Genomic DNA, 141,592 nt, shown 5'->3' on the forward strand with positions numbered 1-141,592 from the left:
GCCCATGCTACGTCTTTAAGAACGGAGGAAATGTAACATGTTGTCTTTTGTTTAAAACGATCGGTTAAATTTATCCATTTGAATATCTAAAATAATATTTGCAATAATTCATATTTTAATTTTTAAATTTCATTGTGTCAAATAGGCTACACAGCGCAGAAAAAAACTCAGCCCCCACATAAATGTGCATTCAATTTAATGTAGAATTTGCGTGGATTTTAAATGTCTATATCCTATGAAAATACACTATTCTACCGTACTAGCTGCTTATAAACGACCAACTTATAATGAAATACTTTTTTTAAATATTTCAAAGAATCCTGTTTTTTTTAAAAAAAATTTTAAAAATGTGACAGTTTCATTACCTCACACAGATATTTCGTTAATTTCTGTTCATAGTTTATAAATAAAACCAGAGTAAATATAGCTGAAAAGTTCATGCCAAACCGCCTAATTGTTACGGAGTGATCCTGCTCCCCGAGAGACGGCGTGGCTCATGCGGATTTTATATAAAGCGCATCCTTCCCCCGCCCCCAAACTTCTTAGAATGTTCTTGAATAAGAGGATTTTAGTGTCCCTGCTCCTGTTGTATTTTCCCGAATTTATGAAGGCGGTACATGGGCCCGCTCGTAAATTCCAACTGTTACCAGTAGGCTATCAGTAGCCCAGGCCTACACGTTAAAAGTCTTTATCTGCTGCGGCTCGGTACACTTTTTTTTGCAGAGACACGAGCCTGGGATCACCCACGTTGTTGTTAGACTGAGGTATCAACTCAGTCTAACGAGAAAGCGATGGTAAAAAATAAATAAATAAAAAAAATCCTTTGATGCGCATCCGCTTTACGATGCATTCCTGTTTCAGATACTGTATATATGGGGATACATAGCACTAATAAAATAACCTAATCAGATGAAAATAAACGAACCGCGTTTCAAAATAATAATAAAAGATTAATAGGCTAAACACAGACCTATCCTAGCTATTGTTAATTAGGTTGGCGTAATTTCCTAAGACTTTGCATTAATATTACATTTTTCTCTATTGAAATAACAGCTTAGAACATACATAATTATAAGATAAGCAGATAACTACTTAAGATCAAAATGAACAATGTTTCCTTTTAACGATTGCAATGCTGAAAGTGTTAGAAAGGCCGTAAAGTTTTAAGCCGGAGGCTTATGTGTTATTCGACACAACTTCGGGCAAAAAATATACCTTAATTTTATTTGGATAAAATACGAAATAAAATAATTTCCTTGGAGAGAATGAGCCCGCTAAATAACACTGAAAGCTTCCCACGGGCTGAGGGTGCAGTTTACTGCTGTATTGAAAGAAACTGTTGTACCAAATGGCCAGTGTATTTCGCCATAAACACTGAACATGGAGCTTGGGCGGAGCTGCACCCGTTCCTGGAGATTTTTTTTAAAAGTATTTTTATTTTCTTATTTATTTATTTATTTAGTTAGTTAGTTAGTCTTTGTTTTAATCTATATTTGACAGCAACATGGAAACACACAAACGAACGAATTCCATGGACTGAAGTTCCCATCCTGAACGAAGGGATATGCTCAAAGGACCGAAAGGAGGAAATGGGATGAGAAAGACCGCATTATTCATTTTAACCAGAGCCCAGGGTTGTTTGTGTTAAGTGATGGAGCTCTTCGTTGGGGATTCCCACATTTCCTGCCTATAATCGCGTCGATACCCCAAGGCAGGGCGGACGGCAGGGGTGGTGTGGGTGGGCTGCGGCACAGGCAACGCCGCAGATGATTTCCCATGTGTATCACGCACGTCCTCTGAATGAAAACAGCCCCACCGGGCGAGAAAATAGAGAAGTTGCATGGTTTCAATATCAAAATGGACAATACTGGAATTCAATTCAATGAGATTGTCCGGCGTGCTGCTGGCGAGGAATTCCTGTTGTTTTGTTTTTCGTTGTAATAAAAGACAGCAGTATTTCTTTTAATATATTAATATTTTTGCATGTATTATTATTTCTTGTTTTCGTTCCCAAGAGTTCATTAGCAACAACAGAGCAACCAACATAAAGGAAGCATCTCCTGAGAATGGATAAATGCTAAAGAAATACTCATCTAGAAAGGATGACTAATATTATAAATAATTGCTATTTTTTTATTTAAATTTCTCAGCAGAAATATTAATAGAACATTTTTTTAGTTTTAACAAACTATAAATAATGTTGCTATCGAACAAAAAAGATTTTATAGGCAATATTACTGGGTGAAACAAAAGGATATATCACGAGGAGGAAACTTCGCCACTGTGTGGCTGAAACATGTATTACAGACAAATATCAGTTCTTCAACAATGGCATTGCATATTGTTGTAGGGAAGTTGCACAGACCAGAAGCGCCAGACGTGCAAATTGAATTCAAATAGGTCTCACAGGGACACAGGTATGCATCCCAACACCCCCCCCCCCCCCCCGTGAGAAATCTGTATTTATGTTAGATTTCAGTTGTTGGATTGAGTAAGCATGCCTTAAATAAGATTTTCAAGGTTGAATTTAATTCAGACCAGAACAGCAGAACTCTGGGTACAGCAGTCAGCAAAAAACAAAAAAACAAAGACATACAAATGAAAACAATAAAGGCAAAGAACAAATAGTGCAGCAGTTAATCCCTTGTGTTTGTCTCCAAGCACAAAGAAAAAAGAACCACAATAACAAACTACATAAGAAATAACATCTAAACACACATCTTTCTTAACAAATTAATATCAATATAGGATATACATAGGCGGCCTGAGGCCTAGCATTAGAAGCTCAAAACAACTCACCACGCATATGGAAAATGCGTACATGGAAAACAGTATCTGAGCATAATAACCAACTGGACAAATATTGTTTAGACTGCCCCATCGCACAAGTCCTTTCTTTTTTTTTAAAGTGCAACTCCTGCGGTAGTCAACGGAACACGCAAGCCGACCAGCACTTGCAATGCTGAAGGTCACTCGCCAGAACAAGAAACTGAAATAATAAAGGTGAAGATCACACCGGCGCAGAGCTGGCCTGGTCCTTTTCACCAGCCAGTGAGCTTGCGCTGAGAAGTCACCAGCCTCAGCGCGTCCCCACACCGGAAGCACTTTGAGTCTGTGTTCCCCTCCTTCCTGGGGATGTGCCAACACTGGAAACACCTGACCCGGTACTTCTTATACCTGTGAACGTGCGAAAAGAGAGCAGGGTGGCAGGTCATGACCATGCCACAAAGACACCAGCCAGCATTAATCATTAATCAATCAGTCTCATTAGAAACATTACTGCACAGCCTGACCAAGGTCTTTTTTAAACATTTAAAAAATATATATTAACAGGATATATGTAATTCAGACCAATATGAGGAAAATAAGCCTGTTTAGTGCATCATAATTTACACAGGGTAACACACCCTAGGACATAACATCTTATTTTCTAGAAACATGGTTAAGGTCCATAATCAGGAGCCTCCAATGCATGTCTGTTGCCAGTGAATGCATGTCATACAAATAAAGCTGCCCAGGCAGGCTGAATATGTGAATATTCAGACTGTGAATATGTGGAGAGCAAATCACTTTAAAGTGCATCACAACCTTAAAAATGCACAACCATATTCATTTCATAAAGAGTCAGACACACTTAGATGACCTCTCTCCAGAGCTGATGCGATTGCAATATAACTTGCCTAAATAATACACATTAATAGTTAAATACCTAAATGTGTTACTTGCATACAAGAACAAAGTGCATCACAGCACATTAAATCTACTTTCCATTACCTAGAAATATTAATCAAGAAAGTACATATTTACAATCTTAATAAAAGCCATGAAATCTGACAGGACACATCAGCATTCGGAAGCGCAGAGGTGGGCCATACAAATCTGCGGAGCATTTCTGATCGATCAAACATTTGACAATTATCACATTGAACTCCAGGTTATGAATTTAATCCAGATTATTAATTTTTTCACAATCACTCACCTAATTCCACAGGCATTACACAGCGGAGTCCCGTCCTCCGCATCTCTCCACAGAGGAGTCTTCCTCGTATCGCAGGAGGCGCACTTCTTATTCTCTGAAAGAGGCAGAAGTGCTGAAAGAAACACTGGCCCACACAAGGAGTTAGAAATGTGGAGACAGGGCACATTCGCTTGCTCTACCACCTCAGCTCAGCTACTACCTCGTATTTTACACCCTATTTTCAAGCACGGAAAAATACCACAACTGCAAAAGTTTGCAGTTCATACGGTACCTTCAGGGTCCTAAAACTAAGGACTGGAATTACACGGTTAAGATTACACCCTATTAGCCTGTGCGTTTACATGTCCTTTCTGACTTTTTATTTTCTCTAGAAATTCCTGAAGTGCGTGGCCATCTGACACAGCTTATACATCAACAGTATCGAGAGTGTAATCCTTTCGAGTGCTGCTGATGCAGCATTTTTTTTTACAATGATCTGTGTTCTCAATGCTGAGCCCAGCTGAGAAACTGTCCGAATCTCCTCTCTGCTCCTCAAGCTATCCGGGGTCACCCCGGTACCCCCGGAGTCCCACTTCACTGGCAGACCCGCCTGTGCCGAAGGTGAGCGGTACTCACTGGGGAGGCTGGAGGAGTCGCTGTCTTCCTCCGAGCTGCTCGTCTTCAGGGAGCTCGCGAGGGACCGTGACCTGCCACCCCTCACCCTCCTGATGCTCTTCAGCAGCTCGGCACTGTGGGTACATGGGCAAAAACGCTGTGAATCACTCAATGGCACATCATCATACTGCATATATTATGATTAATATGAAATGCTGGGACTCCATTTCGCAGAACAGCACTTTTTCAGCACAATTGAATTAGCTCATGGCATATCCTCATCTTAATAATGAGAGCACCGAACATGGAATTTTATTTTAATGTGTGCAGCCGAAAGTAGCCGTGCCTTCTTTGGTTCCTAGATGTAGCGGAAGGTTATTTCATCTCTTCAAACCAACTGACACCCGCTTGGTCCTTTGAACGAAGCCTTACTCAGATTTACCTTTGTCTGTACGGACAATTACAGAAAAACTCCATTCAAACAGTTTGAAATAATTACTTTGCGGATAAGAAAAGTTCATAAAGAAATGTCATATGCATCTTTATGGCAATATAAAAAAAATATGTATTATAAAGGTTATTTCCATCAGAGACAGTAGAACCAGAGCTAATCCCTCAGTTCTTTCAAAAAGTAGATTGTGAATTTGCCAAAAAAAAAAGTTCTTGCATATACAGGTATAGACTCTCAGGTGACACTCAACTATCAAATTATCCTGATGTCCAAGCACACAGGGGGCCATTCTTCCATCCGTCACTTAACATAACGATTCACCTGTGTCTCTAGACCTCTGCCAATCAGAGGTCATTATTGTGGTGCCTAACGGGTTCAGGTGGGAGATCCTATGACAGTAGTAGAAAAGTATAAATATTCTGCTCAAGTGTTGTGCATCAGTATTACTTAGTCAGCCTGTAGGTTCTGGAGTTACCTGTAGTTTGAGGTTATGAGCAGACGGCACTGGTCTCTGTTGTCACTGAGCTCCGTGCGCATGCGGAAGGTCACGCCCTTGAAGGTGGGGTCACAGAGGTCAGCGCTTCGAGTCGGGTGGCTCTGTTTCCTGGGCTTCCTGGCTTGCCATCGCGCGTCAGAGGTGGGACGATTGGCCTTGAGCTTCAGTTGCTCTTCATCCACATTTTCCACACAGCTTTCATGAAGCTCAGACCGACGGGCTACTAACCTCTCCTGGGGCTCTGGGTGCTGTGCCGCAGGTTGACAGTTTGAATTGTTTGACACGGATCGGGGACCACTCTGAGGTTGGACATCTTGAGGAGGGTCAACAAAGGGAATCGCGTTTGAGTTGCTGTCCGCATTCACACCTCGGTCTGAAACTCGGCTGGCTCGATGAGTAGGGGTGCAAAAGGCACTGGGTGAACGTACCAATGCATCAGCATTAGCCGAGAAATTGGACTCAGGCTGTTGACTTTCCTGATGGACGACGGATCCAAGTAAGTTCAGGCCTGGTTCCAGCTGAGGTGCACAATGAGTGCCACATAAACCTTGTCCTTTTCCATCCGGGTTTGACAACATTGGTATTTCCCTTCTTCCATGTAGATGCCAATCCTCATTTCCTTTGCTTACAGAAGGACTTCTGAAACAGTGTGTGCCACCTGACTCTGTGCCTGCAATTTGAAATGAACCACTAGCCAGGTCACCTCGACCATGTGCATGTATAGCACTGTCACATCTATCTGTAATTGAAGTGAGCTGTGCCTGAACAAGAATATCTTCTGCTTTATTTTCTCTGGAAGAGGAGCCCAAAGCTTCAGCAAACCTCCCTGCGCGATTATCCGGTGGGACAGCAGGGCTGGGGTCACCCTCCTTAAAACATGACGCCCCCCTGCCGTTTCTGGATTTTGACTCCCCCGTGGCAGACGGCGTGCCCTCATAAACCTCGTCTTCCTCCCCGTCCTCCGGATGAAGAAGCCTCTCACACTGCAGGTTGATCAGACTCATGACCTCCCACGGGCTGCTGCCTGGCGAAGTTGGCAGGAGGGAGAAGGAGCCTTTGAAGCTGCGCCGGGGATCTGTGTAATTATCGCCGCGGTGACCGAAGTGACTGGCCGAGGCAGAGCCTGATGGAGAAGGGCATAGCTTGTGCTGTTCACTCCCTTCCCCAGACCAAATCCCATCCATAACCATGGAATTGGGGCTGTCCAGTCTGGCTTCAGGCAATGCAAGCTTGGTGGCTTCCTGGAGGAGGTATAAAATGGCGGACTGGGGCACCGGAGGGTCCTTGACATAAAGCTCCTCTCTGTTCCCCTGGGTGAGGGCCACTGGGATTCCTGAGCCTACGCTCATTTTTTTCCACACCTGTTCAATTGCAATGGAAATAAAATTAACTTGGGTTCCCTTCTTATTCATCAGGTGCTCCTGGCATCCCACAGTAACTTATTCTAAGTAAGTTATACAAGTATAGGACACGATTATATAAAATAAAAGTACAACAAAATTATGGAACTTTCTGATGTATAGGTACACTATTTCGTATATTTAAATCTCTGGTAGGGTAACTACGGTAGTGTCGGACGAAACAAACGACAATCCCAAATATTTACCATATATGAAGACCTAGCCTGTATGTGAAATACGAGGGATAGTGTAGGCTACTTCGGTCGGCTAAACTACTTTTATTTTTATTTGTCTGAGCGTAAGGAAAACCATCATATCTCTGACAACTACAAATACATAGTTACATGTGTAACTCAGACATTTATGGTTACAAAGTATAAATGATATGTAAGATATAACTAGTCAATGACACACAGTTGAAAACAAGATACAAACCCGCTTCGTTGTATCGAATATCTCCGAAAAAAATGTAACAATTCCTTTCCACGGCGGAATGTGTCACTGTGATCACCAACAAATCTCGAGCTCCGCCACAGACAGAGAGCGCGTGGACGTGTATGTCTCGAGGCGTTAACCTGCCAGCGGATCTCAACATCCAACTACACATGATGCAGGGAAGTCTTACAGCTTCATGGTCAAATTTTGGAACGTTATTTTTAACACACTTAATGCGAGTCCGATACTTTAATAACATAATTACAATAGGCCAGGAGAATATAGTTTTTTTTCTTATGCTGAAATTCATATTTACCCTCCCCATTATGTCATAATCCATCCTCGGTATTTTAAGGTGTAGCCTCTGAGTGTCCTGGCCGTATGCTACCTCTAGTCAGCAAACGGACAGCCAGCCAATGACAAATGGTATTAGCCACGTGGCTAGCGAGTTACAGAACACAGCTGTCTAACACCTAGTTATAGGCCTAATCCTAGCAGATTTAAGATAACGTTGCTAGCCAATTTTCGTACAGGTGCTCCCTGGGTCTGATCACAAAATAGCGTCCCCCACCTTTCACTTGACTAATGCGCAACCAAAAAGCGCGCAACTTGAAATCAGCTTGTTAACATCGCTGCTGTTGTTTTGGGTGGATAGAGATAACAAAGCCTGTCGGTTGTATTTTGTCATTTTTTACATGGATGTCCGTATTTCTAGGAAATGGCAACCTAATGTAATCATTTCCCAGTTAATCGGAGTGATCACTTCCACGCTGTCCCAGCTAGAGTAACTGGTGAGTACAGATTCTGTGGTTAACATTATGCTTGTGCAAAGTTAATATATTATTAAACTGTCGAATAACAGAAAATGTGTTTCTGATTTGCAACAATCGCGTATCACGTTGATTATGCGATTTATTGAATTCGTGAAAAATAAGACGAAAAATATCTAGGCTAGATTATCTGGGTTATTTCAAACGTTATTTTTGCTGGTGATTTTATTATTGGGCAACCAGGCTATTTAGATCACAAAAGGTAACATTCAATGAAGGCAGTGTAGTCTACTTACCACCAGATCGTAGTTGGCCACTTTTCAACGAGGGTGATCAACTAAAGTTTGTGATGCAAGTGTACAAAAAGCAAATGTACAGGTAAGTGTTACAACATTAAGCGGAATTGGCAAATTCAACGGTCAACAGGTGTCCCAAATTGTAGTTAATAATCCGTGTGTGACGTAGGGGAAACGCGCGGAAATGCACAACATAAAACTTTCAATCGAAGTCGTTCCCAAACTTTTTGCAATAGCAGTCGTCTTAATCGGTTGCTGGAGTCCTCACTAAAATGAAACTTCTAGGTTTCTAAAGATGCACCATGCCGATTAATTGTATGCTACTGATGATTCGCTGTTCATAATGCAGCCTTGCATTTCCGTTTAAATCGGTTTTATTGACTTCGTTTAGCACTGATGCTAAAGAAGGTTCAAGGACTTTGCAAATAGCCAGGTTAGTCTGCAAAAGTTCCCTCCACTTTTTTTTTTCCTTCATGTTATAGGCCTACTATAGGTAATTACACTTACATCGAATTAAAGCTTTTGTGAACTAGACTGAGTTTTGTATGCATTTAGCTTTTCGTGGAGAAAATCAACCCACTATTTCGGGAATAACGAGATTCCAACCAGTCACAAAAGGTCTCATTAGTTTTCCGTGAAAAAAGGGCAACCACTTGTCGACCGGGTTTTCCTTACTCGCGAAAACAAGTTGCAAGTTATGGGTGTCTTTAGCCTAAGCCTATTCCTTTCATTATCAAACTTGTGAGCATTTACTGTAGCACTGTCGTGACCACCTCATGGATACAACTTTGATTAAAGAAGTCGTTTAAGATTTACAACAATTTTATTTCTTAAATGCACCAAGGTGTGAATATGGCATTTGCGTACATAATGCATTGACATTTGTGCATTATGGTTGATACAGTACATTAAGTGAAGCCTGTGTATAGGCAAATCAGTTCGGCATCAATCCAGGTAACCGTGTATAACCATTCTCAACCAACGCAATTTAAAAAGCTATGGACATTCCTTTCGAAGGAAAAAGTAATACAAATGCAATCCAAAGGTGGATTCACTTGAAATTCCTTGACGTACTAATACTGGATCACAGTCTCTTTGAAGCTGTGCATGCTGGGGTGATTAGTTACAGCCAGTAGAGGAGTTGGATATCCAAGAGTGGGAAAGATGGTCCCAAGTTTGAAGTTGCTTGACTATGCGCCTCTTTAACCTTTGGGGGTAGCAGCATCCAGTCCAGCCCCCACTGCATTCAATGGCTTTCTGAAGTCCAGCTCGTAATAAAATTGAATTCCAATTTTACAAAAGAAGTAATGCCCTTTGCAGGTCACCTGTGAGCTGTGATATTAGTGCCATAGGACAGTGGTTCCCAACCTCAGTCCTGGAGTACCCCTGTGTATGCTGGTTTTCGTTCCAACCACAATTGCAATGCCAGAATTTGAACAAGTTAATTTTTCTTAATTAGGTGCTTTTCATGTTTAGAGGGATCATTAACCCACTTAAGCCACATCATGTCAGAAATAGCCATGAACAATAAAGTTCCCATGTTCATGTTGTGCTTTGTTGCAACCAATTACATAGAAGAGGTAACACACTTTTTGGACCAATTGAAAGACTGAGATTAATCAATAGACCCCTGAACATATAGCGAAACGCATTTAATTTCCTGAAATTTATTGATACAAGGCAGGTTTGGCTCGTTATCATTTGCTTTGTCTTTTAATTCTTCATCTTCCAGATGGCTAGTTTTAGTGGCCAGGTGTCCACACTTTGCCCAATTAGAAGTCTATTGACTCACCTCAGTCTTTAATTTGATCCGTTAAAAATAATTTACCTTTTAATGTAATTGTTTGCAATGTAGCACAATAAGCACAGTATGGACATGGGAATTTTATTCTTCATGGAATGCTCAGCTATTTATGACACAATGTGGTAGAAGAGGGTAAAAAATCCCTCTAAACACGAAGAGCACATAATTAAGAAAAATTAACAACTTGTTATAATTCTGGAATTGCATTTGTGCTTGGAACCCAAACCAGCATACACAGGGGTACTCCAGGACCGAGGTTGGGATCCACTGCCATAGGACACATAAGGCCTCCCCTTTCCACATCATAACCAGTCAGAGATTTGACCGTGTTTAGGCTAACAACCTTAAAGGCTTCCCTTCTGCCCTCACGACATTGTAAAAGTAATAATGGCAAAGATTTACTCCTGTCTTGAAGATGAGCTCTGCAGCTTCTCTACTATGTGTAGGAGGGCTGCAGCACCTAGAACTAGACTAAATAAAAATAAAAACTGACAATCCTCAGATCTAGTGTTTGAAAGCAGCAGGAAATGTCAAGTTGATATGTTGCTGAGGCTGCAATTAAGACAGGAGCTCAGTTCATACACTAAGACACAGTATTGCAATGTGACCATGTTTGCATGCAGGAGATATTCTAAAATTCAGCTGCACTTTGAAAATAAATTCAATTTATATTCCCAATTCGCCGTTTAATGCCAGCATACTTCATAACTGCTATTTACTGGACTATTTTGGAATTAATGGCAATGTAAAAATGTTTCTCTGGTATGGGGAGCAGTTACAGAAATGCATTGAATTTAAAATTTCAGTCTTGTACAAAATCTGCCCATCTCTTCAAAGAGCTTGAAATCTATCACTAGCATTGCATGCATCACAAAACATTATCTGTGATGGACATGCATACTAATCTCTATATGCCAAGAATCCCAAATTTTTAAATAAACAGCATCTTATGAAATAAGTATTCCTATATTTAGACATATCATGATTAGAAATCTGCTTTATTTTATCCCCAATATAACCTTAAATCTTTGGAAATTCAAGTAGAACAATGTATCTGGAATATTATAAATATGTAAACATGGTCAGTGTTCATTTTGTGCGTATGGTGCTTGGCTGTAACATGGAATGTTCCATTTAAGGAAACTAGATTGCTCACTGAAAAATGTATCCAAGGCAGTGGATATGGTTGGACGTACCAAGTATTTATGAGTCTCGGAGCAAAGTGCAAAGATTTTACTTGGTATGTCTGAGCTTCATTACTTCAGTTTAGTTGGGTTTAATTTTGAAATGCCGTTTGCCAGATAACTTCACTCCAATTTAGGTTGCAAAAATATATTTTCTTTGCCGATTTCCCTTTTTAATTTTTCACGTTCCACCTATTTAAAGAGTTAAATGTTTATCTCCGTAATTCAGATTCAAGCACATGATAGCAGCGCTACACTTCAGAACCAAGCCTTGCCAGCAGTCCAGCTCCTTAATTCCAGACTTCTGTATGGCAACGGGTACATTTTTCAGCAAGCAACCATTAACGACCTTTAATGATCACCTCTTCAAAACAGGAACTATGTAGCGTTGCCCTGCCTCAGACATGAAAAACAGATGTATACCCAAGGTAAACTTCAGGAATGTATAACCCAAGTTTTCCCCTTGTCGGCTCTACAGCAGCAGCCAGTGAGGGTCTGTGTCCCCCCTGGAAGATGCAGGACCTTCGTGCTCCAGAACACCGTACTCCACATCTTCCGCACCCAAATTTCAGACGCCGCCGCCGCCGCTCCCTTTCGGCATCCCCTCCTCAGTGCGGCGCGGGCACGTGGCCGTCCACGTAGAAATTTCGGGTGATCTTGGGAAGAGTCACCTCAAGGCCGTCCATCTCGCGGGTCAGAATGATCTGACAGCCCAGCCGAGAGTTCTCCTGCAGCATGGGGGCCATGTCCAGCATGTCGTCCTCCCTGTGAATCCGGTCATTTTTCAGAAGCATTACGGCAACAGTGAACAGCAAGCAGTGGATGGCGTCCTGTCATGCATTAGCAGAACCTTTCATGGTGCTCTTTAATTGCTATAGTAGTTTTCCTACAATTGTGTATGTACAAAGTCAGCGTAACTGTCACACCGTTCAAATATAAATTGAGACTGGCAGGGGACAAAGGTGTGGCAGAAAAAAAAACCAAGTTGAAGTAGCTAAGGGTCACTTCTTTAACCATGCAATACTATACGAATGACCACACGCCCATTACCTTTCCAGCGGTTCAGGCAGCTTATCAAGGTAATCTTGATGCACATATACGTGGCACGTAGAGCAGGCTAGTGAGGCTTCACAGGCTCCTGAGCAGGGAGAGAAATTTTACACACGTAAAATTGTTTTTGTAAAATTCTTCATCTTTAGCACAAACAAGACCTCTCCGCAGACTGCAGGACCTGTTTTGTCCCGACTCTTAAAAACCAGTGTAATGGAAAACGTGGACATACTTGTGTAAAATCTATACAATGAGCTGTCAGAATTGAGCGATGGTAAAACTGCAGTGATTCAAAGGGTAGCGGTGTTTTCCCCCGTAAGACGGTCAGTTCTCACCTTCTAACTCAATTCCATGCTTGTGAGCCAAGTACAGTATGTTGTCTCCGACTCTGGCCTTAACTGGGATTCGCTTTCCCGATCGGTCTGTATACACCACGTTCACCCTAGAAGCGTGCCAGACAAAATACACTATAAATCCCTGGGAAACGTCTCATATTACGCAATTACAGTAATGAATAAGTAACTCACACATCTGCTTCGTCCTCTTCATCTATGCTCTCGCTTTTGCTGTGATACAAACCTAGAGACAGTTGGCGAAAAACACTTGAAAACCCAACTAACAAGTCGGCAATCCCCTTTCTTCACTAATACGTAACCGCAGTTTCTCATCGGATTCATTTTGTCGCGAGCGCTGTCTTTTCCCATAAGACTGCATCTTACACAACCAGCTACGTATGTTTTATAACGACCTTACACAACACTGAAATTTCACACTGCTATAAAATGATTTTCATTTAAATTCACTGGTAGGAGGTACTTAGCATTCGGTCATTGTATCAGAGCTGCATTGCAGAATATGACAAGTGATATTTTCCATCTTTTTTGCGTATTTAGTAACTGCTACAGTTTCTTTCGCAATTGCTAAGTATCGTATGCTTTAAAACACTCACCGTTGGACGTATGAATGCTCCTGCTCATTGTCCAAGAACGGATATTTGTACGCATCTTTAGTGACTCCGTGAGACCGTACCTACATCTTGTTAAAATTTGGATTTTGCAAAGAATACACCTTGGGTTAACTCGACAAAGCGACAAAGTCAGTCCCATGCTTGCCCTCAGTACAGCGGAGGCCGCCATGACAGTGTTTTGATCACGTGGTGGCGAAAAAAATAGCAAAAACCCAATCAGAGACACTGTAGTTACCTCATCAAGTACGGTGTTATCAAATAGTAGGCAGATACTCCGTTTTTGGTTTATCCAACCTCGACTACCCTGTTTGGACATGCAGAGGCTAATGTGCTGCATACTATCTTGTGTCTTCTCGAACTTTACCAATGATATTCGGAAGATATTCGGGAAGAGACCATGGAAAGCTGCGGTAATTTGTTGAGAAAAATAAAACGCATTTCTGGATACGCCGACAGGTGCATTTATTAAATAGTGCAGGACAAGCAGATGCCAATACAGTAGGTCGTCGGCACCGTTCCACGTTCCGAATACAGACAGAAATATTTGAAAATTTATTGGGTGACCGATGCAGATAAGTAGTAGTCTCTGCGCACAACTGTAGTGTTCTCGTGTCCAATCTGCGTTAGGCGTCATAATAAAATGTATATTCTTGGTTTTGATGTTTTCAGGCCGACACAGCCTGAATGACCGCTTTACGTGTACTGTCAGGCAACGTAAAATGGTATTCACCTTTGTGCCAGCAGATGGAGCCATTGAAGTAGAAATGTTTGATTTTAATGAAATGCGCGATTGATCGGTATGTCAAAAGTTGGTCGGGACAAAAACCGCCATGCAGACCATCACTGGAGAGGTCAGCACCCCTGCTTTAGTGTCTTCTCAAAACGTCTGCTGCAGGTGTACAGGTAGCTGGCTAAAGAAGACGTGCACGGGTCTCTGGATCAGCCAAAGCAGCAGTGGAAGGACTTACAGGTTGCACATCTGCAAATATGTATTTTTTTGAATGTAGGTTTTGGGTGTGTGCTGTGCCTCTTGATCAACTCTCTCCTCGGCTTGGAATAGGCTGAGAAGTCCCTCTGATAAGTGTCGATTTCTTAGGGGAGGGAATGAGACTGTCTGAAGGTACGGAGTACACCTGTTCAATGAATCACTCACCATTACCATTAACAACCTGTCTAACATCCATCCCACCTGGAAAACCTCTGCAGTCTCACCATGTCTTTACCCCTCATCCCCCGCTCTCCCTTTCTCACTTTCAGTTATGGCAACGACAAAGGTTCTCATTTTACATTTGGTTGAGCAGTCACAGTGGTAGAGACTGCAGTGTTGGGTGGAACTGATTGAGCAGTCACAGTGGTAGAGACTGAGTTGGGTGGAATCTGATTAGCATCACAGTGGTAGAGACTGATTATAGTAATACTTATAATAATAATAATAATAATAATCAGAACAATAATAATTTTATTTGTATAACCTGTCTTCATACAAGGATTATAACCCAAAGTGGTTCACATAAATTATACATATGTATGTTCTTTCTAAGAGAGACATAGAAAGACATAATAGAGATGAGGTAAAATAAAATCTAAATAAAATCATGATAAAATAAGGAGTAATAATAAAAGACCAGGAATGTAAAAACAGGCTTAAAAATGTTAAAGTTGTACTAAAACAGGAAAAACAGTTTTGGGTGGGTCTGGTTAAGCACTCAGTGGTAGACTACAGAAGTGGCAGTATTGTAATGTTTTACATCCTAGTGGTAGGTGCAGCAATTACTGTACATATCAGTGATCTGTCAGTTATAATCCCCAAAAGTAGTTGTTTGCTCTTGGCTTTTGATTTCTCAGTCTTGGGGGTAATAATAATCCAATTATCCTTTTTATTTTCCTGACTACTTAAATTCCCCCAAATCCCTGGTTGTAGACCGTGTCTTTAGAAGCCTATTTAACAATAAAAAGCTGTCAGATTGTTTTTGTAGCCTGAAAGTTTCCTCATTTTGAACCCTATACAACAGGTATAGGGTTCTGTGTTATTCTTAGTCAAACTGTGAACTTGCATCACCTAGTTTTAGGCTAGTTCAAGTTGTCCAACCTATGTCATCAGTGCAATTTACCCAATGTCTTTTAGATGTGTTTTATTGACAGTTACATTTAACATTTTCCGTCACTTCCATTGAACTCAAATATGTGTAGCATCCTCCTGTAATATAAGCACTGTACAGCTGAATTAATATTTGGTGGATGTCAGTGCAGCACTCTGAAGCTAAACTGATAAATTCAGTTTAAATCCCTCAGCCAGAAATCGCAAAGCTGTTTCAGTTGTAATTTGAAACCCGCGTTCATAGTTTTCTCACGGGGAACTGGGCCTGACCACAGGATTTCAGAAGAGCATGGCCGGGATCCCAGCCCATTACACATAGGAGGGCGGCACGCTCAGTCTGAATGCATTGGCACTCTATGGGGGCACTGTACCTGACAGAGCCTCTCATTACATTACATTTATTTGGCAGACGCTTTTAGCCAAAGCGACGTAAGATAAGTGCATACCGAAGGTCATTGGAGCAACTACAAAACACAGGTCCGACAAGGCGCAATACTCATTTTGTACCGTTATTCGTTCCCATGAACACATTAAGACCAGTTCACACGGTAAACTTTACTCTGACCTAACCTATGCTAAGACGAACTAGGAGGCACGACAAGCTAGAAACACAAAGATAACGATGCAAGGTACAATAAGTGCTGGGCGGAGGTACATGTAACATGAAAGTGGCAGAGGAGGTACATGTGTAACATGAAAGAGGGGAGTTTACAGTAACTGATAGAAATGATCCCAGATTGGGCGTGGCCCTGCAGAGTGGTGACCGTTAGTTAGTCCAGGTACAGTCTGAAGAGATGAGTCTCTCGTGGAGCAGGGGAACACGGGACCGACCTGTCTGTCTGGAACTGAGCTCACTCAAGCATTGAGGTGTTATGACTGGTCTACTTGAGCCTCTTCTCTGCAGCCTGGAAAAAAGCCCAAAACAGCCTGTGGCTCAGTGCTGACAAGCAGTTCCTGGAAGGAGAGATCACCTGGGGCGGGGTGGGGGGGGGGGTTTGGGAGATAGCAATGGAGATGCGTCTTCCTGAATGGCTCCGTCCAGATTCTCGTGATCTGGATTTGCCTTCTCTTGTGAAAATCGTTTATTCTTGGCCAAGTCTGGACTCGCCCCGGGGGTATCAAAAGAGATTATATGTTAAGAATGTGATAAGAGTGCCTACACTGAAAAGGCTTCGGGTGAGGCCCCAGCAGTACTAATCCTCACAGAAATGGCAGGAATTGATACCTCTACTCATATCCGTAGTGTGCGGGGCACTTACCGTACATTCCCTGGTTCCCTTACGAAAAACCCACCAGCGCTCTTTCAGAGCGGCTTCCCTGTACATTCCCCTCCGTTATGTTTGGATTTAATGAGCCAGTACGCTGAATGAAGAATTCCTCTCGGTCTTAGTTTTCCCCTGAAACTGTATGGAGGCCAGGGCCAGCACATGACCTTCTGCACTGAGGCTGTTGTGAGAGCCAGCAAGTTAATTTAATAGGTATTACTTCATTACCTAATACGTCCTTATTAGGTAATATTGGGGGTGGGGGCTGGTGGAGAGCAGCAAATGTCGTTCCCCCAGAGTGTTGGGTCACAACCTCGGAGGAGTGCTCTTTCAGAGAGGTCAACCCACACGTTAAGCCTGCTGGCTGTCTCTTAACCTTACCCCCCGTTGCCTCAGCAACTGAGTGGCACCCCCCCCCCCCCGGCTGTGATTGCAGCACGTTCCCCGGGCGATAACGAGTGGCCGGGCGCCCAAAGGTCCTCACTGCCAATCACTCCAGCGAGGGGCGTTCCCTTCACCCTCGTGTGTCTGGACGAGCCGGTACTAAGCAGTCATGTGACATGTGACATGTGACTGGCACGGACCAGGAGAACGATCACTCCAGTTGCACTGGACTGCACAGGAGGCAGAACTACTGGTCTTATAAAGAGACTGAAATCAAATTCATTCAGCTACTGTGCTGTGACAAATCCACCAAAATCTAACGGCACAGACTGTGAATGGAACTTTAAGAGTACTTAAGCTTGTTCCGTACCTGTAACATTATTTATTCTATCTGGGGTCTTATCTGGGGTAATTAACGTAACTCAAATACTGTATTTACCTGTGATTTGTTTCTGGAATTTTTACTTTAGTTATTTAAATGGAGGGCTTTTCAACATGAGTAATATCATAACATCGCCATCTTCTGTTCACTTAATCAAAGAAAATGAGTAAATATTTCAGTAAAACATGTACAAGGGCTTCAGATATGTACCTATGATTAAATTGCTGTTGAATTTAAAAAAATGTATTAACCAGTACTGGTGGCCAAATACTGTCAATCTCAATTTGATATGACACCCAAGTGGCGACATAGCTCAGGAGGTAAGAGCAGTTGGAGGGTTGCTGGTTCGAACCCTGCCCTGGGTGTGTCGAAGCGTCCCTGAGCAAGACACCTAATCCCTAACTGCTCTGGTGAATGAGAGACATCAATTGTAAAGCGCTTTGGATAAAAGCGCTATATAAATGCGGTCCATTTACCAAGTAAATACAATATTACTGTAACGATAGTGGTGCCCTGAAGTATTAGATTTATAAAAAAAACAACAACATCAAAAAAAAAAGTCTACAGGTAAATACATAGAAACCGTTATTAACATATCTGTATGAAATAATATTTAAAATCAGAAATTTTTGTTTTGAACCACTGATATTAGCACTACAAGAACCAAGGCAAACCAAGGTGATAGATAATCCCTCCGATTCTTACTTGCACAATACTGCTATTGACCTCTCCTCTCGACACGAGTCGCTGAAAAATATAAGTTTTGTTTTATTACCGTTTCCCGTGCAACTCTGGAGGGAGCTTTTGAGAGACGGGGTTCCGTCCTATCGAATTACAGGTCACATAAAGCACCTCAGTAGTGTCAATGTTATTGCCCCAGGAGCCCCAATCTGCCTGTTAAAATCATTAGCACTGCAGCCCCAGACCAGGCCCGGCACACTCCGTCCTCCGCAGGGGACCTACAGTAGGAAGGAAAAAAGCTGTGGGCAATTTCACCTCCTGTTTACGCTCTCACCTTCCTGACCTCAGAACTGCACGTCTGAGGATTGAAAGGCCCGCATAAGGCCAGAGTTACCCTCTGCGGGGGGGACTTGCCGTGTTTTTCGAGCGACGCAAAAAAAAAAAGAAGACTTCCTTTGTCTCTGAGCTCGCGGGGCATGCTGTCAGGCGGGTCACTTTATTGCGCTGGATGCCCAGGAGGGTTGCGTGTGGTTTTATGAAATGTTTTTTGTTTTCACACTTTACCCAGATCGGTGCCCTCTAACCCCGGTCACGGAGAGCCACAGGATGTGCTGTTTTTGGCTGATACTCACCACTTGATCACACAACCTGGTCAAGTATGCTGTTATCTCACTTCAGCGTGTTCCTTTGGTCTGTGGTTCAAAAGCAAAAATTATAGACCAGTAGGCCTGGTAGCTGTCCAGGGTCAGAGTTGCAGAGTGCTGATCTAAGCTGTTATTTTCATTAGGAAAGAAAAAAAAAAAACATACATAGTTATGATAATGCGTGGGTGTATATTTGTTCACACGTGTGCATATACGGTATGAGTCTTGTGCGTGGATTTGTGTGCACAGTGTACTGTATCTGTGCGTACCTGTGTGTTTGTATGTTTGTGTGTGTGTGTGTGTGTTTATGTGAGTGTGTATGCAGCATGCACATTTGTGTATGTGCAAATATGTGTGTGCTTGTGTTCTCTGTGTGTCCATCTGTGTGTGTGCATGTGTTCGTGTTCATACTGTATGTTTATTTGTATTTGCCATTTAACTGAGATTTCCTTCTCTTTTCTTTGTGTGTCCTCAAATGAGAAAGCCAGGCCTGCAGTCCCCCCCCCCCCAACACCTCACACACACACACACACACACAACCCAAAACCTCAGCACACTTGTGGGACAGATTCCTCCCTCCTGCCGCCTCAGAGTTTCCCCTCACTGCACAGCATAGACACAAAGCTGTTGAGAAAACAGTCACGCTCCATTTGGCCACCCTCAAGTTCATCCCATCAACATGATCTGTCTTTTCCCCGAACTTCAATCAGGAACAACATCTGGACAAAACGTGCAAGATTGCACCATCCAATTTGGGGGTCCCGGGGGGGGGGGGGCTTCTTCAAATGAAAATGATAGAATCATAAAAAAATTACATTATTAATAGCAAAATGAAAGTGATTAAACACAAACTCTAGGTTAGTACATGGCTAAATAATGTTGGCTAAAGGCATTGTACCAGAAAGCTGTTCACCCACTGTGGAGTGGTCGGGGAGGTCATCCTCTTCAGGAAGTACACAGTAAATCTATCATGAACTATTATTTTAGGCAGAATCTTCAAAGTCAAGATGTTCTGTTGACAGAAAATGTAACCATAGAAACTATTTATTGTTAGGTCTCTTGAAAGATCACCTTTTGTGGACTATGTAGTTTCCTAATCCTCTGAAGTAATTTTATTATATGATTTCCATATGGCTAATTACCATGCCTTTTGACATTGTATTACTGTTGTAGCTATACTGTAGCTGCTCAGCTATCTAATGCCATAACTTATTACAGCAATGTAGTGTGATACATGCACAGAAAATGTGCTCATTAATTTGTAGTTTCTACAATAGTAAGTCCACCTGTTTTTATTATTGCTTACAAGACTGAGGTTCCACTGGCTGTTAATTGTTTGGAACAACTGATTTCTAAAGCTGGCTGTCCAGTCAGTTGGCCTGATGTAAATTTTTCTACCTTATCCTTTTTCTGCTCAATGTATATTTGGAAGTTTCTCATAATTGCTTTGATTAAATTTAATACACTCACCTTGCCAATACTTTATACACTTCAGCAATTTCCCAGAAGTCAGTTGATTAGCTAGTCTTAGCTAGTCATGACTTATCACCTAACAGCTTGTGTTTATCTAGTGCCCCACTAACTTGGTAAAGCTTAATAATGTACTGCTGCTTTATTCTATCACAAAGGGATTACTATTCTCTCTCAGAAACCTTTTTGTGTCCAAATAGCATGTAGGATTCACTTTCATTTGTTATTTTCAAAGCTATTCAGTACCACATAAATTTATCAAACTGTTTGTATGAAGTGTTCTTCATACCATTAGTCAGCAATGCTGCAGATATTAATTGCACACCACCTTTGTAAGGATATAAACATCTTTGAACAACCCCTTCCTGCAGGGAGTTCCCCACATACCACAGGTGCCAATTTATTACACACATTTTCACATCTGAAGTGAAGCAATAATTAAAACCTACTTCAGTCTCTTAAATGAATGCTTGACATTTTCTTTATTTGCAAGAAAATTATGAAAATTAGCAAGATATACACTCTCCTGTACTTAAAGCTATTGTGCACGTTGCGAGCTATTCTATGCCTGCTTTTGTTTTCTGCCTTCATAATGCATGGCTTAAAGTGATGCCACTTGCAAAAGTGAATCGACTTTACGTGCTTGCATCACGCTTTCTTCAAAAGGTTTTTGGTTGCGTCTTCAAAAAGAAGGTAGCAACAAGCAGGAACAGGCCGTGGCTTCTTTTTTTTTACCCTTTTTTTTTGTCTGCGCAGTTGTGCAAGAGCTCTGCGGTTTTTCAAGACACAACATGGCAGCAGCAAGAGGAGGTCCGCCTCCCTGCCGCTCTCCACGCAGCGCGGTTAAAAACAGGTTTAAATGTGCCCTCATCTCTCCCCGTTTGGCATTTTCCGTGTGGGAAAATCTCTCGGATGCAAATGAGCAGAGGCTTGTCCATTCTGCTGGGTGACTTTCTTCTTTCATTTCGCCCGAGGCTCGAATTGTGCCTGAGCTCACTGTGTCTGGTTGCCTCTGCCTATTTATGAAATAAGAAGTGTTATTAAAGGCAGCTCTTATCGAGTTATTTCATGTTACTAAAACCATTATCGGATTGGAACATTCTAAAAAGTTTTTAAAACGTTTGCGTGTAAAGGAAAAATGTACAGGATGCCAGCTGGTTTCTCCACAAAGTAGTCATATGTGCAAGGGTGTATGGACAGTGACCTATAACTTAGACAGAAAATCCACCCTGCCTTCAGTTAATCAATATATTTACTTTATTTAATTTACTTCTCAGGGAGTTGTTTTTAAATTGAGTCAAAAAACTGTAATTATTTTTTGTGCTTATTTTCAGCTTTATCATAATCTTTTTTCTGATTGTGATCTCTGGTCTCAGTGAATTTAGTGTACTCTTCCATTATTGGTTTGTTTTCCTGCTATTTAAATGTTTTAGTAATTGTTTTAGTATTTTGTAATACTCTCACGTGATGTAAATTAAATATAACTTAACTGAAGGAAGAAGCACTGGCGCAAATAATCACTGTGCCCCGGAGTGCATCTACTTGTCCATTCATTATGTTTTCAGAAAAAAGGAAACACTGTTGTTTAGCACTTATGCCGATACCATTGGGTAGGCGCATAGTATTGGCACACTCAGCAAGGCAACAGAAAGGGTAACTGTGATCGTTAGGTCCCATGGAAGATCACCTTTTGAGGACTATGTAGTTTCCTTATCCTCTGAAGGAGTTTTACTATATGATTTTCATGGGGCCAATTACCATGCTTTTTTGACATTGCATTACTACTGTAGCTATAACGCGGCTATACCGTTGGTGATGTTGGTCATGTGTGAGACTGCTGGTGCACAGTAGGAGGTGCTGTTGCAGTCTGTGGCTCTTTGTGTCTCTGGTGATGGCTCACAGGGAAGGATCAGAGAGGGCCGGCTTCCGTCTCCAGGATGCTCGGCCAGCCCATAAGATTTACAGGCGCTGGGGGAGTTGGCCACTTTGAACGTCTTCATTGTGCCTGAAGGGCCCCTGTTGACAAACAGTGTGCCATGGGGATATCATCTGAGCACATCTGGACCCGACAGACTGAGCCAGACCCATCTGCAAACATCCAAGACTAGGGGGGGTGAAAACCCCAGAGAGCTTTGGAAACGCAAAATTCCTCCAGGAGGGTCATCAGATGAGTCATCAAAGAAAGACCCCGTGTTCCCACTCATAAAAAAAAAACATTGAGTATTATTTCATATTTTGATATGTAAAATTTTGAGTTAATTTAACGGGTACACAGAATGCTTGCTCTGTACATTCTTGGCAGATCCTGCAGTCCTGGCCGCTCAGACAAACTGTTTTGATTAGATTCCACCTCATGTTTCCAAGAGACCTGCAGCGACTTGTGCTTGTTTTCATTTCAAACCCAGGTAGTTGTACCGGAAATTCAGTAGTCATACATTTGTAGAATCTTTGTAATACTTAACGTTTACTGTTGATTGGTAGATTGCAGTCTCTAGAACACCATGTAGCACACTCTGCATTGTGTACAGATTCACATTCAACCACGTGGTGCTTATTTTACCAACACAGTGTCACAGAAACACCTCTTACATTGTTTTCTGAAAGTAGATGTTTCTTTTTTTTTTTGCTTGTATTTGTTGCGTTATCTCAATTATTCTGGTATAATTGTGGCTTCTGAAGTGTCAGAGCCATTCGAATCAAAGATTTGCAGATCTCCACATAGTTAAAAATGAATTCTCTCTTGTTTCGATTTAAATTTGACCATATATTTGTCGTGTCTTGCAGTTGTTTTCATGACTGTATTTATGTGGATGGGCAGCTTTCAGAAAGGACCATAACTATGAAACCAAACCATGGAAGTCTATTTTACTATGTTTATTTCTGAAATACATACGTCACAAGGTTGAAGTAATGCTTTAGGTTTGTCTCTGTGTTTATGAAACTGTATACCTAGCTTACTTCCTTTTTAATTTTTCTTTCTCTTAGGTGCTTTAACAGGGTTTCAGCGCTCTTCAGTCTAGTCAGATCTGACCAAGCCTTTGAATATATGCATAAATACATTACTGTCTATATGGAATGAACAATTTGCCTTTTCTCATTCTTGTAATAAGAAAGCTGTGGAGGATTTTTCACCAAAAGACGGTGATAGGCAAATGTGTTTCTGTTTCCGGCAGAAATTCAAGAAAATGTAACTGTTTTAGCAGTAAGGAATAATGTGTTTTAGGAATATCAAAGTGTGATTTTGGAGGGGTTTCCCAACTGTGTTTACAGGAAGATCGGGTGGAAACGAATGGATGTGCTTCTGGTTTTGGATTGAGCTGAATACGTAACTGTCTGGATCTTGAGGAACAGATTGACAAAACAACGGAGATCACTCAGACTGCAGTGAAATCATTTTAACAGATCCGCATGCGGCCATCTTTTCCTTCTCCTTCTTGTTCTGACTTTCAGCTGAAGGCCTGTTTTACGATGGAGCAGAGCCTTATGTCCTCCAAACCGCAAATACATTCCACCCACATGAAAGGGTAACCCGGCAAAATAACAGAGAGTACATATGGATTAAACACAGCAGTCAAAATGAAATTAAACTGACATGGTTGTCACTATTATGATAAAGAGCATGTGCTGTCCTTCATCTTGATTTATGCCATATTTATTTATTATTCCGTTATGATATAATACTCTATATATCACTTATAGTAAAGTGCGGTGGAAGATGAAAAGTCATTTCTTTTTACGGGGGTACATCCCTGCCTCAAATGTCCGTTCACTCTGGTCTCCGGTCTGGTGTTTAATAGCCGTGAGGGGAGGGAATCCCATCCACCATGACTGCAAATTCTCAATGAGTGTGTGTGTGTGTGTGTGTGTGTGTGCGTGGTGTTTGAGTGTGTGTGCGTGCGTGTAGGTGTGTGTGTGAGTGTTTGTGCGTGCGTGTGTGTGTGAGTGTTTGTGAGTGCGTGTAGGTGTGTGTGTGTGTATGCATGCGTGTAGATGTGTGTGTTTGTGTGTGCGTGTAGGTGTGTGTGCGTGCGTGTAGATGTGTGTGTGTGTTTGTGTGTGCGTGTAGGTGTGTGTGTGTTTGAGTGTGTGTGCGTGCGTGTAGATGTGTGTGTGCGTGCGTGTAGGTGTGTGTGTGGCGTGTTTGCTGTCTGGCTCAGCGCGGAGGTGAATGAGGGAGGAAGCCAGCTCTTTCTCCTGGAAGTGTGTGGCGGTGATGCACTCAGACTGCGGTGCGTCTGGTGCGTCTGGTGCGTGTGCCACTGAGTGCAGCAGTGGGCCTGTGGACAGGCGGGGTGATTAATGTTCTCCTGCGCTGAACGCCACAGGCAGTTGGCCCCGCCGGTGTCCCGCCAGGGCACGACTCTCCGGAGGGGGTCCGGCGAATGTCCAAACCTCCCTTCAGAACACCCCCCCCCCACCCCCACCCTTCCCTTCCCCAGAGTTCAAAGGCCCTGAGGATTGGAAAGGAGCTATTTCCCAACTGTCCTGCAGTCTCAGGATGGGAGCGCTTGGAGATCAAGAGAAATGAACAGAGGTGGTTGAGCTCATTTCTTTTTACGGAGGTCGGTTGGCTTCACTTGGTCATTAGACTTTTGTTTCACTCTAGCCAAGCAGGAATCATTTTTTTAAAATTCTGCATTGAATCCCTGAAACCGACCCCGTTGTTGACCAAGGCCACATATGGCTGCATTTCTTGCACGCTTTTTTTGGCAAACACTTCTCCCTCCCTCCCTCCGCCCTGTTGCCCTCCCTCAGTCTTGCTTTCCCTCTCCACTCCACAGCCAGCAAAATTGGCTCCGCATCAGATTGGACCAGAGCAGATTTTCCCTTTTGCCAACATTTCTCGAAGGAGGACACGAACGTTGGAACTTTGCTTTTGCGGAACCGCAAGGAAGCATCAGGGGAGACTGAGCGCTTGGGTTTTCTTCTTCAGGGGAAAATGCGGCTTGAGGTGAGGAGAGACAGAGCGGCGTTGGCAGATAATCGCGGCCAGATAAGCCCGCCTGCAGCCCGCCATCGGAGGCCTCGGTGGACTACGTGCCGCGCGCGTCTGGTCCGCCTTCCCCGAGGACCTGAAGACAGTTATTGTTCGCCGCTCCCATGTTTTTGCGATGGAGAGAAAGGAAGATAAGGGCACGTTCACGCCAAAACACACCGTGCTGTGTCTGAGCCCGGACCTCAAGACTCCAGATGCCTGCATCAGATATATGGCCACTTCAGGAGGCAGACGGGAGTGTGGCAGGCAGCAGGACTAATCTCTTTGGGATGAGGGTTACACGGCACTAGCCTTTTTTGGAAGAGGCTGCACCACCGTTGCGTTCCGCTAGCTCAGTCTTCACCTCTGCAGCTGGATTTCCCCACAATGACATACTGTAGCGAAGATTTAAGCTGTCAGAATGTACTAATTGCATAATTAACTCCACTGATGTCATGAATTATTACTCCCCGGATCCATGAATATGTTCATTGTGATGCATCGGTGGAAGAAGGCTTGTGTTTTCATTTGTTAAATGTTGTGTATTTTTTAATGTACTGAAAATTTGTTACATCTGAGAAAATGTACATGCATGGATGTACATGCTCATGGACACACACACACACAAATACACACATACGCACATGTGCACACACATCTTCACACATGCACACACACACACGCACCCTCACTTGCACACATACACACATCCTCGCACATGTACACATACACATGCACACTGATGCATACACACACACACACACATCAGGGCTTCAGACACTCCAGCTGAGATCTGTGAGGGCCCTGGGGGTATTTTCTCTAGGCATGATTTTATCTTCCGATTTGACACAGCATCTTTAGAGGGTTTCTGTTTCCCCTTAAACCTTTAAAACGCACCACTGGGGCCAGTTTATTATTAGTAATACAGAAAATGGCTAAGCCGGTACATGTGATTCAAGAATCAGCTCTGTAACTAAAACAATGTCCTGAGTTTGCAGCCAAATGTTTTTTTTTTTTTTTTTTTTTTTTTCTCCTTAGATATTTTACCTCCCAGAGGGTTTGGAACAGCCAGTGAGAGATTAAACAGTGTGATTTATGGGGCAAACATGTGGTCTGCAGGGCCCGGTACTGAAGGAACCCAACGCCCTGGAAGGGGCCCGGTGCGACTCGGATCCACTTCGACAGCGCAGGGCCTGACCCGGCCTGCTGCCCAATGTGTGGGCTTCGACATTACGGGCCTGAACAAAGGGTTCTGACGAGATTTTAATGCCTTCATTTTTATATCCCCTCGAGAGAGAGAAGAAAAAAAAAACCCCTTGTTGGTTACGAGGAGCCATAAAACATGCTGTTACTGAATCATAGCCCTGCAAAAAAGAACGGAGGAATTTAATATGGATTTGATTAATGTTGTTTATCGGTGCTTCGAGATATTGTCGAATAATACAACCGCATAAATTCACATGAGTGGAAGGCTGTACAGTGAGAAGCAGGGAAACTGTTGCCACATTTCTTTAATATACAAATCCAGGGGGAGTCAACAGAAGCGTCTCTCCCATGATGACGCTGAGGCTGGTTCTGCCTCAGGGCCTGAGCAACAGCTGGCATGTCTGGAAAAAAAGGGGAAGATGTCAGAATTATGACAGAATAGACAAGATACAACTGCTCATCGATGAAGTAACCGTACCATTTAGGAATACCATCATCTCCGTTTATGGCTTGTTTTTATCATTTTATTTCAAATTTCCTTCATTGCTGGAATTGGATTGCCAAATGTTATTTTTAGGCCAATCCCTGCAGTATCCTGCCGATTTGAAGGTTAAACACCATCACCCAGGATGCCCTCTGGCATACATCCAGCCTGCTACTGCCCCCTTTCTCTTCAGAATCCACCAGCTGACTTTTCACACCTAGAGCAGGCAGTCTGTCGGTGACTGACGGTGGAGTCGCGATCGCTGGAGAATACCCTGCCAACAGAAATCCTCCCTCCCTTGGATAGACTGTGGCTAATTATGTGTAGCCCTGTACTCCTGGCCACAGTTAGCATTGGCACAGACAGGGTTCTGGGCACATCACTGTGCTGAGGACAAGCTCTTTCTCTGGATGCACCCCCTGAGAGACAGCATATCCTGTTCTACATAACGTGCGCATCATATATTGATTGGTTTTCCTGGATCAGATGGACCCAGGAAGCTGAGAAACGAGAGGTTACGGGCCAATGATAGTCCATCATCTGTAAGCCAGCTGAGAGACTTTCGAGACACGACCAAACGAGATTTGAAACGAGCGCCGGGCTCCGGAGTGCCGGCCATTTTCCCATTTCCGTCTGGCGCACAGCCGTCTGCCAGGCTGGGACCGCCAGGCTGGGAAGGGAGCGCCAGAATTGTTCTTTTTGTAAGCGGAACTTTCTGTGCTGATTTTTATCCAGGCTTGACATACAGCACTGTGCGGTTACTTCCTTCGCTTGGCCGATGTCGTGATGTATCTGCAACGTCTTTGTATGGCCGTCTGTTAGTGCCGAGTTTCTGGATGGTTATCATTGCAACAGTAATCTTCTGTTTCCTAGGCTTCCATACGGGATAATAAGTCTATCATGTTGTTATGGGTTGTCATGATATGTGATCAATTCATTATACTGATGCCACAAACATTTAAACTATGATCCATACGCTTTACTGTCTGAAGAAATACATACCTAAATAGGGTGATATTAACGGAAAATAACAGCGCTTTTACAAATATCACTCTCTTAATACCTAAATCAAATTTATGTCACTTGTGAGTATGAAGGTCAGTGATATTTTATGAGTGACCAATTGATAAAACTGTTTCCAAATATCAATCAATAATCTATATGCTTTATTGCCAAAACCAAACATAAATAATGATCGTAATGAGGATGCTATTAATACATCATTTTGAATTGCACAGGAAGTTAGCTACCTTGCAAAGCCAGACCCAATACTTCTTCTGTAATGTAAGACTACCTAGCAGAGAGCACACTGCAACATTATGGTGCCAGGAAAGTTCTGTTTCTAGGGTACATTAAATTATCATGCATGACAAAAACCTCAAGCAGCAACTAAATAAACTGTTACATTTTAAACCTTGCCCTTTCCTGAATCCCACTCTTGTGTGAAACCCACATGCTCTGTTTTACTGTCTTTTCCCTTAGTGATCTCTTATAATGTTGCGAAAGTGAAAACTGTTAGATTTAGTGCAGCGATGTAACAGCCCAAAGTCATAAGTTTTTATCATGAAAAAATCTAAGTAATTTGGTTTGTTGTTTTACAGTATCACACAATGCTCATTTGTCAGTTTGTTTGCCAGAAATAATAGTAGTGAATTAGGTTTTAGTTCAAACTCTCATCCTCCCCCACCCACTACCCTAAACCCCCCTGCCCCCACCACCATCATAACCCCCCCCCCCCCCCTTCCCTTTGCAATACTACAAAACACATCACCTCTGTGTCTCTCTAGACACAGGCATACGGTCCCACAGGTTTCTGCAAAAGTGGGATGTGTGAGTAGAAGCCAGTCAAGAACCCCTGCAGTGTCGCATTCCGTAGACATTGCTGGTTCAGGCAACTCTTCCCAGCCATTTGAAGTCTGAGCCTCTGCAGCAAGTCAGTCAATCACCAATCTTCACCAAGGCAAAACCGCGCCAGTTCCTCGCGCTATCCCTTTTGTTTTTCTGCGAGAGAACTCATGGAGCCCACTGGAAAACAATCCCGCCCCCCCGGCCCCCCAACCTTCCCCCGCCCTTCCCCCCTGACCCTTTCAGCAACAGCGGTCCCCACATCTCTGACCCGTTAGAGAGCTGCCCGTCAGCAGGCCCAAATTGTTTGCACTGACTTGCCAAGAACAATGATGTAATGCCTTTACAAATTTCAAAAATAGCCATCCCTTTAAATGGACAGGGGGACATTACGCAGGCCGTTCGATGGCTTGATAAGATAACTGTCCGCAGGCAGGACTGTTTTTATTTTTGACCTCCCCCCCTCCCTTCCTCCTTCCCATTCCCTCACAATGTTCCTTTCGCATGCAGCTCAGAGGGAAAGAGTTTACACCCTTCATTTGGAGCAGTTAAAGAAGGAGTCTCTGTTGTCTTCTAAATTAAATTATATTCTTTAAATTATTTTTGTAAAGTGTCCAATTAGAGGGTATTTTAAGCATGCACAGTTGTCCTTTAATAGGGTAGTTTAAGCATGTACAGCTCATGGAGGAGTTATTCATTAATAATGTTAACCTAACTCCTAACTCAGTTATTTGACGGTGAGAATGGGCCTGTAGACTCAATGCGCACGTGAAGGTGAAGTGATTCATTTTGGTCACTTCAGAGACTGGCTCCACTTCGATCCCTCTCACATCCAATACTGCCCGTGCCTCCATAGTGTACTCTAAAATGACAACATCCAAAAAAAAAAAAAAAAAAACCACATCCTTAAGAGTTTTCATTTTTAACACAAACTCGCCCCCATTACGATCCAGCGCGTAACCGGGGTTGTGCAATGCGATCGGGCGGTTGACGGCCCGCAGCCGCGGCTGTATCTGGGCCGCTCAGCTCCGGACGGAAGGCAGGCCCGACACCAGGCGACCTCCCCTATCTGCAGCTGCACCGCGAAACCCTCGCGGGGAAGCAGGAAGCCGATAAGAGCCGGCCGCGAGGCGGTTAAACAGTCCGGCTGCACTTTTCCTCTCTCTCTCTCTCTCTCTCTCTCTCTCTCTCTCTGTCTCTCCTCTCTCTCTCTCTCTCTCTCTCTCTCTCTCTCTCTCTCTCTCTCTCTCTCTCTCTCTCTCTCTCTCTCTCTCATTTCTCCAGCTGTATTACTACATCTTCCTGCTGCTTGCTCTCCCCAGCCCAGTGTGTATGCTGTCGAGCAGAGCAGAGCAGAGCTGCCCAACCCTGTTCCTGGAGATCTACCGTCCTGCAGGTTTTCACTGCAACCCTGATTCGGCACACCTGATTCAAATTTCAAATTCAAATTCAAATGCTTTATTGGCATGACATATTTAAAAATACATATTGCCAAAGCGTAGTGATAACAGTAATCAACCACAGTAAGAATATATAATTAAAAAGAAAAATAAAACAAGCAGCAACAGCAATAACAGCATAAATGACAGGAACGTAATACTTATCTATTAAGTTAACTGAATTAAATTAATTGAAAAAAACATTATTTTCTCAATCAGAGTATTGTATATATAGTCATACATATGCATACACATAGATGTATGATTCTGTATGTTATGTATACACTGATTCTCTGGCTGCTGAATACGGTGTGCTTTGTTAGGGATGGAGTGAAAACCTACTGGGCGATAGATTTCCAGGAACAGGATTGTGCAGCCCTGCTCTAAAGTGTCTAGTGCAGGGAATTTTGCTCTAAACCGACAGTAATTCACCCGATTCAACTGATCGGCTATTCATGCCTGGCTAGGACAAGAGTCTAAGTTTGCCTCACCTTTCTAAATGAATGCAAACATGTTCAAGAGTGCTAGCCTGACTTACCTGTCTGCCACACTCATGACATCATCAAACCTTCCATCTCACAAGCTTTTACTTGCTGAAATACAGTTTATATCAAAACACAGATGGTCATTATCCAGTATTATCTGCCTTATTTTCTATGTCTATACTTATAAAAAAAAAAAAAAAGTGGGCTCTAGTACATGTACTAGAGTTCATGTTCAATGGTGTCATTTTTTCAGAGTCCACTTCCCCCTTCACTTTGAATCTCTGTCCCAAAATAATTCTATTCTATGCTTTTTATAAGCTAGACTACATAAAACATGTTGTCTCCCTTGTGTCTCATAAAACCATAGGTGAACAGAGACAAACACAATGACAGCTGTATAAGTCAGCAGGTGTGCGTAAGATAAGTTAATAGTAATGACAGTGACCGTACTGTATACTGGAAACTGTACGTAAGGAGGAGTTACTCAGCCTGGCACACGTACACACATGCACCAGAGTTAAGCCTCCTTCTGTGGGGCCTGGGACTTGGAAATCTCTTTAATTTGGTGAGGTAAGGCACACTTATCTCACCCAACAACCCCCGTCTACAGCCCGGTGCCTGCGGGCAGACAAAGTGACACACGCCGTGAGTAATCAGACCTATTGAAAGAAACTGTGTAGTGTAGTGTAGTGACAGTGTAAGTCAGTAAGTGAAAACATTGCAGAAGACTAACCACAAAGCAATAAAAACCTCAAAATGTGAAGTTAGGTTCCTTGTTGGGTGAAGCACTGAACTCCATTTCAGTGTGAAACGTACTCAAAGGAAACTTTCCATTTGAGTCATGCTACCCAGCTTGGTCATTCACAGGCAAATCATATATACTACACTATCCAGCTTGGTCATTCACAGGTAACACTTCCATACTGTGCTACCCAGCATGGTCATTCACAGGCAATGCTTCCATACTGTGCTACCCAGCATAGTTATTCGTAGGTAACGCTTCCATACTGTGCTACCCAGCCTGATCATTCACAGGTAACGCTTCCATACTGTGCTACCCAGCATGGTCATTCACAGGTAGCGCTTCCATACTGTGCTAGCCAGCCTGGTCATTCACAGGTAATGCTTCCATACTGTGCTACCCAGCCTGGTTATTCACAGGTAACTCTTCCATACTGTGCTACCCAGCCTGGTCATTCACAGGTAACGCTTCCATACTGTGCTACCCAGCATGTTCATTCACAGGTAGCGCTTCCATACTGTGCTAGCCAGCCTGGTCATTCACAGGTAATGCTTCCATACTGTGCTACGCAGCCTGGGTATTCACAGGTAACGCTTCCATACTGTGCTACCCTGCATGGTCCTTCACAGGTAACTCGTATGCACTGCACTGCCCAGCTTGATCATTTGCAGTTCACAAACTGGATTGAGCCTTTTTTGTCTGGCCTTGAACCTTTGGCCTTTTGTATGGCCAGTTTGGGTCACCACATGAAACTGTATAACTCCCCAGTAGTACTACCTGGCTCTGATATTACAACCACAGTAATGTTACGCTTGCTTTCTTAGCAGTCATAGTGCACAAATGTAGGTTACAGATATATAAAAAAATTTAAGATTGAATAATGACCTCCAGGGTTGAGGTAGATGATGTTAAAATTTTGTCTGCGAATTGTGGGTTTCGGTGTACGGTTCAAGTACATCTGTATATCATTTTGGACTTTACTTTCTACCTAAAGTTCTGTGCCCGATTACTCACTTCCCCTTTTGTGCTATAGGGGAAGAGCAAGATTTGATTAATATTCGCTGTACCCCTGTGGTTTCAGTGCCCTTTCAGTACAATGTGAGGATACGAGTGTTTGACAGAAAAGCGACGATAAGGTCCCGAATGGGTGGGTTACTCCTGGGGAGTGGGCGGGGAGGGCAGCCGGTTTAAGGCAACATGGCGAGTTTACTTTTTCAGCTCATTCTTCACCAGACCCAAGCGGTTGCCTAAGTCTGAGCTCTTGACTGCGACGAGGGGCTCAGGTGGGATATTATATCAGCTTAACACAGACTGAAGGCACCAATGGGCAGACGCGTCTCTGTGAGCGTGTGAGGGACTGGAAGGATGAGGTAAGATCAAAATCCAATCACGAGAAGCCATTACGCCAGTTGTATACGTATAAATACCCCTCCTTAAAACAGGGTTGTCCACTGATTGGCAACATTTAATATTTAAAAGCCAAATGCAACTGTATACAACATGTTTACCAAACTTTGGAAGATCTGTTGTTCATTAAAAGGCACAATCATTACAGCCACACAAGCCACCAATCTGACAAATCAGAGCCTCCACCCAACATTCTACCCTCAGCTCCCAAACATCCTCCTATAGAGAGTCATTACTGGATCTGTGAGGCCAGATCAAGGCCCCCATCTGTCCTGCAAACTGGCCTGATGTGTTGTCTAGGTTACTGTTGCTGTGTGCTTACTGGAGTTGGAGGGTACAGCTGTAACAGAGAGAGAGAGAGTGTGAGAGAGAAAGGGGGGGTGGGGGGGGAAGGGAGAGAGAGAAAACCTACAGCTCTGGAATTCTGGCAGGCACCAGAGTGGAGAGAGAAAGTTGGGTTCTGCGTGAGTCAAAGCGGTTGCACATTCTGGGGGCTAGTTAGCCCCGTGGTTGGAGAACACCCCATTTAACTACACTCTTCACCATTCACCACGTCGTTGTGCTATTGTTGTTTTGTATGTTTTTTTCTTGTGAAGTGAAAGTGCTCCGGACTGAGTACAGTTCAACTTCCTGTGCAAAAAGACTGGCTGAATTCATATTTCACATCGCTGACTCTTGACAACAGGCCCCTCACAAAAAACACACAAATGTGAAAGCCCCAATTTCCCTCTACCACAGAAATGCAGAAGGGGCCGGTTTGTTAGCTAGCTTCATTTCCAATAACAATTTCAATCGTTGTTCCCAAACCCGCAAAAAAAATGAAAGTGGAGAATAAAAGAGCCTGGGTGAAGGGGGATTTATGAAATGTAAGGGCTATGAAAACAGCTCTGGATGAAGTCAATACTTAAGCTTGGGAGCTCAGTTTATGTGGTTGGTGGTAATGACTCTGGTTGTCATGAGATCTAGCAGGACGTTTTGTTTACCCCAGGCTTTGATTTACATATGACTGGGCGCTTGGTTACAAGCACTGAACTCTGGTGGTCGATGATGTTATGATTTTTTCCACTGCTCTTCTATCTCCAATGTCCAGCACAGAGATAGAAGCCAAAATTTCTCTCTGAGCAAAATTTGTGTTCCAACTGTCGAAAAAATAAAGATTTTAAGAACACTTTCCCCGAGATACATTCGACATCTCAGACAAAAGGAGATTAGATTTGATGATTTGTTTCGGATTTGACACAAAGGGCACACCAATGCTGACTGCATCCTGTCTGATGCAAAGAACCCATTAGCACGATATTAGCTTGAGAATAACAAAGCACAAATATCCTGGAGGCATAAAGTGAGCATTGCACTTCAGTCGTGAGATAAAAGGCAGTGAGTGGCTCGGAGAGGTGAGAAGGCCTCCTGAGGGCTAACTCTGAGAGGCTAATGCTCCAAACTGTCAGTGCTCCACTGGCATATCTCATTTAATATATAATATAAATCGGTCCCACCGTCCCAGCTCATGTTTCGTCCTCTTATCCCCTATTTCTCCCTCATTTAGCAGGTTTAAAAAAGACACAAAGGCACTGGCCCAAATAAAACCAAAAAAAAAAAGTTTAAAAAAAATCTGAAACACAAGAAATCAAGAGCCGCCTTGTCATTGGCTTCACAAACTGTGCGCTTGCAAAAACTCACTTGTCTTCAGAGACAAAATTTTTTAACCTTGGCTGAATGTCAAAGATCAAAGATAAAGTCAGCTCATTTCCTCATCGCATATATTTACCTATGATTTCAAAAACATTTTTCAAAATAATTTGTGATTGCTTACAGAATTGGTTTGCAAATGTTTTTTTGTTTTTTTAAAAAAAAACCAGTTTATAATAGTTCAGTAACAGCAAGAAAGAAAAAAACATTTTGGCTCAGTTTTGGTGGAACACGTTGCTGCAAATGTAAATGTGTTCTGTGGTTTATACTTCACAATGAAACAATAACCTCTCTCTTCCAGCAGCACAGAAAGCTCAAGAGGAGTGAGAAAGCCTTCCATGCAAATCCTTTTGAATGGTAGCTACCTCATGCCCCGCCTGTCAGAAACAGTTAGTTGTCAGCTCTGCAGATGCAATGAGTGGAGCTGTAAGCATTGAGAAATTCCTCAGCGGGGAAATTCACTGGTTCACAACACACCTTGCCTACTTTGTGCGCCCCTGGGGATTTGACCAGAGGGTAATTTCCCACTTGACAGGATCAGTTCAGCATTAGCGTTCTCCCCAACGCTTTCACCTCTTGACAGAGACGTGTTGTGACGCCTGCTCCCGCCCCTTTTTCAGGCGACGGATTCCCCTCCACAATAGAGGACTTTACGAGACCCCGAAACACCCGGGCATGCTGTCGCTCTAATCCGTCGCTTTCATGGGGGAACTGCTGCTCGGCGGTGGTCCAGATTCGAACCCGCTGTCAGGCCCCTGATCCACAGCACAAGGCCCTCACACGTGTCCAACAACGAATGCGGCTCACCGTTTTTTCTCTCAGTTCCAGCCCGGTTTCCACTAAAATGTCTCCTGTTTGGCCTCCGGTTATGGTAGAAGCAACGGTGAACCAGCTTTGGTTCGATGAAGGCTACATATCGGCCAACCGTACAGGATAGGGCGGCAGTGCAGTATGACGGGTAAAGAGTTGGCCTTGTAACCTAAAGGGGTGATATAGCTCAGGAGGTAAGACCGATTGTCTGGCAGTCGGAGGGTTGCCGCAGTCGGAGGGTTGCCGGTTCAAACCCCGCCCTGGGCATGTTGAAGTGTCCTTGAGCAAGACACCTAACCCCTAACCTCTAACTGCTCTGGTGAATGAGAGGCATCAATTGTAAAGCGCTTTGGATAAAAGCGCTATATAAATGCAGTCCATTTACCATTTACCATAAAGGTTGCAGGTACGGTTCCCCGGTAGGATACTGGCCGTTGTAGCCTTGAGCAAGGTACTTCACCTCCATTGCTTCACTATATATCCAGCTGCATAAATGGATGTAAAAAGTTGTGTAAGTCGCTCTGGATAAGAGAGTCTGCTAAATGCCTGTAATGTAATGTAATATGTATCCAGGCATTTAGATGCCCCATCTTTCCCTGGAAACTGTCAGTCACAGATGAAAGAATTTCTGGGACAGCTCCAGGACTGTTATTTTCTCCTCTGACAGCACACGCTCTGACTCGAGCCCCGGAAAACACTTAGAGAACACATCCTGTGCCAAAGCAGGGATGCTCTGCAACCAAACTGTTGTTCACACCACCGTCAGTCAGGAAAGGTAATGAAGGTAACTGCTGTGAGAGGAGCACCAAGAGATATAGTGGGATATACTGCACAACCACAATTAATAAAAATTGATTAATATTAATAATATTAATATTACTAGGCCATCAGTGGTATAATCTGACCCGTGTATACAAATAGCTTATCACAGATAAAGATATTAACAAAATGTTATTTATATATACTGTTTATTTAAGTTGAGGGTTTTATGCTTGGTGTGTACTGTAAATGTAAGGCTGCAACAATATTGAAGAAAATATTTAAGAACGGTTCATTATTCAGTTATTTTGAGGGGAAATACAGGTTGCTCATGTTTGAACAACAGAAAATATTACTGAATTCTGTTACTGAACATACTGAACAAACTGAATAGAATACCAATTAATGTGAAGAATAAAACAGCACGAGAAACCTCCCAAGTGAGCAGTATTAAAACTCTTCCGGCAGTCATGTACCATTCACGTGACTTACAGAAAGCTCTGGCCCTTCTCAGTTACTGGAACATGGCCCTGCCCTCAATCGGAATTTGACCTAGACACAGTGTCGGAGTCATTGTTTAATTTTATCTATGTGAATTTTATCTTTGTGAAAATCTATTTCTTTTTTTTATTATACATATTACATGTAATTTGTATAGTTAACTGCAATGTAATTAATTTTATTTTTGAGAAAGTTTAAGGATCTGACACTGACTATCGCTTGAAAGCCCCTTATGATTTCAAGTTTAAATATAGCAATTGTGCGCGGTGTATCAATTACTCCACCCAAAAAATTTCACACCTCATATATGCATTGGTTAACACATTTGCACTGCAGTCCTGTACGTAACCTAGTTCTATATTTTAAAAAAAGATGTGTTCTGCTTGTCAGCTATTATAGGACATTTAGATAAGCATCTATTTAACCTGCATTAAATGGCTTTGTTGCAGTGCCATTTTTCTTGGGTGTCAGTCAATTATGTGAAAAATAATTTAATTTAATCACACAACATTGTATATGACCAATTAAAACAGATAATTCCATTAACATCAAAAGATTTAATAAATAATAATGCAATAGAATAAATGTAATAGGGATCAATTGCTTAAATACATGCTGACATTTTGGGATATGTGTCTTGAATTTATGTGTGTCTTGAATTTCAGTGTGAATTGAAGTTTCTTATTCCAAGGTTCTCGGGTCCTGGAAATGATTTTTTTTTTTTTTTTAAATAGCTGTTTTACAAGATGCTATAACCCTGGGTATAGTGTAATGAAGTGCTGGCCCCACTTCCTTCACTGGAAAATGGACGTTTAATAATAATAAGTTATTATTATTTGTGCTTCCGGTACATCTAGTATTTCTGCTTTCGTAAATAGTCAGCTGTATAAATGGCTAACCATAGAAGCAACATGCTGTGCATACTGGTACTATCTGCCGAGGATATAAACAAAATAATGCAGCAATGAAGGATTTTGGATTATTTGTGTGTCTTGCTGTCTCATTTCAAAATATGAGTAATATGGACATCAGATTTGCCACAGATGGAGTGTTTGAGGCTAACTTCCTGGCATAACCTGATATTACACAGAAATAAGCAATGCAATCAAAAACAGCTCAGGACATTTCTGTGCTTACTTTCCTTGAACCAACCACCTATAAACAGCGTCTGTTTTTTTTGTTTTTTTTTGTCATGAACATATTGCTTTTGAAAGAGAAATGGCTCAAAGTTGCACTGTTATACGAGGTGTCTGTCTCTACATCCCTCCCTCTAATTCCCTCCCTTTAGTCCTGACGGTGGAAGGTTAGAGCCTACAGAGTCTATATAATGTCCACTGGCTGAACAGGGTATGCTGGACTTCTTTTCATTCAGAGTGGCACAGTCACAACATCTATGTTTTATAAAACAAACTCCACGACACTTTTTAGGTTAAGTTTTAGGTCTTCTGTTATCAGATAACACATTAATTCTTGAAAATTAGACCTCCCTTTTCCTCCAAGCTTTATTGAGCATTCTGCGCAACAACAATCTGCCCACACAAGCCTGCCTGATTATTTATTACCATATCTATATACTTGCCTGCCCATTTGCAAAGTGTACACGGGTTCATCTTTCATGAATAAGGCTCTCGGAGCACAACGGAACTGGCAGTGCTCCATCCTGCCACAAAAAAAACAAACAAACACACGAGTGTGCAACTCATGTACAGCAATGGTTTTATCTGCAAACGGGACGGGCAGTTTGATGCAGGGGTTCATGCTTCCTCGCATCTCCTCAGACAAGCCAAAATACAGACTCTTCCATGGTTTCTGGCAGTTGCATTGCATGCCAGGTACTAAAGGGAGGTAACTGGGAATTACATTGCATGCACATTAAGAATGCACTTGTCTGGGACGCAGTCTGTGACAAGCTCGTTTTGGCGCACAAATTGCAGGGCACTTTGTATTCGCCGAGCTGCATTTTATTTTTATTTATTTTTTGCTTGAATGACTCAGTGACCGAGGCTTTCCCGGGGGACAGCCTGTCAGCGCAGAGGGCCCGAAGAGCCGAAAGTGAGGAGGCAGGAGGCGTCCGCCTTGCAGAGCCCAGGTTTGAAGAGGCGGCTCAGTCCGTGACGGGGCCTCAGGCAGGGCTGCATGTCTGGAGCTGCTGCTGCCGCTGCTGCCGCTGCTGCGTACGCGCTGTGCAATGAGGGTGGGGAAAATCCACCGTGGTGCCCCCACCCCACCCCACCCTGAGCCGAATTCCCCTACCCTCACCCTTCAGTCTGGGAGCCACTGACTGTTATAACATGGTAAATGGGCTGCATTTACCAGTGTACAGTGCATTTACTCAGAAACTGCTGCACAAAGCACTTTACAGCTGGAGCTGCTCAGTGGCCCACAATAGAGAATTGTGGTTGTGCTGGGCAGCTCCCAGGTGTGAATGTCTATGAGTGTGAAGCAGGGCGTTCCTGCAAAAGAGCATCCGTGCTCAGTGAACCTACCCTGGGTGAATAAAGGTTAAATAAATAAAAAATAAAAACAATGAAGGCCTCTTCATTCGCCCACTCACACACCAACGGCGAAAGGCAAAAACGGGAAGCCTTTGTAAGAGTGTCGGTAAGCTTGCAAGTGTCTGTATGCATTGAAAAAGCCGAGAAAAGCAGCTTACAAATTAACGCCAGTGCACGCACACCGGATCAGACAGGAAGCTTCAGTGCTGCCTATTTATGGTAGAGTGTCATTCCGAGTGCATTCAGCAAAACGTCTGCATGACTTCTGCATTTATGTGCTTTTTTCCCATTATACATGTTGCAGTCATAAACAACAGACGTGGCCCCACTTGCCACGAAACTCTGCTACATGCAGCCTAGTGGTAGCAATCTGCCAATTTCTTTCTTTCCATCCATTTTCATACCAAATTGAAGTCCAGTTCCACTCCACAAGAGCCTCACTGGCTCATGCATGCTAATATAAGATAGCACAAGCTCAAAGATGTGTTGATGAGGTGATGGCAACCCAGGAACCCAAAGCAAGCAAGAGGTCTTGCAGTTTATTTTTAGTCAACAAGCTGGCACATCACATGCTATGCAATGTGTATCAGCTTTTAATGCAGCCAACACCTTATACTGTCCAAAGCCATACTGTATATGAATTAATGTCTGGCAGCTAGCAAAAGAAACAGCAGTCATCAACTATCAATATCATTTGTCTTTTTCTGAGCTGAATATGGACAGGGTGGTTGGCAAAACCAAATGCAATTAGCTAGGTCTTGCAAATGATGATGAATGCCACCACTTTGTCGATATTGTGATAAGTAAATGTTTCACTAAACTAGCTAAAATGCTACAAAGTTTTCAGAAATAAAGAAAATTAACATAAGTGTAAATCAAATCCAAAAAAAAATCTACAGCATCAACAATTGAGTTTTCCCAAAATAAAGGTAGCCACAAACACCTAATAGCACATTTCAGGTTGAACTTGAGCCAGAAATGTGTAAATGCAGTATTTTCACCCCAGATTGCTACTTAAGAACAAGCTGACAAAGCTAATCAAGGGCTGTGACCCATAAGACAGACATACAAAATCATAATGCAACCAAAATACAACAATTAGATTTTTAAAGTCTAAAAAATATGCACAGCAGGTTCAGAAAAATACCACCCCGTAATACGCACCACCTATGGCAATGCAGAGGAGACTTTGTGCTGCTGGTCGCTCCTAAAAAGAAGAATAACCAATGACGTCCATGAACTCTCAGACAAGCTGTTTTAATGGTGAGCTGCCTGGATCTGATATCTTTCCCACGGTAATCGCAAGCAAAGACACAGTCATAGACTGAGGCAGAATGAAAACAGGTGGGTGGGTGGGTGGGGGGTTTGGTATGATAAAGTCTGTAGTTCATGACACACAGCATTTGAAGTAAAAGTTGACTCGTACAGAACCATACCCCCGTTATAGACATCAAAGTGAAGCTAAATATTAGTGATGTAATGGCATCTGATAGCGTGACATTTATTACATTGGGAATAAAAGTTAAATATAAGTTTCAGAAAAAGAAAACCATAGAGACCATTATATGGCACAAATATTTTGACACAATACACACCATGTTACTTAAATTACTTAAGCCGAGTTTCCACCGCAGGACCTTTACCCCGGAACTAGGAACCTTTTGAGGAACTCAGTTTGTTTCGACCGCAGGAACTAGGGTCTAAATTTAGTTCCGGGGGTTTTATTTTACCCCAAAAAAAGTTCCTGCTCGGGGGGTAGTACTGTCCAAAAGTACCGGAACCTTTGGGGTGGGGCGCAAGCGCTGAAAATTATTGATTGGTTGACTACTTGCAGTGTTTTATTTCAACCGCCATGTTTCAAAATCTGCAGCCGCAAACCGATTTATTTTCATAATAACTTCAAATCAAACTTGTATGTTATGCAGTGCAGTAGCCTAGCTTTGGTTATAGCCTGCCAGCGTCTTGGAATTATAACGTGTGCTCTTCTGTTCTTTTCTTGATTTAGTATTCGTTTTATAAAATGCTAAACATTCGTGCTGGGACAGCATATTACGTACCAAAACATTCAAACGGATTAATTCGGTTGCTGAATATTTTCTTCCGGATTTTCTTTGTTAGCCCGTTGTAATTGACTCAAAACGTTTGATACAGTTATGTGAGGTATGCGGTAGTTACGGTAGCGTAATTCACATTGGTGATACAGTAAAAGCAAACTGGAAATCACCTTCCGCACTTTTTGTCAGGGTAAAATAACAGGTTAAATCTAGTAATCGTCCCTTTAGCTTTTTCAGACTGCCGTAATTTTACTCTGCCATTCTTCAATTCCACAAAAAGACCAGGAAGACTATGGACTAATTTATGGTGCATGGTTCACATCTGGAGGGCACACTTCGCTGCTCGGCTAGCAGTAACTTCGAAGGAAAGCAAACGGTGGCTGTACCACTGCTAATTTAAATTTTCACGCAAGTCCAAGTTTTCGTTCTATTCTTGTCATTTTGCGATTAGCCTATATGGAATTGACGATGAGAAAGTAATCAAACAGCAAATTGTTTACAACGTGTGCATGTTTTCTGCTGTTGTTGCCAGTTATATTGGAAATGTTAATGCATTCTGTTGCCTCGGATGTCAAGGCATGAAAGTGAATGGTCGCATAAAAACATAATGAATGTGTTTGAGAGGATATATAAAACAGTTACAATCTGACTATTAGCCTGTTATATCCTATTTGTTGCATAACAACGGTCCAAGTTCAACTACCAACGACAGTTTTGCTTGACAACGGTAAAATATGCCCAAACGGCTGCAGAAGAATATTTCAATTCCAGGTGATTAAATCGATAAAAATCAATAAATACAAAAGTAACCATATATAGTCATTGTTGGTAACCCGTTGTATATAAGTGGAATAAACCCCTCCGGGCTGTCCCGGTTATTAGAAAATAATGTAGGCTACTTCGGTGGTAGTATGGGGTTACAGAAGAAATCATAGGACAGATGAACCGACGACAACGTCGCTTTTTCATACGTCGGTGGGCTAATTTGCCTAATCTTCGCGGGACTTTAAACCGCGGTGGAAACGCAGACAACAATGGGCTGAAGGAACCTTTTAGTTCCTTGAAAAGTAGTTCCTAGGTACTTTTGGTGGAAACGCGGCTTTAAATGCATTAATATAATATATTCATGTAAAATAAATTCACTGCATGCAAACTTAATTTGTGCTCATCCACTTTCATCTACCTGAACTGCAGCATAGCCATGAGAGAATGTGAGCTTGGGAAGAGAAGCTCTTATTATTATTATATTAATATAAATAAGCAGAGGTTCTGTCGCTGCTTGAGCGATACCCTCGAGCGCACCCAGCTGCAAGCACAACTCTCCGCAGTGTGTGAGACACTGCCATTCAGAACACCGCTCACACACTTTCTCACACTCTTTCTCTTCCTCCCCTTTCATTTCCACTCATCTAATCACTCCCCGACTCTCTCACACGTTTGCAGGCTGTGTTCGTGTGGGCGGGGGGGGGACCAGCAGCACGACTTTCAAGTGAACTGCTTTCGTTCGTTCAAGTGTGTGGGCAGCGCTTTTGAGTTGAGTGGTGCTGACAGGTGAAAGTGACCTTAAGAAACAACCACACAACCGGGTCCTGGAAGGCACTGCCAAAATTAATGCCCAGAGGCCGGTCGTTAAATGCGAAAGGTCCCATCCCTAAACCTTCATATCGCAACAATGGGCGTTCCGTATCTACACTTCCCGCTTGACGGGAACGCAGATGTTGGAGCGGAGCCTCGTCCGTTTAAATAAAAAATGGGATGAAAAGTCACGTCCGCACCATTGACCTCGTCCCCACTCGCGAGAGAGAAACAGAGTAGAGCCCTTGTGGCTTCTAGTCTAAACAGTCTGAAACGTGCTGCTCATTACTTTTCACAAGTGGACGTATAGCTGGCGCGTGAATGAAAGGCCCTCCCACGCACGTGTGTGTGTGTGTGTGTGTGTGTGTGTGTGTGTGTGATAGGGCTGACAGCCTCAGATGCGTTGCAGACCCTCGGTGCGTGGCCTCACTGCTGCACCTCCTCCTCCTCCTCCACCTCCTCCTCCTCCATCACACTTCACGCACACGGCCGCATACCTTCAAGGGGATGTTTCGCAGATGTCTGTCCCCGTGGGAATATAGGAGGCATGATATTATAGTCTGGCTGAAAACCTCAGGTGGCCCGAGATCCTCAAATAAACATCCCTTCTTCTCCTTTCAACCATGTTCCTATTAAATATGAGGATTGCAATGCTTCATTCCCACAGACAATGAACACCAGGCGGCATCTGACCACCCAATGTTATTCAGTAATATAAATTTAATAGCAGGTCACCCTACCCCCCAACCCCCACCAAAGAGCTGTGGTGGATGTTTATGACATTAATATGTGAGCCAGTCTCTTATTATTATATTTCCATAAACAATGACATCAGTGATAATTAAAAAAATAAAAAATAAATAAAAAAGAACACAGAAAACCACATTTGGGCTGTGACCCCCTCATCTTTTTCCTTTTGCACATTTTAGGCCTAGATCCCAGTCAGTGGTTCCTTCATATGGAGGGGGGGTTCAAACACAAAGTGACCCCACGTACAGGGGGGCATGAAGGGAGCTGGAAGGCATGCATTTGGTGGGAGGGGGAGGGGGAGGGGGAACAACTGCTTCTTGTCTCTTCTTAGGAAAAACAAACCAGGGAAACGAAGGTTAAAAGAGGACCAAGATTCTTTTTACATTCCAGCTGTCCAACTTCAGATGATGCAACTGACATTACTCTCCAGGAAACGTGTTGCTTTGGTATGCTAACCTAAAGTATTTGTAAATAAAACAAAAATGTTGAAACCATCCAAATTTAATCCAACAAAGCAGTCTAAAATAAACAAAATATGATATCAATGTGGAAGAATGTGAGATATCATATATCAACTTAAAACAGGGATTTTAAGCAAAAAGTGAAATTCAGCAAGTATTTTTTCTTCTCTTTCTCTTACACCAGCAAGCCAATCCAACTCAATGATGTACTTAGACACTGGCATACCTATACCTGGAACGGTAGCAATACACACATAATTATAAAGATTAAACACTACAGTGTACTGTGGTAATTTGAATTGACACTTAATGATTTTAAACACATAGTGATTCAAACAAAACAAAACAAAGGTTTATAAATGATGCTGTCAAATAAGAATGATGAGTATCATTATTACTTCTGCCACCACTAGGAAGAACAGTAGTTATAGATCCCCTGTGAGTTGGGTGGATATGGCAGACATTTTGTGGAATAGATCCCCTTGGGTTGAGGAGGAAATCATTTTTAATTTCAGCAGCTAAGGGTGGTTGAACTATAAGTATCTGCTATTTAGAGTTGCTAAGTATCATTCTATTTACTGTGTCATTATATCATGTTGTAACAGCTAGCCCACAAAAATTGGTTGTGCAAAATTTTCCTGTTGGTAGTTGGTTGTTATTAACATTGACCTTTTAGTGGGTTCTCAGCTAGAAAAGTACATAGTGTCAGAGGTCTGGAACATTGCAAATACACAGTGCAACACTCAATGCAAGACAGAGTGAATCATTAATATCTGTTTAATACATTTATTGGAGTTTTCTGAATTGGGAGTTTTAAGCTTGCATTATCGTTAAGCCACATCAGAGCTCAGATATCAATGAATAGAACCGTTTGACCATATCTGTGTGACATTTGCATTATTTTCTTAAGGTAGTTGCACACTAGTCAGACATCCACTTCCAGGCTAATGCTGGCCAGAATTGGCCCAATACCATGCAATACCGTGCGTAAGCATTTTCCTTAAAGGCATAACTGTATAATGGTTTTGGCGTAAGAATATAGGGTTGCTATGATTTATGCTGAGGATGGCGGAGGAACAGACTCTCCCAGGAACATTTTGATAAGCGTTATTCTAATGTACTCTAGTCTGAACCTGACAGCGAAGGGACAGGTGCCACCATATACATAAAGCAACTTTTCAGTCCTGACCAATGGTATCTTTCCGCTCTCCCCCTGGGCTAATTCATAGTGAAGTTCTGCACTTGACAGATGACGATGTCAGCAGCCGGTGTTCATTGAGAAATTAAAAAGAAGAAGAGTGGAGACGTGAGGTCAAGGCAGAACGTGTCTGCGGCTGGACTCGTTTCACAGCGGAACGACATCACATAAGTCTGGAGTTTGTGACATCAGGCTATGCTATTGCTCTGGAGGTAGGAGGCATCTTTTTTGCCATGTGCAGAGCCTGTCAGCTTTGCTTTGGGGAATCGGGTGACGGTTTTTGCTGTCAGCGATGGGGAACTACAGCTGTTTTCTGTCTCTTGGGTCTGCCTGTTTTCATCAGTCATTAGACGCGATGCCCAGTGTAATGGTGACAGCTACAGACTTTCTCCGATGCTGGGCTGTGAAGTAACGTGTCCCAGCTTGAGCTGCTGCCAGATAACCGAGGGAAAATGCAGGCAAAAATGTGGAGATGTGGTCGGTCCGCAGATTAGGAACTGGTCGTTCATCTGCCCGAATTCAGATCCCAAACAGCACATCCATCCCATTTCCAGGAGTGGTTACTTCATTCAGATTACTCCAGGAGCTGATTGATCCTAAAAGCTAGGAATAAAAGTAACAGACTGCCTCATCGCCATGAAGGTGAAACCGATTGACTTCCTGTAAGTCATCTCGGAGAGAAGGGCTGTCATACTCATTAAACAATGCACATTAGCCACTGTTGACTAGTAATTTCGTTTTGAATGATCACATTTTATAGACTATGAAAGGCCCTGCCTTCGTGTGTGTGTGTGCAAGCACCTGATCAGGACTTAATGTGTGGTGGAATCTGTCCCTTAGCTGTCAGGTTCAGACTAGAGTACATTAGAATAACACATAGGAAAGTGATCCTGTTCCTCCACCATCCTTAGCAGAAATCACAGAGCAACCCTAAATTCTTACACTTCGTGCCAAAACCATCATACAGTTACGCCTTTAAGGAAAATGCTTAAGCTTGATATTGCAAAATTGGCCAATTCTGGCCAGCATTAGCCTGGAAGAGGATGTCTGCAACCACCTTAACAAAATAATGCAAATGCCACGCAAATATGGTCCAACGGTTCTATTCATTGGTGCCCGGACTCTGATATGGTCTAACAATAACATCTGAAAAAAAAACCACACAATTCAGAATGAATGTGAATGTGTATCACAAGGGTCTGCCTTGCAGTGTTTGGGTGCTGCAAAGAAAAGATAAGAAAATTCCAAAGGAGCGTGTTTTTAATATCAGTCAGAATATGGAAGTGAATGTTGTTCTTCTGAAAGGACAGCTCAGAGTGTGCCAGCAGACTGTCACACCTCGCTCCCGACCCCATGCTTCACTAATCAACCTCAACGAACGGCAGAGCTTGGCTGCCACGTAACGCTGTTGATTTTCATGTCCTCGTTGACCACGATGGAAAGTTATGTCTGATCGACATACAAAGTGAACGAAAGCCATTTTGAATAGATGCAGATCCAGTTTGAAATGAACAGTTTGGCTGCATCTGCATGACATTTGCATTCTCTTCTGAAGGAGTCTGCACACTCTGTCCCTGAAAGCAGACAGTGGATATAAAATCTGTGAAAGTAACATGTTGTCAAAAAAAAAACCCAGAAAACACATTGATACAGCACAGGGTACTGTGACAATTGTTCTTCTACAGTTGTTATAGAAGTTTAAAGAATGATCTGGCTTCCACCGGGCCTTGGCTGCTACTTTGAAGGCACCAAGATGAATTCATAGCCGATCTTTGTTTAATTAACAAACACAATCGCCATTAAAGCACAGTTGCTCCTTCCTTTAACACCACACATGACAATCTCAATGTCCAACAACAGATAAAATATCATTCAGAAGTGAGTAATCAAGATATAGACGCAATAACTTCCATGTCGAGGAAAGCTTATGTAGAAAGCTTTTTTTAATGCATATTTCACATGATTAGCTTTATAGCTTTAAAGTAAGCTCTTTCTGATCAACAAAACTTTTTGTAAAAAACATTTACAACATTTTTTATTATTAAGTAAGTGTGTAATTCGCTGAGCTTCTCTGGTTCACAGTGGCTCTCACAGTTCACTGCTACAGCACCACCCAACAGCGAATGAAAATGTCGAATCAGGAGAAAAGGCTACAGACAAAAGCAAGCAAATGCTGACGAGCGTTTGTTTTGTGGTGCGTTGGAGGGACGCTGGGTCAGTGCGCAGCCACCTTTAGTCTCTGTCTCTCAATTAACTGCACTGTTCCGTCAACCCTGATGCTTCCTGTCAGCAGGGCTCAAACTACAGGAGAGGGTGGATTACCAAACCATAGCATAGGGATAGCGTGCGCAACATTCACAGAGACAGCTAAAAGCAGCAGACCCCCCCCCCCCTCCCCCTTTATGTTATTTTTCACTGTGTGTCTACATGGCTCAGAGCTAAGCTCCAAAAGGTGTCCTGATTTGTTTTGTTTTGTTTTTTGTTTTGTTTTTTCCAGAAAATCCCAAAGTATCTATGCCTGGATCTCATTAGTGGTGGACTTCACCAAGACATTTAAGAGCAGTGCAGACTGAGCCTAAACCTCGTTTCACTCTCCATCCGGGCAAAATAACAAGAAAATTTGGAAAGGGCCCAAGAGGGGCCAGAGAGAATTTTCTCATTGGCAAGAGAAACAAGATGTTTTTCAATGGATGGTCCCATCAGCACGATCTCTCTCTAACATTAAGGAAATGACCAACAACTGCTCTTGAGGGGACTACAAAACGAGCAGGGGACCCTTTCACCCCGCCCAGGGTGTTATCTCAATAGCCGAAACGATCGGAGGCCGTTTGCTTCGCGATAAACTCATTCTCACGACTCGCCATCTGCGGACGTCTCCCTTCTCCCAGCCCGATGTGGGAACAATCTTCCCCCCTTAGCCTCTCCCTCAAGAGATGAACTCATCCCAAACCACTGTGCAGTGCGGCCCCTACAAACAAAACAAACCATCGCAAATTTCCCTCGTATGGATTACCGCTGCAAGCAAGCTGGAAAATCCACACGCGCAGACAAAAAAAAAAAAAAAAAAAACCCAGCGGACTATCTGTGGCCATGTAATAAGACACCAATTCTGCCCACTCTGCAATCAAAGTGAGACAGTAAACAAGACATGCAAGACATGAGTGGCGCTGAACAGAGATGGAAAGCACGAATGTTGACTGTCAGTTGGAAAAACGCTCAAAATTCGGAGCAGTTGAAGCAAGACAAGATTTTATTGTTGCCATTGTCCTAACCTAGACTCAGTGCTGTCCCTACTGGACAAATGGATAAAGGAACTGGAAGCAAGAGGTGGGATTTATGGGCTGTCATGTTTAGAAATTACAAAATTCCTTTCAAATCATTTCCTTGTTTGTCAAAAAGCCTTATTTTTTTATCGCTGGTTATTTATTATCACTGTTGTTTGCAGTCCTCATATGTATTCCGGATTGCAAACAATCCTGTCAGACACTGGAAGACCAACTAGTACCCGTATTTAAAAAAATATCTTTTATTTATGCAATGATCTGAATTTTTTAATTCAGGTGAATGCTAGATTTGATCTTCAGGAATATTATTCTGGTATTAACGTACTAGCCTCTCTGGTGAAATGGTTGAGTGCATAACATGTATCTCTAGTCCACATTGACTCACACATAAGAGTTTAACAGTAGTGGCTAAGACAGCAAAATGAGGCTCTCAGGGTTAATTGTTGCACCACAGGAGCAAGACCAGCATTTATTATTATTCCAAATATCAGACTCATTTATTTCTGTTTGTCTCAGTTTTCACACAGTTTTTGTTGTGTCCATTTCTTTCAGCAATGCTGACACAGTCTTTAGCTTTTTCTCCGATGGAAGAAGTACAGCCCTGCAGGTTGTTAGCAGTACCTTCAGTCTTCTGAGTCACAGGCTAGCGCTAGCAGGGCTGAGTTGATACAGTCTGACACTCATTTTGGCTCAACAAATCAGGCAGTGGAAAACCACCGCAGGCCGGGCCCGGTCACGGGTCCTGGATCCCGAACAAAACAAATGTGGGACCAGAGTACTGTGTGTGACAGTTGGGATCAGGACAAGCTGTGTTGTTCAGCAGTGCCAAAATTCCTCGTTGGATTTCTGCTGTTGCGTTGAAATATTAATATTTTTGTACTCAACGTAGCCACACATCTTTTCATCTAAGAATAGTGACTAGTCCGCAGGTGAATGACTGGACATAGAAAGGCCAAATCTCAAACCCCAGAGACTTTTCTGCACCTCAAAGACGACAAAGCAGTCACACACCGGTGTGAAAACAACTGACCCTGACGTGATTCGAACACGCAGCCTTCTGATCTGGAGTCAGACGCGCTACCGTTGCGCCACAAGGTCACACACACACACACCAAGGATAAAACAACGACTATCTGGAGTTAGCCACGGCTCGCTTTGCTGCTGAATACAGGCGACTCACTGGACTACAACCACAGACAGCATGACCAAAGTGTTCTAATGTTTGGGGTTTCCTCAAATATTAAACTTTAACAGTTATTTTCCTTTATTTGAGTTTTGAAATTCAGGTGAATGGTAGATTTATCTTCAGGAATGTGATTCCGGTATTAACTGGATAGTGATTTTTCTATGGTACTCACCTCTCATGCATTGGGTCACATACTGTATGAGAGTTTGACCATAGTGGCGAAGAGAGCAAAATGAGGCTCTCAGGTGAATTGCTGAAGCATAGAAGCAACATGTGCAGCAGACGTGCTATTTAATTGACTTTTGATTATCATTCTATTGAGTAAACCCCAGCTGCATGATTGACCCCAACACACTTTCAACACCCAACCATCTGACTTGGAGACAGAAACACTCCCCTTGCCCCACAAGGTCATGAGTCACAAGAGAAAAACAGCGGCTATCTGGAGTTGGCCACGGCTGTGTCTCGCTGCTGCTGGACGCTGGTGTATGTGTGATCAGACGACGTGTTCTCAGCAATCCAAAACTTCCGCTTTCCTGAAATATTTGGCTTTATTCTTTCCGTGTCTCATTTTCCTAAAGCTTTCTCTTCTTGTGAATCTTGTACATCGCTCTGGATAAGAGCGTCTGCTAAATGCCTGTAATGTAATGTAATGTAATGTAATGAATCAGTGTTTGATTCCTTGATTGAATACCTGGTTAGATTCATGGCTATTGCATCCCGGCCCTGTTTTGTCCAAAAGCTGCACGTGTTATCACCTATTGACTCCATGTTAAGACTGGCATTTTAATTCTTGCCATGCATATGCTTTTCTGAGGGTGTCACAGTAGTGTTGAAAGTCAGCTGATGAATCACTGGACATAAAAAGACCAAATCCCAAACCTCAGTGACTTTTGCGCACCTCATAGAGGACACGGTTGTCACTCACAGGTGTGGAAAGGACTGACCCTGACGTGATTCGAACACGCAGCCTTCTGATCTGGAGTCAGACGCGCTACCGTTGCGCCACAAGGTCACACACACACACCAAGGATAAAACAACGGCTATCTGGAGTTAGCCACGGCTCGCTTTGCTGCTGAATACAGGTGACTCACTGGACTACAACCACAGACAGCATGACCAAAATGTTCCAATGTTTGGGATTTCCTTAAATATTAAACTTTAACAGTTATTTTCCTTCATTTGAGTTTTTAAATTTGGGTGAATGGTAGATCTATCTTCAGGAATGTGATTCCGGTATTAACTCCATTTTGACTGGATAGTGATTTTTCTGTGATACTCAGCTCTCATGCATTGGGTCACATACTGTATGAGAGTGTGACCATAGTGGTGAAGAGAGCAAAATGAGGCTCTCGTGTGAATTGCTGAACCATAGAAGCAACATGTGCAGCAAACGTGCTGTTTAATCAGAGTGCTTTGTGTGACAGTTGGGATCAGGACAAGCTGTGTCATTCAGCAGTGCCAAAAACTCCTTGTTGGATTTCTGCTGTGCTGCTCACATATTAAAGTTAATACTTTTGTACTGAGCATAGCCATCCATCTATTAATCTAAGAGTAGCAAGTTCATGACTGTCAGCAGGTAAACCACTGGACATAGAAAGGCCAAATCCCAAACCCCAGAGACTTTTCTGCACCTCATCGAGGACAATGTTGTCACACACCGGTGTGAAAATGACTGACCCTGACGTGATTCGAACATGCAGCCTTCTGATCTGGAGTCAGACGCGCTACCGTTGCGCCACAAGGTCACACACACACCAAGGACAAAACAACGGCTATCTGGAGTTAGCCACGGCTCGTTTGGCTGCTGAATACGGGCGACTCACTGGACTACAACCACAGGCAGCATGACCAAAGTATTCCAATGTTTGGGGTTTCCTCAAATATTAAACTTTAACAGTTATTTTCCTTAATTAGATTTTTGTTTCTTTCTGCCACCTCTTATGCCAGGGAAGAGAAAATAGAAGTATCAATGAAAAAGCGTAAAGGGAACTTCTGCGGCTGGGGGTTTGTGTGTGCGTGTGCTCGCATGTGCGTGTGTCTGAGTGTGAATGTGCCTGTGTGTGTGTGTTTGGAACCTAGCTGGATGGAACGCAACACACAAAGCTCATCTACTGGTTAAAGCACAAGAAGCCCTCCCAATCCCAGGCAAAGTATTAAAGTAACAATCCGGCTCAGCAGCGACTCGTCTGAGTTACCGGGCCTGCACATGCGCGAGGTGTGGAACGTGTGGAAGTGACAGCACCGTACGCGGCACTGATTAGGCAGGAGGAAACATGTCTGCTGGACTAAGAGAACTGCACATGCTGCAAATTCACTTCCTCCTGAAGCTCAGTGCTGCAGTCATAACATTACAGTACATCACATTACGGGAATTTGGCAGACGCTCTTCTCCAGAGCGACGTACGACAAAGTGTATGACCATAACCAGGAACAAGTGTGTTGAAAACCCTAGAGGGAAGTACAGTTCCAAGTGCAGGGAACGACCGCGTAGTTTAACTTGGACCCTGTAGGCTAATCTGATTAACACAAACAAAAACAGCAACGAAGCAGTCTATGCAAATAATAACAAGCAATAGTTGAGTAGGTACAAGGGCTATAACTAAGTCAACTAAGATAAACAGCTTACCTAGCTACAACCCTAAGATTACATAGTCAATTAGAGATTTCAGGGAGGTAGGGAGGGACGGGGAGAGGTGCAGCCTGAAGAGGTGAGTCTTCAGTCGTCGATAAGAGCAGAGGGGAAACAGTGGGTGAGCGGGTCTCATCCCTTCTGGGGATCCTCTGGAGATACGAAAAACAAGGCTAGGAAACAGCAAAGGTGAATATGGCCATCTTGTGCAGAAGCAGCCCAAGAGCGGATGAAGACAGTTTCCTATCGTGTGTTTGTGCGAGTGTGTGTGGTGTGTGTGAGTGGGTTGGTGAATGTGTGTGGTTTGGTGGGTGGATGTGCATGTCCACACGTGGATGTGTGTGTGGGTGGGTGTGTGTGTGTGCATGCATGTCCACGTGTGTGTGTGTGTGTGTGTGTGTGTGAGTGTTTGCATGCACATGTCTGTGTACATACAGTACATATGCACTTCTGATTGAAATGATGTGTAACAACAGCCTTTCCCAGTGCGTTTATGCAAGTTTATGAAGGATTGCTGCTGACTCCAACACTTCACATTTTTAATTCATTCAAGATAGAAACTGAATCAATTTTTTGTGTGAAATGATTAAAAACACACCATTTTGTTTTAGCCAGTGTAACAAGTAGTTGCAAGGGACTGTGAGCTTCCTTTTTTATTATTTAGTGTCGCTCAAATAAAGTCCACTGGCATGAACATGAAGGAAAGTCTGAAAAGTCATTACGATGCTTCACTAAAACGCTTTGGCTGAGACACCATTTAAAATCTATTTTAAAACTTTTTGAAACTGAGTCGAAGCAGGAAAAGTGGTCCTGCAATGGCATGATGTCTAATGGTTAAGCTACAGGATGTGGGACTCTGTGGTTGTAGCTTCAGTGCCCACAGGTTCCGCTGCGTGCGTTCCTGTAACTTAAGTGAGCTGTTTAACCTAAAGTGATCTAACCTAACCTTAACTGATCACACTTACAGAGTAAATGTCAGCTGCTCTGGCAACGAATGTCTGCTGAATACCTGAGATGTAAATACCTGTACCTGATGTGGTTCAGAGGCCAAACGGTCGATGTTCCAGGCTCATCTTATACGGTCGGAACACGCCCAGGTGTTCTGTCTGGGGATTCTGTGACCCCATTGTGGTGGAAGCCACACAGAGCGAGCGGCACTCTGCTAGGGCCAACATGTTCCACAGCTTCACTGTTCAAATGTTACGTTTCGCTTAGGGCATACAGACAGTTAAAGTCATATTCTGTCCTGAGATTCAATAAAACACTGAGACAAAGAAGGCTACCACAGTTTTATGAATACAATAAATAAGGTTTTGCCTTTTGAACCAACCAATCAACTAAGCTTGATTGTGATATTTACCTAACCCTACGACAGATGCTGAAACTGACCAAATCTAACAGGAATAGGCATCTTATGTAGCCAGAAAAGGAAACTGTGAATCCAAAATACATTTTCTCACCACCAGCGCCACAGGCAAGCGCCCATAAAAGCAGTATTACTCTTTGGCACTGTCTTTGTGAAAATAAAGTTCCCATGCAAAAACCTTCACAGATTTCCCTGTGGCTTTCCAATGTGATAACTTCAACAAGTCAGCTGTTGGTATGCAGCTCAGCGAGGCAGGACAACCCCCTCCCCCAAAACAGATCCAGTGACCTCACTGTACTCCCAGCCTTATCATGACCTCCACCCAGAAGGGGAGCAATTAACTTAAAAATAATCATTCTTTCACCCTGCCCCCTCCCCAGCCCCCTTCCACGGGATCGTCTTTCCGCAGTTTAACAGCTTAAAGACCAGGAACATACAACTGACAAAACACACTGATAAGGCTAGGGCCCAGCAGATGCAGAGAAGCCTAGGGGCAGGCTGGAGGCAGAATGTATTCTTATCCTTACTGAGCTATTTCATTTTTCATTTTTTTGAGGTATTTTCATTGTGCCACATCATTTTTTTTTTTTCCATAAACAAATTCTCTTACGAAAAAATGTAATATTATCTCATGGGTGAAAGAGAAGAGCAGCTTTGTTCATTTAAAACATGGCTTGATTATGAAACGGTTTTGTGCTTCATGCTGTTTTGTGCGCCTGAAGAGCAAACTATATTGGGCCACAAGAAGATGTATCCAGACGACATTTTTAAATTCTGTTGTTGCCTTCGTTAATCCACTAACCTCCAACAGAACGAAGCACGACAGTCTCTCCTGGTGGTGGGAGTTGTCTAAGCAGAATGATACGCCTGCGTAATTCCAGTATATACAGAATAGGGAAGTGGGGAGACAAGGCTGAGAGATAAATATTTGAAAATAACTGACAGCATCTCAGACAATGAGCTGTTTACAGGATGCCCTCACTGATGGCTCACAGAGAAGACCAACACAGTGGCTCGTACACAGCGCTGTGCGGTGTGGCAGGCTCGCTAGTTTCAATCTCCCTGCGCATACTGTGTGCCTGTACAGTGGACCGCACCGCTGCCACACAGCGAGAAGTTCCTGTGTTTAAATCCTGCCCCTTCTGAGTGAGGCGTTCATGTTTCTTGTCATTGCTTCCTAGGTACCCTGGCGTTTCCTCCCACAGTCCATAGACATGCTGGTTAGGCTAAAGAAAGTGGTGAAGAAAGCCCAACCCCCCCCCCCCCACCCTCCAGATACACACACAAACAACACTGACCGGGAATAAACCGGTTAGATGATGCATGGTTTCCTAAATGTCTTTTGTAATCACGGTTTCTTTTCTCTGTGCATTAGACTTTTAAAATATGTATTTATGTTGAAGGCAAGTGACAAACCTAAGGGTATCAGCAGAGTTTCTCAGCCATGTTGTCAGAATGTGGACTCGTGAGTCTGGCTCCACTAGCGTCTACAAGCACAGGGAAAAAAGAACAAAAAAGGAGATGATGGGGGGGCGGGTATGACCACAGATCCGTCTTTATGTTTTGACTTGGGAAACAAATGAAGGGGAATGTTGTGTTTCGGATGAATTAGTATAGAAACCTCAACTGGTCTCTCTCTCTCTCTCTCTCTCTCTCTCTGTCTTTCTCTCTCTCTCTCTCTCTCTCTCTCTCTTTGACACACACACACATATGCACATACACCTACACACAAACACACACATGCAACACACACACACACACACACACGTTACTGCGCATTTTGGCAGTCACCGCCGAGAGGTAAAAACAGAGATGCAATGTAGCTGTACTGCACTCACCCACAGCACCAGGAACAAGGCAAGCCTGCGGGCAGGCAGCCGCGAGAGCCATCTATGGCTTTACCAGCTGCTGGTTTGCAGCAGAGAGACAAGAGGCAGGCGCGAGGCACGGAAGGTATGACCTCATCATCTCCCTGCAACCACGCAGAGACAGCAATTGGACATACGGTAACACAAAATAACTTTAGAGAATAGAGAGGAATTATTAAATCGTTCATATTCGAAGAAGACTAAGAAATGTGCTCACACGTGTGCTTTCAAAAAAAAAAAAAAAGGGAAAAAAGTCTAAATTCCAGCGCTTTGTTCTGGGTCACATATCGGCTTGTCAAAGCATTGAATGAGGGATAGCATAATGTGGCATTCAATTCTCATTATATGTTCGTTGGAATGTGCAGGCATTCACTAACAGGAAGTTCAGCTGTCACTCACTTGTGGGAAGTTCATTCATGCTGACACTTTATAGGTCTCTGGGGGAGGAGACAGGTGAGACTGAGGGGAACGTGCCAGGACTTATCCCTGTAGTTCCGCCCCTACCAAACACTGGGAACCGCGCGGAGTTAGGGGAAAACCAAGCTGTGGTCCATCCCGCCAGTTACGTGGTTCACATAGTGACCAGCAGGGCTATAATCGAATCTGGACTGTGTCAGTGCCGACTGTGGCCTGCAGCCCCCCAAGACAGAGCACAGCTTGTGGTAACACTGCCCAAGGAGGTCAATTCTGTTGGCAGGGATGGCTGTGTCTTCTCGCTCACCCTTGACCCCCCTCCGCCCCCCCCCCCCTCGACTGGCCAATCAGGCAGCCACATTCTGTTATCTAGAGCTGCATATGAGGTTCGTCTGACTCACAAGGGCCCAAGCTCCACTCGAGGAATGCAGTGCAGAAATGGAGCGGCCGCTCGACGTCACGTGTCGGAGGACGGCACGGGCTTGTCTGCGTTCTCCCGAGCCGTCTGTGGGCCTCGCAGCGCTGGGCATGCCTGCTGAGCACAAAGCCGCTCGAAAATCCTTAAAAATGGTTGTTGACGAGAGGGGATTATTTCAGAGTTTCTCTGCACGCTCACGGCTCACTGTAGATTTCCAGCACAAACTAATAGCCTTAGTTGACATCAAGTGACATCATAAATTACATCACAGTTTGCTTAGCATCCTACATACGCATGTTTTATGTCGCCTTTTATAATGTTTAGCCATTAGACAGGTGACATTCTTGGTCCTGCTATCTCACAGCCAAATAGATAGCCAGGGACAGCCATAGCCAGACGATACAGTACCTGGACCATTCCCCAGTGATATGTGAGCGCGTGGTATTCTGGCATCTGCTATTCAGGGTTTTTTCTGGCTTCATACATGTCCCACAAAGATATCTATCACTTGTAGGGACAGTGCCGGTGGTTGCTGTTTAATAATAGCAGAGTCCATGGGGACCTGCAACTCATATAAATACTTAGTACAGTAACCCTCATGCTGCATCTCTGTTTTAAAAGTTTCTATTCCAAAATTCACCAGAATGTGTCAAGGGAAGTATGGAATCATCTAAAGAGAATGTTCTGATCACTTGTACTGGGTGAAAGATCGGTCCCCCATAATCATTTCACGGGGGAGTAATGCCATCTTTTTTCAGGTCCTGCTCCGTTTCAATTTAAAGAATGCATAGTGCTAGCGCAAAAGTGGGAGAAGGCACTTTCAAAATGGAATTTCATCAGGTTCGGTCAGAAGATTGAAGGGGAGGATTGTCACACATTTCTCAAATGTCTCAGTTGCTTAATTTTTTCAAACTTGACAAAACAGTGAATGGTAGCAATCTCTGCCTCTAGATCTCATACTGAGTGTCGATCCAAGCTGTCAAGAGTGAGCAAACATGATGTAGATCTGTCTCCCCCAAGAATTTAAAAGCCACTGTCTGAATGAAACGGATCTTTCTTAACCATCATCTTGCAATAAAGGCTCGAGGGGATGTTATTCTTCAAGCACACATTCCTGACAAGTGCTTACATTGCCTCCAGGGAGAGGAAAAATTACAAACCAGAGGATGTGTACTGCATTTGGAAACGCTGACTGGACTTAACTGAACTAATATGTACAGTGGTAGCGGTCACCCCATGAAAATCATCTTAATTGTTTTTTTTTTTTTGTTTTTTTTCGCTTCAGTGACGGGGGGAAAATAACGAGAGGAGGGGTGCTCTATACGTGTCGAACTCCGCTGACAACAGTAGAGGCACTTACCCGAAAGGGAGGCAAGACCTACCCACTTCAAGCTCAGTCCTGCCCCCTTCTAATCTCTTAGTTGGCCCCCTGTCAACTCGAACCGTCAGTGCGCGTTTTCTCTTAACGCGGGACAGCTGTAATGGGAAAGAGAACATAATCAGAATTCGAGTAAGCATTCGAGGTACGTAGCATATCTGAAACTTGTATTTATTTATGCATGTTGCACTACAACTCTACATACCGACAGTGTTAAACAAATAGACCAGTTTTTACCGAAGAGGTTATTTCATAATGCACGAGAGAGTGTTTGTTGCAGATCGCCCTTTTGCCAAAATCAAACGTGGGAACATTGCTTTGCACGAACCTCAATAATCCGTGCAGCTGTATAGTAGTGTGACATGTTGTGAGCGCGTAAATGTATTGGAAGTTTAGATACACGTTAAAGTATTTAAGAATGGAGTGATGTGCAAATCAGTCGGACAAACATGTCCACAAACGCGTTGATGTGTGGTTCCGTTCGGTGCCTGCGTTCCGTTCGGCCATTCTTAATTTGATTAATATTATTTTTAGTGTATTGGGTGCTTAAGTTATTTCCAATAAGACGAACTGTAAATCGTAGCTATCTTGACAGGCTAATATCTAGTTCAATAAAACATATATTTGGAATATGCTTCTCGGGTTGTTGTAGGTGCAATCGTTTTAAACATGTATGCTCTCTCTCTCTCTCTCTCTCTCGATATATATATATATATATACAACTTTAAACATGCAATAGGTTATAGAAGGCAATTCATCATCATCAGAAACCTGAACATGTAATGACTTCTCATTCTGAATGAAAAAGAACAGTGCACCTAACTTGTGTCCCTATATGTCAGCTTTGACTCAACTCAACTGTTTTTCAAGACATGATTAGCTAAATAAATGAAAAAAAAAAATGTGGATTTCAGTTAATATATCTTCTCAATCAAGATTTATTCTAAAAGCCTGTTAATGTATTTCAAAGACTAAACTAATATAAGGATGATGATGATGATGATTATTATTATTATTATTATTATTATTATTATTATTATTATTACTACTACTACTACTACTACTACTACTGCTAGTATTATTACTATTATTATTACTGTTGTTGCTATTGTTCTTTTTACTGTTGTTGTTGTTTTCATATTATTATAACTGTAAACCTACGAACAGTAGGAGCTGTTATATCTACGACAGTATGCGGTTCAATCTTGCCACACATCTTGAGAGAATGTTAAAATATAACCAAGCTTTGCGAGTCGCTGCATGATTCAACTCCGAAACACGTTTACTTAAATTACTCATATAATCTTTTTTCTTCTTTGAAGTGGAAAACGTGTAACAGAAGTGGAATCTACTGTTCTTCTGGTGTATAGCACGGTGGAAGTTGTCTGCTGTGCTATGCAGCATAAATACAGTAGATTGATGAGGTTGATACAATTTTATGTTATTGTGAGTGTAAAAGGGCATTGGCGTTTAATTCTGAATCATTCGTTTTGCAGGGGCCCGGAACTGCACTTCCTCACCGCACTTCGGCCGCTTCTGATCAACCAGAAGATTCGTGTGCGCCCTCTAGTGGTCCGTTAAAACATGAGCGCGTAGCTGTCCCATGACTATATATCAAAGTGAATTGTCGTGCGGTGCATTGGATTACGTCGATTTTAAACAGTTGGAGTACATTTACTGAAACCTAGCGCAAAGAAACTGAATGCCTCTTCCAGACCGAACCTCCTTTATTATTCAAAGCGTTCTCTTTGACATCATACGAATTTATTTCCTCTGAACTAAATCTGTTTTGAAGTTATGGCTTGCACATGGACTACACAAGGATTTTCATAATTTAACACGGCAAAATTTTGGGAAGTAAAGTGTATTTTGGGGGCCTCTGAAATATGGATGCTTCCAGAGCCAACTACGTAGTGGCCACACCCACACCGCTGCCCGTCTCACCCTCCTCGCAATATCTGCTTCGCTTCTTCCGTGATTACCAGAACAACTCGGTCATAGTGGCGCACTACAACTACACCGGCAAACTGAAAGAGAACAAGTACCGAGATGGCCTGAAGCCCGAGGCCATCGTGTTCCTGATCATCTGCCTGCTCATTGTGCTGGAGAACGCCGTGGTGCTGGTGGCCATCTGGAGGAACAAGAAGTTCCACCTGCCCATGTACTACCTGCTGGGCAACCTGACTCTGTCCGACCTGCTGGCCGGGTTCACCTACATGGTGAACATTGTGATGTCCGGGCCCAACACGATGAAGCTGACCCCGCTGCTGTGGTTCCTGAGGGAAGGGGGCGTCTTCATCACGCTGGCGGCCTCCATCATCAGCCTGCTGGCCATCGCCATCGAGCGCCACGTCACCATGGTGAACATGAAGCCCTACCACGCGGGCAAGCGGGGCCGCATGTTCGCCCTGATCGCCGGCAGCTGGGTGCTGTCGGTGCTGCTGGGCGTGCTGCCCATCATGGGCTGGAACTGCATGGGCAGCCTGGAGGACTGCTCCACCGTGCTGCCGCTCTACTCCAAGAGCTACATCCTGTTCTGCATCACCGTCTTCAGCGGCGTGCTGCTGGCCATCGTGGCGCTGTACGCGCACATCTTCCGCATCGTCAAGTCCAACACGCAGCGGCTGGGCAGCCTGCGCAAGGGCCTGGCGCGCAAGTCGCAGAAGTACATGGCGCTGCTGAAGACGGTCACCATCGTGCTGGGCGCCTTCATCGTCTGCTGGCTCCCGCTCTTCGTGCTCCTGCTGCTGGACTTCTTCTGCCCGGTGCGCAGGTGCAGCGTGCTCTTCAAGGCCGACTACTTCCTGGGCATCGCCATGGTCAACTCGCTGCTCAACCCCATCATCTACACGCTGACCAGCAAGGACATGCGGCGGGCCATAATCAAGCTGCTCTGCCGCCACTGCCTCATGACCGAGGACGGGCACATCAAGAAGATCGGCGTGCCCTTCCTGGAGTGCAGCACCAGCAAGGCGGAGGTGGCCTCCCACCGGCTGGAGGGTCTGGAGACCACGCTGTCCTCGGGCAACATCACCCCGTCGCCCATCAAGGCCTTCTACCCTAAGGGGCCGAACTCCTGAGTCTGGGGCTCATCGCTGGAGGCATAACCTGACTCGACAAAGCCCTGGGATTTGCCTAGGTGTTGGGAATCAGGTTGGGGTTGTTGGTGTCAAGGTGGGCTGCTTTAGTGACCAGATAAGTCTGAAATCAGGTCCTGCATGGCCTCAATCCTTTTCTCAATTCCTCTTTTTTAATCACAGAGGGGAAAAAATGGCTTCAGACTGTTTTAAAATAACTGAGGTTGTAACAGTAGTAATGGTAGATAAATAAAGTTATGCAGGACGGTCCCTTCCATCATTTTATAACTTTTGTTCTACCTTTGGCACCATCATTTCCCTGAACTGAAGAGGTATAAAATTCCACTTCTTTCTTCAGGTTACCCATGTAGCAGAATTGAATCGACTTCCCAGTGATGATTTAAGAAGTGCCTTGCAGATAAACTAAGACAACTCTGTAAATATGGAAGCTCTTTTCCCTTCCACATTTTACATTTCTGATTTGCACAGAGAGTGCTGTTGCCGTTTCACTGAGCTCTACAAAGTCAAAGGAGGTTGAGTGTGCTTCTCATTAGCCTCCTGAGGAGACTGCACAAGGATACATAAAGGTATTGCTGAAGAGAGAGTGTACAGGCTGTGTTCACTGAAACAATCCCAATCTTTGCTCAAGTGGGCTATACTGACAGTGCTTCAAGTCGCAGGCACCCATGCTGTTTTCACAGCACTTCTTGACAAAACCCTCTGTGCTCTTGTACACCAAGATTTTGCTAGTTGGAATGCCTGGGCTGGTGACGCTGTCTGACTGGGTTTGATAACCAACACAAAATGCTGAGTAGCAGGGACTGGGTTTGCAAAGAGGGTGCAACTTTTTTTTTTTTTTTTTTACACCAAGAACAAGGCTGTCCAAGGAAAGGATGCAGGCCAGTGAAGATGAAGGGGGAACAAATTCTCACATTAGCTGCAGACAAATAGCGTGAGACAATGTAAGCCATATCTGTTTTTGTTGTTTTCTGTTTTTGTTCATTGGAGGGGAGGCAGCAACTGCAAAGCAACTTCAAAGCACTTGCTTGACTCCATCATGCATTTAATTGGAATTTTGTTTTGTTTTTTGCTTCAATTCAGGTTTTCACCCCCCCCCCCGCCCCCACCTTTTAAGTGATCTGTTACTTTTGTTACCTTCTCCCTAACCTGATTAGTGATTAAATCAATTCAATCACAGCTTGCCACTATGAAGTTGAGTGTTTGACTACCACTGTCTCTCTCTCTCTCTCTCTCTAGAGAGTATTGTACAGTACTGTATGTGTGTGTCCTCTGCTGACTCCGTCACATGTGGGGCACAGTCCTTGTTGGGGTTTAGAGACTCAGCTACAATCTGGCAGGAGCAGTCTTTCCCTGTGAGCACTTTGTTCGCTGCAAGCATTCAGTTTAATGCCGGAGCCGCCCTTAACAGCAGATGATCTTTTATTGCACATTTCACAAGCATTAGGCAGAACAAGGTAGTAAGGCTGCCATGATCATGCCCCATCTATTGGTCGGTGTCCAAGATCCTGCACTTCCAAGAGCCAAAAAGTGATCCAAATATTATGCCATGCAATAGAAAGCCAACTTGGGATATTTCTTGAAAACAACGCGTCTTTCTCATTGTATGCTTGTAGTTTCGCTATTATTGTATGTGTGCGGGAACAGAACAGAACATTTGATTGTGTGAGTGTGTGTGTGTGTGTGTGGGGTGGGGGGGTGGTCATTATACATTTCTAAGAAAATCAGACCTCAGATCTCTTTATTCACCTTAAACATGGATGTGTAGAATGTAGATTATGTGTCAAAATGCAGTAGTCAAAATGTGTATAAAAGCTTTTTATGCTTTCTAAAAACCCTATATTTTTAAGTTATGTGCCCTTCTTGTTACTGTTTTGTATGCCCATTGAAAAAATAAAAATGTATCTTGTTTATGGACTGTAACCTCGTCATTTGGTTTTGATGTTAATCATAGTGTAATTATACATTTATATCTTCAGATAGGAATCATTTTATGACCTTGAGTCCACACAACTGTTTGGTATTTTCTGAAAATGCACAGCATTTGAAAATTCATCTAAAACAGAGGGCTATGTATGTTTTATGCTTATTATTGTATTTATTATCAAAACTATGGATATATACAGAATATTGGAGGATATGAAGGTTTTTGATAATCTGAACAATACACCGATTGTGCACTGCCCAAACTGTGCTCAAATTGCACATTGCCATTGCTGTTCAGTACAATCACAATCAGTTTGTGCATGCATGTGTGTCTGTGCATGTGCATATGTATCTCACTATGAACATGTTGAGCATGCTAATATTTTTCAGAGCTGTAACAGGAAGTATACTTTCCACGTGCATCTGTTCAGAGCATTAGCCTTTGAAACATTCGCAAACTTCGACTGTTTCAAATGTGCTCTCAAAGCCTCCCCTCTTCAAAGCCAGTCTGAAAGGACAAACTTTCAAAAACCCACCCTGCCCGCCCACCCAGAAAGCCCCGTCATGAATCACGAAGCAAGTCTCCCTTTCTCACGTTATCCAGGGCCTTGCACATTCGCTCCCGGAGTCCACAAGCAACCCGAGTTTACAGTCGTCGTTTTTTTAACGTGTTCCAGGTTCAGGTTCCAGACAGCTGACAAATGATGAATCACAACAAAAACCACAACAAAGCCCTAGGCAGGGACAGGTAGTGTTTAAGGTGTGGGCCAGACTGATCTTATTAATCACTTTATAATCACCCGTCAAATACAGGTGACACTCCCTACAAGACTTACCTGAGAAAAACAAATATAGGCTTTGACATCATTTGTCCCTTTAGTCTTCATGCACCTGACTTGAGGAACAATTATTTAAAGAGTTCTTGGCAAGTGTCTGAAATTAACCATCCCGTGTCAAAAGAATAATGCTGAGCTGCCACAATATTTGACTTTGACAGTATTGCTCTCCTCCATGAAAATCCTCTTAACCGATTCAAATGTGACACAGTGAACACACAAGCTATTGCATTAAATGTACTGGAACAGTGTAGCAGCTGTCAAATATGTTAGTTTACATATCATCTGGCCTTATAGCTGAAGAGCACCTGTGGAGAAGAATAGTTATCACTATGCTCAATGGGGAAAACCCACTAATTTGCATGAGCAGGCAAATTTTCCTGCAACTCCAGCCCCAGTTTAAACTAAATCTTGCCCGCTATACTCATTTTTTTTCAACCCACAGAGTGAAAAACAAAGCTCCAAATCAAGTGAAGATGCACAGCAGGGCAGGAGAATGATTCCTTTATGAATAGGAAAGTTCACACACGATGGTGAATCACAGTTATCATCCAACTTTTTTAATGTCTCCAGACAAAAGGGCCACGTTGAGCACAGCATAAATTCAAAGACAACTTTGCTGCTCACTTTGTGATCTTTCTTGCTGCAGTACATACAAAAAGCTGCAGCAAGGCACCAATTAAAGATCAGGCATGGAAATAAAACAAGAGGCAACACAAACAGAAAGGTCAAATTATAATCAGTCACAATTACCCTCAGTCACATCTGAAACCTGTTAAAATACACATATCAACAGATTAATTACCGCCATTAAATATGGATTCATTCTTCACTCCAAATTGGTCACTCCATTTCAGTTAGAGTGACGTTCAGGAGTGATCTTGAATACTGAATTGACTTGACATATTTAAATACTTAAGATATTCAAGACACGTCCGCCTTGCATCCACATCATTCACATATGGATCCCATGGGGTGTTCCATCTCTAGTTTTACAGGATCGATTTATTCACCTGTTGCTGTCTGTTGCTGCCTCAGCAGCGGATGCCTGCACTCTTCACCAGCAAGATTTTCTCACTACCTGAGTTCAGCTATTCCTAAATGACTCACAGACAGATGCGCAAACCCACTGAGAGACAGAGGATGAGTCACTGTACACAGCGACTCCCCAGAGGCGCGCGCTCCTCACGCGGGCTCCGGCACAGACAGACGCCGCGATGGGTACGTCATGTGACCACTCTCAGGCGTAAGCGCTACAGTGAAGCAGAAGAAAGGCCAATTGGTAAATTTGTGCTGGAGAGAATGGAATGTGCAGGGTGTACGGAATGGTGATACAGTCATATATACTTTCATATGCAAATGGTTACCCATAGAAATAGCCCTATATAAGTGCATACGTATATCTGCAGTGTGTGTATCTGTATCCATGCCATACTTACTGGTAGGGAATAAGCTGCAGAGGTGATCATTTGGGGTCACGTGCCATCACTTACAGCATCACTAAAATTGATTGACCCTAATCTTAAAATATTATGTACAATGCTTTGCATTTACTGCTTACGTTGATAAATTTGCACACTTTTTACCAGCACACCGAATATAGCTATTTGCTGAAATAATTCAAATGAATCTTCATCTCCACCTGGGACTTTACCGTACAAACTTCAGGTCACAAGCCCATTCCCACTATGCAAATCTGCCTTCTGTTCCTAATTACTCTTCTGTCTGTAGAGAGATCAAAATTTGTTTCAGCAACTACATGAACCGTTCGATCAAAGTTGTATGACAAAGTAATGTATTCCTTGCTGACCTTTTTATTTCATTCAGAGTTCATTCAAGGGCAGCTGTTACGTATCTCTTTAAGAATGCCATCCAGGGCATTCTTTATGGAAAATGAAAGACACAATAATTTACGGATGCAGAACAACTGCGTTAAGATTGACCCGAAATTTCAACCCCTCTCGAATACAACACGAATGCGTAATATAATATTTTTACTTATGAAGCTGCATAAACCGCTGCACGGGGATTGCTATGGGAGAACGCTTGACGTGGGGTGACACCTTGTGGCAGATCTTATTTTATAAAGCATGTGTGGTTCATTTGAGTATTCGGAACAACACAAGGCAGTAGCCTAGTCCAGACAAACCTATGATGATACACGATGACTCGTTAAGTATTATAACTGAAGTGTCTCCCTAAAAATCTAGGTAACCCTTGCAGATCTTACTGGTGGAGCATGAAGATTATGTTTGCCATAAATTAAATGGAGCCTATGCACGATATGTGGGTTATCGCACTGCACGTTTTGTTGTTTGCGCAATGCACTGTAATCCAGAAAAAAGCAGTAACGACAATTGCCGAGTCACAATGACACAGTATACCAACTAAGCTGGTATACTAAGACTACGTCGTCTGATATTGTGAAATGATATTATGCGACATATATATGACAAGGGCTTCACTCCTCTTCATGTTAAATGCTCCTTTTAACTTCCAACTCTAAATGACTTGTATACGCTATCACGTCATTAACACTGTTTTGACAATTGTTGATGCATAGCCAACTGTGTAAATAATTTGATTGACTGAGACCGCTCTTAAAGAAGACGGTATCCATACTCGTCCATCCTAGGTCCATAGAAAACAGCCAAGATTCAAAAGCGCTGCTATACTTCCTCTTTCAAAATTTCCCCGTATACTTCCGTAAAAGTCTCCCTCCCTCCCTTCAATCGAGGATAACCATTGCAGTCTTGGGCCCGCTCTTATTTTGGCACTGAGATCAGGTTAGTACAATGCTTAGTCATGGTGAGTTACTGCTTTCCCTAGGTCCTCTATTCCGTAGCGCGCACTCAGAAATGGAAGAATTGAACGCTGTATGTTTGTATTTGTATGTAAGTACGATTTTAAGCTGTTATGTTATCAGGTTTATTCGTATACCTTGACAGAGCCGTTGTTTTCGCACGTCTTTTAGTTATAGTTTTCTGTTGTAACGACAATGGTCCGCGCTGATGTTTTGAAATTGCTATCGCGTACGATTCTCATTAGCTTGCTATTGCTAGTAGTTCTGTGAAAACCTTAGCGAGATGGCTCGCTTTTAGCCAGGTTGCTAACTGTAGCTAACTGAATTAACTACATTCTTCGTGTGTAATGCCGTGCCATTGCATTATGACTCATTTTTTAAAATTTAGCGTTAGCCGTCTTTGTCCGTACTATCAGTACTCAGTTTGTTTGTCTTCTAGTTTGATGAAAAGTAGGAAACAACTGAGTAGCGAAATTGAATAATGTAACCTATTTAACTTAAAGTGTCTTTATAGATGTGTAACGACCTAAGGCTGGCTATCTCGACTACATGTTTAGGTATATAGCTAGAACTTAAATCGTGTTTGGATATTGATGTTATTTCACCGTGACATTGAAATATGAAGAAGGATCGTGGCCACCCACGTTAGTATTGCTAGCTGGCTTGCAAGATTTTTCATTTTAGCACAGGGTCGTTCTGGCTCTTGTTTTGGTAACATTACGTTACACACAGCTCCTTTACCCCACCTCCCTGATTAAAGCGTACGTCCTGTTCTTATTTAAGACGAGGAGCTAAGGCGTTTTGCCAGACCAACATATTTTGCAAGCTAGCTAAGATTCCCTCTTGTCGCATTTCTCGTGGAACTGACGATGAACAGCAGTGTTAGACGGCCCTTTACGCTCAGAGGATTTGCTTAATCAATGCATGGGGCTGCATAAACAAGTTTGTTTGCCAACTTGCACAGTAACGTTAGCCAACACTAATGTTTGTTATCTAAGATGAAATGTCATGCGAATTAGTAATCACATTCAACAAGGATGACCGCCGATCTATTTAGACAGCGTTACACAGCTTTATTTTTTTTAAACTATAACGTTACTCCCGATGCCAACATGTATGACAGCTGAATGTGTAGCTCCTAGCGAAAAACACTTCAAACACAACTGTCTTATTGACATGTTGAAATTATTGACGAACTCGCGTAAAGTTAACGTTTTCTGCTTGGGATGTTTGCCAAACCAGGCTAGTTTTATTGCATACCAGTTACAAATGCGGATATCTACCTAGGTAACTGGATCCATTAAACATTAACAGTTGCGTTCGATGAATAATTAAATGTAAGAGAAAGTTGTGTTCGCTGTCCATATAGGGTAAAACACCCAACCGCTGACGTTACTTTAGTTCGGCGTCTTGCTTAGACTAGTCTACTTCTGACTGTAGTCACTTGTGCTAACATGCAGCTAGTCTAAGTTTTTTTTAATTTTTTATCGGTGGTCGTTTGGAAAAGTATTCTTACCATCCTAGCAGCACTGAATTTAAAAAGACCTAAAGACACGCTTGGCCAACGGCACAATGTTGCTGCTGAGAAAGCCTGCTGCCTTCTCAGCAGCAGGCTTTCTTTATCTAGTTAGGTCCGCGGAGTCGGCTGGTGTAGTTACTGTATTCTGGGCGGGGGAATTACTGGTAGCTTGTACCATAGCCCGGGGATCTCAGGCCTTTCGATTTTAAACTAATGGCACGTATGCTCTAACCTAACACTCTAAACTAGAGTGTTAGGCGTAACGTTAATGTACCCAAGCATTCACACTATGTATCGTAATTAGCGGTTATGTCGGAAAACAGTGACTGTCTAGTTACTAAACCTACTTTTACAAGATAACTAACTTAACTGCGATTGTCTTTTTCAGTAACCTTGTGAGGTCCTGACCTTTTAAACCTATTTGTCTTGTTTATTATGCTTTTCATAGTTACAGGTCGCAGTTCATTCTACAAAATAGTTGTGGCGTCTAAACGATTAACAGTGTGTTACACATTATTTAATGGTATTTATGAATATTTAGAATAAATTGTAATATTTTTACATGGCAAGAACTAAGTTTTCTCGTGTTCAGAAATACTTCTGGCTATAAAATTAAGTACGTCATCCCAATTTTGATCACTTTCATAAAGCATTCAGAAATTAATTGTCAGTGTCCACGTGATTGTTTTTGTGTGTATGTTTATCGCTGTCTGCGAACGTTACATCGCTTTCTTTTTGTGTTGTCACAGGACTCGGACTTGAAGGCAAAGTCACGCTGACCGGTTAAATTAAACGATCAGCTATAGTAACAGCGTGCCAATATCAAACCAGAGGCCTTGCTTTAACATGCCAGGCATAGTGAAAACTTCGTCTGAAATAGTGCGATTATTACGTTCAGAACTTTTATGTATTGGCATTACTGTGATGCCTTCCGCAAACCCTCTTGAATCGTAATTAGGACTCAAGGAGGTTTGAGTGCAGAATGCAAAATGTTAGCTCACTGCACAGCGGTGATAATAGAAGTTGTCGTTCAAAGCAACTGAGACTTCTTAATTAACTGTTTTTATGGACTTCATCTCCCAGAAGCAGCACTGCAGAATGTGTTTAATCTCTTGCCTATTTGGACTCACTTTAGGTGTAATGCGTTATGTCCAATCTCAAATCGTTACTCAAGGGAGAATTAATTGATGCTTTTTTTTCTTCTATTTTTGTAGTACAATGCATTTGCCTTTGCCGTGGTACAGGGGTTGCTGATCAAAGCTGCTCTTAATTTTATTAAAACGAAGCCTGTTTCAAATGGCAAACACAATGAATGCAGCATTGTTTTCACAATGAAAATATAGGGTTAATGGTTATGCAAATGTGAAATTTGAAGTTGAAACCAGCAGTCATTGTCACTGTAATAAGTTAGTTGTTGTTAGACTGCTGGACTGTACTTTGACATTGCTGGGTGTGTTACTTTCCTGTATTCCCCCTGATTTGGCAGATATGTCTGTTGTTTGGTCGTTTGGCCATTTTTACCTTTTTTTTTTTTTTTTTAAATGTATTTTTGCACGATGACAGGTTAAACGGGGGGGGGGGGGGGTTGTGTTGCAGTCCTGAATTTATAGTCTCCTTGAGAGTGGTGTGTGTGTCTGGACTGACCGTTTGACCTGCACTGTTTCTGCAGGTTTCGGAGCAAGCAGGGACATCTTCTTGAAAGCAGCTCAAGTTGACTGGAAGAGAGGTGTGTGGAGAACCCCGCTCCAGTGCCTTGGCAGACCTCATCGAAACCTTTGAGAAGTGCGTTCACTGCTGGCTGAGTACCTCCATTTTGAGAAGACGTTTCCGTCGTCCGCGTCAGCTCTCTTCAAAAAGCCTGCACAGTCCTTCAAACTCGCTCTACCTGTGGTTGTGATACAAAATTTAGGTTCAAAGCTCCAGTCTTCAGTTTGTAAGTGGCATCTTAAAAGCCGGTGCAGTTTTTGCATACTATCTCTAGAGGTAATTCGACAGTCATTGTGTTGCTGGACCTGGTGAAGACAAGGCAGTTCATAAATATGATGCTATGATTATTTTTTAATTTTTTAATTATACAACAGTTGCTGTCAGTAAATGGGCATTGAAACTGGATTATTTCTTATTTTGGTTTAAATTCTATGCCGCTTTAGTATTTTCAAATTGCAGTATAAAAAAGAGAAGAATTTCTCACCCCACAGAAAGCTGACCTGTTAGCTATTTTTTGTTGCTTTGAAAGAAAAAAAACAAGGTTATTAACTCCCCATCTGAAGACAAAAGTAGGACACTGTCTTTGCCAACAAAAACAAAAAAGTCACCGGAAAACCTTTCTCCCAGCTAAGCGAGTCCAACCTGCTACATTTTTAACGCAGCATAGAATTTCCTGCTTTCCCTTCCAACGCCGGTCTCCTTAACAACCAGGAACCAGGAGAAACCGCCCCAAGAACAGTGCAGGAAAGCCCATGTTTCTGGCAGCTCCTCCGGGACTATATTCTTCATGTGTTTTTGTCAAAGTGTACGCAGCACCGATTCCAATGATTCAGCAGATGATTTCCGACCACTTAAAATGGCTAGGCATCGGGGGTCGAGAGAGCCACTTCACTGAGAAATGATTGCACAAGTTAATTCCAGCCTCTAAAAGCATTGCACTGGACATGGATTGCGGCAGGTCACTCAGAGAATAGAAGCAATGCTTGCTCATGCATCAAACGCCGTCTGTCTAAGCCCTTAAAGAAACTGCGCCTCTTGCACACAAGATAACAATGAGAGTTTGAGCAGCACAGTCACCCCAGTGTTTTTTAGGCAGTTTGCCTTTGGCAGAATTCAAATGAAGGGAGTCAGGGAGCTATCGGTGTTGTCCCGGTCACAGACGTCTTTAAGCGCAGAGCTGCCTGACCTTTCCGTTGCTGTCTGAGAGTGTGGCGTCTGATTTTCGTCCAGCCTTTCTAAGCCCGGCCTGACAAATTAGTCCATTAGTCCCGAAGAATTTTTTGCATTGCCTGCTCCTTAAAAAAAAAAAAAAAAAAAGCGGCGCTTTCCAGCCCTGCTGCGTAGTTCCTCCCGTCCCATAATTCCCTGCGCTCCCCCCCTGCTGTGCGCTGGCGAGCGAGGATGCACGCGCGGGGTCCCCGCCGGAGGTGAGGATGTACGCGGCGGGCATGACGGAGTGCAAGGCGGAGGTGACGCCGTCCACGCGCAACGGCCACCGCGTCTTCAGCTACACGCTGGAGAGCCACACGGCGGCCGCCTTCGCCATCATGAACGAGCTGCGCCTGGAGCGCCAGCTCTGCGACGTCACGCTGCGCGTCAAGTACAGTGACCTGGACGCCGTCGACTTCGTGGCCCACAAGGTGGTGCTGGCCTCCTCCTCGCCCGTCTTCCGCGCCATGTTCACCAACGGCCTGAAGGAGTGCGGCATGGAGGTGGTCCCCATCGAGGGCATCCACCCGAGGGTTAGTGCGCGGCTCTGGAGGGGGGGGCTGTGTGTGTGTGAGAGAGAGAGTGAGTGAGTGAGAGTGTGTATGAGTGAGTGCTCGTGTGTGAGTGAGTGAGTGAAAGTCTCGAGTGTGGGAGAGGGGGAGAAGTGGTGTGCCTTTGGGTCTGTAAAGCCTTGCTCTTGATGTATGAGGAAAAGTTACTGGGCAGAGGCGATACTGTGGGCCCTGGTAAATATAAACCAAAAACTCACCCACCCAGTCCCCATTCTATTCGCTATCTATGGTAGTGCTGTCCCCAAATGCCTCTTAAAGACTCTGGAAATAGAAACATCCCTTCCTTGTGCCAGGTTTCTCAGAGCGGTTGAAGGTGTCGGGTGGGTCCCCCGCTGACTCCGGTTGTGTGTAGTGACTGAGTCGCCCCTCTGCCCCAGGTGATGGAGCGGCTGATCGAGTTCGCCTACACCGCCAGCATCTCGGTGGGGGAGAAGTGCGTGATCCACGTGATGAACGGGGCGGTGATGTACCAGATCGACAGCGTGGTCAAGGCCTGCTGCGACTTCCTGGTGCAGCAGCTGGACCCCAGCAACGCCATCGGCATCGCCAGCTTCGCCGAGCAGATCGGCTGCACCGAGCTGCACCAGAAGGCCCGAGAGTACATCTACATGAACTTCAGCCAGGTCAGCAATCGGATTCCACACTCACATACACATGCGCGCGCACACACACACATACGCGGCGCACACGCGCACACACACATACACATACACGCACGCACGCACACGCATGCACACACACACACGCAATCACATATACGTGATGTACGCACGCATATGCATACACTTATACACACTCACTCTCACACACACACACAATGGTGCACACACGCATGCAGACACGCTCTTATCCACACTTACTCTCTCTCTCACACACACACACGCACACACACACACTCTCATTCTTACACGCGCTCAGTCCAGCGCACACACACACACACACCCCATCGCACCTGACCGCTCTATCTCACATACTCTCCCACACACAACACACACACTGCACTACAACACACTCGTCTTCTACGCGCTCACCACGCACACACACACACACATGCAGTCCGTACGCTGCAGTTTACAGGGACGCTCGCAGCCCTTTCCTTGAGAGGAGCTGGAGCAGATTTTCTGTTTTGACTGGAAACACGCTGGCCGGGTCCCGTTTAGCGTCACTGCTCCCTCGTCCTTCACATTTACCCAGAAAAATACACACCAAGTCACCGGGTGGCTATAATTACAGCAGTGACATTGCCGGGTAGCTGACAGCAGTGTTTGTGGAATATTTAGAAGGAATCGTTTGCTTATTAACTTGCTTCAGTAGGCAATAGTTCAGAGGGTGAGAGGGCGATGTCTTTTTTGTTTTGGGTCTCATTTTTGTTTTTATCTGTTAATATTTCTGTTTTATTCAACCCACACCACAGAAAAGGACTGAACTTGAGTCCCAGACTCAAAGTAATGAGTGTGTGCATGAATGAGTTGAATAAAAACGTGCTTAGCCAGTCACAACAGGGGTCTGTTTGGCAGCCGAGCTGAACTTCCAGTGACTGTTCTTGGCCTTTCTCTACTGCGTGCGTGGCATGCTGGTTGTCATGTAATCAGAGTAGCTTGTAAATCATTACATCGATAAAACTAGAAGCAGTAGTTTTGTTAATGTTTTCTTTCTTTCTTTTTTAAAAATATTGGTTTCTAGCAGTCCATAGTTTCCCATTTGTAAATGGGAGAGGTTTGTAGTAGTTTGCTTTTACGGTCAGTCCTGACCTTCACCATTGTTTGTTCACTTTGCATTTGAAGTGCACGTCCTGATCCTGTAGTCTTGTTGATTTAATTCAGACTAAGACCCACTTCCCTGTAGCGGTGGGGTGGGCCACTTCCTCTCGTGGTGAAAGTGTTTGTGATGCCTTTACCGCCTCCTCACGTTTAATTAGGGCCCTGGTCAGGCCTCCTGCAGCGACTGTGCGCTGTGAGGTAACGCTGTAAGTTTCTCCAGTGTGTGCTTTCTGTCCTCTGCCTCCCGTGCCCGTGCAAACAACTGCTTTAGATATCCAGCCTGGTGCTGTGTTGGCAGAGTTAACTTTGACTGAGTCATGCGTGGAGGAATGCGTGGGACTGCACTTAAAACTCTACTGCGTGAGGAAGGGGGGAGGGGAGGGGAGGGGAGGGCTTTCGTTAGGGTTTGCTCTGACAGACGGCAGGTGACTCATCATCGCGGCGTTCCGCACACGCACCAGACACGCCTCGTCTTCTCCTTCCTGTAATCCCCCCCCCACTTCGAGTGCTTCACGCGAGGTGTGCGCGTGCGTCTCTACCGCAAACGCACGGCCCTCACCGAGCGTGCCTGCCTCGTACGCGCAGCACGGGCGTTCCTCGGGTTCTGTCGGCACAAAGAGGGGATCTCTGTGCTGATTCTCAAACTCCTGTCGGCGTGACCGGAGTAATGTTGCGTAATGAATGGGGGGATTTTGTTGGCGGAGCGGAAAATGTCAAACCGGCGTGACCGAACAGAGAAGCCTCAGTGGCAGTCTTTGGGCTTTGCGGCTGTCGGCCTGCGTCGAGTCACTCAGGCAAAGTCCTCTTGGCTGGAGTGGCCGCTCCTTCCTGTCGTTTCCTGGAAAAAATCAGAGCTTCTCTTCAGTTGATCTGGAAAATTCTAGAGAAAACTGGCGCATACCAATATCGCCTAGTTAGAACATGCTAGGAGTGACGGGGTGTGGGTGGAGGTCAGCTGGACATGACCTGGTGTCATGACTCAAACCTGAAGGCAGATTCAAATGCCCTTTAACGGATTTTGATGTGTCGAGTGCCCTTAGTCTTGAAGCTGCAGTGTGCAAGCAGCCAAACGGACCTTGGCTTTGATTATTTTTTTGAACAGTAACCTTTCGTTTCATAATTGGTACGTGGCATGATTTAATCACAACTGACAGTTTAGTGATGGTAAGCAGTGAGTTTTAGGGGAACTCCAGTCTACGGGCTTAAGCCTAGCAAACAGGGAAGAAGGTGCAAAGTGTGTGTGTGTGTGTGTGTGTCAAACAGGGAAGAAGGTTCAAAGTGTAGTTGTGTGTGTGTGTGTGTGTGTGTGTGTGAGAGAGAGAAACAGGGAAGAAGGTGCAAAGTGTAGGTATGTGTGCATGTGTGTGTGTCAAACAGGGAAGAAGGTGCAAAGTGTAGGTGTGCGTGCATGCGTGTGTGCGTGCGCGTGTGTGTGTGTGTGTGTGACTGTGTGTGTTTATGTGTGACTGCACTAACTGACCTCTGTATGGCTGGGTGATCCCTCAGGCATTCTGTACTGACCCTGAGAACGGTGATGCTCTCTCTCGAGTAAACCGTCGGCCTCTCAGGATCACTGCACATTTATTTACCGTTAAAATCGGCGCACATTTACTTTTAAACTGTCACATTTAACTGTTAATCCATTTGTCATAAAATTAAATCCCAATTGTTTTGTCTGAGAATCCTGCTGCTAATCCTAGTGCAGGGTTTATGACTGCTGGCATATCGAGTATCGTTTAATTTCCTGACTTGGTAGTTTGCGGCGTAGTTTTGGCGCGTGTGCGGCCGGCTTGCCTGAGCCTCTCCCGCTCTGTCCCCCCCCCCTCCCCCCCCCGCCCCCGCTCAGGTGGCCACCCAGGAGGAGTTCTTCAACCTGTCGCACTGCCAGCTGGTGACGCTGATCAGCCGGGACGAGCTGAACGTGCGCTGCGAGTCGGAGGTGTTCCACGCGTGCGTGGCCTGGGTGCAGTACGACCGCGAGAACCGCCGGCCGTACGTGCAGGCGCTGCTGCAGGCGGTGCGCTGCCACTCGCTCACGCCGCACTTCCTGCAGCTGCAGCTGCAGCGCTGCGAGCTGCTCAAGTGGGACGCGCAGTGCAAGGACTACCTCTCGCAGATCTTCCAGGACCTCACGCTGCACAAGCCCACCAAGGTGCTGTCCTGCCGCACGCCCAAGGTGCCGCAGCTCATCTACACGGCCGGCGGCTACTTCCGCCAGTCGCTCAGCTACCTGGAGGCCTACAACCCCTGCACGGGGGCCTGGCTGCGGCTGGCGGACCTGCAGGTGCCGCGCAGCGGCCTGGCGGCGTGCGTGATCAGCGGGCTCTTCTACGCGGTCGGGGGCCGCAACAACGCGCCCGACGGCAACATGGACTCCAACACGCTGGACTGCTACAACCCCATGAACAACTGCTGGTCGCCGTGCGCGCCCATGAGCGTCCCGCGCAACCGCATCGGCGTCGGCGTCATCGACGGCATGATCTACGCCGTGGGCGGCTCGCACGGCTGCATCCACCACAACAGCGTGGAGAGGCAAGTTCTGACCGATGGGAACGGGCGGGTGGCGGGGCGGAAGGCGTGTCTGGGCATGGTTCGGGTGGGTGGTCCGTTCTGGTGGGGTGTTGCTTGGCTCCAGTGCTCGTTTCTGTTTGTCCTTTTAGCTTTCTCTTTCACAGCTACGTTAGGTGGAGTTTGGTCTCTTCTGTGAGGGGCCTTTGTGAAGTGTCTTTCTAAATCTGGAACTCATTCATGAATGGCTTTTGAGTGAGCCATTGTTCCACAGAGCTGTTTTTTCCACTCTGGAACACAACTTCCTATAAGAAAGAAATGCTTCCTCTTAAAACCATCTGTAGCGTGAAGTGACACAACAGTTTTGTCGATTCGGATTAACTTTCACTTTCACACCTATGATTGAGCAACTGTAACAATGTTCCCTGTGTGCTGGCTGAAGTCTTTGTCTTCTCTCGTTAAATCATTTTTGGCTGGATTGCAACAGCGGGGCCCGCCCTATAAACGCGAATGTCTGCGACTGAGTCACTGAGTGAAGAATTTACACCATTGGTCGGCCGAGTCATGAAGTTACACCATTGGTCGGCCAGTCCAGCCACATACTAGTTTTTGACCTTGTCTTGTTTTCCCTTCAGGCTGGTTGAAAGTCACTCCATTGTGTCCGTCCAGCTGCATCTTTTAAATAGTTCCCCTGAGCCAGCTTTTCTAAACCGGTCGGACTTCTACTACAACATTATTTGTATGTGTCTTTGGGGTGCTTTCATTGTCCTGCTCCGCCACTCTTAGCAGTTTAGAGCCGCTTTGTTTAAATAAAAGCCCAAAGCGGACGTTGTTTTGCGGGGACGTTGTTTTGCGGGGACGTTGTTTTGCGGGGACGTTGGCGTGCGAGTGACTGACTGAGCGCGCTCCGTTCCCCAGGTATGACCCCGAGAGGGACTCGTGGCAGCTGGTGGCGCCCATGCTGACGCGGCGCATCGGGGTGGGCGTGGCCGTGATAAACCGGCTGCTGTACGCGGTGGGCGGGTTCGACGGCACGCACCGGCTCAGCTCCTCCGAGTGCTACAACCCGGAGAGGGACGAGTGGAGGAGCACGGCGCCCATGAACACCGTGCGCAGCGGGGCGGGTGAGGACACGCACACACACGCGCACACACAGAGACAAACACACAGGCACTCACACACACACATACAGACACACACACACACACACACACACACACACACACACACACGCGCGCGCACAGAGACACAGACACACACACACACACGCGTAGACACAGAGACACAGACACAGAGACAAACACACAGGCACTCACACACACACATACAAACACACACGCGCAGACACACACGCAGGCACTCACACACGCACACGTGCGCAGACACACACACACACGCGCACAGACACAGAGACACGCACACACAGCCACTCTTAGCATTACATCACAGCCTGACTCAGCAGTCAGCTGCTCCAGGGCTGCCCTGTGGCACTCTGGCTTCTGTCACAGAGGAGCTCTTCATTGATCAGACCGGAGAGCCGGATGCTTAATTACACTGTGACATTAATGAGCTGTAAATATGTATTCCTCTCTATGCTTGACAGTAAGCCCATGGATCTTTATAGCAAATCCTGATCGTTATCCAGTCAAAAAAAAAACGTATATATATATATACACATCTCACTGGAGCGTGAGCTGAGGACAGGCGTTGGGAAAGGCCAGTGTTACAGAGAGCTGTCAATCTTAGGGATTATACAGCCCTCAGCTGCTGCAGTTTTATGGGCCTCTGTGCCCGTGCTGACCCCCCCCCCCCTCCCCGTCAGGAGTGTGCGCCCTGGGCAGCTCCATCTTCGTGATGGGCGGCTACGACGGCACCAACCAGCTGAACAGCGTGGAGCGCTACGACGTGGAGAGCGACAGCTGGAGCCCGGTGGCGTCCATGAGGCACCGCCGCAGCGCGCTGGGCGTCACCACGCATCACGGGCGCATCTACGTGCTGGGTGAGCCGCAGCGCGCCTTTAACACAGTACAGCGCGCACCCCCCCCCCCCGCCACTGAGCCCCTGAACCCCAGCCCGGGGGGAACCACAGGGGCCTGCTGCTCTTCACTCTCACCCGCGTCACATGACGGGTGACTCTCGGCTCACTCGCCTCGCCTGAGTGCGAACGGGTTCTGTCGTTCTGAGGTTAACTTCAGAACAAAGCGGGGCTTTGTTCAGTCAGCCAAGAAGCGGTAAAAAAAAAAAAAGAGAGAACTTTTAGATTAAATGAAAGGTGTAACTCGTAAATCTGTCTTGTTGGGGTTCAGAAACGTGCTGGTTTAATTAGAAATGTGTTCTCATTCTTATAAGTATGTTCTTGGGAGCAACAGTCTTTTAACCGGCAGATCTTGGGCTGCCTGGTGGGTCAGACTGTTGTAGCTCTGAGGGGTGCACTACGTAGCGAGGTTACGGGTTAGCGAGCTAATTTAAGCCATAACCCTGGGTTTTCCACATCACGAAGCTGACGCACTTTACATCGGGGTACGTCTCCATGGCAACTTACGCTGCATGGCTAACCCGGTCCGGGCCAGGTTACGTTCAGGCTGTCGAATTAGCTGCCCTTTGACCAGTCAGCTTGGGATAGGGCCTCTCCATTCCTGCAGAATCCCGTAGAGCTCGGGGGAGTTTTGGCCGTGCCATTATTTAGAGACCTAATTAAGGCTGATTGGCCTGTTCCCGTCATTATGTCTCAATATGCAATGTTACCACTGAACGGCAGTGAAACGTCATCCCGAATACTCTCGTCTGATTGGTTGGAAGAAAGTCCCCACCAAAGCGTTAGCATTAGCCCATTAGCACAACTGTGACTCATGTGACATATTTGTGAACCTATTCTACATATTTGCGGCTCCAGTCTACATATTTGCAACTCGCGGTTTACATATTTGTGAAATCGTTTACGTATTTGTGACTTTTGCTACAAAATTACCTCCATAAATTGATAACCACTTTCGTGGTACCGGTTAAGCTCGATTGCGGTTGTTAGGTTTTGTGAGGTCAGCTAACACAAAGAAACCCTGGGTTTGTTAAGCTTCTTTCGTAGTACACCCCCCGGTTCTCAGTCTGGTCGTGCCAGTGCTCGCTGTGGCTAGCAGCCCGGCTAGGCGACGCACAGCCGGATCTAACATCACCCAAAGCCAAAGAAAGCAGGATTATCAGTCGGCCAGAATGACGGCGACTCATTGCGCGCTAGCACCCCCTGCTGGTCAGTGGGGCGCACGCAGTCCGCCTCTCAGGCTGCAGGTGAAGCGTCTCTGTGAGGCTGACTCGTAGTGCTTGTTAGGAGCACACGCGTGTCTGCGCTCTCCCAAATCAACAGCGGAGGCTGCAGGAATGAGCGCCGATGGTGAAGAAGAAAGGCGGGAAAACCATTAATAAAAGGAAAAAGCGGCGGACCCTGTCTCTCCAGGCCTAGGGCTGTGGACCCCTGTGCTGTATGATCTCACCTCTGATACGGCTTTTGAAAGCCGCAGTTCCTGCTGAAATTCAGTGTCCGCGTGCTGAAACAGAACCTGTTCGACACCGCAGCTCACACAGCACGTTGGGTCCTAACGGTGATGTCTGCAGCAGCGTTTACTCTCGAGAGCGCCTTCTCGGTGCGACCTGTTGGTATCGGCTAACAGTTCTGAGCAGCGTGATTCCCAGCGGTCTTCAATTACCCTGAAGCCGTTCGTAAAAGATTTAATTTACTGCCAATGCTGTGGAACCGTTAGGACGGCGCGTGTGAGAAAAGCAGGCAGTAGCAAATAAAACCGCTTTTATTTTGACGCCCTTGCTCGCGCAAATTAGCCAGAGACACCGCGCCCCCCCGGCCGCCGCGCGGCGCAGGGAAAGCCTCGCCGTGGGCCGAAATGACGGTCTGCGTCTTCCTCTTCCTCTTCCTCCCCGGCTCCAGGCGGGTACGACGGGAACACCTTTCTGGACAGCGTGGAGCGCTACGACCCGGAGACGGACACGTGGGCGGAGGTCACCAGGATGACGTCGGGCAGGAGCGGCGTGGGCGTGGCCGTCACCATGGAGCCCTGCAGGAAGGACCTGGCCCCGTGTCAGAAGCACTAGACCACAGCTTAACGAGAAACCTCATTCTCTGTGCGCGTGCGCATGCTCACCTGCATCACGCACACACACAGGCACTCACACACACACACACACACACAGACACGCACATACATACACACACGCACGCACGCACACACACAGCGACGCACACCAGGCACTCACACACACAGCCACACAGCCACACACCAGCACACCACACACACGAGCACATCACATACACACACCACACACAGACACGCACATACATACACACACAGGCACTCACACACACACACAGACGCACGCACACGCGCGTACACAGACACACACAGGCAGTCTCGCCAACCCATGGGCTGAATCTGCTGTTTACCCCTCTGGACCCCTGCTGCTCCACTTGGCTCTGAAAAGGGGAGCAGCTTCATAAGCTTCAGGTTCGTTTCTCTCACTGTCACTGTCATCCATCAAATGGAACACAGCAAATTCCAGCCTTTCGGGACCCCAGGGGTTCCTGGTTATTTTTTATTTTATCTCAGGTCTTAACACACGGTCACCGTTTAAAGAGGTCATCCCAGATCTTCAATTAATTTTCAGGTAATCAGTCGCTTCACAGAGAAGTACTTTTCAGACCTTACATGGACTTTATAGCTGTCAAGAAAAAAAAAAAGTTTTTTCTAGCTGGATTTTTTTAAAGCACAGATTATTAAGACCTGTGAATGATTTGGACCTCTGAGAGAGGTAACAGAGAGACATACCGATTATTTTTGAAGGCCAACCAGCGTGGACAATGAGTGGGGGAATAAAGGGGATGCGGGTATAAAAATGGGGAAGTTAGGTATCCTTTGGGCCACACGAAGAGCTGGAAGAGACTGGAGACTTCTGCGACCGCAATGCGACGTCGTCTTACCTGACCGCTCGATCAGTATATTTGCGCACACTCTGTGGTTTTGGAGATGGGAGGGTGGTGCTACTGGTGCTCTACGCAAGCCAGAAACGAAGCTTGTCAACTGTGGTTTTGGACGAGACATCGCGTGTATTACATGCCCGCTATATCGGCTTTGTATCTGAGAGCTCTTGCGAAGGGGAACTGTGGCGACGAGCTTCAGAGCTGCAGGACTTTTGTTCAGCGGAGTGGTGATGAATGTAAGAACGCTACAAAAATATCCCTGCGATTGTGTTTTTTAATATATTGCATTCACACCACTTCTACTCAGCACCTTGCGTTTTTCCCCAAACAAAAATGAACGTAAATTAAAATTTTACTTCAAATGGGGGGCCTGGTCTCTCAAACAGAAATTTCATTGGTTGTAGGAAATGTATTTGTAACAGCAGTTAAAGCTACAAGTTCATTTTTTTCTTTTTTTTTTCTTAAACGAGTAGCATTTTGTATGTTGATATTCCATACAGTCTTGTACAGAATTCTAAAGCTTTTTTTTTTAGATTTTTTTTTTTCTCTTACGGACTTACACTTTGTAAAGAATTGGATTCTTATATCGTTTCTTGCTGACGGAGCATGTGTTGTATTTAGGATAAATGCCTGTGAGTGCTGAATTTTATTTTGCTTCTCCAAATGAAAGGGACGAGTTTTTCTTAGTTCAGATTTAACATCACCTGATTATTTAAAACAAACGCTTTGTAAATTTTGAAGCAAAAACGGAGTGTATAACAAACGCATTGTATATTAAAGTATTTGTTTATTGTAAAACATACTCAGTCTTTCTCAATTGTCTACTGCCAGTTCCAGTTACTCAGTGTAATAATCCAGTTCATGTCAGCTGAATACTGATGAACGCTCATAATCGATGTGCCCGAGGAAACTTCGGGTGGTCTTATAATTGCTTAAGGCAAACAGTTCTTATGATGATGGGACATTCTTTATTATTTATATCTATTTTGAATCAGGATTCATTACATTACAGGCACTTAGCAGACGCTCTTATCCAGAGCAATTCGCACAACTTTTACATAGCATTAAATAATCCATTCTTTAGCATAAGAAACTATAATGTACAAATATTTTTCTAAACATTTGCATTTTACTCGTATGATCAAAGCTGAAGAAACGAGCAACACTGCGTGAAGAAATGCATCCACACAACAAGAATAAAACTTCAACAGGTAAAGCTTCATAGCGGACAAAGATAAGCTCCGCTAAAGCATGATGACCGAGACTTGGGTCATCTTAATACTCCAAGTAAAATACTATCCGTATACATGTAAACTCCCCAGGTATGACCCTCCAAAACTCATGTAAATCACATCACTACGGTTCCGATATTAATAAAATGAATTGTTTACACTACTTTTAACATTTTTCCCTGCAACTGGTTAAATTTTCTTAATCCAGGCTTAATGAACGGACACCTGAAAGCGCTCATGCTCTTAGGCGGATGTGTGGTGTGGATAAATGTTGGTTTATGACCACCAGGGGACACCAAAGTAGGCTAAAATAAAGTTTGACGTACAGTTCAGTGCTGGAACACGTAGGCATACTATGAAAGTGCACTTATTATTATTTCTTTAATTTTATGTCAGTAGTACACAAGTTGTAGAATGTCAGCAATAACTGGATATTAAAGTCAAAAACAAATTATAATTCTCTGGTCACAATGTCACGGTCATCAATTAGGTTCCTCATGTCTGTGGACACTTCGCATGTACTAGATGAATTTACCACGGGAATGTCATAGAGATCGTGATTCTGAAATTGTGTAATCACAGCTAGAGCTCAGATTGTTCAGGTTTACAGTTCAAACTCGCTGATGGTAGGTATGGATATTCTGTTAATTATGTGAACTTTTTAATGTATTTATTTATTTATTTACATACCTGTTGCATTTCTGTTCCGAGCTTTCGTCCTAGACGTCTTGTCTGATCGCAATTATAATGAAAATGATTTGCCTATCGTCCTTTGTATGCCGTTATCTCATATTCAGCCTGAACAATACAAGAACAATACACTTCTCCGCTAAATCGATTTGATTGATTGATACAATTAATATAATATCCCCGTTATTTAAATAAATAAATAAATAATTCAGTAAACATAATTATTATTGTGAGGAAAAAATGGTAGCAACGTTGGTGATTATGATAGTAGCCTATTTGTAGTATTAGTATTAAGTGCAGTCATTTAATGATAGACTAATCGTAGATCTTTGTAGTAGTATTGTTATTTATGTTTTTTTTTAATTCACATTCACCCATCACCTCCACGCAAAACTACAAAGCCCCTTCAGTCAAGGCCGGCTTTGTTCACTACGTTTTTCTTGCTTGTGCGCAGCTGCGCGAGGCGAGGAGCAGTAGCGCACTTTTACCTGGCGTATTGGTCGACAGGTTGTGTTCCGCGTAGACCCCAGTCTGGTTACAGTAATTTGAAAGTCAGTAATTCGCTCGGTGAATATAAATTGACAATCCTGTCTGAAACATACGGGTAGGGTGGGATTATTATACACGCAGAAGCCTTTCTTTGTGATGGATACAATCCCGTATATTTTTTTAGGACAGTGCTGACCTGGTGGAGCTTACCGGCTGTGGAGTGTGCACGAGCGCAGGTAAAAAATTAAAGCGTGATACATTTTGTTCTATCCTTCTAATTAACGATTTGTTTTTGAAGTACCCTAAATTAGTATTAGTACAGCTTCGAGTTTATGTGTTAAACACATTTTAAGAGTTTAGGAAAGTTCTGGAGTTGCGTTCGTAGCTATACTGAGTTTGAAGTTATCAACAGGTAACCTGAACTGGATCTGATCAAGATCTATACTTGAAGTGTTGAGTTTTTTTCCACCATGGATCGACTGTAACTGTTTAAAGAAAAGTCCGGTATTTATTGTGATTTGAGATACCAAACAAACAAACAAACAAACAAATAAATAAATAAATAAATAAATAAATAAATAAATAAATGTGTTGGCCTAAGAACATGTAAAATTCCAACACGTTGTCGGATGTAGACGATAATAATTTCCACATATCATTCGGACAATTTATAACGAAAAGTATGTTTTTCCGACTGTATCCACACGATGGAAACACTTCCTTTTATTAAAATTTGTGAACAAAGCATAAATGTGATATTTGGAGCGCATCTTTCTTATTCAAATTTCGTGCATTACGGAAACCAGTAGGGACAGATTTAGCCTACAGTATAACTTATTAATAGGCTACATAGAATGGAATTTCATCTGAATTGTCTTGTTAGAATTTTCTCAACACTGATTACCGGTTGATATTTATTTTAAGGAATATGTTTAAAACATTAAAATACACATAACGTAATATTTTACTTAATTAGCCGGTTGGGCCTGCCTCCTTAATCGCGTTAATTTAATAATCAAACGAAACACACCACACATTTTCTCAGACACCTGCGATTCTACTCTACACTATGTTTTGCCGCCTATTTGAATTTTAGCCAGTTGCTTTGTTAGGTGAAATTACAGATATCCCCTTCAAAAGAACGAAGCTCTTCTGCATTTTTTTCTTCCTGGTGTTGCCAAACTAGTTTGTGTGTTTTGGGTACCTACCGGTCTTTTATGTTATGCTCTTTGCTCTGAAACTCTACACGCGAGAAACAAAAGAGAAAACGGGGTTTCCCCTTCACAGACTGTTAGCTTGAAGGCTGCTCAGGTTTCCCCACTTGATTACCCATAAAACTTGACACTGGTGTAATGCTTCACATTACTGACACACATTTAGAGTAGTCTGTTGTTAGTAAATATATACAATTTATTTCATCTCTCTTTGAATTATTATGCACAACTGTGCTCTGGTTCAAGCCAGTTAATCAGCCTATTAACCCAAGTTTGAGCACAATAAATAAATGACCAATTCTGTTCTATATGCAGCATCTACAAATCTGAAATGTTTTGAAGACAGGTTTTGCTTTAAAACAAGTTAATACACTATACCAAAAGTATCTGGACACCCCTTGGTCTAGGGCTGTTTTTCATGGTTTGGTCTAGGCCCCTTAGTTCCAGTGAAGGCAAATCTTAATGCTAAAGCATACAATAACATTGTAAACGATTCTATTCTGTGCTTCCCTAACTGTTTTGGGAAGACCTTTTCCTGTTCCAGCATGACAATGCCCCTGGGCACACAGCAAGGTCCATATGGTTTTGTCGAGTGGAATAACTTCACTGGCCTGCACAGAGCCCTGACCTCAACACCATCCAACATTTTTGGGATCAGTTGGAAAGCCACCTGTGAGCCAGGCCTAATCGCCCAATCAGTGCCCAACCTCACTAATGCTCTTCTGGCTGAATGGAAGCAAATCCATGCAGCAGTGCTCCAATATCTAGCATAAAGCCTTCCCAGGAGAGTGGAGGTTGTTATAGCAACAAAGGGTGGACCAACTTCATATTAATGCACATAATTCTGGATGAGATGTTGTATGTCAGGTGTCTACATACTCTTGGCCATGTAGTGTATTTTGTGAGCCATTAGTAGTAGATTTTGCATTTAATTCATATTCTCGTCCATGCTTCTCTTACCCATCCTCTCCATCCCTCAAGGTTCAGGATGATCCCAGTGAATGAGTTCCGGCAGTTTGCCTCGGACCGGAACCCCCAGTTCAGGGTTCTGAAGCCATGGTGGGATGTGTTCACAGAGTACCTATGCATTGTCATGCTCATGATTGGTGTATTTGGCTGCACCTTACAGGTAAGAACCAGAAGACTTATGGAAGTCCCAGTGTGGAAAAAAATATCTTAACACAGCAGACAGCTGCATTTATGAAGAGTTGGGTCCTTAAATCATTTGTACTGTGCTACTCAACAGCACAATATAAAGCAGATATCACTGACAAGAGAAGGAGCTGCCTCTCACTCAACAGACTTTAAAGTGAGCTTACTATCTGTGCCCAACTGAGAAGAGGTCTTAAACTTCTGTTGTCTCGAGTGGGTGGCCTTCATTATCTGAAAATTCTAGCAACACTTCAACACAGCAACACAGCCACTTTCAGCCTTATTTATTAAACCACTACTAAATAGATTTATTTTCTTTTAATTGGGCCTCCATTGTTTGGTGTCACCCAGGGATATTAAGCCTTGGTCTTATCTACGGTAGGAGCTGGTAAAAGTGAGGCTGAATGACCCTTTAAGGTCACTGCAGCGCACTGTGCCTAAAGACTAATTCTGCCGTTTTAGAATTTTGGCTATAGCAATCTTAGGCTGGTATTTCACAAAAGCTGATGTGTCCAGATCAGATGCTTGTTTGGGTGATAAGGAGGAGTTGAATCCCAATGAGGAATTTATTTGAACAAAATAACTAAATCCAGCACGTAGCCGGAGATAATGAGTAGTATGTACATTTGTCATGTCTACTGTTAAAAAGTGAAAGGGAAAACCTCTTAACGGATTTTAAATTCTGTTAGTAGTATCCGTTTTGTTTCTCCAACAGATGGAAGGACCCATCAGAAATGTGTGGGTTGATGTAATGTGTCCTGAGGTGGAAAGTTCAAGGGTCCTGCCATGTGCTTCTTTCACCAATGAACTCTCAATTTAATCAATGAAGTTTCACTTAACCTCAAAGATTAGGTTACAGTACTGCGATGCACCTGCAGTGTCTTCAGGGGACACCTGAATAGAATAGGATGCAGTGGTAGCCATAGACGGATGCCTTATTGCTGTAACACTTGCAACTCTGCTTTCTTCAAAACAGCTGACGCAGGATAAAATTTCCTGTCTCCCGAGCCACCTTGCGGTCTCCTCCCCGGATAAAATCGACTGCAGCCACATATCAGAACACCATGACAACGAGAAGAACACGCCAATTTTTAAAAATGCATCACGTGAGCTCTTTGGAAAGAAGAACGACCTGGACATACACCAGTATGTCTTCATCAACCACTACTGCTACGAGAGAGCTGTGCACTGGTACGGTAAATACTTCCCGTACCTGGTGGTTATCCACACAATGATCTTCATGGTGGCCAGTAGCTTTTGGTTCAAGTTCCCCGGCACCTCTTCCAAGATTGAACTCTTCGTCACCATCCTGGGTAAGTGCTTTGACTCCCCCTGGACCACGCGGGCCCTCAGCGAGGTGTCTGAGGAGCGTGGGGAGGAGAAGATGGACATCTGGAGGAGGAACACCATGTCAAAATCAGCTGCAGATGCTTCATCTCTTGATGAGGAGACCGCAGGCTTGGTGCGCTCTTCCTCGGTCAAGTCCAATCAAGAGAAGAAGGCTTTGGAGGCCCCGCAGACGATCTCTGTTCTGGACAAGAAGGAAGGGGAACAGGCCAAAGCTCTGTTTGAAAAGGTGAAAAAGTTTCGTACTCATGTGGAGGAGGCTGATCTGCTCTACCTCATGTATGTGCTGCAGACGTCCCTCAAGGTCTTCAAATTTCTCCTCATTACCATCTACAATTCTGCCCTTGTGTCCAATATTGAGATCGTAGTTCGGTGTTCTGTGCCAGAGGAGCTGACAGGCTATGATGTTTATTGCTGCAACCACGTCAAAGCCCACCTTTTCTCCAAATTGGCCTACTGCTACATCTGCTTTGTTGGGGTATATGGTGTTTTGTGCATCTATACTCTGTACTGGCTCTTCCATAGGCCACTGAAGGAGTATTCCTTTGAGAGTGTGCGCCTGGAGACGGGCATCAATGACATTCCAGATGTCAAGAATGACTTTGCCTTCCTCCTGCACCTCAGCGACCAGTACGACGCCCTGTACTCCAAGCGCTTTGCCGTTTTCCTATCGGAGGTCAGCGAGAGCCGGCTGGGGCAGGTCAACCTCAACCACGAGTGGACGGCTAAGAAGCTGCGGCAGAAGCTGTCCCAGAATGCCAGCAACAGGCTGGAAATTCACCTGTTCATGCTCCCGGGGCTGCCGGACACCCTCTTCGAGATAACCGAGGTGGAGTCCCTCAAACTGGAGCTCCTCAAGGACATCACCATCCCGGCCAGCATCTCCCAGCTCACCTCCCTGCAGGAGCTCTGCCTGATCCACTGCCCCATCAAACTGCAGCTGGCTGCTCTGAACAACCTGCGCGACCGCCTTAAGGTCCTGCGGCTCTCCTTCGAGGGGCTGGAGCAGATCCCCATGTGGACGTACACCTTGAACGGGCTGGAGGAGCTGCACCTGACGGGCTCCCTAACTCACGAGGTCTCCCGGAACGCCTCCCTCGACACCCTGCGGGGGCTCAAGAACCTGCGGGTGCTGACCCTGCGTTGCCGGCTGGCCAAGATCCCGGCCAGCGTGTCGGACACCGGCGAGCAGCTGCAGCGGCTGTGCATCTACAACGAGGGCGTGAAGCTGCAGGCCTTCAGCAGCCTGAAGAAGCTGGGAAACCTCACCTCCCTGGAGCTGGTGGGCTGCGAGCTGGAGCGCATACCCAGCGCCGTCTTCAGCCTGGCCAACCTGCAGGAGCTGGACATGAAGGAGAACAAGCTATCGTCGGTGGAGGAGATCATGAGCCTGCAGCACTGCCGCCGCCTGGTCACTCTCAGGCTCTGGCACAACGCCCTCCTGTACGTCCCCGAGCACATCAGCAAGCTGCGCGCCCTGGAGACCCTGGACCTGAGCTGGAACAAGATCCGCAAACTCCCCGGCAGGCTCTTCTACTGCACCAAGCTACGGCACCTCGACGTCTCCCACAACGGGCTCAGCTCCCTGCCCCCCGAGGTGGGCATCCTGCAGAGCCTCCAGTACTTTGCAGCGGCGTCCAACTCCCTGGACTCGCTGCCCGACGAGCTCTTCTCCTGCAAGCGCCTCAAGTCCCTGCTGCTGGGGAACAACAACCTGGCCTCCCTGTCCCCCCGCGTCTCCAGCCTGGCCCAGCTGGTGAGGCTGGAGCTCAAGGGGAACCGCCTGGAGTCCTTGCCCCTGGAAATCGGGGACTGCCCCGTGCTGAAACTGAGCGGGATAGTTGTAGAGCAGCACATCCTGGAAGTCCTGCCCTCGGACGTCAGAGAGCGAATGAGTGACACCGGAGGGGCAGCAAAGAGGGCTCAAAATGAGAGACATGAGACAGAGAGGTCACTGATATGAGAGGTCAGCCTGCCAACCAATTTAAGTAGACACAGGACTGAATGCCCCGTACAACTCAGCTGTACAATAGATGAAGGTGGTGGAAAAAAATAGGTAGGTAGCTGAAGTTGGTGGAAAAACAGAGGTACAGAAGTCAGAAAAATGAGTGTTGTTGATTAAGCAATTACAAAAGATACTCCAACGTACCTCTAGGCTATAAACATAAGCAAGTTTGTTATTTTTTATTTTATTTTATTTTATTTTTTTACAAAATTAGGAAGTACCTTTATAGCCACCTTCTACTTCCTGTGTGTGCCTACATGTGAATATGCATGTATCAACATGACCATCTATGTATTGAATTTCCTGCCATCTACACGGACAGAATCACCTTTCTCTGGCTTCTGTTATCGACACATGGACACAAGCCTCTCCATCACGGTTGTATTTAAAAGCTGAGAAGCAAGGGAACCGTACCATACGGGCCCATCAGTCAAGGCAGTTGCTGAAAAAGTGGGTGGCACACATTGGTTGCCAAAGCAATACAGGTCCTTAAGTGAGATGGTTTATAACTGAATCATCGACTACTCTCTGTCATTTCTGCACTGATCGTAAATTGTCAACTGTACACCAGATCAACTAAATGTCATAGCCCCTTGCTGTCGTTGTCTTGCATTTTGATCCAGTTTAGCAGGGATAGTGCATAACTTGTGAATATCTTTCAGTGCCGGAGTGTAGAAAGTTTAGTCTGCATCCTGAACATCGTCATCACAAAATACAGTACTCTACTTTCTCCTGTCCAGGCATGCAAAGCCAAATTTAGAAGCACATCACCACATCTGCCAGCTTCCCTTAAACGTGCCACACCATTCTACGGGAAGCAGCACCGCATTCTTGTGTGAGGGATGGGCCAGCACCGTCTTGTTGAACTGGTTGTTCTTGTTCTTTGTCACCAATTCACATTCACAACAACCCCCCTTATCTCCTTGCCCAAAAGCTACTGATGATTCAACTGCGCCCCCCCCCCAAGCTAAGCCCTTTCAGCCCTTGTTTGTGTGAAAAGGACCCAAAAAAAAGACTTAAGAATGGCTGGAGTCATACGACACCTCCCCAGCCAAACCTTAGCCTCCAGTCTCTACCTCAGTTCTGACAGCAAGCACTACCTTGTTATAAGACCTTTGTGCGGAAATCCTTTTTAACATATTCAACATGATTGTTAATCGAGACATTGCACTCATAATGGACATTTTTGTACGGGTATTTCAGTTTGTTTTACCAAGATAATGGCTGAAGGACGAAGGGAGTGCACATCCTACAGGACAGAAGTACATAGCAGTGTGAATGTGGATACTGTGTTTCCAAATGCATACTGCACTATCGCTTACAAGCAAACTGGTGTAACACAGCAGGCCGCTAATGTGAAGCTGAGTCAACAAAGGTAAATGACCAACTGTTGCGTATATATTTATAAAAAAGCAGAAGTGTATGTAAGATAGCTGAGTCATGCATTCAAATCCCAGAAGGGAAGCATTGTACTGTCATTGAGCAAAGTGCCTTACAAAAAAACTGCCAGTGGGCTTCAGACGATGAAAAACTAACTGTGAATGCGAGCCGCGCCTGTAGAAGTGCATCTACTGTGAACGTTATCTGTGAGGGTGAGCTTTTCATGTCTCACCATTATGAGTGAATTGAATGTAAGAAAAGAGATGAGTGCGAAAACAGGGAATAAAAATCATTTATGCCAGTAGATTTGTTCTTTCTTTCTCTCTCACCCCCCACCCCACACACACACACACACACGCCTTGTAACTTGTCTGAAGGCTGTTTAACATTTACGGAGGTGTCTGTGCAGGAGCCCTCTGTAAAGTCAGGCCCAAACTTGCATCCCCACGGTAGAGACGGCGTCACGGCCTGGGACGTACCACTGTGCTCTCCAAACAGACACGCCCACTTTCTGCAGCTTGCTTGGCGACCCTGTCAACAACACACCCCCCCCCCCCCCCCACCCCCACCTCACTGAGAGGGAAGGGCGAGGCTCACAAACCAGTGGAAATTTCCAACGGTACACAAAGCAGCGCACCGCGGCAGTAGTGCACGTGCCCGTATCTGTTCTCCTAATCCTTGCCTTCTTACACCATGACCACCCCCGCCCCCCCCCCCCCGGACCCAACCCATTCCTGAACCCCGGCTCCAATTTAAGTGTGAGGGGGTTGAGAGGGACGGTGAATAATTTACACATTCCTCACAAAACTGCTGGAAGGCAGAAACAAATCAGTGTCTCGTCCCCCACCACACCTGAGCCACACAAAAACAAATCCCTGCGACAACACGCTCCTCTAAGGGCAGTTAAAGGTCCAGCTGTTTTTTTTGTTTTTTTGTTGTTTTTTTAACATGGTCCAATGATTCCAAAAGTGGTACAGTGCCCAGCAGAATACATAAGGAAGGCAGCGCAATTTGACCGAAATCAGGTTAATGGTTTCCCAGTGCAACCAAGGATTCTATTGCTGCATTTCCTGTAACTGTACAATCTCATTTCTGAGTAAGTACCAAAAAATATGCAGCTGTAGTAACTTCCTATTAGGTGGATATATATTTTTTTTTGTTGGGAGGGGGGGGTTTGTAACTGGTATAAGACATGCAAAGGGACATACATACATTCCTTCCTAACATCGGTGGAACTTTATAAATGGCTAGTAAAAAGATCAATAAAAACAAACAACGTTCCTCAAGCAAAAAGAAAACAGAAAATACCACTGTGTGAGCTGTTATTATATTATCATTTTGACAGAACAGCAAGTCACATTCTGCTTAAAATTGTTGTTCAAAGCAACAGCAAAGGTCCCCAATGTTCCAATAAATTAGACCACAAGCTTTTTCAGATTAAATATAAAACACTTAAAATTCACCCAATATAGACAGAAGCTTACAGAGCAAACAAATTTCTGTTCTTTAAAAAAAAAGTTATTCAGTTGGCCATTTTGAAGTGAAAAAACCTCAACTTTAAGAGCGACGCCGATGCCCCCCCTCCCCGTCTCAGTTTTTGGCCTTCCCTTTCTCCCTCCTCTCCTGCTCTTTCCTCTTTTGCCGGCCGAGCTGCCTGTGACGCAGCCGTTTGGGATTGAGCCCGTAGGCCTTCAGTCTGTGTCCGCTGAACTCCCGGCCGCCCATCTTCACCCTGAAGGACCCCGACAGCAGGCGTCCTCCCAGGTGCCTGCGTCTCTTCTTGGGCCACTTGGCGCTTTCTTTGGGTCGGACGCCTTCCACCTCTTCGGCGGCCTCCGTGCTCTCCTTCAGCTTCTTCCTCGGGACCAAGAACTCCTCGGCCTCCTCTCCCTCACCCCCGGCATCTTGCAGGGACGCGATCAGCTTGCCCTCCACAGAGTCCGCAACCACCCCCGGGTCTGCCACCTCCGTGTCCTTCTCCTCCCTCTGTCCTTCCTTCCTCTTCAATCGGTCTCTCCTCTTCTTCCCGACTTTGTTCTTGGCCACAGCTTCTTCTTCTTCTTCTCCCTCTCTGTGAAGCAAACAGCAGTCAGCCATTCAGTACTAAGGAGCTCCTTTTCAGGGGAACCTCCACTGGAAACCAAAGCCTGAACTCAAATGCACAGAGTACACGAATAACAGCTTTTATTTAGTCCCCATTTCAAAATTTTGTTTGTTTCTTTTAAAAGGTTGAGAAGTCTCAAATTTATGATGGGGCATGAACTGTTTTTTCAGTATCAACAGGTGCGTTTTCAAGGTGGTTCATTTTAATTAACGCATCACCACTCAACTGCATGCTTTTGTTGCAAATCAAACCAGTGACTGTTAAAACCAGCCAGCTGGACAATGCCACCCCCGCAGAAAGAGAGACAAATACAATGGTACATTGCTCTCTTGTGTTTGTGAACACAGGCCTGTTTCTTTAGTAGCCAAAAAAAAAGTCTAAAATTCTCAAATGGGAAACAAATGAGATATTCAAAAAATTAAGTAAATTTAAACAAATCACCAGAAAACAACATGCCAAGAACCTACACTTCAATAACATTTTCAAAAACTTCATTTTCAGCACAAATCACCTTGCCTTTTTCATGGTGCCAAGCAAGGTATTCCACTTCATTAAAATGTCAGGTTTTCCCATAGGCTACTAATTTCCCTGATTATATATACCGACAGGAACACAGAGCCAGGCTCTCCCCAGATCAGCACTCACCCTGCATAGAGGGAGTTGAGAATCTCCTTCTTCCTCTTCTCATTAGCCGCCTTAATCTTGTAGTTCTTAAGGTCACTCATTTCCTCCTTCTCAGATCTGCAGAAAAAGAGAGAAGAAGGGGGGGGAAGTCAGAACAAGGTCTTTTTTAGACATCCCTTCCACATTACAGATTATAGGGCTGTAACGGTAGCCGCTACATCCTGACACCGCAGAGGTGTCAACAACCTGCGGTCTGATGCCAAATGACTGCTCACCCGCGGTCGGCACATTTGCCATTATTTGGTTTCCACTTCTATGCCATAAATATCATTGTCAAGCATTTGCACAATGTTTATTTGCTAATTTGACCAACTTGGCCATCCTAATAAGTAACACCGTTTCCTGTTCTAACTCACCCAAGGAAAGGACTGCAGCCTACACTGCAGTACGTTATGGCTTGTATACGCTTTTTCACTCGCACTTTCAGTTTTAAAAAACAATCAGTTATTTTTCCTGACAACAGGCTACTGTTATTTCATTTTGAGTGCTCTGTGGCATAATTACATTTCAATTTGTAATGCGCTCAAGCTTTCTTTCCAGTTTTAACGGCTTTGCTACAATAAACATATTTCATCTTCTCCATCATTAAATTCATAGTAATGCACCATTTTACTTATAGGCCCATGTACTACTTTTCAAAAGCAAGGTAGGCCTAATGAAGGTACAATACAGGCACATAAGAGATACAGTTGAACACTGCAGGCCACTGCAAAACCACGGCGTTGAGCCAGGACAGAACTGAGCTGTAAAAAAAAAAAAAGATCCCAAGCATAACAGTCAGAATTACAGAGACGTGTCGCCGTGGTTACCTGAACATGCACGTCTTCCTCAGCGAGCACCAGCGATTCAGCTCCTTCTCGTCCGCTCCCAAGATCTGCAGAGGATTGTGGGGGGTGGGGGGGGCGCAAGAGGGAAGGACACCAGGGTCAAGCACACGAAGCATCATAACGCACCCCCCCCCCTCCACCCTACTGGGCCCAGAAGCTTAGTGTAGCTACAATGTAATGCCCCTTAAAAAAAAATGCAGTTGATGCAGAGGTGCCCACGGGCGTAGCTGGCTCAGTTCCAGGTCATGAGACCACAGTGCCGTTCCCCGCCCCCGCACCCGTCCCCGCCAACTCAGAGAGAAGATTACAGTAATCACGCCCTGGTCAGAGCTGCCCCAGGGGGCAACAATACCAGGTCAGACTATACTTCAGCTCATCAGCGCTGGACTCAAGAGCCCCCCCCAGGGGACAAACACCCCCACACCCCCCGGGTCATCTATACGCCTCAATAACGTCAATAACAGTGAATCTGACTAAATAAATAAATACCAGTCACACAGACACAACGGTGCTGTGGGGCAGGAGGACCCGCCCGTGCCAGCAGCACCGTCTCCGCGACAACCACGGCGACGCCACCGTTTGTTGTCCCTCACCTCCTCCGTGGACAGGCCGAAGTCGTTGGGCAGGACCGGCCTGTACCGGAACCTGCAGGGCAGGTCGTCGATGATGTCCTCGTAGTCCAGCCTGTAGTACTCGTCCAGGTACTGCTCGAAGCTCTTCTCCTCTGCAAGACATCCACCCTTAAACCGCTGAACACACACGGCGCGTGGACACGCCCTGAACTCAAACAGCAGCACCAGTGCAGTTTCCACAGCCCGTTAGCACAACTGACTGGCGTTGTTCGAGCATACCGTGCACCACCTCTGCCATTTCGCGGGCCGCTGTCGCCTTTGTTATCAGCAGACTAATGAAGCGAGGCTGGGGAAACACACACGTTTACCCAGTTTGTGAACAGATACGGTCTTGGGCAGAGAGACCAAATGCTGATAAAGGACTGAAAAAAAATCAATAGGAGTGATTTTCATTCATACTGCAGTATGAATGAAATAGAGTCAAAAACAGCATCTCTGGTTTGGTGGAAAAAATGAGCCATATCTAAGCTGGATGAATCATTACATTGCCCAACTGTTGATTCTCTCTGATCTCCAAACAGTAACCTAAGTTGTCTGCAGTTTGGTTAGCGCCATCTGGTGGCCTGGCCATAGAGGATAAAGGAAACCGAAGGCTTTTGTCATCTCGGCACAGCAGACCTTCACAAACCGCAGGTTTATAAACTGCACATCGATTCGCTGACAGCGTCTGGTATCGTTTCACGGTCTACTGCCTCAAAAAAGCTACGGGCTGACACACACTTTAATTGGTCCAAAATAGCATGAAAATTTGACACTATTATGAAATGTCTCGGTCAGTCAGGTAAACTGACTACCGTTAGGAACTCTATACAGGAACCAATGATGACACTATTATGCAATGTAACTCACAGGGATCAAAGTCAGGTAAAACTGGACTACCGTTAGGAACTCTATACAGGAACCAATGATGACACTCTTACACAATGTAACTCACGGGGATCAAAGACAGGTAAAACTGGACTACCGTTAGGAACTCTATACAGGAACCAATGATGACACTATTACACAATGTAACTCACGGGGATCAAAGACGGGCTTGCTCTGAGAGATGACCTCTGTAAAGTGAGACTTCTTCCTCTTCTTCCCCATTAGAGGGGCATCCTCCTTCCTCATCTTCTTCCTCCTCTCCTCCTTCTCCCTTTTCTTCTTCTTTTTGGACGAGGTGGGCTGCTGACTGGGGTCATAGTCTGCATCCATCTGTGGAGGTGAAAGGCCAAGTCTTTCACAGTGATCTAATAAGACCATCCAACCCTGTGTCAAATTCTCTCACTGCTTCACTGTAGCCAACAGAAAGCTTGTTATAAAACCATTTTAAACTTACTAAAGACCAGAATGCGCTCTTCCCTCAGTGCAGCTAAGTCTAAATTCAGACAAAACTGAACAATAACCCAGATGGCTCACCTACCTCCTAACAAAAAGCCAAAAAGCCTACAAAATTAAATGAATCTTACAATGAAGTCAGGATCTTCACAGTTGGGCTGGTGGCTCTCGTACTCTTCTTCCTCTCCTTCCTCCTCTTCACCCTCATCACCCTCCCCTGTCCATGTGTCCCAGTTCCACTGTCCTGAGAGAAAGTCAGAAGGTTGCCACACACAGCTCACACAAATAATAAAAAATAAAAAAATTTAAATCTGGAACCAAAACAATGTATACACATACTGTACATCTTTGTTTTAATTCTCCAGACACCTATCAAAAAGGATTCAGTTTGCCAGTCAAATTGATTTTTTTTTTTTTTTTTAAACAGGCAAACTGGTAGGGGTCCAAGGCACTCTCGATGGTAAATTTGAAAGCCTTTATTGAAACATGGCAAGAAAAATTCAAACGTGCCGGACCTACCCGCTGCGTGCTCTCTCAGCCTTCACCAGGGGCCAGTGCTTTAAACCTGCCTGACACTTTCCTGTCTGCGTCTACAGTGAACGTACCATCCAAATCCTCCTCCTCGTCATCAAACTGGGGCTTCTCCTCCTCCTCCTGCCCGTAGTACTCATCCCCAAAGAACTTCTGCAGCGTGACAGAGAAGGACAAGGGCAGTTGAGACCAAGGGAACGCTGCCACTGTGATACATGAGATTTGGGCACCGAGCCCGGCCAAACAAATAATGCATTGTACTAGCACACTATACCCAGACCTCTACAAACCCTCTACTGCACTCAAGCAAGCAAGTTTACCGTTCATTCCACTGGACAACTCCATCCAGCCCTCTGACCTTGCAGTGTACCCTCAGGCGTTCCCAAGCTCACTTATCAGGTCTGCTGTGTTTGAGTCATTTCCCATAGCAAAGCTATCAAGATTTTTCTTGATTCAACTCTGTACTCCACACCTTCAGATTAGTAATCAAACAATTCATATGTGGTTAAAGTGCACAGTCTCAGCTTTTATCGAAGGGTATTTTTAGACTCATGGTTTCACCGTGTAGAAATTACAGCACTTTTTTATAGATAGCCCCCAGTGCAGGGCACCATAATGTATGGGACAAATTAATGTTACGTAAATGAGTCATGTTTCGCACATCGTCGCATCTCCTTTGCATGCAATTGACTGCTTCGGCTCCTGCTTGTTTTGGGGGCTAGTTGCTTTAAGTTCTCTTTAGCATATGAAATGTACACGAAACGTTCAGTGGGATTCAGGTGGAGTGAATGACTTGGCGAGTCAAGAATTTAGCTGTCTTTGGCTTGGGAAAAACTCCTTTACTGCTTTAGAAGTATGTCTGAGATTATTGTCTTCCTCTAGGGTACAGTGCCTTCCAATGAGTATGGAGACATTTGCTTGAACTTGAGCAGATAAGATGCTTCTGTACACTTCTGAATTCATTCTGTTGCTCTTATCAGCAGTTACATCATCACTGAGGGCAAGTGAGCCATATCCTCTGCAGCCAAGCATGTCCAAACCATAACACCCTCACCACCATGTTTCACAGATGAGGGAAGGTGCTTTGGATCTTGGGCTGTTTTTTTTTTTTGGCTCTGCACTTCGCACTTCTTAGTCTCATCTGCCCACAAGACCATTTTGCAGAACTCTACAGGCTCTTTTAGCTACTTCTAGGTATGAAATGTGGGGGCTATGTATAAAAAGTGCTGTAATTTCTACATCGTGAAACCAAAATGTATTTAAAAAATACCCTTTAATAAAAAAAATCTGCACTTAAACCACATGTGGATTGTTAGATTACAAATCTAAAATTGTGGAGTACATAGCCAAATCACTGTGGAGCTCACTGTATGTATATATAAATTGTTAACGCCTGCCTGGAAAGAATATTCAGTTTTTGTGACACAGTGACCATCTCATAATGTGTATATATAGCACCAATGTATAAAATACTGAAGACGTCTCATATAAACTACTGCCAGTATAATGACCCCACCGCTATCAGGCTCACGGTGTCTACCGTTTCAGCACACACCTGCATGAGCTGCTCGTGCTGCTGGGGGTCGAAGTCCCCCTGCAGGTCCCCCTCTCCGAAGGCCAGCTGCTTGTTGCCCGTCAGGTCCTGCAGCTTGCGCAGCTTCTCCATGATCTCCTTGCGCTTCAGGTTCTTCAGCTGCTTCAGCTGCGCCTGCTTCTGCTCCTTCTCCTGCGGGGGGGCACGGACGAGCGAGAGAGAGAGAGGAAGAGAGAGAGAGAGAGAGAGAGAGAGAGAGAGAGAGAGACACAGAGTGAGCCTCGGAGGAGCCGGGCGGTGACAGGGCGGCCAGGAGAGAGAGGGCAGGACAGCACTGGGCAGGACAGCACAGTGGGGAGTGCAAGGTCTACACAGGCCAGTGACAGTGTTAGAAATTCGTACCTTTCTCTTTCTCTCCTGTACTTCCTCCCTTTTTTGCTTCCTCCGCTCGTCTTTGCTACGCACGGAGGTTGCGATGGTACGTGGGTATGTCTTGATCTGGGAGGATAAAGTACAGTCATGTTTCAGCAAAAAAAAAAAATTTTTATTAAATAAAAAAATAAATAAAAAATACACACAGGCTCACGCTCACACAGGCTCTCACAAACACAGTCTCACACGCACACAGGCTCTCACAAACACAGTCTCACGCACACAGGCTCACACGCAGGCTCTCACGCAGGCTCTCACACACAGGCTCACCTGACTGCCATCTGGTTCCTCAAAGCGGAAATTGTAGTGCCTCTCAAAGTCCTCTTGCCGCTCCAAGAAAGACTCCCCCTCCTCCTCTGAGTCCTCAACCTCATCCTGTACTATTTCATCATAACTGGGGATCCTGGAGGCACCACACAATCAAACAATCATCTGTGACACTCCATAAACACACACACTGGTTTCAGTCCCCTGAGTGTTTACACCAGCTTTGGTGCTTCAGTGTTGGCAGCTGATGTCACGTGCACTGGTTTTTTTTCTGTGTCTGGGTGTAGCGGAGGGTGCACGTTCGGGGTGAGAGACAGAGAGTGCCTCTCTGTTCCTGGCTCACCTGTCCTCCTCATCCTCGTCCAGGTATCCCTTGTTGAGGACGTAGTCCCTGAGGAACCTCTCCCTCTCGTCCAGCTGGGGGTCGTTCCAGTATTCCCTCAGATACGTCTGTCTCACACACACAGCCCAGCAGTCAGTCAGTCAGCTCGGTGGCCCAAAGCATGCAGACGCTAACCTGTCCTCCACACACGCGGCACGCTCACCATGTCCTGCACCTCCTCCGCTCCCTCCAGCTCCGCCTGGCCTTTCAGCCACTCCATGTAATCCACTTCCTCCTTATCCTGGCAGACAGACACACACAGACAGCCGTTCAGTACCTGAAAACCGAACGCACCCGCAGCTGTACGCTTCCACACAGCTCTGCGATTCAGGAGAGCCCTCTTCTGTTCACAAAGAGAGCTGCAGGCAAAAAGCCATCCTGTCACATGCCGCATTTGTAAAAGTTCCACTTCTCTAAATAACCCGGCGTTTCATTTAGATGTCATTTATGCAAGCATTGTATATTTATGTTTGGAAGTGGCACACGCTTCCTGTTCTCTCTCTCACCTTCTCCTCCTGCGTTTTCATCCGTCTCGTCAGCAGCTGTGAGCCCCCATCTTCCTCGCTGCCCTCCTCATCACTGTCCTGAACAAACTTCTGGAAGCTGAAAGACAGAGAGAAAGAGAAGAGGAGACGCCAGAGAGGCAGGTGGCCAGTGAAAGGAAGGTTATACTGTGTACTGTCTGGATGCCACGAGTGCCTTTATAATACCATAAAACAGGACAGGAACAGATTCAGCCCTGCACCATACCTCTCTTTCAGCTCCCTCTGCTCCTGCATGTAGCTGGGGGAAGCATCTCTCTGCAAAGGAAGTACAAAGAACAAAACGGTGTCATAATGAAGAAAACCCCTTTACTTCCCGGGGTCTTCCCCAGTGAGGACTTCTTTGTGGTATACACTTGTGGTGTGGCTCTCATACACGGTATTACATACTAAATCCTAATCAAAATCAGCACTCTGCTCAATGTACCTCCATCCTCTTGGCCACCTCTTCGTCACTCTCATCATCATCATCTTCATATTTACTGCCAACAAAAACATGAAGACATAGCCCAGTGAACGCCGCTGGTAATTTTTGGGGGAAAAGACCAATTCACTGAGATGCACTGACAGACAGCACATCAACACACACATTCACTGAGAGCCACTGACATACAGCACATCAACACACAGATTCACTCAGAGGCATTGATAGGCATTGGTGCCACTCACCCGCCCTTCTCCAGAATGACCTTCCGCTCGTAGTCTTTCAGAAACATGGGCTTCTCCTGCTTTTTTGAAGTGGAGGGCTGATCATCACTGTCACCTGAAGACTCTACAGAGGTATATTTCAAAGGACAGAAGTTTAGAAAGACCCCTTTTCCCACTGAGATGAAGAGTGACTCCTGGTCACTCTTCACCTCAGTGGTAAAACACATTTTTCTGGTGGGTAAACACATTTCCCCACAACTTATAGAAGTACTTGTAGAAAGGTCCTGTCATAGTTTTACATCATACATTAAAGAGGGTTCAAACCTTAGTTTGCCATAAAGGCAAGAATGCATTTCCCAGAATGAAGCATTGTTGTACTTGATCGCACAATTTAGCCCAATTACACCAAGAGAACTAAATTCAACAACGAACCTTGAGCAGTGTAAAATTTGGCATCCTGCTGGTAGATCTTGGGGTCCTTCTTCTTTAGTAATGAAAGTGTTCTGTAAAAGTCCCTCTCAAGTCTGGGGTCCAGCTCCTGGCAAGCATAAGGAATCAGAGGCATGCAGTGACTTGCAGGTGAACCCAAACGCTGGCACACAATATTCAACTATACACGCTTTCACTGTGGAAAAACTACAAAAGAAAAACATCGTTAAAAATACTGTTATATAAAATTTAGCATATAAGATCGGTACATTGTTTGCGAAGTGGCACGTTAATTGTGCACTACTCAATTATTAGACGCAACTTGGACTTACCACTTCGCTGTCCTCATCTGACTCCGAGTCCGATTCACTGTCACCAACTTCATCTCCATAGCGGTCTTTCACTATCACAGAAAGATAGACACACGGTAGAAATGGACGCTATGATTTTCTTTCACAAATGTTCGTCAGAAAAAAAACACTTGCAAATCTGCATTGAATCTAACAAATGTATTACAAAAGCGACAGTGTAGTATACTCGTAAGTGCAGTCCTCTTGTAACTCATAGATTTGATTCCCATGTGGAGTTCCAATAGCTTACTTTCAGCGACGAATGGTTCAGTAAATGAGCTGTATTAACGGATTATAAGTAAATCGTTGTGAGTCGTTGTGGATAATCGATGATGATTTTTTTTTTTTTTATTTAAAAAAAGTGTTGCATCTAACGTCAGCTGCGGGGATTATTTTCGTCAACATAGTTAAGCTACTATACAACTACTTAGGCAACCTTGATATCAAGTCGCTATGAACTAAAAGAGATTATGCAATTTACACTGTTCAGGGACAGACTAACACAATAAAATCAGAGACCGACAGGGCTCCATTTAATAGTTAGCTTACAAGCTAACACGCTGCACTACACACTTACGTTTCTGTAATTCTTCTTTCTGTCGATATTTCTCATATTTCTCCGCGAATTTCTGATTTATTTTAAGCTCAGGTTTCCTAGACATTGTCCTTCTTATGCATAAGGCTTACAGAACCACACATAGAAATGTTTTAATATTTGAAATTTTATCTTCGATAAGCCTATGCGAATCCAGACAAGCTCCACGCTGCTGTACTCGTCTAGCTTCCACAAACTATGGACAAGCACGTGGTACAATGACCCAGTGGCAAAGTGCAAAGTTCAAACATTTCCCAGCCAATCCTGTCTTGTAACGTCATTTCAGTACGAAGGGGAATTGTTTACAAGGCTTCCGGCTGTAGCTCTATTTTCAATTTTGCATGTCGGGGAGTAGATGTTATTGCAGCTACTGAGCTTTGTGTTATATTTGTATGTTTTTAAAATATTAATGTTGGTCATGACAACAAAGCTCACCGAAATAAAGACTGGCCAGCAGGAATTAGGCTGCAACATGAGTGTCACGCCTCTCTTTAGCCTGTATAGAGTGTGTGATAATATTTAATGAGAGAGAAAAGTATGCTTCCACAAGAGGTAAGTTACATTGTACGCTCCAGATTTTTTCAACACGGGTGCATTAGGCCCCGTGTCAAAAAATACGTATGAATCAAATTAAGTTTTTTTAAATGAACACTGCCTCTATCCATTGATTTAAATAAAAAAAAAATATATATACGGTGTGTTTCTTGTGCGGGACTTTTTTGAAAAGAACTTATCCAGTCTGACATGTCCAACAGTCCCAGTGCTTCAAGGCATTAGGCAGCGCAATTAAAATCCACAGCAGTGTTCCCAATGTCTAGACTGCCCAGGCTCAGGTCAACCAGACAGTAGGGATTCTACCATAATATTATTGGCCTCCAGGATGGTGAAGAGCAAGATGAGCAGGGTGACAAACATCATTAATGATAGACAGCACCCAGTAAAGAAAGTGGGAAGGTGTCACATTCTGTTAGTAAAATAAATTAGCATTTTCCGCATACTCCAGCATTAGCCATCCAACATGGGGACTGTGAAGTAAGAAATCAAGATTATTAGGACACATACCCTTATATCATGTCCTTGCTCATTTCCTGCAGCTAAGGTAATGACCGAACATCGTTTTGTACAGAAGATATTATCATAAATTATGTTTGGGTCTATTATTAACATATCAACAAACAAATGTTGTATTAAGTCAAACAATAGGGTGGAGCTCTCTCTTTGTTTTTGAGGATCACTATGGCAACATTCACAAGTGGAAACCACCATGTAGAAGATAGTCAAGCAGGTCCAAATTGTTTAATTAGCTCCAGCTGTCTTGTAGCAGGGACAAGCGAGGGAAAAGCATACGGTTATCTTGAGGGTAACCACGCCAACGTTCAGTTTTAAACAAAAATGCATAAGCAGTGCCCAGCAACTGTCTCTGAAAAGGAAATACAAGTAATAAGCAAACATTAGTTGCTATTTACGCAAGTAAGCTAAGTGATCTTGGCACAGATTGGACAATGGTACTACACATCACAGTACAGAAACATTACGGCACAGTAAAGCAGTACCTGCAACCAGTACTCTTAGTTCTAATGCACACAAGAAATAGAGGGTTTCCTCTGACACACAGCTGCAAGTGCATTCCTTTAATTGAAAACACAAAATAAGTGGCACAAAATCATTTTGCATTTTGCCATTGCATCCATTAAATTGTAACAAAACTAAGTAGTTTCAAGTTCATTTAAAGCAAACTTTTAAAAAATAATATTTAAAACAAATATAATCAACCAACTCAGTTATAACACACAAAACAATCCAATAACTATCACAAAAAACAGCACAAAGGTCAGAGATCATTCCACAAGTAATTAAAATCTGGAGCATACTCTGTTTATTATCTACAAATTCATTTTGGTTCATGGAGTAATTGCAATTTGAAAGGGTAGCATAATCTAGACAAAACAGCGCCAAGCTATTACCCAGCCTCAAGCTTCAAGACTTGTGTAAGGGTGTGTAGAGGCAGGATTCTTGATCATTGCTCTGTGACCTCCCCTGCACTTGTGTATGCACAGGGATCCAGGAGTGACCAGCAGACTAAGCGTTAGTCCGTAGTTGGTAATCTAAAATAAATCAGAAAAGGGGACAGAGGTATTTATGAGCTAACAATGATGTCCTGAACCTCTCTAGCAAAGGATAACACTGTCAAGCAAAGAATAACAGACAGATGGAAATTGGTGATCTAACAGATGGAAATTTGCGATCTGGCTAAATCTGGCACATTTACATCACAGAATAGTGATGTTGATCAATGTGTATTGTCCCTGTCAAATAAATAAAGAAATAAAAAAAATGAAAACCAGAGTAATTGTTTCTAAAAATCAATAGAATTCACTGCTAAAGTACACTACAGTTCCTGTCATTTATGCTTCGTTCAGCATGCTCAAATTCCATTCAGACGTGCGGATATATACAGTAGGGTTCATAATATACACCACAGTCAGTACAGAGAAAGCATGTTTACTGACATCAGTTGTGGTCTACACGGGCATGTGCAAAGTGCAGTCATACCTCCACTCTGTGTGATGTACCTCACCCAGGGCAGGGCCTGGTAGCCACTCTTCTCAATAATCTTCATATATCGAACCTAACCACAGCAGTGCAGAGAGAGAGAGAGCAAGAGAGAAAAACAGTGGGGTCAATCCCACAAATAGCAAATAGCTGTAAATAAGATTGCATTAAAATCAAAGACCTGAATGACAGGATAGGATCTGCATCACTCAGAATCCCTTTTCATTGTTGCTGCGCACTAGCCAGACTTAGATAAATCATAACACGCTTCATCAAAGCCAAACTGCTGGATTCATCAGAATACAAAAGAGTAAAGTCCAGACACATGCCTGTATCCCAGAAACTGTAAAATAAGGGATCTCAAAATTGACAGTGATTGGTGGCTTGCCCTCCATTTCATCCTTCTCCACGCTGGGGAGCCCAAAATGGGCACGCATCAGGAACTCCTTTCCCCCCTAGAAAGAGATGAACAGGTAGAATATGAGCACAGATTGTCAAGCCTTTATACCATAAGAAACAGGAAAATGCCTGAAACAAGGAAGGGAGAGACTGAGAAAGTAAGAATACAAACTCAGGGTGAAAAAAGATTGAGTCACATGAAAATATACTTTACATTAAAGAAATGCAGAGAGAGAGTGGCCCAGAGGTCACATTTCTACTCACAGCCTACACTGGAATTACATATAATTTAACTGTCCCAACCCAGATTTGTCAGACCTCAACGATGACAACAATAAATAAAACATTTCACTGTGATTTCTTTGAAAAAAGTAAACCTGTTTTTCACAGGTAATGTAATTAAAATTCATTCTGTGCTGAAATGAAGATGCACTTACGGGGAAGGACTTGATGGTCCACACCACCAGGTTCTTCTCCGGAACATACTTGGCATGTCCCGTGCTGGTTTTGAATTTGGGGGAGTCAGCATCACTTGGGACCGGCACTCTCACTTCCACATTATTAGCCACAGACTGTTTTTTGAACTGCCCCTTTGCCTGGAAGAGGTAAAAAAAAAAAAAAAGGTGCAAACTGTGATCCCAGTGGAAAGGGTTTTGTGGGAACATGAGACGGGTGTGACTTACTCCACCCTGGAGCCTAGCCACGCTTTAAAAGAATACATGTAAAGAGCAGTTATGGCTGACAATAAAGAAAAAATCAGTCTAGAAAAATGGGATGGGAACAAATTCATATTTGTCCTTAACTGTGCTTTTGACTAAAAATTAAAAGGGAGATTTTTTTTCTTCACATACAGTTTGGAAAGTTCAGCACTCACTAAAAATGATTTACCAAACTAACTTTGGGTAGAAAAAGTATAATTAGGGGTTAAATAAGGGCCAGGTATTGATTAACCACAGCGCTCGGTATCCTAATGTTAGCATGCTTTAATGAGACTAATATAACTGGAATAAAGGCAAGAGCAGAGTCCTTACTTTCACCATGATTTCCACTCTGCTGTGAGAGAACTTCTCGATGACCGACTCAATCCAGATCAGAGGCTTCACCTGGGGTGGGAGGGGGGGGAGGGGGGGAGAGAAGGGCACCACACCGGCGAATCAGGTAAGACCGAGAAACGAACCCAGGCACCGCGGGATGCCAGCACATATGAGTGAGAAAAGGGAGAGCCGCCTCACGTGGGTGTTGATGCGGTAGGACATGAGCTCGGACTCCCCATCGGGGGGGATGAAGGAGATGGTGCGGTCGTTCTCGAAGCGGGACAGGCGCACACACTGGTGGAACTTCACGTCCTCCATCGTCACGGTCTTCCCTTTGTCCCCTGAACACACACCCCGTCAACAAAGAGAGTGAGAAGGTCAGACATTTCACCACCAACCATCGCCCCTTCAACACACTACCATACATAAGTGCAAAGACCAGGGTGGGGAGGGGGTTCACTAATGTCATTCAGCCAATGAAACAGGGCAATGGGGAGCACATGATGAATGGAGAGACGAGCGGTGATGCGTACGGCCGGTGAGGGCGAACAGCACGCGGTCGTTCAGGCCTAGTCGCAGCTCGGGCATTCCAGACAGCATGGTCTTCAGCTTGATGCTCCCTACGATGTCACTGCTCATCACACTCCCATTCGCATTCACCTGTTCGCGAGAAATCCCGTCAATTATCCGTGCACGGACCTCCTAAACATGCACTCTCACACACCATTAATGTACACAACTTTCACAAGTGTACCTAAAGCAGCATTCATATTTACTTTAGAATCATTTATCTGCTTGAAGATGCTAATGAATAGCATGCAACTTTCAGAAAATGGCTCCTACATAATTCCCCATAGATGACCCCAGAATATTTGACATCGAGGTTGCTACACGACAGCTTCAGTCTGTAACCCTATTGATCCAGTCACTCACCAAGACATTAATGGACTCAATGACATCGATGAAAACCTCATTCTTCTTGTATTTGATGCCTTCAGACCTCCATGAGACAGCATTTGTGACTGTAGTGGGTACTTTGGTCTTGGTCACTTCCAGCTTGTTGCCTTCTTGGGTTATGTATCTGAAACAAACAGAACAACTCTCTGTGTCCAGTGCAATGTGCATGCATTAATCAAAATTAAAAGTATTGATATGTGCTAAGAGGAGCATCTGTGCTTGTGTAGTTGTGTACAGTATGCTTGTGTATATGTAGGTGTATGCGTATGTGTATGCTTGTATATATGTAGGTGTATGTGTATGTGTCTATGTAGGTGTATGTGTATGTGTTTGTTTGTGTATATGTAGGTGTATGTGCATGTGTATATATTTGTGTCTCACTCCTGAAGAATCTTGCTGTCAGTGGTCTGGGGGAAGCCAAAGTCCATCAGCTCATCCAGCAGCTCATACACCACCACAAAGTTGTCCTGAATGCTCTCCTCCTCTAACTCCTTAAAGTACCCTGTGAACACCTGACCATCACGTACGTACGCAACACAGATGCACACACACACACACACACACACAAAGAAAATATTAAAAATACAATAATTTAAAACCACTGTGTACCACTTCCAAAGATGTCTTGCTCACTCTCACCCTTATTAATGGAACTTCACAAACCACATCTCTGTCACTCATAAAGTTAACAGTAAGGTCCACAAGTCCCCAAACCAAAGTGTCTTCAGCTCAGGTTTGATTAAGTATTCACTGTTGGCCAAGCTCAATGGTGGTCATTTAACCAGAGGACCAAAGCAGAGAAATGCTGGACTGGAAGCATACAATGACTACGGACTGATGCTACAACAACGCACTGGAAGCTACTGAGACATTCTGTATATCAGCCATAGCGCTGACAGATAAAGAGGGCGCAAAATTATACAACAGATTTAAAAAGCATGATTTTCAGTGCCTGGAAATCATGAATTAACATGAGCTTTGCCCACGCATTCACATGATCAATACCTGCATTTCTGCAACTGTGACATACAATTATGAAAGAGAAGAAAATGTCTTACCTCCACTATTTTATACAGGAAAGCATACACAAGGCAAGCATTTGAGTTCTTATTGGTTGTGGCCACCACTGATTTGGAGTCCGGTTAAGGTGCACATTCATTTCCCAGTCTTATCCCCACCCTCTTACCCACAAAGAAAAAATGTACTTTACTTTTTTCTTTGGGAGATAACAGCAGTTGGGAACTATGGCCACTTATTCATTACTTGCAACACTATGTTCTGTCCCAGTCAAATTGTAACAACTGGATCAGCACGTCAGAGAATAATTCAAAATTAGTTAGACACAAGGACACGGTCGGTGAGGAGTTCATTACGCAAAAGCTGTGTGGATGTTCCACATGAGTTACTATATGAAGGCTGCATTATTTAAGTATTATATTACCTGTCATACGTGTCTATTTTTAACACAGGACTTTGTTTATATATTTACAGAGGTCCATTATATGCTTATGGTAAGTCAGTCATTGGAAAGGAAGGTTGTTTTTATATAATAGGCATTACATTACTTAAAGTGTACATGGACCCAAAGAAAATGTAAAATTAGCTTTTTGTGTCCATATTTTGAGAGCAGTTGTTTCTGTGTGTGTGTAAATGACTGTGACCATATAACTATCTTCGGCTTTGTTTTACTCATTTATCGCAAGACAAACACAAACAAGGCTTCCCATTCTGGATCCTCTTATATGAGTATTATAGCTTCAACATGATAAATGTGGTACATATTTATCCAACATTCTTCAGATATGAATGATAAACTTTATTGGCAGTGGGGGTACCATTCAAACTTCTACGCTAGGGAGCAACATAGTTATAAACAACATAAGGAGACATTAAATTTAAGTAATCCAAGGGCAGAAAGAAAGGATACAGTAGAGGTTGCTGTGCTTTATCCAGAGGAAATGAACGCTTCCATGGGTCAGAACTGGACAGAGAAGCCCCTCTTCCTCCTGCTGCATCATAAGTGGCAGGAAGTGGTCGATCTCCGACATGTCCACATCCCCTTTGTAGTTACGACAGATCAGCACCTGAAATGCGAGGAGGACGGAAAGGCGGCTGGAAGCTAACGGCAAAATGGAAACGGGAGTTTGACACAGGCATGAATAATGATCTGGTGTCAAGCGGGTTAGGTGCTATCAACAGGTGATGACTGGCACGTTAGAGACGTTAGTTATATTTATGCATTGGAATGCAGCGCCCAAGGCCAATGAGACCGAGCTGTGTATTTACCTACACGCGCAACTGTAGTCATTCTTTCACACAAGCACTCAATCCTCTGTAAATTCAAACGCTCTCATAACAACTGGGATACCTAGAACACTGCACTCTGAGCCCTACTTCATTCTCCTTAATATACCGTATTTTTTTCTGCTAAGGAACATTATTCATATGGCTCATATTTTGTCCTCTCCAGTTTTTAGATCAAGTGTTTTATCTTAAAAGACAATGGCACATAATGCAGAATTACATGCTAACTGTCAATTTTACAGGGAGGTCCCCTTAATAAAAAAAATCGCCCACGATTATTATATTGCAACAAATGAAACGACTGACACTTATCAATGTTATACAAGGCATTAAATATAAAGAGCCCAGTTAGACTTTACTTAAGCTTCAAATGTGGGATCGCGTTTCAATAGTGTTTACGGAAACAGGTTGCGGACAATGGCTGACAAATCAATGGAAATGACGTTGAACAATTTGTTTAAAGACGGACAGCATAGTAGCTGCGTTGACAAAGACCTAACTTTGGAGCATACAAATTAAACTACAACTACTTTTCGAGGTCAGAAATAGTGCGCGACGGCATAACACAAATATGAAACCTTTGTCCCTATCTATGTCACCATCTTCACATTGCACGAGAACTTTCCTTACCTTTCCTTTCAGATCCAACACGAACACAGCGGAGGCAGACATTGGTGATATTAATTGAACAAGTCAGCTTTTAACATAAGCAGCAACGGTTTAACGAACACCAGTCATGAATGAATACGTGGTTAAATCGAAAGAGGAGCCATTAACTTGTCTGAATTTGGAGTAAGATTATCATGGATCCCAAGTTTCCTTTTTCCGGAGATGTTGCGCGTCGACGTCACCGGCCTCCAGGTGAAACATTTACAGTCGGCGCACTCACCTGGATGGAGCAAACGTGTTGGATCTAGCTAGCTGCTATATCCGAGAGATTAAGAAAACAACCTTGTTAGCAATGCAATAGTGTATTTTGGTCCGTCTGGAGGTGGCGTTGAAGAGTGCAGTGTGTCAGCCCTTAGTATGAACGGACAGCAAGACTGCGCTTCTGTGCTGGTTTTCTTGTAGTATTTCACGTAGAATTTATCTTTTATTTAATGTCCATAAAACGTCTTGGCTTGTTCAGATCATTTTCATCGTGTTTCACCATATCATAAAATACAGCATGAAAAACTACATTGGTGAGAAAATATGTCGTGTTAGATTATATGAAGACCATTCTAAACGTTATTAGATAATTATCCTGGCTCAAGACGTACATTACTTTTATTTCACGATTTAATTTAACAACTTAATGAATACCGGTCCCTTATACTTTTACCTTACAATGCGCCGTCTTTTTTGAGACACACACAAGGGGGCGCTCCTGACTATGTTGTCTTGAACGGGCGATCTTTTTTCGCTTGAATATGTTGTCAAAGTTATTCATTTTTGAGCAGAACAATTGTGACACGCACGAATCTCTCATGTGCATGGTGTTCTTTTAGGGCATTTATTTTAAATTGTCAGTCTGAGTGTCCTCGAGGTCAGCTGTCACTGTTCTAATGTCACATTATATTGTTATACCAATTTAAAGATATAGCAAGGATTCTATGCTGTGTGAATTGTACATACAGTAGACAACTAGATATAGACACTGACAAATACAGGTGTGTTCAGCATTATATTCTATGTGGTATGTGATGACATCTATATTATTTGAATAAAGTGGAAATATTCAACACCACCCGTGAGGAAAACTGCTCCTCGTTTGTAGAAGACATTCCTAGTTCTCATTGTCTTTGTAAATCATTCAGCACTGACTACTTTCTGGTATCTTTTCTGACCAGACAGGAGGTCAGCTGCTAACACAAAAATGTCATCTTCTACCAACTCATCTTTGGAAGTGCTTTCTACAGGCTTTGACGTGGTTATCATCTTCGCGAAAAATCTGGGTGAGCTTCAAGTGCACCCAAGGCCACACAGCACGGGAAAGAGTCAAAGACATTTAATGTAACAAAATTCTTGGCTGACACCCAACACAAAATGTCTATTAATGGTTATGACCTGGACTGCTGTGACAGGTGACAGTAGGGTAAGGGTATGGCAAGTTATTTTTATTTACAAGGCCAGAGATGCAATTCACTCCACAGCTGAAAGACCCAAGGAATTGCTGGAGCTCCTTTCAGCCTCTGGTTCATTGAAACGGGTTCTCAAACTTTTTTTTCATCAAGGACCCCTTTTACGGGAGAAAATATTTCATGGAGCCCCTCACATAATAACAATGTCATATTAGGCCTATTTTTCACACTCCTGTGTAGGCTATGTGCAAAGACAAACACAAATTAAGAGAAACGTATTTCACAATGTATGATTATAATAAATGATTATATGATTCTATAAATACAATGTATGTTTAATTAATTATTTTTCAAACTATCAGAGCAATGTAGCCTAAAATCTTTCACGGACCCCCTGACAACGTGCCACGGGTCTCCTGGGCCGGCCACGGACCCCAGTTTACTGCTTTAAAGTGCAGGACGATCGTCACAAGAAGGCGACGAGTGAGAAGAATCCCTGCGATCTCCTGCACTCTGCTTTGGGGGAGCCGTACAGTGGTGAGGAAGACAGGTGGCGCTGTTCAGCCAGACGGAATGGCCCCTGTGAGCCGCGTCCGCATCCCGGCGTCCCTCTCGCCACAGCACCTGCACTCCCGCCAGCAGGAGCGAAGAATTAACCTTGACTCTGACCGCGGAAGATTGACGAGCCCCGTCAACCTCCAGCGGAGTCTCCCCATCCGAAAATATTTGCTCAGAGGTCCAGAGACTTGTTATGACGAGCTTTGTCACAATGAAAAGGGCCTACAAACAAACATGCCGGTATTAAAACTTCAATACAAGAATGTTGACCCCGGCCTGCATTGGTAAAATACATCTGATGCTCCCGTCTGCAATTTCAGCTATCTGGAGCTCACAGACAGCCTCATTTTTTTTAATGATCACATTAATATGCGTGGATAGCCCTAGGTCATAATGGTGGTTATGTTGAAGAGTGGTAATACTCCAGAAATGTGTATATATGATAGTGTGTGGTCGGATTCTGCATTTTTTATAATGGGAAACTGCAGCACTAGGCTTTAACAAAAAGTGATTGAGGAGGTACATGTGAATGGCCTGTTTGGCATGAACATAGCAGGCATTGTTCGGATTCAGTCTGTGCATTTCTGCTTCGCCCTCAGTGACACGTTACCATAAAAAAAAAAAAAAAAAAAACAGGCAACAGGGGTATAAGACATTCAGATTTCATTCAGCGGCTGGTGTTTCTGTCTGAGTGCTTTTTGGGGACTCGTGTATTGTTCACGATGAAATGTAATTAAACGACACAGAAAAAAAAGCAAAATGTGTTACAATATAGTTACTCAACAAGCATCTTAATGTGTTGAGAGACATTATGTTCAAGTGACAGATTCTGTATGTATATGATAATAATATACTGAGGACAGAGATATTTCCTCAGAATACCCCACACTTCCTCAATCCCAGTCCATCCAATGCAGGATGCATTCATCAAATGTGTGCAGTGTACTCCTGATCCTCCACCCCCCACCCCGCATATCCTTAGGGTGGTGACAGATATACCCATGATGTTCAACCGAAGCTCGTTTTAGTGGATGCATGGCAGTGTAGCACAGTAGGTAAGGAACTGGGCTTGTAACCGAAAGGTCACAGGTTCGATTCCTGGATAGGACACTGCCGTTGTACCCTTGAGCAAGGTACTTAACCTGAATTGTTTCAGTATATATCCAGCTGTTTAAATGGATGCAGTGTAAATAAGTTGTGTAAGTCACTCTGGATAAGACCGTCTGCTAAATGCCTGTAATGTAATGTAGTGAGTCTATAAAAGTCAGTAATAATGCAGTACAATGTTACTTCTCTGATCCTTTGCCTGCACTATAAAGCTTGAGCTATGAACCTACTTCTCCATTATACAGCAGTCTGTAGTTTGACCATTGCGTCTTTATGACCCATCTCTATGTGTAAAACACACGTGTTATTTTTATGTTCTTTTGGCTACTATCACTATTTCTAGACACCCTACACGTCTGTGGTGCAGTCCCCTTTCCAGCCCTACCCGCAATGCATGGCCTTTATTCAGCCATTTTCTGTATTCATCTGGTTCTCATCAGGAATCCATCGGAAGTCTCTGCCAAACAATAACAGCCCCGCAGTACCATCTAGCAGCCGACCGCAAAGCAGGACTACGGCCAGTGCATCGACCTCCGCCAAGTTCACCTCCCCCTTTTCCCCATGGCGCATTCTAGGAAAAAGCCGCGCTACTGAATATACATCTGCCCACATACGACGGCCTTTCAGGTTTTACTACTCTGACCACACGCCAAAACCTCAAAGATTAACACTGCACCTTAACCCTGCCTATTACATGACGCTTGGGGAGGACCTAATGACAGTGACTCCCCCATCCATCATTTCATGTTTGGGTTTGGTTTATTTTTCTGGGAGTAAGGAGCTGATGACTGTTATTTTCTATGTGATGTATGGTGTAATCCGTCGTACGTCTTGTACATAAGCATATAGCTGCTTGCCAGCACACCGGTATTTCGTACCAAACCTTACCCTGAAGAGCGAATCAGTTTCTCGTGTTAAAGCTCCAGGAAACGGCAAGGATATGTACACATCAGCACAAGCCTTGGCCATCTCTAACCCATGGCCCAATTGTTTCCCCATGCAGAGCTGACCCGAGATTTAAAAGCGTAATACAGAGGAGATGGCCTCCACATATGGCTTTGGCCGTGAGTAAAAGCGCACATCTGGAAAGCTCGGCTACACAGAACCCCAAGAATAACTGTCTGCGTCTGTGCTGCCGCGGCTTTCAGAAGTCTGACGATGTTTATTGCAAATGTAGTTTTTTGTTTCGTGTTCCAGCTTCTTCGTCGCTCTGGGAAAGGGCGAGTGACCCGCTGTTCGTTGGTTACGGTGGATGAATGACATAAGAAACCCTCAGTTATCCCCTCATCGGTCATGTATGGCTTGGTCAAGGGAAGTCTGGAGGAATATAGCCAGCGGTAGTTTTTTTTTCTCCCACTGTTGTTATGGTGACCCGCTTTATAAATCACACAGCACCTGATCCCTGTTAAATCATTTAGTGGGTAGTGTCTGCATTCCAGACTTTTAGATTTTATTTTTGTGGGGGGGGGGAGTGGGGGTACATGTGCATGAGACATTCTGTATGTTGAGATGGTGAGGCCATGATTGGCAACAAACTCACCTTTGGCTCACTTGAAGCCAGAGGCATGATGTTGGCGAGTAGACCGGTACAGTAGCCACACGATTCAAATCCCAACGCAACACTAAACTGTATTTCCACTGGCTGGAAAATTGTGAATTCCCAATTTTGTTTGCTGTCCTTTGGAACAGTTCGGCATTCCGAATAACATGCACCGTGGTTGCTTTCATACTGTAGGTTTTTGGTGGACTGATGGAAGTCCAAAATGTTGGGTTCTCCAACACCAAAAGGTCAGAAGGTCCCTTATTTAGTATGCTCAACTAGTATGTTTTCATTTTTCAACATCACTTGTGGAATTACATCCCCTTCAAAATTACTTCACATACATTGATTTTATACTTAGCCCCCGATTACCTGAGCTGAATTATATCCGCTTAAATAAAACAAATTTATTGGTTATGAAAGTGTCATTATTAGAACGGTCTGAAAATGTTGAGTACCTTGTAAATTTGGATGAAATGAAATCTAAATATTGCCCCCACACCTTGACTTCAAAAAATAATACTAATAAAATGAGCACATGTTTTCTGGTATGAATAATGATTGACTGCAAGGTATGGAGCTCTCTCTGTCTAAAACCACTGTTGTGTTTAATTGTTGGAAGTAAATTTTGTTCGATATCTAAATTTAAAGATAATAAGAAACAGACATTCCGGTTCAATCCAAGTTCACCTCCAAGCAGAAGAGTAATGGCTGTGGCTTATCTGGTGTTAATGGCTGGAAACCTTGGGCAACTTTTAACTCAACTCCGATACTGATAATGAGCTGTTTAAATGATGATATCTTCGTGAAGACATATGGTTATGGAGACCATTCAAACTATCTCTGAATGCATCCAATATTACAGCTTCTCTGAGAAACTGGATTGATATGCATCCGACTACAAACACGCAACACTATGAACACTATAAACTGATGGCACGGCACGTCTTGGCAGAATGGCTTAAAACAGTAATTACTTTTTTTAGGTCTTCAGCCATGTCATGAGGAGTCGTTCTCCTGGCAAACTGCTTTCTGTGTGGAAAAGAATGGAGAGACAATGCAGTGGCACATGGTTTTCAGTGAGTCTGAAGACAACATGCCTGAGTTAACACACAAGATGTTCTGGGATTGATATAGTTTCTTTTATAGGCACTCAGCTGTCCAGAACATGACAAACAAATAACCACAGAAGACAACACAAATGTAAAAACCAAAAAAAATTCTAATTATAAGACGATACAATTAAAACAGATGAAACTAACATATAGTCATGGGTTGAGTTTGATGTTTTAGTACATTGGGTCATCAAGGACTGAGGGGTGGGGTGGGGTGGGTTGGTGTCAGGGGGTCGATTGCGCAAACGGAGGATGAAAGATTAGCTACTGGGGAACAGGGGCGAGATTTGTGATCAAATCTCCCCCCCCCCACCCTTAATCTCCTCCTATGCGTACATTCTGGCCATGACATACTCTGTCCTGGTTCTTATCCAGAACAACACGCATTACACGTGTAACACACATTCTACACATTCAACACATGTACCTGGCAGTAAATTTCCAGAAGTACGTACCCTGCACAAGGGTGCAGTCACGCTGGGAAGTTAGAGCTGGAATAACAGCACATCAAAGCCGTGACCCCAGATTTTGAAAAGGCATGATGATCTGGGAATGAGCACTGCAAACATGGCCCACAGTCAGCCCATGCTGGTGTGTAAACAAAGACTCCGAATGCCCACCTCCTCCTGACACAGCACCATGCTGGTGCAGCGAGGATCCGGAAAATAACAGCGCTGAGTTTCCTTATTGCTAAGGGGTCCTCCTTTGTGCGGTCCCTAGAGTCCCATCATTTATATTCTCCGCTAATTCATAAAGAATTATATGTTTTGGTTTTCCCTTAGTCATTAGTCAACGTATGTGTGCAATATTTTAAGCGTCCCTGGCGCTCACGCACAGCTTTGATTGTACAATCACTCATCCTGAATTCGTGAACGTCTCCGAACACGTGCTGCGTGGAATGAGGTATCGGCTAATGCACATTACTTTGCCGGTATCTTCAAAAAAAGAAAGAACCTTGGAATGGGAAGAACTGCACACCAGCAGGAGCTGGTATGTGAAAGCTCCAGCGGCTCTGTGATTGGCCTGCCGCTGACCCTCCCTCTGCCCGAGCAGCAATGGCCCTGAACTTTGCCTGGGAGCCCTGGGGCGAGAGGAGCCGAGGGGGGGGGAGGGGGAGGGCGTGGGGCCGCGGAGGCTGCGCCGGTAAAACAGTGCGGTGCGGATGTGTGCCTCTCGGCCCGTCTCCGAGGGGCTACCTCAGGCCCTCCCTGTGTTTCTGTTCCCTCTCTCTTTTTGTTTTTCACCTGCGAGGACACGTGCCAGAAGAATGACCGCAATGCAAAGCAAATGTAAAGTGATGCAATCGCGTTCTGTCCGCGGTTTGTCTCCGGTCTTGACCCATCCTCTCTTCTCATTGGAGGTGCTCTTTAGTACATCTCGCCACCCTCTCTCCCACTGTGATGTATTGCTTTGTTATTCATCCATTATTACTGTTGGAAAGACCAGCTTCTACAGTACATCTGGATGTTCCCGTTCACTATGTCTGACGGGACTGAGGTGTCAGGTACGTATAGTGTTCAGGGAAGAGGATTTCTTGTGTTTTCAAAAGAAAAGAAAAAAAAATGTGTCGCACAAGTTTGATTTGGTGTGCCCACACAAGACGCATGACAAAAACATTGCGCTCAAAACGAGATAATAAACACTGAAACTATCATGTCAGCTTATTTTACTTAATATAGCATGGTGCCAGTTGCAGAACACACGTCATTTTCAGTGTAACCCCTTTATTTCAGTGTGCACTCGACAGGTAAATTTAGCATCTATACGGAAGCATCTTCCCAGAAGGCAAGAGGTCTGTCAACCACGTGGTTGTAGATTTAACCGTATCACTGCCAGTATGCAAGCCGTTGCCCTGGACATCAGTGACTGCAAAGCAGCAATGAAAAGTATAATTCCCCACCGCGAGCCCATAATGCTAAGCATTCTGATCTCTGATAGCAGCTGGTAGGCTTCAGCTAATCTTGGCCTCTGAAGCTAGACTCCTAAAGTCATTCTACATTCTTCTGTTTCGTCCCTACCCCCTCTCAGTCTTTTGGCAGTATGGACACATCAAATATAAATATAGTTAAAGTGTTACTTTTAGAAGCATTTATAAGCCATTGTGTTTAATTTAAAATTACATCAACTAGTACATTGAAGGGCTTCTTCTTATTCTGATATTTTACCTTTTCTTTTTGGTAATCCAGAGATATAATGCCAAGGGACATGAGTGACACCTGTAATCTTCTTTTGATGCTGTCTGGTTTTGAACTCTTTGTGTTGTGTAAACCAGAAAGCTGTTTCTGAGGTAATGTTGGCGTCATATCTGGACTGTTATTAGTCTGAATTATGAAGGAGAAGAGAACAGCCCGCATGAGTATGCTGGCTTTGGGTGTGCCTGCAATTGAGCCATCTAGCTGGATAATTTAGCATTTTTCTGTGTGGAAGCTATGAGGCCTCTTCTGAAATGGCAGGAAAGGGTTTTACTCTGTCATTATGTGAACACTTTCTATTCATCATATTCACATTAAACTTCTCCTTTTTTTCAGTCGATGTTAAAAGCCAATGATCTAATAAAGTACAGTTACTAATTACTTTCCTTACCTTATAGTAATTATCATTATCATTTAATGGGTATGCAGCCACAAATCTATTGTGAATTGATTTGACTTCAAAATGTCACTTTTCAAATTGTGCCACACCCCTCCTGGAAACAGCACCATATGAATACAAATTGAAGTACTAGATAGTCAGAATAGCATGACCATGTGCTTCTAAAACGGAAATCTGGAGCAAGTGGTCTAAATGTGGAAATGCTGAAATTCTAGTTTTTTATCTTGGCTGTGTTTTAAAAATGACGCAATCTCATGTGGGCATGATACTAAATTGTTCACTTCCCAAAACATAACTTCTTATGACAACACAAATATATGTCTGTTTTGGCACAGACTGGGCTTGTTATGTGTCTGTGTACCTAATAATACTTAAATAATAATAAAATATTTCCCACGATTTTGAATTAAAACGAGTTAAAACATGTATTATCAAATTTAAAAATAATACAAATATGTTTTAAAGTGGGGATGCTATGGTACCACTTAAAAAGCTATATTGGCAGAATTTTGGACATTCAATTAAATTCATTTGAAAAAGTGCATACCATGCAAATAAAAACAGCTACTGAATAATCACAAACCCACCACCTCCTCCCTTAAACAGCTCAAGTGCCAAGCAGAGAGGCATTTACTCACTAATTCCTTCTATTTAACTTCCAGTGTGCTCTCAGTACTTACAATAAATGGAGCTGTGTGTGGAAAAATGCAGCAGAATCATCCATGGTAAATCAATGAGGCACGCAAGCTCAATATGGTTGGCCTCACTCAAAGGCTATGTACAAATTTATAAGATGCAGAGGGCTTTTTCCATTTTGCCAACACATGTTCAGCGTCAGTAAATATGTATATTTTGTGGTTTCTACAGCATCATCTGTGTGTGTGTGTGTGTGTGTGTGTATTTACCACTGAAACTCCTGGAAGCAGAAAGTAGGAAAGCAGTCTGAAAGATGAACAGACATAAATATAACATGTTGCTCTTTTTCTAACTTGTAACCAGTCCGGCTCTTCTTTTCCAACGAAAACAAGGAAGGAAAGGACAGGAAGGGAGGCCACATCCTTCACAATTCAAAATTCAACCATCTTTATGAAAAAAGAGAAACGGGAAGAAAACAAACACAGACAGTTTGATACAACTGTGTACAGCCAGGGAGCCACCATATGTGCATGAGGTACCAGGTGTCCACAACATATTTTGGGTTTGAATTTGTTTGTCCATCAACCTAACAGAAATTAAAAGGTATTTTGCATATGTGAAACATCACCATGAGGTAACTGTGACAGATTGCACGGTGGAAACTGATGCTTTAGTTTCATCCTCACAGGATGCAGTAATAGCAGAATTATACAATCTCTTTTAACGCAGACATGCTACACGAAGCTTACAGATTCAAGCACACGGGATGCAATGAGGAAATAATGTGTTTTTGTTTTTATTTGAATGCACAAGGAATCAGAAATATCAACAAAGCCATTAATAGTGAAATTGAAATGAGGATTTTTTTTTAAATGCAACGAAAAACAATCAACTAGCTCTTCTCTCCCTTCACCCTACAGGTCTGGAGGCATGCACCTTGACAGCGACAGATATGTGTGACGGTACCCGTCTCTCACTGAGCTTGCTTACCACGCGGAATGCATTTTTGTGAGTTGCCGGGGACAAAAGTGTCCGCAGAAATAGCTAAATTCTAAGTACAGTACATCTGCTTAGATCTGCCCTTTTTAAACTGAGAATCCAGACCTTAAGGCATTACGCCAACAACAGGAATCTTGGCCCGAGAACAGCCGCTCTCCATGAGCAGTTTCGAAGTTTACACTATTAATACAGTACATATCTCAGACGTAATTTACACGAAAATTGGACATAAAATGAAAGAATACCGCTAGAATGAGGAATTATGTACTCTGAGGTGATGGATTCTGACATCTCAGCAAAGATATCAAACGTAATCCTGATTACTAGAATGTACAACATGGATTTTAGGGTAACTGGTCAGATAAGTCGGGCACATTCTAAAAAGAAGTGAATTGGAGACAAAAACAGTATTTTGTAAATTTGTTTAAGGTGTGTACATTTTGAAATAAATAAATGAGTTTGTGATTTATGTACAACTGCAGTTTAAAATGCACAGGCCTGATTTGGCCACGGAACCAAAGAGTGGAGGAAGGAGTGGTATTTACAGTGTTACGTATGTACAAAATTTACACATTCGCAAAAAAAAAAAAAAGAAAAAAAAAGTTAAATGTCATTGAATGTCACTTTCCCAATTATCATTTATCAGCCATTTTGAAACTCTCTTTTCAGTTCATTCATTCATTCATTCATTATTTTTTATACTCCGTTGTGAGGACGACCACAATGATGGTGGAAAGGAGAATTCTTAATAGAAATGTTTAGAGTCTACTATACCAGACTATACCATGTGCTATACCTGAAATGCACTAACGCGTAAGACAACATTGAAACACGAGCGGTGTTTCTAAGAGAAGAGCAGCAGATGAATCGCGAGCTCTGTAAATATGTGATTAAGGAAGCGCACCAAGTTTCACCTTGTGCTCTTTGGGTCACCCGAATGTGCGGACTTGTGGACGGACAGTCTGACGGCGCGCGCACCAGCCCCGCTGTTGCCTGCCGCACTGTCACTCTTAGCTCTTTGCGTTTGCTTTCCGGGACCGACGGATGAAAACGAAATGAAGGAAAAAATGAAATGAGATCGGAAATGAGACAGGTTGAGTTCCTGATCCCTGAGATCAAATGACTTCCTTGTGACACTCACAAGCAATGAGGCTTCTGTTCTTAAGGCTTTTGCATATCATTCTGCAGATCTTATCTGCGCAAATTGCTGTATCTTAATATATAACCGAAACATAAACATTGGGTCTCTTGCCAAGGGCAGTAGGCCCTCTTGCACAGGCCACAGTATCAAAGAGGACGATAAGGGGTTAGTGATGACATCGTCGAACTGTGACCGGCTGGCTCTCTTTATAACACGATATTCACATGCTGGTTATTACATTCACTATCAAGTCATTTTCATTCGGTGCAATCATTTTTCATTAGTACATGTCTGGGTATAGCACTAAAATACGTTCTTTTTTAAACACAAAATCCCAAAAATAGTGCAAGAAATTCTATGTACAAAACCTAGAAATATATGACAAATTACTGTGAGAGAACAAAAAAAAAACATTATTTACAACCTCACAATATTAACAATATTCGACATAATGAAAATAAATCCACCATTTGTAGTCAGGTATTTAAAAAAAACTAGCCTGAAAAGGTCAATGTTAAAGTAACACATTGCAAGTATGACCCATGATTGAAATGCTGACAGTGTTCAGCATTCTAACGTCAAGTACAGGTAGACTGTGATAGTCCTGCTCTGTGATAGTCCTGCTTTTGCCAGATACTCATCAGAGGTGCAAGAAAACAGGGGTGGTTTTCTTGGTCTTTGGCTTGCAGTCCTCTGAACTCACTAATGTGGATTTGGGAATTGGAGGTTAGAGTAGACGTGGATGCCTGCCCTCTGGTCCTGGTGTGCCACTTTGATATTCTTCTGGTGCTGTTCTCTGTTTTACAGGAGATGGGTTTTTGGCTTCTGGTGGGTTCCCATTTTAGAGGTCACATGACAAAAGCAGGGATCTGAGTTTCTAGCCCAAAATGAGGTGGAATAAGAAGGCCCTACAAACAGCTCATAAAACACGACCTCGATCCTCCCGCCATTTTGTTTTTCTCTCATCTGTTTTATCCGTCTCTCTCAGGATAGGTCATGGCATGTCTTCATCCAGACTAACCATCTGTCTCTGAAGAAGAGAGAGGGAGAGAGAGAGAGAGAGAGAAAGAGAGAGAGAGTTAAGAGCTGTGGCACCAGAGCACAGTACCAGCTTGCACAGGCATGCGTCTTTATCCGGGACGCCCCCACACCGGTAACCCAAGAGCGGCGGCTCACCGATGGGTAGATATAGCCCTCCTGGCTGTTGTTCCTGCGGATGTGCACCTCGTCCTCCGTGGTCTTCTGGTAAACCGGGTTGACAAAATTGATGCTGACGGTGTTCTTCAGCTTCCAGTGCCTCCACAGCAGCACAGCTCCAATGGCCACCAGACACAGGGCAGCTGCATGGGGAGGGACCGCCGGCACATGATCAGTCACATGGTGCAAGATCATAGGTCACTCGTAAATCTACACTCATTATCTACCCACATGCACAGGAACGCCTAATTCGCACACAGTGTGGACAGTACAGTGTGCATTTATTTAGGGAATAATTCACCATGACTCACCGATGGGCAGAAGAATGTACAGAGTGGTGTGGGAAGACTGGGCTGGAATATCGTGCAGGTTGTCTTCAAAAAAGAAACACAAGAAAGAATTTATGCTTTAGTAAAAAACAGCATTCAACATGAGCCAAACATACTGACGTGAGTCCAGCTCTAAACGAATTATAAAAAAGAAATTATATGACATATGTGCAGCACTTCATGTACGTATCAAAGACCAGCAAAAGCAGTTCAGAGTGTCTGACATGAGATCACATGAAAAGGAGTGACAATAAAGGTTTCTTTTTTGTGGTGTAAAAGTGGGGCTGCTTGTACCTTGGTGTGGGGTGACCTGGGTTGTGTCTGGGTTGGCAGGATAAGTGCGAGGCATGGGTGCAGCAGGGGTGGTGGTGGGGGCAGCAGTGGTGCCAGTGGTAGTGGGGACGCGGTCTGGTAGCTTGGGTGTGGTCTTGGCTGGTGTGTTGGGCGTGGGCTTGACTGGTGTGTTGGGCGTGGTCTTGGCTGGGGTCTTGGGCGTGGTCTCGGCTGGGGTTCTGGGTGTGGTCTTGGCTGGGGTTCTGGGTGTGGTCTTGGCTGGGGTTCTGGGTGTGGTCTCGGCTGGGGTTCTGGGTGTGGTCTTGGCTGGGGTCTTGGGTGTGGTCTTGGCTGGGGCTCTGGGCGTGGTCTTGACTGGTGCTTTGGGGGTGGTGGCCGGGGCATCGGGCTTAGCGGGAGTCACTGGGGTTTCAACAGCTATATAGAAAGGGGACAGTGCCAAGACAGTGTCAGTCTTCCTGATGTACCAGAGAGAGAGAGAGAGAGTGTGTGTGTGTGCGCGTGGGTGGGTGTGTGTGCACACGTGTGTGCGTGTGCACGTGTGTGTGGTGTGTGTGCGTGTGTGTGTGTGCGCGTGCATGTGTGTGGTGTGTGTGTGTGTGTGTGTGCGCGTGTGGTGTGTGTGTGTGTGGGTGCGTGTGCGCGCGTGTGTGTGGTGTGTGTGTGTGCGTGCGTGTGTGTGTGTGGTGTGTGTGCGTGTGGTTTGTATAAATGGGAGAGAAAGCTCAGAGCAGAGTGTCCTTGGACAGGGTCAGTGGGGGAGATATCTACCTGGAACACATTTCCTCATGTCTGGGCCCAGCGTCAGGTGATCTGGACAGGCACAGGTGTACTTGGGCGAGTGTGCGTTGATCTGAGGGGCAGGAAGGCACAGGAACTCACAGCCGCCGTTGACCAGCTTGCTCTCCTTGCACCAGTTCTTGCCTGAAATAAAAGATCGGGGAGGTTAGCAAGAGTCTTCATCTACCAAAAGCATTCAGTTCCATTGGTTTAATACCGTCATTACTCAATGCCTCGTCATGTGTTCAGATACAGTTTGTTTAGTCCACTTTATCTGTGTGGCTGAATAATTGCAATATATGGACATTGGTCTGCAAATAGTAGTGGAAACTGTCCAGCGCTCCGTACCCGCAGGCTGTTTGTGGTTGTGGTACAGGACAATGTCCTCAGGTGATGCCAGGTTCTCCACCAATGCAGAGATGTCACTTCCTGTCAGACGATTAGCACTGAGGATCGCGCTGTTGCCAATGTCTGTCCAGAACACCGTATCCTTTGAAAAGTCGAAGTGGTCACGTCACAAAGGGTAACGGGAATAACAAAAATTTGTGAATCCCTCCTCAAAACAAACAGCGCAGTCAGGAGGTTCAGCCCCTGGGTACACAGCCCCTAAGCCACAGATTAGAGCAACACAGCCACAGCTCCAGTACAGTTGAAACCAATTAGTGGAGCAGCACACAGGAATTTAAACTCCTCAGCCCCTCAAAGCCTCTACAGTCAGGGCAGGGGGGCACTTCCTGCCTCTGGGGGCCTCTGGGGCTGCTCTGACCCAAATTCCACCTGCCAGCATAAATCTCTGTCACTTCACTCAAGCCACTGAAAGCCTGGATCTCCCAGCATTCCATCCCCCACATAAGCAACTGGCTGCCTGGCTGGCTGACTGATTGATTGACTGACTGACTAACTTACTGACTGGCTGGCCTACTGACTGACTGACCGGTTGGCTGACTGATTGATTGACTGACTGACTAACTTACTGACTGGCTGGCCTACTGACTGACTGACCGGTTGGCTGACTGATTGATTGACTGACTGACCGACTAGCTGACTGACTAAATGCGCTCACCTCGAAGACGGTAATAGAGAGGGGGTGCGCCAGCTTGTGCTCGTCGAAGATGAGCGTGTGTCGGGACTCCCCCTGAACGCCGATGCTGGAGAGGGTGTGCATTTTGGAATCCACCCAGTACAACCGCTGGCTAATCATGTCTGAATGGGGGGAGAGCAGGTCAATGTCACACTGTTCCACACCCATTCATAAAACTAGGCCTGTACGACTACAACTACAACTATCTAGAGTGGGTGTTCTCTTTAGTTGTGCAATAACACAGGGGTGAACCACAACAAAACACTATCAATAGTTTTAATTGATTTTTATCATTCAAGATAGAGCAGTGAACCTGGCTTTGATGTAAGTCATTATAACCAACCTAACTACACAGGGTTGAAGTAGATAGTCTTTGTTTTCCACTCTCATACCATCACTGGCTTGTATATTATAATATCAGTTGCCAAGAATCCATATCTTTTCTGCTTAAAAGAAACACACAGTCTCACTGATATCACAGTGTGTGTTTATACTCATATTCCACCAGTGAGGGGCCTTAGCACAGGTGATTGTAGCCGCATACCCAAGGTGATGCCGTTAGGCCACACGATGTTGTCCGTCACTAGTGGGGTGCGGTCAGCTCCATTCAGCCCTCCCTTCTCAATCTTGGCAGGGTCACCCCAGTCAGTCCAGTACATGAAGCTGTGGAAAGAACAGAAGACAGTGAAGCACACTGGTCATCAGGTAAACCCTCAAAGAGCAACTCCAGCACCTAGCACTCAAGTAATGCAAGGAACAATGGAGGCTGTCCTCAACAGCAACAGCATTTCCTTAACTGCCGAAGCCAAACACTCATTTACTACTGTTCATGTGATTTTCTTGACTTGCATTCCTGTCTTCGTGCCGGCGTGTCACTTGTACTCACTTGTGCTCTGGGTCCACCACGATGGCACGGGGCTTGGCCAGGCCCTGCTTGACAAGCGTCTTGCGGCGCGTTCCGTCCGAGCTCGCCACAGAGATGGTGCCGAATATGCTGTCCGTCCAGTAGATGTTGCCGTGGATCCAGTCGACAGCGATGCCCTCTGCCGCTCCGACGTCGGTGTCAATTATGGTGTTGTGGAAGGAGGGGTCGTTGGCCGTGTCCATGTGGGTGCTGAGGTGAGGGAAGCGCAGGGTTAACTTCAGGGAATATACACACATGCACACGCACGCAAACGCACACACACACACACACACAGACAGACACATACACACACATACATGCCCTCTCACCTATAGATCTTCTTCTGTGACAGGTCAGACCAGAAGACCTTGTTTGTGGGGATGTCCATGTCCAGAGCCACCACGTTCTTCAGGCGCTGGATGAAGCGCGTGTACTCCCTGCGGTCCAGGGTCATCTTCCTCACCTCGTGGCGGTTGGTGAAGAAGAGGTACGGGACGTCCACTGAAAGACAGGAGAGACAAAAAGACGATGGGCACTTGAGACAGAGCGAGACGGAGCAAAGCGTGGAAACGTTTGACCTCAATCACTGCTAGGATTTCATATAAAAGAAAAGATCTGGAGATCTGATGGAGGACAGGCTGCGGTTGAACTGCTTGGCAGATTCTGCGGAACAGAGAGTTGCTCTTCTTACTGCTTTGTGAGACACAGAGATCAGCAGCACTTGAGCGACTCAGCCGCCCTGCCTCTCTAACCCCATGCCTCAGCCAGCAGGACATCTGCGAGGGGCACACATACCATCTATCAGCTTGCAGGCTTTGGTCATGGGGTCCAGCTGGTAGCCATCTCCACAGATGCACTTGTAGCTGCCCTCCAGGTTGACGCAGATCTGGCTGCAGGTTTCCGGATCAGCACATTCGTCAATGTCTGCGGGGAACAAACCCCAGACACAGGTAAGGATAAGATCCCTGTGACTGTGGACGCGACACCAGAGACGGGGGTGACAGCAGTGCAACTGCTGAGAAACTCAGTAGGCTGCAACCTTATGAAGGGACGACAAGTAAAATCTATTTAGTTGTGTAAGGCACTGTGGATAGGCTAAGCAGGAAGGTATGCCAGGGACACTGCTCATTGTATGTAACGTTCAGTATCACATTTTATGGCAATCTTTCTGCGGTATACAAATAAGTCAGCTAACTGTTTAAGTTAATGTTCCTGTTTAAGTTAATGTCGTAAAATATATCAAATGATTGACAGAAGAGGTCTCTGTCCCATGCCTCGATCAGCAGTAGTCTTTGTACTGTTGCTTAGAGACCTCACCTTCACATCGTTTATTGTCCACCAGGTTGAAGCCAGCAGGACAAAGACACTCAAAGCCAATCTTCAGGTCCTTACAGATATGAGAGCAGCCACCATTATTGACCAGGCACTCGTTGGTAGCTGCAGACAGACAAGCAAAGCCAGCTCACAATCACTATCCTTAACATCCATTTTTTATTGCAGTATAAGGCTAATGACTCAATATTCCACACCGCTACACTACCAAAACTGTGCCACTCACTTCAGGCCTTTAGGGAAATAGGTTATATTTTCCTGACTGATTTTTTGCTGGCTCAGTATTATTTTCCACATGCAGTGTTGTTTTCCCCAGGGGTCTGTGGAGGGACTGGGGCTCCTCTCACCGCAGTCTTTGAGGGGCTCGTCGGACCAGTCTCTGCAGTCGCGCCTCCTGTTGCACACCTGGTCCATGGTGATGCACTCTCCGTTGCGGCACTTGAACCGAGTGGGGCCCTCGCACACTCTCGCTGCACGCGGGGGGGGGGGGAAGGAAGAAGAGGGGGAGAGTGAGGGAGGGAGGGCACAGAGGAGGAAGATGAGGCGGATCAACAGATGAAATCAGCGGGTCTCACCTAGGGCACAGCCCAGCTCGTCGCTCAGGTCCCTGCAGTCGTGCATGAGGTCACACTGCCGGCTGCCATGGATACAGGTGCCATCGCTACACTGGAACTCGTCTGGGCGGCAAGTGGGGTAGCCTAAAACCAGCAAGGCGGGAGAGAGAGAGTTAGACACCGATTGATGTACATAGCAACATAAATGTACACGTATCCTTGGAATGCCTTTAAAACAAACAAATTTGGGGGGGGGGGAGAGAGAGAGAGAGAGCAAGAGAGAGGAAAAGAGCAAGAGAGAGGGAGAGCGAGAGACACAACCCACACAAGGGTTTCCAGGGTTTAAAAGGCTCTGACAGGAAGTGACCTCCGGTACTCACTGCAGTTGGCCTCATCGGAGTGGTCATTGCAGTCCTCCCCTCCGTCACACTGCCAGCTGGCGTGGATGCACTCCCCGCTGCCACAGTGAAACTCCTGCGCGGAGCAGACCCTGGTGCGGGTGGGCGGGGCTTTTCCCTGGCAGTTCTGCGGCCACTCGTCCGAGCCGTCCGAACAGTCAATGTCACCGTCGCAGGCCCACAGGCGCGGCACGCACTGCGAGTTGTTGCACCGGAAGGACGTGGAGCTGCAGGTGGAGGCGGGGCAAGAGTCCTCATCGCTGCCGTCCAGGCAGTCAGCTTCGTCGTCACAAACGAAGGAGAGGGACACGCACTGCCCGTTCTTACACAGGAACTCATCGTCTGTGCACTTCTTGGGCTCTGGAAGACAGTGAGCGGGAGGTGGAGAATGAAGCCCCAATGGGTGCATGTACCCAGGGAATTACACATGGCTGCAGGCGTAAGTTTGAAGGTAGAGAAGGTGGAGGGTGGGTGGAGGATACAACAGGTGGAAGATGGATGAATAGTGGGTAAGGTGGAGGGTGAGTGGATGCTGAATGCTGGAAGATGAGTAAGGTTGAGATAGAGGGAGGGTGGGTGGGTGGTAGAATAGAGTGAGTGGTTGGGAGGTATGATAGAGGGTAGGTAATGTAGAGTTTGGGTGGAGGGCACAGGATTGAGGGTAGGTAAGGTATAGGTTGGGTGGATGGTAGGTAGGATAGAGGATAGCAGAGGTTGGGTGGATGGTAGGCTAGATAGAGGGTAGGTAGAGGTTGGGTGAATGGTATGTAGGATAGAGGTCTATGTATATCTTGGGTGAATGGTAGGTAGGATAGAGGATAGGCAGAGGTTGGGTGGATGGTAGGTATGATAGAGGGTACGTAGAGGTTGGGTGGATGATAGGTAGGATAAAGGGTAGGTAGAGGTTGGGTGGATGGTAGGTATGATAGTAGGTAGGTAGAGGTTGGGTGGATGGTAGGTAGGATAAAGGGTAAGCAGAGGTTGGGTGGATGGTAGGTATGATAGAGGGTATGTAGAGGTTGGGTGGATGGTAGGTAGGATAGAGGGTAGGTAGAGGTTGGGTGGATGTAGGTATGAGTAGTAGGAGGTGGGTGGATGAGGTGTAGGGTAGGAGGTTGGGTGATGGTAGGTATGACAGAGGTAGGTAGAGGTTGGGTGGATGGTAGGTAGGATAAAGGGTAAGCAGAGGTTGGGTGGATGGTAGGTATGATAGAGGGTATGTAGAGGTTGGGTGGATGGTAGGTAGGATAGAGGATAGGCAGAGGTTGGGTGGATGGTAGGTAGGATAGAGGATGAGAGGGAGGTTGTGGTGGGATAGGCTGATGGTAGGATAGAGGATAGGCAGAGGTTGGGTGGATGGTAGGCAGGATAGAGTGTAGGTAGAGGCTGGGTGGATGGCATGTAGGATAGAGGTCCAGGCATACGTTGGGTGGATGGCATGTAGTATTGACTGTAGTTAAGGTATAGGTTGGGTAGAGGGTAGGTAAGGTAGAGGTCGGGTGGAGAGTGGGTCAGGTGGAGGGTGTGGCTCACCGCAGCTCTCCTCGTCCGCCCCGTTCTCACAGTCGGGCTTGCCGTCACAGCGCCAGCCGTTGGGCACGCAGCGGTTCAGCCGGCCTCCGCAGCTGAACTCCGTGGGCCTGCAGGTCCTAGCCACTGAGGAAACACAAACAGGGCGAGGGAAGCTGCCTGTTAGCACCCAACTCCTCAGTAACTGGAGACAACAAAAAAAAGATCTCTGATCTTAAGATCAACGATCTGAGCCCCTGTTCAGATCTTAAACAGTGGCTCCGATCTGTGCCTGCAGAGGTAACCAATTAAAAGTGCCGTCGACTGCCTCCTTCTGCCATTTCCTCAAGTACGCGTGGCGGTTTGGGACTTCAGAACGGCGAGGGCCTCAGGCATCGGTACTCACAGCACGTGGCGGGCAGCTCGTCAGTGCCGTCGCCGCAGTCGTCGGCATCGTCGCACACCCAGCTCGACGTGATGCACTTCCCGTTCCCGCACTGGAACTGCCTCAATCTGCAGGATGATGCATCTGCGTCGGGACACGATTAGGAACCGCGGTTACAAACGACAGATGCACCCAGATGGTTCTGAGCTCTCAACTGCTTTTTTCCTCTGGCTTGTGGATTGGCAGAGTCAACTGATGTCACATTTTACACGGAATGCAACTCACAGAACGGTCAGTGAGTTGACATTTTATGTTATCAACACTAACAAATGCACCAACAACACACCGATTATGACAAACTGTAAAAGAGAGAAAAAAAATTTCTGTGTGACCTTCCTGGTTTAATAAATGTAAAATAAAAATGATTATCACACAGCAGTGTGTGTGTAGAAGATAAATCTGGCATCCAGAAGTGTTCATTTGTGTGTCACAGACCAAGATCATGAGATAATGAGAGTAGCAGTTATGCCTCAGGCTAAGGATGAGGATTGGACAGGAGACATCTGCTTTGCAACATTCTTCCTTCCCCATTGATACTTTCTGTTGTTAGGTGGGGCGGATCTGTCTGAAATGTCTCTTTGACACCTGCAAAGGTTGTTCATAAGAGATCTTCCTGACACTGTTCAAATATTACAGGTCACCATTTATAATATACAAATTCATTAGCTGGCAAATCTCTGTGGTGAGTAAATATTAGTGGTTAAAAAAACCAACACACAAAACTGGTTTGTCAAAGAGTTTTGGGGACAGAGCCAGTGATGGGGCTTTTGCAATTGTGAGCGTCCAAGTAAAATTAAGAGCTAGAAAATGTAACTAAAAGCTTCCCCGTGACCAAATAATCTTCTGCACATGCTTGGAGCTCCACAAACCGAGAGGTGGGATTGCTTGAAATTCCACACCCGAGCGGGATCCCCAAGCAGTGAGTAACCACAAATCCTCTGTCATTAAAAGAATTCCATTCCTTCTATTTTGTAATTATGCTTTACCTTCAGGACATGGAAGACATAAATAGGCCAACTGTTTCTTTACGAGGAGGAGTTCTATAGTCACCCCACAAGTTGCTGATTGGATCCAGAGGAATTCCGCATGACAAGGGACCAACAGGGATACAAACCATGACGATGGGGCTGTACCAACACACTACAGAACTTTCAAAACTTGATACTGTACCAATAGTTAAGTACGGTTCCCACAATACTGCAAATATAACATAACCCTGTAAGGCCCTTGGCTAGGGAGGGGTCATTGAAATTGCCATAATGTCACAATATGTCATTCTGAGAGTTAAAACAACTTGACTAGTTGCCTTTGGTGTATCTTCAGAGACAAAACGGCTCTGTAAAAATAGATTTCACTTTCAACGGGGCTGTCACAATTTTTTCATCATGGGTTGCAAACAACACAATTCATTTAGCTAATGTCTAATGGCCTCTCCATGGAAATTCTAATTACAGATAAACAGTGAGCTTAGCCAAACAGGAGAAAATTCAATCTAATTATGAATTATGACTATTTAATCAGAAAGACTTAATTTAGAGGTATGTGATTAATAGCTGAAAATCCATCTGGTTTAACTTTTGCCTTGTTCAAAGATGGCAATGAGAACAGACAGGACCCAACTGTGTCTTTCTAATGAGATAATGGCCCTGACAATGCTGCTGTTTTGTTCCCATGGTACAGAGACCATGTGACCACAGGCTTCACATACAAAATCCCCCTGTTCTTCGGCCACAATGGCTGCCTCATCAGCACAGTCACTCATTTAGCGACAATTCATTCGCTTGTCATGGCACGCCCTCTCTGAATACACTTGACAAATCCTCAGATTCCCTCCAAAGGCCGGTGATTTAAGAAAGTAGCCCGGGTTCAGAAAGCGCACTCCTTAAAAGTGTCAAAATGTGTCTCTGCTGCCACACAGGAAGGCATTTAACTACAATTTATGTCGCTTTAAGCCTCGCGCTCTGTACAGAAACGGCCCGGCTGGGATACGCTGCACATTCTCCGCACGCACGCCACGGCAATTCCCAGCTACTGTAAAAGGAGATGTGGGACATCCAAGTTCAGGACAGCCGTGCGTTTACGCTCCCCTCGGATGCCCCCTACTATTAAAACACGGCCGTGCGCAGGGAGCTCGGAGCCGCGGCCCCGGAGCTGAACAGGGGCACTCTGCCAACAGCGTGTTCTTGGAAAAAGCCTTTCCTCGTATCCGGGTCTTCCTAGGAGCGCTCCCCGCTCGCTCCTGGAAGCAGGCGTGCTTTCCGCGCCAAGACGAGCCGACAGACATACCGCGCCAGGAGCAGCGAAACCAGACGCACGGGCGGGCCTCCGTCGCCCCTTTTTTTATTTTTCAACGGCTTATTCATTCGCTGCCGTGGGATGAGTTATGCCGGGTCAGGTCCCAACCCCCCTCGCCACCACTCAACCCAAACAGGCTTTGTTTTACTGCTGAGCTCTCCAGCCCACAGAGAGCATGCTTGTGTAGCGGTTCAGATTAATCGCACTCATTTTCCTTCATTCCTGTAGGACAGGACTGTAAATAAAGCCATTGTCAGATCAACGGGTTTACTGTTTTGACCTACATAAGAGGGGGGGGGCATCTGCTTTGTTTACATAATTTCACTTATTTGTACTCTATGGTACTTTGCACTCGAGAAGCTGTCAAAAAAAGGCTCACCAGAAGCACTTAACAAGCTGCCTCCACTTACAAACTCTTGTAGCGGGGGCTCTTATCACGGGTGGGAGTCCAATTTTTGCTTACATATTAACAGAGAAAAGGAGGAACGTGGCAACGCAAACAAGCATGTTATTCCCAGACGTTATCGCCTTCGCAGGCCCTGTGTGCTTTATCGATGAGCCCCACAGTGGAGACAGGAAATACGGAACGGGAGCTGTTCATGTTGTGATGTTACTGTTAAAGGTTGAATAACTGTTACGGTAAACCCACAGTCCTCAAACTCCTACTATCTGTTGAGAAAGCACACTTTCCTATTGGACGTACACTATGTGTAAGCAGAGGTGGGCAACCCGGCTTCAAAGAGTAAAAAGACTGACCATGTATTTGCTCCACCACCATGCACTAAACCAGCTGATTCTAATTAGCATAACTCTTCAGCACGATAGGAGAACTAATTACTGTAATCAGCTGGTTTAGTGCATGTTGGTGGAGCAAATACACGGTCAGTCTTTTCACTCTTTGAAGCCGGGTTGCCCACCTCTGTGTGTAAGGATACCAGAAGAACGCATCATTCCATATGAAACCTGTCCTTAAATCAGTCCGCTGCAGTGATGTGTTGGAAATTCACCGTTATTATATGTGCTTATGTTCTAGATTCCAGCTAGTGACAAGGAGGCAGACTCATGGAGGGCACGTTCATAGACATGATTGTGGACATGATTAATCTGTATATGTTTCAGAGAGACAATCATGATTTATACTGTATACACAGCATGAAGTTAATGTATGCGGTGTATACAACATAATCTACGGTGCAAAAGCACTCCACTGGTTATGACAAGTTAAACAATCCTCACTTCTGCAGCACATGGAACGCTGGAGTGACCGCCATTTCGACCTCACAAGACCGAATTACGTTATAACGCCGTACGCATCTGGTGGATTGTTTGACATCCCTGTCCACAGCTGCCATTCATACATAGTGTTCATTCATACCTAGACTATTGCAAATCTGCCTTTGAGCACCCACAGGCTCATCGCTGACAAGTGAAGTTAGTGTAATGATTTAAAAATATCACAATTTGAAATTTTACACTATCACAGCCTCCCTCACAGTTTCTTTCTATAAGCAGTTCCACCACCATATCAATCTTAAAACACGAAAGGGTTACAATTACAATACATAACACTTTTATATTTTCACAGCGGTGAGATATACGCCGTTTTATTGTTGTTGCCACACAAAGTAAAAGCAATAGAGCTCTTATCTGGGTAATGACGATCAGTGTTTCTGTACCTAAATGTTGTATTAACTTCAGAGTAATTACCATGAACATCAAAAGGACAGCACCGCATTACTGCCAGAAAGTGGGCGACTGTAAAAGCACTTTTAAAAGTAGCCACTGACTAAAATAAATAAATAAATAAATAAATAAATAAATAAATAAATAAATAAATAAATAAATAATGACCTCTGTACTGCAGCCTACTGACATTTATGAATTGACTGACAAGAGTAAGGCGTGCTTATTTACAGCGACCTATGTAACAGCGCCTGTACGAATTGCAGAGCAAACTGGTTAATGTATAACGACACGATATGTGCAGCGTTTCCGTTATTGATATGACTTATTCTAGAATGCATCGACTTTGCGTGCATTCATCCAACCCCACACACGTGTCGCTTTGCCAACTGTCGCCTTTCTCCTTTCATTGTCAAATAGCCTAAGAGACACTGACGAGCACAGTACACCATGATGTTTTACATTCATAAAATACTAAGCGTTTAACAGGTAGAGAAGCACGAAAGGACTGTGCTGAGTTGGCTAGTCAGCTATGATATAGCTCCATAATTGCTATCTTTACGTTCGCGTAATCTACAATCACACAAATACATTTGTCTTTGATCATTTCTGCTCGCAACAGCAAAATTAGGGGGAGACGTCTAAATGAATCGTTCATTAGTGAAATAAACCAATAGCATTTCCACTACTCAGCTCTGAACCCAACCCTTTTTTAAAACGTATTTTCGAACTTGCTTTCCAGGAACACCCACGGTCACGGCCACCGCCACCGCCACTGGAAACCTGAAACATGCGTGACGTCATCCAGCGATTTAACACATTGCCTATTCTGATTGGCCCCTGTATTAGACGTTCAGTTGTGGGACAGCTTATCATAAACTAGGGAGGCAAGACCCATTCATACAACACATAAGTGAAACAAATGCAGTTTACGATGAGGCGCAGCTGTGCAGGTTGGTAGGAAACTGTACCTCACCGCGGGGACGACATAAATAAATTTAGCCGTTTAATGGAAACAAATCACTTTCAAGACATTTCGAATACTTCGACAATCAAACGCAATGACAGGGAAAAGTCAAACGGGTTCGACGTGGCTAGATTATCCCGCCCGTAAAGTAAACACCCCTTCGCTCCCAAACCCCTCCTATAGGTTCGTTCAAGGACAGGCGCTTTCACATCAGAAAGTGAAGCATATGGTAAAAAGCAGGACCGCCAGTTCACAAAAGGCGAATGACTATGGCATTAAATTTATTTTATCTTGTTAAAAATCTATACAGAAAATACACTCAGATATTATCTTATATGATACTGTAGTTCTGTGTGAAAATACCTATGGTATCATTTTTGAATAAAAGAAAAGAGAATAGCTATGTGTTGCATTCGTTGGTGCAAAAACATATATAAATCTAGCAAAGGGTCTCATAAAACAATGCACATTATTGAATGCTTATAATACTATTAATAATAATAATAATAATAAGCGGGGAAGTCTTGCTGAAAAATGGACATCTAGAAAAATGCTATAACAGCAGTTTTTTTAAGCTATATATATAGAAATACACACAAAATACAACTAGCATACTTACATACATACAATAACTTACGTGATTGAACAAAATAGCTGAGCAGGAAGACCAAGCAACATAAGGACAGTTGCACACTCTGCAGCCGATTTGTTATCAGCATCTCCTCGCTATCTTCTTGGCACCCTTCTGTTTTGAGTAAAGTTATTTAAGTGGCTCCTTAATCACTTGGTAATTTGTACGTGCAGCGCAGTAGTAACTATTTTAAAGGGGAGCTTATATTGCCTAGAACGTGAGACAATTTTTAGGCTATCTCATAGGCTAATGGGTGCTGAAAGTACGCACAGCGTGCTCTTGCGTTGGAAGCGCCAATGTGAGTTCAGGAATTGAAAACAAACCGGAGCATTTCAATGTGGTAACATTGTGGGCGGGATTTATAGAGTGGCGTGATTTTGAATTGTAGTACTCCTGGGGCGGAGTTTCATAAAGCATAACAAGTTGGGGTGTGTGTGGTGTTTGGGGGGTGCTAATGTTTGGGTTGCCGAGGGGTGTGGGGTGGGTGTGTTAAGGTGTGTGGGGAGGGCGTGCATGTTGAGACACAGTAGCTTTCAGGGGTCTGGGCTCTGTCAAGGGAGCCCTCCCGCCAGGGGTGCATGTAAATCATAGCAGAAAATAAAAAAATAAACCCAAAGAATGTGAGAAGGGGGGAGTAGCAAAATGATTGGTGCCGAAGTGCAGATGTTTCCAAGAATCTTGACCAAATTCCACTCCAGGAAGCCTCCATCCCAGGGCATCAGCTATCCACTTTGCTCCTGTGATGTGTCTTGCTTTTGAGCGTGTGCGCAGCGAGGGAACGCCTTGTGAAATGGCGGTGTTTACATTTTTATGTACACGTAGTGTTTCAGAGACCAGTTCCCACATAGCTAATATTGATTCTGCATCCGTGTGTGTTAAAGTGTACATCCAGGGGCACAATAACAGGAAGTAACAAATTCTGAAGATAAAATAAAGCTTGCAACACTTCAAATAAGAAATCAAAAACCAGAGTAACTGAAACACTGGAGCTTAACAATAAAATTTAATTATGAACAAATGTCATCACCTGCACAAAGAAAAAAGCAGAGGATTATTACAACAGTTTGTTATCAAATTGTTTCTTTCTCCCCCCCCAAAAAAATCAAATTGTTTTTTTATTTTTTTTATGGCAACCCCGTGGCCCATAAACATATATAATGAACACTTTTTGGGATCAAAGTCTAGCTGTCCCCATGTGCTCTTGGGAGACAGTTGACCATTGGATTGCCTTCAGAGAAATCAGGCTCAGACTAAACTTCACACAGAGGCTTTTAAAAACAGTGGGCAAAGAGCAACAAATGAACTTGTAGCCTTGAACCCGGGTTTTCAGCATCGGCGGCACATCAACAAGATATTCAATGTTTTCAAAGAAGGCTACACACACACACACACACACACACACCTATCTCTACCTCTCTCTCTCTCTCTCTCTCTCTCTCTCTCTCTCTATATATATATATATATATATATATATATATACACACACATACTACCATTCAAAAGTTTGGAATCACTGAAATTTTTTTATGGTTTTGTAAGAAATTGATACTTTTACTCATCAAGATAGCATTAAATTGATCAAAGAATACAGCCAAGACACTGATGATGTTACAAATTACTATTACTGCCTGAAATAACTGTTTTTTATTTATTTAGACTTTACATATGATTGCATTCCCCATTTTCAGCAGATATTACTCCAGCACACTGCACACTGTGTTACCTCATCCTTATTCATGCTGAAGTGCCAGTTTGGTACTAGAAAGTGCCCCATTATATTAAGTGCAGCTGAAAACAATTGGGCCAGTTTCAGAAGTGGCTTTTTCTCTTCAACTTTGCCTATAAGGCCAGCATCCTGGAGTCGTCTCTACACTATTGCATCCTATAGCATTGTATGATTTGAACTCGTATTTCAATGGATTTCCTCCAGGGGTCCCCAACATGCCCCTGTACAACATTTAAAATTACTGCAGCAGTAAGTAATTGAACTGAATTTAATGTGTCTCTTGTGAACATTGTTGTCAATCATTATCTGTTCTTAATTAGTGGCAATTAATTGATAAAGGTAGATTATCAAGGTACAAATGGGACAGGCTTTTGGGGGGCTTGACAAAGAAGGTATACTGTAGTGACCACAAGCTGGCGAAGAACTGAAGTACAACGTGAGAAAACCAGGAGACACAAACTGGTGGCCCTACTCACAATGTTTTAATATTGTTCTCAAGAACAGAAACACATAAAAAACCCAGCCATAATGAGGCTGAAGGTAGTGACATGAAAATGCCTGAAACCATCCCGGGGGGGCTGTTTGATCTTCAACGGACATCGTTTTGCTTTTGTGGGACCATAAACCCCCCAGCCGAAAGGCTACACCCCCGCAGTGATGCTTGCTGTGCAACTGTAAGCAGAACCATCAGCCGTATTCAACGCAGCGTTTGCACTGCCCCCGACCCGGGGCCTGAGTGGGAGAGTCACCCCATACTGTTCAAGAGGGCCGTGCTGCTGCCTGCCTGGCTTGTGCTCCTGCACAGCAGCCCCAGGCCTGCTCATAACTCTCACCTGCACGCTCACCATGTTCACATCCAGACCAGCGCATCCTGCTCTTCCTGAAGACGCGTGTAGAGCAATGCACGCTGCACTTCCAACACGTTACATTACATTACAATCAGTCACAGCGCTTACACGTCCAGTGTATACGTATCCAGTAAAGGTGCAATGTCTTTGAATCGATTTTTTAAGGAAAATAGCATGATGATCACCAAATGTTTTAGCATCGTAATTTTACATCCTGACACATAAGTGAATTATAGATAGGATAGATATCTGCCATGAACATTAAAAACCTGAATCAGACACACAATGGAGAATGCATCATACGATGTGTAAATATTGAATTGATATTATTCATGCATTATCAAAAAGACATCCTTAAATAAATGATGCACCAGTAAATCCACACGCACACACATACATACACACGCACACACACACACATGCACACACACGCACACACACACACAGCGGCGGGTGCTGCTGTGTTAGACAACCAGCAACCATACACTGGCAGGCACACAGAGGCATGGACCAATGGGCCTTCTTCAGAGAGTGACTGGCCATCCCCTCCACCCCTCACACACCAAATTTTCCCACTCAACTTCTGCAACTTCCAAAACAAACTCACACAAGCACCTCCCACAGTTTTCTAGGAAATCTTTTTTGCTTGTTTTTCGCAGGTTTGTACACAGAACACCTTCAAAATCAACGCAGGAAGTGGCTACTGAACGGCCAGAGCCGGGCCGTGTCCGACAACACACCCCTGTACCCGTAGGTATTTTTTTCTCAGCTTTTGGTTGCAGTTATTTTTAAAACATTACCCGGCACAGATCAGAACTACGCATACCGCGACGTCTGTAGAGTAATGCCCGAAAAAGAAAGATTCATCTGTACGCAATCTGAGCATCGACATGTGCTGAGATCATTCTTCCTTTCCATATGGTTCAGATAGGGGGGAAAAAAACCATGAAATTGGTCAAAGATGTAAAAGCCGTCCTTATGTTAAATATGAATACCACATGCGACAGCAGGTTCCACGTACTGTCAGTGAGATGAAGTACCATCCATTACCCATTATTACCAGTTAAGTATAGGGATGTTTCTAAGGTATGACTTTTAACTTTTAAAGTGTTACATGGACAGGCATCATTGTATATGTCAGGCATACTTCTGCCTTACATGCCTGGAAGGTAATTTCACTTTCGAGATGCAGGTCATCTTGTTGTCCCGTAGAATTTCAAAGCACCTGACAGGGGGTGACCTCTTCTTATAGAGAATTCTTCTACAGAATAACCTTCCAAAACATCTAAGGGTATCAGACACAGTCTCCTCAATATTTAAGCAATGTTTCAGTCTAAATTTGAAAAAGAAAAAAAAAAAAAAAACTCACACATTTTACAGTGAAGCCTATAAACAGTTATGGTGAAGGCACAGAGCCAGAGAAGCATTCAGGCACAGTGTATTATGGGGTGAAAAACTGCGGCCTATCAACAGCTGTGACCGCATTTTCACACACATGCTCTTTGTCCTAATGGTCATGCTCCCACGGGAAGCTCTAGAAAGGGTCTTATGTTGCCAATCTCCACTCTGTATTTTTTTGGGCCTTCTAATTGTAGCTCTTCCCTGTCACCGGACTCTTGTTTTTTGTTTCCCTCTCTTACTGAGGGGGGCACCTGCCCCAAGTCTGGAGTCAAGCCCCGCTGGTGCCCGATCTCGGCCCCCATCCTCTGCTCCAGCCCGCCGTGCTACCCCAGCACCGCCTCCTGCAGGTGCTTCATACAGCCAGTCTTAAACTTATCTGAAGTCCTGACCGCCTTATTATCTGTACCAACCCATACCCTGAACCAACCAGAGGACAATGCGTGTACACTGAAAGCGTACACTTGTACTTCTGAAGAAAAAAAGATTTAAACGAGAAAACAGACACATTTGTAAAGATTTTTCCTAGATACTTTCTTTTACAGCCGAATAATTTTTATTATCTGTCCGTCCTTGGCTTTGGAATTCACACCAAAGATCACTGTATCAAAGGCCTGGTGACTAGGGGAGAAACAGGAGCTGTTCTGGCGTTCAAGGCTGTTTGTTTAGATTGCAACCCCGCGCGTCATGCCACAGCCTACCACAGAGAGGCAGTCCACAATGGCCTTAATCACATTATTGACTGCAAAGATACCTGCAAACTGGGTGAAAAGGTTAGTGTCAGCAGAGCCATTTGTGGGGAGGAGCCGAAGAATCGGAAGTCTCGCTATCATTCTTCACCTTGCCAGATAAGCACCGTAGTTGATATATGACTGCTTGGCAATGGGAATATACTGTATGCAAATACGCAGTATAAGAGCTACACTGTTATTACCCTGGGGCTCTTCCCCAGTACATTACAAAGACACTGTGACCTGCCCAGCTTGTTTCTCACTCATTATCCTGAGCACCAATCTGTATAGGTGAAGCAATTCTGCCTTTTCTGGGATACAACATATACACACACACACACACACACGCACAAGCACAGACTCTTATTTAATGACTAATCTAATCTAATCCCACTACAGATGATTCAGAATGCTGCTGCCCGACTCATCTAAAACCTTCCCAAATTCTCCCACGTCACTCCTCTGCTGCGATCACTCCACTGGCTACCGGTCGCTGCCAGGATCCTGTTTAAAGCACTGACCCTTGCCTACACTGCTGCCAACAGGACAGCCCCCATCTACTTGCAGGACATGACTCGACATGTGCCTGCTCAACCACTCCGCTCTGCGGCAGCAGGGCGCCTTGCAACCCCTCCCACCCGCCCAAAGGGATCACAGAGCTTCTCCACCCTAGCTCCCTAGTGGTGGTCCCCTCAACCTCCTCACTACCATCTCCCCTGGCTGAGCTCATCTCTTCAGACTATACCTGACTAACCACCACCCGCTGTAATTTCACTAATCCTCCCCCCTTTTTCATGACACTTGTTACATGTTGCCCCATCCCAGCACTTTTTGGTAATTTGTATTTGTCCTAATACTGTAGCTTATTCGTTATTAGTTAGCTTTGCAGAGGTTAGGTCTGAATAGTGTTGACTGTGTGAACTAAACTGTTTGGGCTAAATAGCTGTCAAATAAGTATTGTCCCTTCTGAACTGTGTTCAGTTGTCTATGACCATGAAATGCACTTGCGTCGCTTGGATAAGCTCTCAAATAAATGTAATGTAATGTAATGAGTGTCTAATGGTGCATTATTTGCTTCCCCTGCATATTTTCACCATTAACCATTTTTACCCCCTTCTAGTAGACAAGCACAGTTTCTCCATTGAGCGACATGAACCTGTACACAATCCTAAATTAAATGACCTAGCCCCGAACGCCAACAACAGATCCAACCCGCAAGTATGCACACTTGCTCTTTGTAACCAGATATTGCCTCATGGAGTAGGCGTAAGTTACAGTCAGGGTGGACAGTGACAGGGAGAGAGGTGGGAGAGAAGGGCTGATAGAGCTAATAGTTATGTTAAAGAGGTTTGATTGAGTGATAAACTGTAAACATGGCTCAAAATCTAAGGTTGAGTACAAAAGAAGTGTGATTGTATGTCTTCTAATTTCACTTAAAAGCCTCACAGTGTAAAGCAATAACTCTGACCTGAAATTTGGTCTAAATGTAACTCTCTGTACACCATACACATTTTATGTTGTTTTTGAGTGGCAGAATGCATGTTTTTTAACCAGTCAGTTGCAATTCGCTCTCCTAATGCGTGGCAGTTTGAGCCAGAGCCGGGTTTTGACAGAAAGGGGTTAGCACACTGAGCGGGAAGAGTCTGTCAGCGTGCCAACCTACCTTTGGAAATACCTGGAGTTGCTCAACTCTGCCTAGTACTAGGAGGGTTTTTTTTTTCTCTTACTGTTGAGGTGATATAATTCCAGGCCCTCAATTTGTTTCACAAGAAATATTTTTACCAACAGGGTTGATGCCCCTGTGGCCACCATCACGGGTTCTCATAATGACCCCGCAGCACGGTAAATAAGTCCGGCAGCATGAGTACTTCTCAGCGCTAATCCTTCTGTGCCCTGTCAGCTTTACATACTTTCAAAATTTAAACATCCTACTGGAGACGGAGGCGCGTGAAGCACTTCCTGAGCAGAGCCCGTCCTCACCCTGATGTGGAGGGCCAGTGAATACCATGTCTGACACT

The 141,592-nt window shown here is 44.4% G+C and overlaps 8 protein-coding genes, 2 long non-coding RNA genes and 4 other non-coding genes across 16 annotated transcripts; 5 read left to right on the forward strand and 9 right to left on the reverse strand.

The window, feature by feature from the left end:
- Positions 1–2,507: 2,507 nt before the first annotated feature.
- On the reverse strand, positions 2,508–8,632 carry zglp1 (zinc finger GATA like protein 1). 3 transcript variants are annotated; one of them, XM_064323963.1, is made up of 5 exons: positions 8,422–8,632; positions 5,500–6,881; positions 4,595–4,707; positions 3,980–4,073; positions 2,508–3,177 (listed from the first exon to the last, which is right to left on the reverse strand). In XM_064323963.1, the coding sequence occupies exons 2-5, from the start codon at positions 6,867–6,869 to the stop codon at positions 3,042–3,044; spliced, it is 1,713 nt and encodes a 570-aa protein (XP_064180033.1). In that variant the 5' UTR covers positions 6,870–6,881; positions 8,422–8,632; the 3' UTR covers positions 2,508–3,041. The 3 variants fall into 3 exon arrangements, with proteins under 3 accessions (XP_064180033.1, XP_064180031.1, XP_064180032.1); XM_064323961.1 differs by having other exon boundaries at positions 3,980–4,103; XM_064323962.1 differs by lacking the exon at positions 8,422–8,632 and adding an exon at positions 7,356–7,501 and having other exon boundaries at positions 3,980–4,103.
- A 32-nt stretch (positions 8,633–8,664) lies between these two features.
- On the forward strand, positions 8,665–23,984 carry LOC135248908 (uncharacterized). Its single transcript, XR_010328524.1, has 3 exons — positions 8,665–8,854; positions 11,888–12,185; positions 23,621–23,984. It is a non-coding gene; the product is annotated as an uncharacterized LOC135248908 (long non-coding RNA).
- On the reverse strand, positions 9,226–13,806 carry fdx2 (ferredoxin 2). The gene is made up of 5 exons (XM_064323964.1): positions 13,409–13,806; positions 12,987–13,038; positions 12,795–12,901; positions 12,460–12,547; positions 9,226–12,174 (listed from the first exon to the last, which is right to left on the reverse strand). Exons 1-5 carry the CDS (start codon positions 13,761–13,763, stop codon positions 12,018–12,020), a joined length of 759 nt encoding a protein of 252 aa, XP_064180034.1. The 5' UTR covers positions 13,764–13,806; the 3' UTR covers positions 9,226–12,017.
- Positions 23,985–49,535: 25,551 nt separating the features above from the next.
- On the reverse strand, positions 49,536–49,607 carry trnaw-cca (transfer RNA tryptophan (anticodon CCA)). Its single transcript has one exon. It is a non-coding gene; the product is annotated as a tRNA-Trp (tRNA).
- A 1,031-nt stretch (positions 49,608–50,638) lies between these two features.
- Positions 50,639–50,710, reverse strand: trnaw-cca (transfer RNA tryptophan (anticodon CCA)). Its single transcript has one exon. It is a non-coding gene; the product is annotated as a tRNA-Trp (tRNA).
- A 662-nt stretch (positions 50,711–51,372) lies between these two features.
- Positions 51,373–51,444, reverse strand: trnaw-cca (transfer RNA tryptophan (anticodon CCA)). The gene has a single exon. It is a non-coding gene; the product is annotated as a tRNA-Trp (tRNA).
- Positions 51,445–57,750: 6,306 nt separating this feature from the next.
- Positions 57,751–62,778, forward strand: s1pr5b (sphingosine-1-phosphate receptor 5b). Its single transcript, XM_064323965.1, has 2 exons — positions 57,751–57,917; positions 59,269–62,778. The coding sequence occupies exon 2, from the start codon at positions 59,659–59,661 to the stop codon at positions 60,850–60,852; it is 1,194 nt and encodes a 397-aa protein (XP_064180035.1). The 5' UTR covers positions 57,751–57,917; positions 59,269–59,658; the 3' UTR covers positions 60,853–62,778.
- A 7,099-nt stretch (positions 62,779–69,877) lies between these two features.
- On the forward strand, positions 69,878–79,950 carry keap1b (kelch-like ECH-associated protein 1b). The gene is made up of 6 exons (XM_064323966.1): positions 69,878–71,400; positions 71,817–72,062; positions 75,046–75,731; positions 76,626–76,831; positions 77,530–77,706; positions 79,642–79,950. Exons 1-6 carry the CDS (start codon positions 71,092–71,094, stop codon positions 79,803–79,805), a joined length of 1,788 nt encoding a protein of 595 aa, XP_064180036.1. The 5' UTR covers positions 69,878–71,091; the 3' UTR covers positions 79,806–79,950.
- An 85-nt stretch (positions 79,951–80,035) lies between these two features.
- si:zfos-323e3.4 (volume-regulated anion channel subunit LRRC8E) lies at positions 80,036–90,501 on the forward strand. Its single transcript, XM_064323969.1, has 3 exons — positions 80,036–83,335; positions 85,295–85,442; positions 86,442–90,501. Exons 2-3 carry the CDS (start codon positions 85,302–85,304, stop codon positions 88,773–88,775), a joined length of 2,475 nt encoding a protein of 824 aa, XP_064180039.1. The 5' UTR covers positions 80,036–83,335; positions 85,295–85,301; the 3' UTR covers positions 88,776–90,501.
- A 1,007-nt stretch (positions 90,502–91,508) lies between these two features.
- On the reverse strand, positions 91,509–101,692 carry kri1 (KRI1 homolog). Its single transcript, XM_064323970.1, has 19 exons — positions 101,457–101,692; positions 100,862–100,932; positions 100,533–100,638; positions 100,122–100,224; positions 99,880–99,934; positions 99,661–99,710; positions 99,417–99,513; positions 99,074–99,151; positions 98,872–98,978; positions 98,532–98,664; positions 98,232–98,327; positions 97,851–98,021; positions 96,370–96,448; positions 95,896–96,008; positions 95,464–95,641; positions 94,406–94,536; positions 93,795–93,859; positions 92,947–93,042; positions 91,509–92,268 (listed from the first exon to the last, which is right to left on the reverse strand). The coding sequence occupies exons 1-19, from the start codon at positions 101,539–101,541 to the stop codon at positions 91,788–91,790; spliced, it is 2,295 nt and encodes a 764-aa protein (XP_064180040.1). The 5' UTR covers positions 101,542–101,692; the 3' UTR covers positions 91,509–91,787.
- LOC135249577 (Z30 small nucleolar RNA) lies at positions 94,101–94,196 on the reverse strand. The gene has a single exon (XR_010328734.1). It is a non-coding gene; the product is annotated as a Z30 small nucleolar RNA (small nucleolar RNA).
- A 1,398-nt stretch (positions 101,693–103,090) lies between the features above and the next one.
- ap1m2 (adaptor related protein complex 1 subunit mu 2) lies at positions 103,091–109,684 on the reverse strand. The gene is made up of 12 exons (XM_064323971.1): positions 109,352–109,684; positions 108,345–108,501; positions 107,476–107,543; positions 106,799–106,929; positions 106,394–106,541; positions 105,994–106,120; positions 105,659–105,801; positions 105,458–105,529; positions 104,864–105,022; positions 104,357–104,482; positions 104,028–104,103; positions 103,091–103,579 (listed from the first exon to the last, which is right to left on the reverse strand). Exons 1-12 carry the CDS (start codon positions 109,391–109,393, stop codon positions 103,554–103,556), a joined length of 1,275 nt encoding a protein of 424 aa, XP_064180041.1. The 5' UTR covers positions 109,394–109,684; the 3' UTR covers positions 103,091–103,553.
- Positions 109,685–119,104: 9,420 nt separating this feature from the next.
- ldlrb (low density lipoprotein receptor b) lies at positions 119,105–135,206 on the reverse strand. The gene is made up of 18 exons (XM_064323972.1): positions 134,878–135,206; positions 129,257–129,379; positions 128,875–128,997; positions 127,324–127,701; positions 126,965–127,087; positions 126,737–126,859; positions 126,375–126,494; positions 125,853–125,981; positions 125,387–125,558; positions 125,040–125,267; positions 124,698–124,816; positions 124,136–124,275; positions 123,421–123,562; positions 123,064–123,216; positions 122,293–122,709; positions 121,981–122,043; positions 121,649–121,812; positions 119,105–121,502 (listed from the first exon to the last, which is right to left on the reverse strand). Exons 1-18 carry the CDS (start codon positions 134,957–134,959, stop codon positions 121,467–121,469), a joined length of 2,835 nt encoding a protein of 944 aa, XP_064180042.1. The 5' UTR covers positions 134,960–135,206; the 3' UTR covers positions 119,105–121,466.
- Positions 128,278–128,754, forward strand: LOC135248915 (uncharacterized). Its single transcript, XR_010328525.1, has 3 exons — positions 128,278–128,387; positions 128,482–128,605; positions 128,689–128,754. It is a non-coding gene; the product is annotated as an uncharacterized LOC135248915 (long non-coding RNA).
- Positions 135,207–141,592: the final 6,386 nt, after the last annotated feature.

Source organism: Anguilla rostrata, chromosome 2, assembly GCF_018555375.3.
Source record: "Anguilla rostrata isolate EN2019 chromosome 2, ASM1855537v3, whole genome shotgun sequence".
NCBI classification, from domain to species: Eukaryota; Metazoa; Chordata; class Actinopteri; order Anguilliformes; family Anguillidae; genus Anguilla; species Anguilla rostrata.

What these genes read in the sequence shown, in the direction of transcription:
- zglp1 (XM_064323961.1), bottom strand. Translation starts at nt 6,869, where the DNA reads ATGAGCGTAGGCTCAGGAATCCCAGTGGCCCTCACCCAGGGGAACAGA. An exon ending in CTCATAACCTCAAACTACAG is followed by an intron (nt 4,708 to 5,499) that starts GTAACTCCAGAA and finishes ATGTACCCACAG; the next exon opens with TGCCGAGCTGCTGAAGAGCA. An exon ending in TGTAATGCCTGTGGAATTAG is followed by an intron (nt 3,178 to 3,979) that starts GTGAGTGATTGT and finishes GCACGTTCACAG; the next exon opens with GTATAAGAAGTACCGGGTCA.
- fdx2 (XM_064323964.1), bottom strand. Translation starts at nt 13,763, where the DNA reads ATGCAGCACATTAGCCTCTGCATGTCCAAACAGGGTAGTCGAGGTTGG. An exon ending in GAGCATTCATACGTCCAACG is followed by an intron (nt 13,039 to 13,408) that starts GTGAGTGTTTTA and finishes AACTGTCTCTAG; the next exon opens with GTTTGTATCACAGCAAAAGC. An exon ending in CTGCCTGAACCGCTGGAAAG is followed by an intron (nt 12,175 to 12,459) that starts GTAATGGGCGTG and finishes CCGGATTCACAG; the next exon opens with GGAGGACGACATGCTGGACA.
- s1pr5b (XM_064323965.1), top strand. Translation starts at nt 59,659, where the DNA reads ATGGATGCTTCCAGAGCCAACTACGTAGTGGCCACACCCACACCGCTG.
- keap1b (XM_064323966.1), top strand. Translation starts at nt 71,092, where the DNA reads ATGTACGCGGCGGGCATGACGGAGTGCAAGGCGGAGGTGACGCCGTCC. An exon ending in TCTACATGAACTTCAGCCAG is followed by an intron (nt 72,063 to 75,045) that starts GTCAGCAATCGG and finishes GCCCCCGCTCAG; the next exon opens with GTGGCCACCCAGGAGGAGTT. An exon ending in CACCGTGCGCAGCGGGGCGG is followed by an intron (nt 76,832 to 77,529) that starts GTGAGGACACGC and finishes CCTCCCCGTCAG; the next exon opens with GAGTGTGCGCCCTGGGCAGC.
- si:zfos-323e3.4 (XM_064323969.1), top strand. Translation starts at nt 85,302, where the DNA reads ATGATCCCAGTGAATGAGTTCCGGCAGTTTGCCTCGGACCGGAACCCC. An exon ending in TATTTGGCTGCACCTTACAG is followed by an intron (nt 85,443 to 86,441) that starts GTAAGAACCAGA and finishes TCTTCAAAACAG; the next exon opens with CTGACGCAGGATAAAATTTC.
- kri1 (XM_064323970.1), bottom strand. Translation starts at nt 101,541, where the DNA reads ATGTCTAGGAAACCTGAGCTTAAAATAAATCAGAAATTCGCGGAGAAA. An exon ending in CAAGCCCGTCTTTGATCCCC is followed by an intron (nt 94,537 to 95,463) that starts GTGAGTTACATT and finishes GATGTCTTGCAG; the next exon opens with AGGAGAAGAGCTTCGAGCAG. An exon ending in AGGAAGACGTGCATGTTCAG is followed by an intron (nt 93,043 to 93,794) that starts GTAACCACGGCG and finishes CTTTTTCTGCAG; the next exon opens with ATCTGAGAAGGAGGAAATGA.
- ap1m2 (XM_064323971.1), bottom strand. Translation starts at nt 109,393, where the DNA reads ATGTCTGCCTCCGCTGTGTTCGTGTTGGATCTGAAAGGAAAG. An exon ending in AAAGCACAGCAACCTCTACT is followed by an intron (nt 107,544 to 108,344) that starts GTATCCTTTCTT and finishes ACTCCAAATCAG; the next exon opens with TGGTGGCCACAACCAATAAG. An exon ending in GAGTGGAAATCATGGTGAAA is followed by an intron (nt 105,023 to 105,457) that starts GTAAGGACTCTG and finishes TACCTCTTCCAG; the next exon opens with GCAAAGGGGCAGTTCAAAAA.
- ldlrb (XM_064323972.1), bottom strand. Translation starts at nt 134,959, where the DNA reads ATGCTGATAACAAATCGGCTGCAGAGTGTGCAACTGTCCTTATGTTGC. An exon ending in CTCCGATGAGGCCAACTGCA is followed by an intron (nt 127,088 to 127,323) that starts GTGAGTACCGGA and finishes TGCTGGTTTTAG; the next exon opens with GCTACCCCACTTGCCGCCCA. An exon ending in GGACAATAAACGATGTGAAG is followed by an intron (nt 125,982 to 126,374) that starts GTGAGGTCTCTA and finishes TGTTCCCCGCAG; the next exon opens with ACATTGACGAATGTGCTGAT.